Source organism: Malania oleifera, chromosome 10 (genome assembly GCF_029873635.1).
Source record: "Malania oleifera isolate guangnan ecotype guangnan chromosome 10, ASM2987363v1, whole genome shotgun sequence".
Lineage (NCBI taxonomy): Eukaryota > Viridiplantae > Streptophyta > Magnoliopsida > Santalales > Ximeniaceae > Malania > Malania oleifera.
In genome coordinates, this window is record NC_080426.1 from 94,484,983 (window position 1) to 94,629,161 (window position 144,179).

The following is a 144,179-nucleotide window of genomic DNA, read 5'->3' on the forward strand; positions in this document are numbered from 1 at the left end:
TAATGAAAATATCTATTTATAGTACCCTTGACTCAACTATTCTCGTCGACAAATTGCGTCCTCGTTGACGAGATCATATAGATAGCTCATCGACGAGATGATAGCCTCGTCAACGAGCCTGGGATTTCTGATTTTCCGAATCCCCTCGGCTTCTCCTCATCGACGAGCCTGTGAACTTCATCGACGAGAAATGTAAGGCCTTCGTCAACGAACTCTGGTTTCATCGACGAAGCCTGTTTAATTACCATCTTGCCCCTATCTTAATTAATTAAACCCACCTATCATGGTTCAGGTTCTTACAAAAGCAATAAAATAATGACACAAAAAATTACGTGGTTCGGTAATGCCTACATCCATGGGAGCAAATGACAATGAATTTTTCACTATCTTGTGTCCAAAGACATTGAGTTACATCATACAACATGTATATATAACTTTACCGGAGGTTTTCCCTCCATAACTCAACTTATCCAACTTTCCAAATCAAAATTTAAAAAACAAAGATGAGTAATCGAGCCAAACCGTCGACGGTTTAAAATTGAGACCAAACAGTCAATAAAACAATGCATAACAGTTGATTGTTTCCTTCTCATCTTGACAAAATCGTCTACGGTTTCCTTGAAATTATCGACGATTTGCTCCTGCAAACTAGCATGTGTTGTTTTCTACCTTATTTTTTCTTTGTACATGCATTTCACTCAACATATGAGCCACATATAACACATGCTAACTTTTGGCCTTCATTATTAATGTCTCGGTAACTATGGATAAATTAAATCCAATTGCTACCTCTTTGGTTTTTGTTAATTTAACTCATGATTTGATTATGGTCAACTTGATTATCTATGGAATTATGACCAAAATTCTGGTCCACACTTGTCCTTGTCAAACCCATAATTGAGATGACCCCACCATGATTTTGGATCCCCCTCACCTTAATCTGATCCCCATCTTACCCGAATGCCCTCCCTCTCTCCTTTATTTTAAATTTCTTTAACGTATATTCATTGCTCTATTGGCCATTGCTTTTTGTTCATGGCTCTCTACATCAAGTTCTTGACTCTCTCTCTCTCTCTCTCTCTCTCTCTCACATACACACACTTGTTTCTCTTCATGATATTATATTTTCTAATATGAAGACTGCTTTAATGGTTATTTTTTTAATTATGCTTTAGTTATATGTATGTACGTTGGCTATTATATCTATGTATATGTATCTAAAAATACATTATTAAACTATATTCTGTGTATAACACATTTGCTTTTATTATGTAATATGAAAGGTATAAGTCACAATTCTTAATATCCCCTTTTTAATATGAGAAAAAGCAATAAACCATTTAATCAACAATTTTCAAGTCACGTGGAGTATAGTATATTTTACGCATATTAATGGTAAAACTTAAAATTCAAAAATTATGATTTTTCATTTTTTTAGCATCCAATTTTTATTAGAGTTTAATATTTAGGATTCACCTTTGTGCATTTAATTATTTTACTTGAGATTTCAAACTAAGGATTAAATAAATGAATTTGTAGAATTGAAATGTAATTAAAATAACTCAAAAATTTTCTAAAAAAAATATTAAAAATTAAAACCCATTAAAAGAATGTCATATTAAATAGGACCATTCTTCAAAAAAAAAAAAAAAAAATGTCACATGTAATCGAGCTTTTCTCGAAGAGCTACGACGTAAGTTTAAAATATAGTAGTTAAGTAGAATAATCATAGTTAATTTTTATTTTGAGCATACCATTTAATAATTTGTATTCTTTATATTTCCATTATTTTAATTATATTCGAGGATTAAAACGAATGTATGTTAAATTAAGTTTTAACTTGCACTAGATTTAAAAATAAAAATGAAACTATTAAGTATCAATTTTAAGTTTAAAATTTTTTAATATTTGATTACAAATTTTGGATAATGATGCCAAATAGCCTTTAGCCCTCGTTTGGAACGACTTAATTTTAAGTACTTGTATCCGTAAATAAATACTTATTTTAAAAAATATTTTTTCAAACTACGTTTTTTTTAAATCGAAAATTATTTTTTTTAAAAAAGTAATTTTAGACTACTTTTAGATAAATACTTTTTTAGATAAATTACTTTTTCCAAAAATACTTTTATATAAATAGTTGCAAATAGTCTCTTAGCCTTTGGCTTAAAATATATTAATAAAATAAGTATTTTTTTCAAATAAATGTTTTTTTATGAATACTTACATGAATAAGTAGTGTTTGGTTTGTATTTAAATAGGCATCTATTTTAAAAATAATTTGAAAAAAAAAGTATTTTATGAAAATATTTATAGTAAGTAATTTTTTACGTAAATATATATTTTTTAAAATATATTTTTTCAAGTAATTGTAAATGATGCTCCCTGGTACAGTATTTTTTATTTTTTATTTAAATAAAAAAAATATTGAATGGAATGGCCCGTATGCTTTAAAGTACTATGAGGGGAAGGGCGCACTTTCTGAGCTCAGCGAGGACACCTAAAAAGGCTGGAGGGGGTTGCGCTTGCTCCCTTCTCAACGCCTTCTCTTTGTATTTGCGGTTGCAAATTGCATCAGCTGCGTCGTCTACACTCAGAATTGTCGCCGCCATCCCCAGGTACATCCTGCTGGCCGCTGCTCTCTCTCTCTCTCTCTCTCTCTCTGCGAATGCTGCTCCATGCTCTGTCTATCCCCATTTTTTCTTTGAAACTGGTTTATCATGTGATAAGAAATCAAGGATGGCGTATCATGCTACGTTAATGGCTATCTCATCTGGATGATGGGGCCAGCTTGGGTTCCGTGTTTGTTAAGCTATCTTACAATCCGCTTGGTTGGATAGTCAAGAGAGAGAGAGATACACAGTTGTAAGGAACCAACGTGGTTGTTAGAAATTTTCAAAACTTATGGTAATATTGCTTTGTTTTACTCATAAACATCAACGTTTTTAAGACACAGAATGAATGATTCTGAAGCCGGTTATATTAACTGCTATAGAAGTTTTAAATTCTTTGCACTTAAATTACTTTCATAAACCATTTCTCCTGCGAAGTGTTATAAGTTTGATTGAGTTGATTGAATTGTTGAAAAGTCACCCAATCCATTTTCGCAAATTGAATAATTAAAACTGAATTTTGTAAAGAGATGTTGTCAATAATTTCGAACAGGTTATATTAACTGAGAGGGATTACATTTATGAGGACTTGATAAACCAATTGACAAAATTATTAGAATGTTAACGGAGAGGGTTTACAGTCGAAGTTGTATATATTGTCAATATATTCAAATCCATTCCTTTCCTATCTGCCTGAATTCCTTTGGATTAGTAAACTTAGTAAATAGTGCTAACACGAACAAAATGAATAGCATAGCCAGCCCTGCCCTTCTCCCTGAAAAAGAAAATATTAGTAGTGCTGAAAAGTTGCATTTTCACAGATTCCCTCACAATTCATTCACTGAGGGTTTAATTTTTAACATTTCCATCTGACAGATTTCAGCATCATATCATAATCCTTCAGAGATTTTAGCTTAGGCCTTAGAGATGTCTCTATCTGATGATGAAATTACAAAGCTATTCAAAATTCGAAGAACAATGTTACAAATGCTTTTGCATCGGGGGTATTCTGTAGCTGAAGCTGAGATTAAAATGTCTAAGCAACAGTTCGTTGAAAAATTTGGTGAGAATATGAAAAGGGAGAATCTTGTTATACATTCAGTGCGTCCAAGTGATTCCTCCGATCAGGTATCATATCTTTTTTTATTTTCATTTATTTTATTTAATTTATACTTGTTTGAGTTTAAAAGAAACTTATTATCTTCTTTAGTTTTTTTCTTGGTGATGTTTATTATAGTAGTAGTAGGGGTCTAAATGCTTTGTTAAGATATCATTTGTCTTTAATGGTTCAGTTAGGCCACCAGGGGAGGGGGTGTTTAATTTTAGGCATTCTCAAATTTTCAAGCGATTTTAACTTTTAGAAACAAAGTGTGGAAGCAATCACACTAAATGAGCAAACAAAATAATACATACCATTAAACACACAAAGTTATGTACTGGTATGATCCCATGTGACCTTGACCCACTGCCTAAGAAACTCACTTGGGTATTTCACTAGTAAATCAAACAATACATGTGCGCCTGACACTGATCATTAATCCAGTGGAACCAATGAATATTCAGTCCAATGAACACTTGCTCTAATAGAGATACTAATCCAACTTTAAAACAATAATGCAAATATAAGGAAATTAAATCACACAATGTCATGATAAACAAATAGAATGAAGCATTTGAGACTCAGGAGGTGTTGATTGCACTTCTGATAATGATGACTCAGAAGCTTTGTGTAGTGTTAGATGCTTGATTGATGGGGGATTTCTTGTGGGTAATCTAGGTGATCATATCTTGTTTGAAGATTTAGAAACTAGGGATTTTGTTTTAAATTAGAAAATCTATATATTTTTGAAGTTAAGTTGATTTAGGTTATTTGTGTATTTTAAGTACTTTTTCTTTTAATTTTGTAATTATTTGTTTTTTAGTTGTAATGTTGAGGTATAAATACTTTGTTTATAATGTATTAATCTTTTATCAGATTTGAATTCAGATTTCCAGACTGGGTTTCCCTCTCTCTCCCTCTCCTCTCTTTCCTTCTTCCTCCTCCTTTCTCTTCCCCTGTTCTTTTTCTGATCTTTCTATTTCCTGCTCGCTGTCTCTAGTTTCTGTTCTGTTTCTCTGTCTCTCTAGTTTCGTTCCTTAACCTAAACCTTCACCAGTAAACCTTTCTCTTTTGCTTTTCTTCATCGCTATCTTGTTATTCTCAGTTTAAATCTTCAGTTTCTTCTTATCGAAACCCAAAGCCTTTTTCTGCGTTTCTTCATTGCCTCTCTGTTTAACCCACCACAGAGAGCCTTTCGTCTCTTCATTTTGAATTCCAGAGTCAGAGTGCTTTTTGTTTCTTTCTCTTGTAATCCAAGTTTTCTTCTATCATGGGAGAATCTTCTTTGGTCATTGGCAGCAAGACCTTTTCTATTGTTGTGGATGCAGATTCTCTCAAGATTACTGAGAAGAGCATCAGATGAGTCTTCCAGCAGCATCTATCTTTGGAGGAGAGAAATTGGATCATCAAAGAACTGAAATCCTTTCTCTTCTCAAAGGCTTTTAATCCTTGGGTTAAGACTTTTAGAGTGCCCAGTAATTTATCATGCTCAGATTGAGGGCTAATCATCTTGAGAATTTTTTATCTCTGGAGAAGATTCTGTACAATGGTGATATTGAAGCTATCTGCATTACAGAAGGGAAGGAGGTGGGTGGTTGGTATCATTTTTTGAGAAAAATCGAGGGTGCATCATCAAGGGGGAATTTGAAACCATCTCAGGCAGTTGCAGAGAGGGAGGGAGGAGAGTTGTGTTGCAGTGCATGGGTTGCAGCTCATGAATGTTAGGCAGTACATGAAACCAGCCATGGAGTTAGGTGAAGCTCAGGCTTGCTGAAGAAGGGGAAGCTTGAATGTAGATGACTAGAGAAGGTTTTCAGAATTTTCGGGGAGGATATTCAAGGAAATCTCAGTAGAGAAGGGAAGAATTTGAATTTCAGGATTCTCAGGGAGGATATTTAGGGAAATATGTGAAAAAAATTTCAATTTCAGAATTTTCAGGGAGGGAAATCTCAGTGCATTTATGGTGAGAGATTTTCAGGGGTCAGTTTTGGGAACTTTAGATGTGGGTGGAATAGGAAGATATGGGTGCCAAGTTTTAGACAAGGGATTGCAAGGTGGAAATCAGAAGCCCATTCTAGCGAAGGCTACTTACAGCCAAGCTCTTGAAAATGGGCTTAGTGATACAGGCCCAAAGGAAGCCCAAGTAGAATAAATTTTCAGCCCAGATGGAGATAGAGTTTCATGGCTTTCGGGCGTTGGGATTCTTAAATAACTAAGAGCTCTCTTCTTCATGAAATATATTTTCCTGGGCTCAAAGAAAAACAGCCAAGAAGCCTTCAAATGTGCAAATAGAGGAATCGATAATGCTAATGGAGAAGAAGGAAAGCGGAAGATGATGTCTAAAGAAGCTTCAAGGGGAGTGAGTTGAGGACCATGGCAAAGGGGTTCCAGCACAAGCTTTGAGAAGAGTGGAGGATGTCTATGATCTGGTGCAGAGGAAGGTGGAGGAAGAAGAAGTGAACACAAAGAGGAAAGGTAAGCAGGTAATGCTTTTGGACAGTCACATTGATAGTCTGATGGTGTCTGAAGAAGAAGAAGAGACTTTGTTCTCTTCGTATGATTCCGAGGAGGAGGAATTGTTTATTGAGAAACTTAGAAGAGCAGGTGATGGAGAAATTGCAAGGAGGTAGAGGTAGGGAGGTACCAAGATAGGGAAGGAGCTGGGGGGTGATATTATAGGGCCTCCACAATCTGAAAACTATTGGACATAATCTGTTTAGGGACCTCAAACCTTAAATATGGCTTCGATTCTAAAGGATAACTGCTCATCCACACTAAATAATATTTTTCGAGGTTAGATGAAATTCGTTCTAGCCATTTAGCTTTGGCCAATAACCTTGAAAGGGATCTTTTGAGAGCAGAATTGGAATACAATGATGTGTCAGAAGGTAAACCTTCCATTCTTAGGTCTATTTATACTAATTTTGAGTTATTTTTATGTCATAAGGAACCATTGTTTAGGGGGATGCTCAATATTGTTAGCTAGAGAGAAAACGAGGATGCGCAGGTTCTTCTGAATGATTTAGGTCTTAAGCTGGTGTGTCCAGCAGGGGAGGAGTTTAGTACTTGTTTGGAGGGGGCTGGGGAGAAGAAAAAAAAAAAAAAAATTGGTTGGGAAATTGGGTATATTAGTGTCCTTAGTTAACTATGGTAAAGGTGGGAAGGGTCTCAGGGGTCTTAGCTTGTGTTAAATGAATATCCTTTCTTGGAATGTTAGGGGTATGGGTAAGAGGAGGGACTGTTAAAGATTTGATTGGAAAAATTATCCGTGATATTTTTATTTCTCTTGGAAACCAAATTAGAGGACAGTAGTCCCTAGACCCTAGTTTTTTAGGAGTATTTGGGATTCATGGTCTAGGAAGTGGGCGGTTTTTCCTTCTTTTTGGGCCTCAGGGAGTCATTTAGTGCCTTGGGACACTAGAGTTGTTCATTAAAGGACTGTATACTTGGTTCTTTTTCCTTGTTTGTTTTGTTAGATATTGAGGGAGTTGAAGAGTGGTGGTTTACTTTTGTGCACAATCCTACTATTTATTCTTTGTGGAATTGTTTTTTTGAAGAGTTGGCTAGCTTGTTTGGTCTTTGCAATCCACAGCGGGTTGTGGGGGTGATTTTGTTGTTGTTCACAATATGATGGAGAGGTCAGGGGTCTTTAGGGTGAATATTGGATGAGAAGATTTGATAGTTTTATTTGGGATGTAGCCTTGGAAATGTTCCCTTAAATGATTGCAGTTTTACATGGGTGAACTTGAGGGATAGAGTTTGTTCTTGCATGGATAGATTCCTCTTTACGAATGTTTGGGAAGATTTGTTTTCAAATATTGTACAAGAGGTGCTGGTTAGACCTACCTTTGATCTTAGCCCTGTTCTTTTAGATTCTTATGCCATTTAATAGGGATCCCATTCCCTTTATATTTGAGAATATTTGGTTGGCTCATTCGTCTTTTCAGGAAAGAATTCGGGAATGGTGGAAGTAGTGTAAAGTTTAGTGGTGGGCAGGTTTTAGGGTGATGAAGAAGCTGAAGTTCGTTAAAGATAGACTTAAGGTGCGGAACAAAGAGGTGTTCGAGAATATTGGGGATTATGAGGATAACATTTTTGAATAGTTTGAAGGGTTTAGATAGATCAGAGGAGTGTGGTTTATTGGAGAGGAAGAGAGGGAGAGGAGGGCTCATCTGTGCAATGAGTTGGAAATGATTTTGTTTGGAGAAGAAAGAAGTTGGCTTTAGAAATCTAGCATTTGTTGGGCTAAGGATGGGGATGGCAAGACTAGATTGTTCCACAAAATTGATATTGGGAGGAGAAAGAAATGTTTGATTGAATATTTGGAATTGGAATTGGAATCGGATTCGGGCATGATGGTGAGGGATCAGTCGCAGATTGAGGAAGGGATTACTAATTTTTTTCAAATCCCTTTACTCAAAGGATTGTGGGAATAGGTTGATGGTGGAGGGGCTTGATTGGGAACCCGTTGGGGAAGAGTCTGCTAATTGGTTCGAGAGGCCGTTTGATACGGAAGAGATAAGAATGGTAGATGGAAATGGATAGCGATAAAGCTCCAAGACTGGATGGTTTTACTTTAGCTTTTTTTTATAGGATAGTTGGGATGTTTTGAAGGATGGTGTAATGAGTTTTTTCAAGGAATTTCATAAAATGGTGTAATGTGTAAGAGCATTAATTCCTTGTTTTTTTTTTGTGCTCATTCCTAGAAAAGAGAGGTTGAGGATGGTGAGAGATTTCATATTGATTAGTTTAGTCACTAACATCTATAATATTCTTACTAGAGTCTTGTTGAGGAGACTTAGGGAGGTTTTGGGGGAAACTCTAGCCTAGTATGCTTTTGTTAAAGAGAGACAAATTATAGAGCAGTTTGGTAGCTAATGAAGTGGTAGAGGCTGTTAAAAGGAGAGGTAAACAAGGCATTATTTCCAAATTAGATTTTGAGAAAGCTTACGATATGGTTAATAGGGGATTACTGGATAAGGTGGCGGTTAAGAAGGGTTTTGGGTTCTTATGGTGTAAATTGATGAAAGATTGCCTAAGTTCGGTTTGTTTGTGATTACTATGGAAAGTCGAGGGAGTGGTTTGAGATGTCTAGTGGGGTTAAGACAAGGGGATCTGTTATCTCCTTTCTTGTTCATGGTGGTTGTTGAGGGTTTGAGTAGGCTTGTATCATGTGCATAGGAATATAGTGTGATTAGGGTTTTGGAGATAGGTAGGGATAAGGTGGAGGTGCCTCACTCACACCGCTAAACGTTTTTGATAAGATTTCAAGACTGAATTAATTTGGTTAAAAGTGGTTTGGTTTGAACTTGAGCAGTAGGGAATTGGACAGATTTAGATCTCTTGCAGGTTGTGATTTGTTGTCTTGGCCCATTTTGTATCTTGGCCCTCCTCTTAGGGGTAACCCATTGTCCACTGCTTTTTGGGATCTAGTGCTTGAGAGGGTAGGGAAGAGATGAGAAGGGTGGAAGAATGCTTATATTTCCTTGGGTGGTAGTATTACTCTCATCAATGCTTGTCTCTCTAATATTCCTATTTACTACCTCTCTTTTTTAAAAATTCCTATGAAAGTAGCCGAGAGTTTAGAGAAGCTAATGAGAGATTTTTTGTGGTCTAGTATTGAGAAGGATAAGAGAGATTATCTTGTTAGTTGAGAGAAGGTAGTTTGGTTTCTAAAAACATTTCTTTAATAGGAAAATGGTTATGGAGATTCACCTTAGTGTCTGTTTCTTATGGCACAAAGTAATAAGAGTAAGTATGGTATTCATAGGAATGGGTGGGATACTAAGGGGAGTGGAATTGGTTCTCATGCGTGCCCTTGGAATTTGTCTCGTAGGTTTCTGGCTATTTCTTTCCTCTCACTTGTGTTTCTGTTGGTGTTGGGGATAGGGTTTTGCTTTTTGGGAATAGATATTTGGGTTGGTGAGACTTCATTGGAATACCCTGTGCTTCGATTGTAGAGACTTCCATCTGGGCATGATGCTCCTATTTTTGAATTTTATTCGTCTGACAGGGATCTTGTATCTTGAGACTTCCATTTTCCAGGAGTCTCAATGAGAGAAAGATAGAAGAGCTCACTTGCTTGTTGAGCGCTCTGAATTCATTTATTCCCAAAACCAGGAGGGATAGTAGGCTTTGGAGTGGGAACTCTTTGGGTTCTTTCTCTTCAAAGTCTTTTTTGGTTCATCTGATTAAACCTATTATTCCAGTCCTTTTCATTTGGTTAAAGTAGAGTGGAAGGCAGTTGTTCCTTTTAAGATTAATACAAATGACTTGCTTCAGATTAGGAGGCCCTATAAGGCTCTCAGTCCTGACTCTGATTGATGTGTGGCAAGGATAGTGAGACTAATTTTCATTTTTTTCTACATTGTGAGGTGGCAAGGGTGTTGTGGAATAATTTGTTTTCCAGTAGCGGTGAGGATTGGGTAGCTCCAAAGACTATTTACAATTTCTCTTGGGGCTTAGGAAGGAAGAGAAAAAAGGAAAAGGTTTTGGTTTTGTGTTGTTTTGCTATATCGTGGACTCTTTGGCTTAAAAGGAATGCCCAGTTATTCAGGGATTAGAAGACTCCAACGCATTTGATTTGGGAGAAAGCTTTGTCTTTGCCTGTATTTTGGTCTTATTGTTTTAGGGTTGTAAGGGTTGTAAGGGTATGCTGCTATTTGAGCATTGATGTAAATACTTTGTTTCTTTTTTCCTTTTGTTTTTTGCTGCAAAGGAGGATGGCATGTCCTCTTTTTCCAATAATTTTTTCTTCTTTCTTGCATTAATGGAGTTTTTGTTATCTAAAAAAAAAGTTTTAATAAAAGTATAAATTATTATTATTACTCAATTATTATATTTCAGAACTTCACTTTTAAGTGCTACACCTACAAGAACAATTTTATTGTACATGAAAATCGAAAAATTGTAAAAATATTTTAAAATGATTTATTATTATTATTTTTTCAAAATTTTGGAAAATTTATGGGTATTTTTATTTTGATTTTAGTTTAAATTCACAACCATTTTATTTTAATTTTTTTATTTAAGTTTATGTAAAAAATATGTATAAAATGAATGATTTAATTTACAAATGCTAATTTTGCATAGTAAAGTATGGCAATAAGTTATCAAACAACTGAAAATCATAAAATCTAGTTTTAAGTTTCTAAAAAAGCTGAAAACTGACAAAAATATAAAACTGGCAACATAAATAAATGCATTTTCATAATTTATTTCTTCAATATACAGAAATGAAAGCATAAAATAGAAAACAAAAAGTGATACCAAATGGGTCCTGAAGAAGCTCGTTTTCTCCTGGACTCATGTAATATTTTTGTTTTGCAAAGCACTATAATTCACTGTGTGTTTTCTGTCTCTTGAAGGCTGGGTGAAAAACACAATATATAGGCTATATATTGTAGCCATTTGAAAAAATGGGTCAACCATGCAAACTGAACACTACAGACTACTTGCACACACTTTATTTTGTGTGCAAGTTAATAAAGATATGTGTTGAACAATTTTCCAGTATATTCAAATCATTCCTATATAGTAATCCGTGAAATAAGGGATAATGTTTCCTTACGATTTAGAGTTCTAATATTCTCCAAGAATAAAGTAATACACAATTTAAAATTCATAAATCCAGGAAATAACAGCTTTACTCGAACTAACTAGTTACTTATATATATATATATTCAAAGTTGTCTAGGTCTGGTCGAATTCCTCAAGCAGAGATTTAACTTTACAAGTTATTTAAAGTATAAATAATAAGTTAATCCAAGTGAGACAAGGTATAATATAGGAATGATGCATAAAATAATATCTTCATGAAACATTCAATATATTGGCAAAAAGACAGAATTAAGAATAGCAGTACATGTGAGCAGGTATAGAATGCTGTCTCATGCTGCCATGAGTCATCTCATGAATCGAATGGGATGTGTTGGTTGTTTTATGCTGCTATAAGTTCATGAGTTCCATGAGATGTCCCAAGTTGCTACAGAGACAATCCAACTTGTAAAAAGCAAAATGATTATTAAACACGATGCACTAATCGTCTGTTAGTCCAATACATTGCAGCCAAGCTTGGGGGGGGGGGGGGGTGTTGAATTTGGTGATAAAGATTTAAAACAACTTTAACTATTTTTTTCAAGTGTAATAATAATAAATATGATTTGTGGAAGCAATTTAAGACACCCAAACAAACAATCAAACCACACAGAGAGGTAAAGCCTATTTATAGTGGTTTGGTCAACCATGAGCTACATCGACTCCTCATGAAAACATTGAGAATTCAATATTTGAAAATAGTACAAAGCTCATGCTAGAAAGCAAAAGGACAACCTGTGCTCACCCTGAGAGAAAACTCAATCAGGCTAGAAAGCCCACTAAACAAATCGTGCTATGATGCACTTGGACAACCTGACTAAACCACTATGGGGTAGAAACTCTATTGCGGTAGACCTTCTTAACAAATTGTGCTAAAGAGCACAAGGACAACCCATCTTTAATTGGGTAGAAACCCAAATCAGATCACAAGGTCCTTCTCAGAATCACAATATAGAGATACAAATAATAGAAAATAATATAGCACAAAATACTTTTTAACAGGATATAAAATCAGAGCACAAGAACAGTCTTAGACGAGCTCACAGGTTCTCAAAAAAAATTGAGCACATCTCATCTCCTTTCACACTATCAAGTGTGTTCTTAGTGAGGGATCTTGAGTGGTGAGTGTTGCTCTCTTTTTGATTTCTTTCTTGCATAATATTTCTTTATTCAGCTCTTTTCAAGACTCAAGTAGCACAACAGTCTCTTGTATACTACAAAGTATATGTCTCTTTGTTTTTTTGTTTTTTAAAATTTATTTTTGAAGAACCTGCATATTTATAGACAACACAAAGAAAGAGCTGTTGGGGCTTTGGACCATCAAAAGTCAATGCTCAACCGCCAACAACAAGAATTAATACAGAATGATAGCAAATTTTAATATTGATATAATAGTACCAAGACACACATGTTGTCGACAACTTGATTAAAGCAAGAGAATTTTAAATTCAATTTTTTTAAGCTATGGAAACTCAAGTGTAGGCGTGTTGTTCAAGTGAGCACAGGCAGAAAGTGACTAATTTGTTCCACGAGCCAACAACCATATTTGATGCACAAGACAATTTAAATTTAAATTTGGAGTCTAATGTACAAAGGGACAGCTCATGCTGTTGGGACAGCAAGGAGAATACAATACCAAGAAGGTCAGTTCCAAGATAGCACTACATACAAAGAAACACAAAGTTAGTTGAAAATCATCCAATTTTACATAAATATCAGCACATATATTCTTTTAATTATTAAATCGAATTAAAAAAAAAAAAAAACAGCTTAGTTTTTGAGTTTTCAAACAGCAACCACAAAACAGGTCTACTAGGTAATTGCGTCTATTGACATGTCCGAAGATGCGTCAAAATTTAAGACTAGGGAATGCTTTTCTTGCAATCTTGAATTATTAAACAATACAACTTTACTCCCCATTTGGTTTGCAGAATTATGCTCGGGATGAAATCAAATTTAGGAATGAATTTGTCTTCTTATGTTTGGTTTGTGGAATCAGGAGTGGAATCGGAATAGGATTCCTATTGATAGGTGGAATCGTGATTCTAGTTTAGATGAGCTAAAATCTATCTTCATTCCATGGAATCAAACTCATTTTCTAATAAAAAATATTATAAAAACAAAAATTTTTAATAATATTGATTATAATAAAAATATTAACAACTAATAATGATAACAATAACAAAAATAACAATAATAATAAAAAAAGGCAAAAATAATAAAAATAATAACACCTTAAAATAATTACAATGACAATAATACTTATTATAAAAAATAATTAACAACAATAACAATAATAATAATAATAACAAAGGCTAAAATGACAATAATTATTATTTTAAGGATAATAATTATTGCAAAATAATAAAAAATAGTAATAACGACAATAAAAATAATTATTACAGTAATAATCAACATTATAGAAATAATAACAATAATAATAATTACAAAATTAAATAATTATGTATTAGGGATATGTATAAAAATGGCTTATTTTTCATTCCATTATAGCAGCCATTGAAGAATACCAAACATTGGAAAGAAACTGAAATTGTAATTCCTACAGTCATTTCATGTGACCAACCAAATGCAATAATTGCATTCTAAAAGGGATTCCATTTCTCCTTCGATTCCTTTCCGATTTCAATTCCATTTTGCAAACCAAATGGGATGTTAGTGTTTTAGAAATCCTCAAAACAAGTCATGTGAATAACACAAACACAAGATATTTCAATATTAAAGCTACTGTTTTGGAAATTATCAAAACAAACTCATATGCACACAAGGTATTTCAACATCATCAAATCATTTTAATAGTCTCTTATAATTTTTTTGGTGTTTTTAAAAAGATGAGCTAGCTCTTGACTGAAACATTTATATGACTGCACACTCTTATGTTGTAGATGGATAATTTCTTTTCTTAAAGTTAATGAAGGGAAGCGCTTTCTCATGTGGGAAGCTATATAAATGTTTTATTTTTATTTTTATATCTTCCTTTCCCTTTTTCTTTTGCTGTGAAGGTGCAATGCCACCAAATTTGCACACTTGAATATTTTAATAATACTCACTGCTTGAACTTCTATAATGGTCACAGTCCTCAATATCATAATATCCTTTTCGGAGTCAACTTTATTCAGAATATCTTGTATTGGCAGAAGTAAACAAGTTCTTGGCTGTCATTGCATCTTCTAAGCGAGACTGCAGTGTAGTAGTTCATTTTCATTTTAGAATGTTCTATTTATATAACTAATCAGGATTGAAAGCAAAGTCTATTTATTTTCCTGTTCTTGATTGCCTGACTTGCTGAAATACTTTCCATTACTTTGAGCAATGGTTTATGCATATAAAGTAATTTTATTCACTGATACCTGTTTTGGAGCTGGAAGATATATTGCAATGAGTTAATGACACGCTTGTTGAATATACTTTCTAAATGCAACCTGAGGGTCATGGGAAATGCTGAGTCATAGGCTTGTGAAATCATGGACTCATGTGGCAGGAGGAGAGTGGGTGAAGCAGAGTGGGCCCTACCTGCTTGATCTACTCTACTTTCTACTGCAGGGGCCTGTGATGGTCATGGGCCTGTGGACAATAGCATTACTCTAAGGTCATTCATTATTATTTTTGGTATAAAATAGAAGATTTATTAATAGTGAAAAAAGGAAACGAGTATGAGCATCCTTGAGAAAACAAAAACAAAGCCACATTACCCTTTAAATCATGCTATAAATCAGTCAAAGAAATACTCCCCAAAACACCTGAAGAATAGAAGGTTTTACATTATTATTATTATAAAAGCAGGTGGAAGTTGCGACTGCAGGTGAGAGATTAATTTCTTAACTTTCTTTATAATGTGCTCTTTTGGTCATTTATATCTGACAGGTTGCTAAGTTAATGTGTATTGGTAAATGTGTGCTGATTCTTCTTTTTCATTTCCCTTTTTCATCTTCTCTTGAGCATGGGTTCGTTATTCTATTTAACATGATAATGAATGTCAACAAGAGGAAGGGGCTCAAATAGAAGATTGGAATGTGGATGGGAGTTCTTTTTGATGTGGATTTTTTGGCCGGGGGGGGGGGGGGGGGGGTTTGTTAAAAGAGGAGTTGCTCATAGGGTAGATATGTAATCTAGAGGAGGTGGCTGTTGGGGGCCTTTGCGGGTGGAGAATGACACAGTGGTCCTTGAGAAGAAATTTTTCTGCTACATAATGATGGAAGAAATTTCTTGGAGGCAAAAGTTGAGGAGTCAGTTATTTCAGTCTTGATAGCGGAGGCCTTCTTGTTCCACCTTTTCATCTTCTTCTTGAGTTCTTTCGCCTTGTTTGCAACCACATTTTCTGAGAGAAGGAATGTTAGGTGTCAACGAAGAGCCTAAATCACATATTCAAGCAATAGGTGATATACATGAGGTATGTGAACCTGTTGAACCTACATGAGTGGTGGATGTGATAAAAACTTGATCTGCCTATCAAGTATCAACTGTTGTCTGCAAGGTTTAATTGCAGACTAGATGACCTAGATGGTAGTAAGAGAGACTGTGTTATTGATCAGAAGAAGATGCTAGTGTTCTTGGAGGGAAGGAGATGCCTGAGGATGAAGATGATGGTGATTTGTGTAAGGAAGAGCCTGTTGGAATGAGAGGAAGTATGCTCTCTATGAGGCTAAACCTTTGACTATAGGTCGTTCGCGGTTATTCATAACTGTAAAACCTGCACTCATCAATACCGGCATGTGGTTTGGTCTTACCAGTAACTTGTGCCAAATGGGCAGATGGAGTGGGCAATAATAGAGGTTGTGTAATAGATGTGCCAACCAGATAGAGAGGGAGAAACTTTTTACTTTTTAATATATTCTTTAAGTATGAAGCTAAAACTTTTGATTATAGGTCTTCCACTGTTCTTAACTGCAGAAGCTGCATCATCAATACCCGCGTGTGGTTTGATCTTACCAGTAACTTGTGCTGAATGGGCAAATGGAGTGCATGATAATGGAGGTTGTATAATAGATGTTGCAAATGGATGGAAAACTTCTTTTTTCCCCCTGATTAAGAGAGGGAGAAACAATGTTTGCCACCTTGAAGTATGTTTCCTCAGCTATAAGTTCACAAACAGCTCCAACAACTGTGGTTAGTGGAGTATGATGAAGATATAGCATGAGGGAATGGTTCAAACTTGTCCCAGAGAGCGATAAAAAATTGGACTGGTCTCTGAATTTTCTTGTAATTTGCATGGTTACCCTATTAGAAACTAGTACTATAGGATTAACTGATCCCTGTTGAGTAGTAATCAGAATACACTGTATTGAATTCTTGAATAATCTTATATTTCTTTGCTTTGCTCCATGGTTGCATTGTTATCTAATCTTGTTTTAAGATACATCCTTTGTACGCAATTCCATACTTTTGCAATGCTAAACTTCAAAAAATTCATACCAATGCTTTCTTCCACACAATTAATTGACCGAGTAGAACCTGAGTGTTCTCTACTTCTCATTTAGCAAAGATTTTTTGAAATTTTGTTTCTTAGGATCAGTTTTAATACCACAGCCAGTGACATAATCCCATCTTCCTCCAAGTGAGATATTCTTCATTAAACGCTTACCAATAAGACGTGTTACTCCATTCTAATGAGCAGTTATTTTCTCTATTTTATGTCTGGAATTGAAAAATAGTGGCTGAATGATTAATTCCTGTCATTGGGAAGAGAACTAAGAAGTTGGAATCTTTGGCTGTCTGAAGTGCAAGAAGGAGAAGTTTCAACTGGGGAGAGAGAGAGTGCTTCATTGATCCGATATGACTTGCTGGTTGTGGTAGAGGCATAGAGCCATGGAAGAAGAACATGCTGGCTGCAACTTGGCAAACATTGTAACTTGTTGCTGAGTGTGAGGTGGTCTGTGTGACACTGCTAAATTAGGGATGAGAGTTCAGTGGTTGTCAGTCCTGTGATAGGCTGTGTAAAGGCTTAGGAAGAATCATAATTATGCTATTTGATGAAATGTTATGGTTGCGATGCGTGAGGAAAAGGGTCATGAGTAGCTTCAACTTGCAATTTGGACCGGGATAACTTCTGGCATCAGGTAATAATTTGATAACTGGGCTGCAGGTTCCATTTTGCAACTATGGAAGGCTGTAATATAGAAAAAAAAAAAGGAGAGTTTCTGGTTTGCAGTGATGAGAGTGTTCTGATTTGAAACAGCAATCTTGATGATTACCATTTTGGTAGAATAGCATACATGCAAATAACATCTGAAAAACCTAACACCACCCAACATATAATAACGCACTGTTAAAAATGATATTTGGATCCTTTGGGGATTTGCTCTTGCAAATCTTTTTGTGATTTTCCTAATAGATCTAATTTACCTTTTCCTGTTTATCGATCCATTTGGAAGGCCAAAGACCCTTTAAAATCAAGGCTTTTATTTGGTTGGTTGCACTTGATAGAATTATTACTAATAACTTGCTGCAGGTTAGGAGGACCACCTTTGAAGCCTATATCTCATGACATATGTGTGTTGTTTTAATTGTTCAGAATCTGCACTGCATTTGTTTATTCATTGTGATTATACTTGGAGGGTATGGAATAAGCTATTTGGTATTTTAGGCGAATGTTGCGTGAGTTCGGGGGCAGTGGAGGTCCTTCTATCTGTTTCTTTTGATGGTTTTGGGCCTTTTGGCAGGGAAAAATGAAGGGCAGCCCTCTGGAAATGTGTTTTTTTTTTTTCTTTTTTTGCAGTCTTTTGTGGCCTGTGGATGGAGCGAAATGCTCGTATTTTTCTAGGGAAGAAATCATCTCATTTGCTGGTTTGGAAAAAATACATTTTTTGGCTCCTCTTTGGTGTGTGGGGCTGGGGAATTTTAAGGGGGTGGGCTTTTCTGATATTCAACGCAATTGGCGTTATGTGTTGGAGCGTAAGTCTTGTTAGTTTTTCTCTTGTTTTTTTAGTTTTCAAGTTGTTTCTTTGTGTTTTTTATCTGGATTTTCCAGTCCACGTTAAGGAGATGTATTATTCTCTGGGCTCTATATTCTTATTCTATTAATGAAATTCTTCTTTTACTATATGAAAAAAAAAAAATGCATTATAAGTGCAAGTACTCTCATTTAAATTTTACTGCTTCCAATTTCAGAATGGGCTTCTTTAGTGCCAGGCTTTGTAATATTATTTGATCACTGGCCTTTGAAATAGAATTGGCTTTCCACTAGATTAAAGGATTTATTTTTGTTGCATTTTTGTTTTGTTTTTTTTTTTTAAACTTTTTTGCTTCTTTTGTTATTTCAGATTTGATCTTACCCCATGTTTGGCAGCTTGGGCTTGGGACCTTGGATTTGGTCCAAATCCACACAAATCCAAATCCAAAAAGCTTAAAATCCATACTCCCAAACACAAGTTTAATTTTATTGCCATTATCACATATTGGAGTAGTGAAATTAGTTCATAAAGCAAAAAACTATGTCTGCAATGACCACAAAAGCATACATTGTAGCCCGTCATGCACAGGTTTACTGCAATAATAAAACATGCTGCAGAGAAAATTGTTTTAAGTTGAATTGGGATGTTGTAACAACAATGCTATAGGATGTTTCACTGGTCATATTTGTGCATATGTATCGTGTTATGCTGCTTTTATTAAACACTAGGGCTATTTTATTACTAATAAAAATCTTAAAACACTAGGTCAATTTAATCTTGATGAGTTACCGTATATTTGTAGTGCACACAATGTGCATTTGTATGATTTTCATCGTTTCTTTTAGACATTGCCTTCTACTCTTGTAAATGCATGTCAATTATGTTGGGGCATAGTGTAGCAAATGCATTGAGGTAGTAAACCCTGACTATAATAACTTTGATCTGCATTCAGTAGTGAATCTATAAAACTAGAAGGACTTATCTTTCATATTCAACAATAAAATTTTATGCTGTATTGTTTGTTGTGGTAGGGGGTAACTGTTCCCGTTTGAGAATAAGAGAGAATGATCTCCTGGCTGTTTGCTTGAGCGATCCTCTTGCATTTTCCACAGAGCTTAGAGATCAATTCTCTTACCAATAATAACATAATTGATTTATTGATGGACGACAAAATTTTAGAGTGGATGTCCTCGAGTGTACTGTGTATATTCCTTATTACTTCTCTCTAGAAAAACCTGTTTGATCTTCATAAATTGGTGTTGTGTGTTGCACATAAATACTCTGTAAATTAGTAGACATTTATAATATAGCTTGACCGAAACCATTTGCTTTTTGACTGCTAGCAGTTTCTGTAGCTGATAATCTTTGGTTACTGGCTTACTGCACAGATTGGTAGTATATAAATCATACACATGGTTTTAAAAAACATCGGCTCTGTGTAACAGTAGTTGTTGTGGCATAATGATTGTAGTCATTTTGGATGTTAGTTACCGTGTTCTTGAATTTGCTCATTGCTTTTAGAGAACAACTTAAAAACTTGTAGATGTTTTGACTCCAAAATTTTACATACTAATATCTTAAATAATTTTTATCAAATTTTGAATCAACTTAGATATAACATGTACTAAAGATGTTAATTGTTATATTGGTTTTCACTAAAAAAGGCCTTGTAACTATTTGCTATTTTATGTAGTATAAATGCAATCTCAACTAAGAAATCATAAAAATAATGAAACATCAACAGTGTAACGCATTCAAATCACATAATTCATAGCATAATCACACTAATACGCAAATATTTAATTGAAGGATAAGTAGATTGGAGCAAAAACTAGAGACTACTTGCATTCAAAATTATATTTTAATTTTAATTTTTTTTTTTTTGGAATGATGGAAGGGTGCAGATATGTGTTACAAATAGAATTTCTAATCAAACGAAAAAAAGTTCGTCAAAATATTATAGTAATACGCAAATATTTAATCGAAGGATAAGCAGATTGGAGCAAATACTAGAGACTACATCCCTTCAAAGTCATGTTTTAATATGATTTTTTTAGCAATGGAAGGGTGCACATATATGTTACAAATAGAATTTCTAATCAAAAGAAAAGAAGTTGTCAAAATATGATTATTAATCTTCCATGTAATATAAGGTTTGTTTAATTTAATTGTAATTTTGAGTTCCATTCTCAACTATTTGATGGCAAATATGATGAGTATAAATTAGACTCAAGTATTAAAAGCATGAAATTTTTTTTAAAAAAGAACTGTTTTGAGCAATTAGCCAGTCTAAGAGCATGAAGGCATGTGGCTGACAATAAAGATTTGTAATGGATTGCTAGGATAATTAAAAATGTAATTGAAGCACTCTCAAGATATCATCCCTGAGCATTTTTGGGAGGCACTGATGAAGCTATCTTGAATTGCTCAGTGGGGCACTCCTTATCTTAGGAGTTATTTTATTTGTTAAAAATTTATTGGGAGCATTGCCACTTGAGCCTTATATTTGGAATTATATGGATTTGGATGAATGAAATGCAGAACGTGTTCAGTTTTGTCGAATTCCACACAACTCCAAATTCAAGGCTTGAAGATGCTCCTAAACATTGCAGTTGTTTGTTTTTTTGGTAGCAAAAGAAAGTTTATTATGGATGATAGGAAAGAAAGTACCAAGGAGGATAAGAAATCCTCGAAAATAAAAGAGATAACATGAAAACTAAAAAATGAAGACATAAAGCAACTAATTTAGAAAGTCCCTCCTCAAACCTTTCCCATCATAACTTACAGAACACTTTAGATTAGCTACTTCTACGCTGCAGAGGTGTATTCATTTGTACTTTGTTCAATTTTAATTTTAATACCTGCTTGCAGAACTTTATTACAATGCAATATTTTTTTTGAAGGATTTTATTTTGTTGCACTTTGTTATTGGTTCTAATTTTAACCAAGATGTGTCTAAAATGCATATCAGATGAGGAATGGGTCATGCGGCTCATACCCAGGTGCAAGAAAGCAAGAACTGTATCACTTTGTTTCATATTTGGCCACACTCTTCTGTTCTGAAAATTTATGCTTGCTAATTGTGTATGATTCCACCTGTCTTTTTATTTTTATTATTTTTTATCTGCATTCTTTTGTTTGTTACTTATTAAAAGGCTTCTCCTGAACCAGATTTATGTTTTCTTTCCTGAGGAGCTGAAGGTTAGCACCAGCCAAATTAGGACCTACATCACTCGTATGAAATCTGAGAATGTTTCCAGAGCAATTTTGGTTGTTCAACAGGTTGTGACTCCCTATGCCAAACGATGTATAGAAGAAGTATCCAGAAGATTCCGCATGGAGGTTTTCGAGGTGGAAATTCTTACATGATTTGTTATCAAGAACTTCTTGGGTGTGAGTGTGACATTATGCTTACAAAGACAAATGTCCTCTTACAAGTTACAAATATGATGTTTGTTATTAGTTGATTCTATCCCTAATGTTTCTTAGGGCAAAGACTTTTGATGAAATTAAGAGACTGTATGCATGCTAATAGACCTTTCTGCATTGGGTAGCAGTGCACTGCGCCATTGGCTGGCCCATCGAATAGGTTCAATTAGCATTTTAGGCCACATAGGTTCCAATTTGGTGGCGACCTAGCCAACCTAACTGGGTTTTATGTTTATGTTTTTAAGCCTGGCTAGGTCATAACAATTTACCAGGTTAAGCTTCTAAGAGCTTTTTTTCTTTTCAAAAATATCCATTTTTTATTTTTATGGCAAAAGAAGATTTCATTAATAGGGAAAGAATTTACAAGAGGTAGAATTAAGACATCTTCGAAGAAAATTCTGGGACAAACCAGAAGCAAAACAACAAAGAGAAAAGAAGCATCAATTCAGCTTGTTCCTACAATTTTTTTAAAAATCCGGATAGCTAGCACCCCTGAAAATTCCAAACCCACCAAACCACAAAGAAGCCATATAGTGAATCTTCTCCTACGCTAATACTAAATTTAACTTTTTCCCAGAAAAGATCCATGCATTACGCTTCAACTATAATCTCCACAAGACTGCAAATATGCCACATTTCCACAATGCTGCCCTATCCTGCCTCCTTTGAAAACCTTCGAAAGATGTAGCTAACAAGTCTTCCACCGAATTAGGACAGACCCAACTCTCACCCATAATACCAAATAGCTTATTCCAATTCCCCCAAGCAAATTTACAGTGCAAAAGAAGATAAGAAACTGTCTCGGAGTTCTTATAACAGGGCACACATACATCTGGAGAGCGATCCTTCAAAGGTCTCCTAATCTCCAACAAGTAGTTAGTATTGATTTTATTAAACACAATCAACCAAGTAAAAGCTTTAATTTTTGGGGGGACTTTGGCCTTCCAAATAATAGAATAAAGAGGACAGAAGAATTGGAACAAGTCAAGAATTCAAAGAATGATTTGCAAGAATACCCCCAAGAATGATTTGCAAGAATACCACCTTGAATGATTCAAAGACCAAAAACGAACATCCCTCAATGGAGAAGTTTACTATTATTCAATAAGGACAACAAGGATAATAGTTCAATCTAAATGGATTAATGAAAAAAATAATGAACTTGGCGGTAAAGCAAGTGAAAGAAGGAGAAAGAAGGGGAAGAGGAAGGAGAGGGGTTCTTAGTTGGAGGGCTGTATGTTTTATTTTCCCTATAGACTAGGCCCACTTTTTTTAATAAATACATACGACAAAAATAGTCCACTTGCACACACTAAAGACAAAATAACCTATGGCTGTCTAACACTCCCCCTCAAACGTGTGGTGCACTAATATCCCTAAATCCTAGCTTGTTACATCAATTAGACAAGGCAGGTTGATGTAGGACAGGAAACTGAACCATGAATAGACTCTTGTTAGGGACTAATTTAGAAGAATATGATCAAGGGTTGTGTTTAATTAATCAGTTTATTGTGTATGTTTGGTTTAATTAGTAGTAGGATTATGTTTAGGGTAAAATACATTAAACTCTCAAGCGGTTTGGCAAAAAGACATTGACCTCTCTTGAACTTTCAAAAATCCCAGGTACCTTCCTTGAGATTTCGAAAGTTCCACAGACCTACCCTGAGGTTTGTTAAAAAGACACAAACCTCCTTGATTTTGGCAAAAAGGCAAACTTTTTTTGGGATTTCTCCCAAAAATCAAATGTTAAGGGAGGTTTGTGGTGGTTTTTGAAATCTCAAGGGAGGTTTGTGAGATTTTTGAAACCTCAAGGGAGGTCAGTGTCTTTTGTCTTTATGTTTATTATTAGATTCTTGTAGGATTTTGGATTTTTTTCCATGATTTGTAGCACTTGACGTTGTTCCACACGTAGTTAGATCACACCGTAGGTCCTTTGTACAAGCGTTGAATCACAAGATGAACGCAGCAATGAAGTGTAGATGATGATCGCTGTGTGGGTGTATGAAGGTGCTGGTCGTGTGGTGTTGATGGGGGCTGTGAGAGTATTAGATGGAGGAGGGGTTGATGGAGTCGTTGGATAGTTTAGTGGTCTCTCACCACTTGATCACCAGAGAGAACGCCGTAGCCTCACACTACTCACTCACAAGGAGAGGGACAAGCTTTACAAGCTCAAGCAAAGAAATGTTTCTTCTATATTCAACTTCAACTTCATATTCTGTTCTTACAATAAGAAAGCTATTTATAGGCATAGTCTGTGAGACAAAGCATTAAACACTCAACAACTCTCAACAACTTTCAACAACAACTCTCAACAACTTTCAACAACTATTAACCTAACAAAATTAATACTTACTAAAAAAATAAGGAACTCCAACTCATAAGCACACAAGTCAAGCTTAGTTGTCTTGTATTATTATAATTCAAATTTGAAATTTAAACATGTTCCAAAAGGAATGCCAAAACCGTGTGGGGCCCACATGGGTCTTGAGTTGGACTTTGATTCAATACTTCACTTGGGTCTTCAAATATGGTCTTCAAGCACTTAGTAATCTTGAAATAACATATCCAAACAAAATATAAAGTCAATATGATAACAAAGTCTTCTATAAAAGAAAGTCTTCTAATCACAATAAGTAAACGATCTTCAATTGATCTCATGTGTTCTTACAAAACAGATATAAACATTAGTGGACATCTGAAGGTCGTCCATGTGTCACCATGTCAGCAAAGGATTGGGCATCAGGAGGTTGTCCACGTGTCACCAAATCAACAAAAGAAAGGGGTATGGCATATCGATCCCCATCATGCCAATTCTCAATTCAAGTCTATGGTGCTGCCAACAGGACATGGTTTCTTTAAAGAGTCCAAGTTTGTTTCTTACTTTTAATCCTCCAACATTTCAAAATTTGAGGCCGAATTTTTTCTAACTGGGGGAGATTTGGTGTAGGACAAGTAGCTAAACCATGGATAGACCCTTGTTGGAGACTAATTAGAAGAAAAGGATCAAGGGTTGTGCTCTATTAATTAATTTATTATATTTGTTTAATTTAGTTTGTAGTAGGATTGTGTGTATTTGGGGACTTGTTTGTAATACTTCTTTATTTTAGGGGTGTCTTTTGTAGTTCATATATTTTATCGGTATATGTGTAATTTTTTGTATTTTAAGCTTTCTTATGAATAGGGTGTGAAAGCCATGTAAGAGTTAGGTTTTTCGATGAATTTGAATTGATAGTTAACATGTGACGCACTGATCCCCCCCCCCACCCCCCGGTGTACATCTTTCCTTCTCTTCCTTCTTGTTCTTCCTCTCTCCTCTCATCTCTCCCAAAATATGTGTTGGCTGTAATTCCATAACGCTGTGCTGCATAATAGGTTTAAATAGAGCCTTTGTGAATACATCCCCTAGCTGGATGAGCAGACTTGACAAAGGGAGTGCTCACAACCTTCATCATAACATCTTTCACAAAAAGGTTGTCAACTTTTATGCGATTTGTCCTCTAATGAGTAGTAAAGATGGAAACTGTTTAGCATGAAACATATTCATAAGCTTTTTTATTAAGAAATCCTTCTTCAACACAGAGAAACTTCAACCACACTAATTCACCCATCGATGAGTCATAGCCTGGTACCTTGCTTTAGCACTAGAGCTTGCTACAATAGTCTATTTCTTGCTACACTAGGTAACAAGATTACTTCTCATAAATGTACAATATCTAGTTGTGGACCTTTGACATTTAATTGGGGCCAACCCAATCTGCATTAGAGTATGCCACAATATCATACTTTTTGTTGTAGTTATATACCAAACCTTTGTCGAGAGTGCTTTTGAGATACTGAAGAATCCTACAAGCAACAACTTAGTGTGCCTGCTTGGGACCATGACTGACTGACCACCTCCACAACCAAGGATGTTAGATCTAATGACAATCAAATAAATCCGCTTGCCTACGAATTTCCTATGCTAACACTTGTCATCAATATTAGGTCAAGCATCCCTATACAACTTAACATTGGGATATATTGGAGTATCAACTGCTTTATATCCCAATTTACGAATCGTATATAACAAGTCCAATGTATATTCGTTGAAACATGTTTAAATGTTACATGATACAATCTCAATACCAAGAAAATAATGAAGAATGCCTGGATACTTGATTTGAAATTCTTTGTAAAACCAACCTTAACATCATCGATCCCACTAAGGTCATTGCTTGTGGTGATGAAATCATCAACATAAACTACGAGAAGTAGCACACTTGTATCCTTGTTGCAAACAAATATAGTATGATGATAGTAGCACTCTATAAATCCAAAAGCAGCAATCACTATACTCGGGCTCTTGGAGACTGCCCAAGACCACTAATGAGTTTTACAACTTGCATACCTGTCACTCTGCACCTTGGTGGTTGCTCCATGCACACCTCTTGCTGCAAATCCACATTGCGGCTCCTCGTATAAGAAGACATTTTTGGCATGTAATTGGTGTAAGAGCCAGTCCAAACAGCCAAAATGAAATTAAAACATGAATAGAGAGCAATGGGAGAGGTGCTCTCATAATAATTGATATATACATTTGGGTATGCCCCTTCCCACCAACCAAACTTTTGTGTTTTTTTGATAAGGCCATAAAGAAGATATTGATGGTGTAAACCTAATGAAATCTAACCAATTCCTTATCAGGAGGAAGATCTGCCAAGTCCAAGGTCTTATGAGAAGTCGAGGCATCTTTTGCATGCTTCCATCTAGGATTAACAAGTGCCTCAACATGTGAAGAAGAAACACAAATAGAGGAAATAGACACAACGAGAATGAATAGATGAATGAAGATGAAGGGTTGAAACATAGTTCGTAATTGAATAAGTAACCAGGGACTTCTAAGTACAAGTTTTGGTATCTTTCCGATGAGCAATGGACTAATCCAAGCCAAGTGGGGATAGATCTCTAGAATCAAAAGGCAATAGTTTTTTTTTTTTTTGGGGGGGATTTTTGGCGGGGGGGGGGGGGGAGGGGGGGGGGGGGGAGGGGGGGGGGTGATGGTTGTGCAGTGGTATTGGTGTCTTTACTTATGCTTAAACCTTAAATAGTTTCGTAGATGTAGTAATCTCTGAATTGGAAAGAAGGGTGGGAGTGTATTCTAAAGTACTGAGTGTAGGAATAGGATGGTCAATGCTAGAGGGAATATTAGAAATAGTTCATAACTTAAAGATATACTTCTCCAGGGAAGACCTAGCACTAGAAAAGTAAGGTGTCTCCTTAAAAAATTCGCATTAGCACTAACATAGTTTCAATGGTTGTGAGGATCATAACCTCTATATTCTTTCTAGATTCGAGAGTACCAACAAAGATACATTTAATTGCATGAGGAGACCACTTGCCTCGACTAGTATGCAGTACATAAGCGAAGCAAGTACACGTAACACAAGTAATAATAGGCAACATAGAGCCTAGAGGTCTTTGAGTACACTATCAAGAAGGTAATTTGCATCCCAGTTCCCGAGACACTAGAAGGCCTTTTTTCAATAAAATAAGTAGGGTGTAAGGACAACATCAGCCCAAAATTTTGGGAGCAAGAATATTGAAAAAGTAAGGATTGCGCTATGCTGATTAAATATTATCCACGCCGCTGCTGCTTCTGCTCCTGTTCCTCTCTCTTTCTCTTTCTTTTCCCCACTTTCCTTCTTTCTCTTGGCTCTAAATTGGGGGTTAGTTTTGCATGCTGACGGGTCGAATTGACATTGTTGGATTAACTGGTTGATCTGACCTGATTTATTATTTTATTTCATTTTTATTTCTTTATTTAAAAAAATTATAAATCTGCAAATAGAAATAAAAGAAATATTTTTTTTATTCTGTAAGAATATTATTATTTTTGTTGTTGTTATTATTATTATTATTTATCTCTTTTGTATCATTATTACTGTTATTATAAAAATCTAAAAATTCCCTTTTGTATTATTGTTATTGTTATAAAAAATCCAAAAAATATTTTTTTATAATAGTAATAATTTATTTTTATTATTATTATTATTATTATTATTGTTGTTGTTGTTGTTGTTTATTATTGTGTTGTTGTAGTTATTTTAAAAGGAAGATCACAAACAGTCCTGTTACCTGTATGTTGTTATTGTTGTTTTTATTAGAAATTATGCAAAAGAGCTTTCTATTTTAGTTATATTTCCCTTTTTCTAATTAGTATTATCATTAGGATTTTTTATTCTTGATTTTTAAAATTTGTCAAACAAATTCAGAGAAATAATTTTTTTTTTAGAAAATTCCTATAAAATCCAGAAAATTTCAGAAAATACTATAAAATTCAATAAAAATAAAATATTCTCTTTAGGACTTTTATCCTACTTTTTGCGTAGAGTTACTTTGAGCTTTGAGGATGTGCTTTCCCTTTTCATGTGCAAGACTGAACTTTTTTTTCTCTTATAACTGCATCATTTCTCTTTTATAAAACATTTCAAATGAATTTGACAAAGGACTCCCAAGCAGGGTGCACTAGAGTTCTCCTAGGGTTTATGTGAAAGGATTTTTGCATACCCAATTTGGATTATTGTGAGGAATGCAAAGAGGCCCACTGTTAGAGGAAGGTATTCAACCTATAAAATATACGTAAATATTAAAGTATGAGTGGTTACAGGTCATTGGTGGCCAAGCTGAAGGGTTTTGAGGTTAATTAGGTACTATTCATGGAACAAATATGTAGGTGTAATGCTTTCTCGCATAATTGTACTCCGAAGTCAAATCAGTCATGGACCAAATCTGGCTACTTTTGTGACCTAGGTTTGACGTAGAGTTTCATAAATTGGTAGTTATTAGGTGACATAACACACCTAGGTTAAATAAAAGTTTGTAGTGACTCCATGGAACTAAAGGGATGGGAAATCGGATGCAAGTTTACAATCTTTATTAATTTTCTATTTATATCAAATGTTGTTATTTATGGATGCTATGGTTATTTTTGAATTTTGAGGTTCATTTTGGTCAAAGTAGCTTTTGGGGTTCGTTTTGTAATACTATCAGGCACTTTTGCAAATGGGAGTTTTTTTTGTTGGGGCTTTAGAATATAAGTGGTTTTTATAGGGGGTTTATGCGCAAAATGGGAGTTGTCTTCTCATGGAAGCCTTGGGATTGGTATAAGTAGGAATATTCAGCCACTTTTGCAAGAGGGTTTTTTGGCATTTGTCTTTGAGAAGATTATTTTGCAGAGCTTAGCTTCTGACTAGCTAGGGTTGGGAAGATGTGAAGGTTTGAGTTTTGAGGCTTTGACCCTGTGGCGCCTGCCAATGCCTCCATTGCTGCTAAAGGCGCAAGAGGCTAATAGGACACTTTTACTATACGTTACTGTTCAGAAACAGTGCCAGAACTGGTAGTTGTTCTGATTTAGTGTGGATTTGAGGTTTTTGCACCTTTAACTAAGAATAGACGTTGATTTAGCCTTGGGATTGATATTTCTTGATTGTTTTCTTAGTTCTCTGCAAAGTATCACTTTGTATTGGGTAATGATCTGAAGATTATGTTGCTGTTGTGTCTAGAAATTAGCCTGTTTGCTGGAGTGAAATCAGGAGTAATCTCCTTTCTATTATAGAAATTGCCCTATTCAGTAGTTATTTGTGTCAAAGAAGGCTTTTAAAATGCTATTATGAAATCAATCTTTATTTGTGAAATTTTCTTTTATTCCTACACTTATTTGCATCAAATTGGTATCAGAGCAGGTTCTTCCTTGGCTAGTTTGTGTTTGTTTCTGTTTTCTGCATCATTTGAAGTTGTTAAACTTCTATTGCCTTTCACATATCCCATTTTTGTTAATTCCTATTCAGTTTTTCTGCCAATTCTATAGGTTTTGTTTTTTGGATCTATGTACTGTTATTTATTTAAGTACCAATCATTTTTTGTGGCTGCCCACTTAAATTTCAAATATAAGTTATTCTGGATGTCAAGGAAACCCTTGATTATTGCCACTAGAAGGAAGTCCTTGGATGATAGAATGAGTAATATGGCAGTAGAAACCTCTAAAGAAGAGCACATGACAGATTGTGAAAAAAATTTAGATGAAGGATGATTGACTGCTGAATACTTGTTGTAGAGCAACATGCACAGCATCAAGAAAGCTTTGTTAGTTGGTAATTGACAATGACTACTGCAAAAATATGTTGGCTGAAGTTGTGGGGAACACCCATAGCTGTATTGCATTCTTTGGTCCGATAAAGGGAAGGAGGTATTTTGACAAGAAGATGCATGATTGATTTTTTATTGGAATCTCTTATCGAGAATTGATGCAAATAGGTGTAGAAATATAACAAGAATTTCAGAAATAAGGATTGAAACTTCAGGGTAGTGTTTGAGTAATCTTTCTCGACACATATAACTATTATATCCGTAAAATAATAAAGAGATGACTGCTGTGAATTTCAGTTCAGCAAACAAGACAACTCCTAGTCAGAACAACTTATTTCTCAAATCAGTACCTGTCTTGACACTGTTTCAGAATGGTAACTGCGGGTTTCTGCTAGCCTCTCGCACCTTTAGCTGTGATGGAGGGACTAGTAGGCACCACGGGGTCGACCCATCAAAATCCTAACCTCCAAATCTTCAAACCCTAGCTGGTCTTGAGCTGAGTTCTAGAGAGAAACCTTCTCAAAAGATAAAATGCCAAAAATCCTCGTCGGAAAAGTGGTTGAAGACTCCTATTTATGCTAGGCTTCCAAGAGAAGCCAACTCCTATTTTGCACATAACCCCCTCTAAAAGTCACCCATCTTCTAAAGCCCCAGCAAATATAACTACAATCACAAAAATACCCTTGAATACTACAAAATTACCCCCCAAAGCTAATTTGACCAAAATGAACCTCAAAGTTTGGAAATTGCAAAAGTACCCCTAGCACCGCGAAATAACAATTCTTTGATAGAAGCAGAAAAATAAATAAAAATTGCTGGTTGCACCAAGAATCCATTTGTTGTGACATAGTATAGGTGGAAACATGCCATATTCTACTTGGTCATCCTTGGAAAAAAATCAAAGTTTGTCCATGATGAGCATGCCAATACCTACTCTTCCTATGTCAAAAATGGTGACGAAGAAGAAGAAGCTATCTTTAAAACCCATTAAAGATGTTGATGTGAAAAACAAGGAGAAGGATGAAAAGCAGGCCATAGTTTTGATAAACTAACCAACATGTCATTCAAAATGTTGGCCTAATGGAATTTCCAAATGTTCCCTCCTGAAAATCAAGTTATAGCACATGAAGCTCTTGTACATTTACTCACCCTAAAGATATGAGTGGTCTTACAATAAAAGTGAGCTGTGTCACTAATGTTGGGCCTGTTTCCATAGAACGGTTGCCGCAATAATAAGGCTATTGACAATCAGCATATTATAGCATAAATCGATGACCAAAGCCAAATCAAGAGTGAAAGAGCAACAAAAACAAGTTTTGGAGTCCAAGAATGCTGAAGTTGTTTAGAATTTTCAATGAGCTTTAGGGAAATCTTCACATGCAAGCCGAAATCTTCACATGCAAGCCAAAAAGAATCTAGTGGTCACCATTGCAAGTTTCAAAAGGATAAAGTGTAGACTTGGGCTATGACCTGCAGTCAATGCCAGTCATAAATATAATTTTAAAATATGGAAATTTAAAAAATGGTTACCTACAAAGGAGAAAATGTGGTGAAGAAGGCAATCAGGGTACAGGAAATCAAAGGAAAAATGTCAATCTCTTGAGATTCTTAGTCATTTGGAAAGGAAAGCCTAGCCATTTGAAGTCCTAGATAAGAAAATAGTAGCTCATGCTGGGTGATGCCAAGATGTGTAAGCCAACTCTACAAAGGAAGCAGCTAATTTGCCACAAGTTAAAAAGTTGAAAGATTGGGCTATGTGAAGTTTTGCACAATTTGGTGAAAATGCCTAGGTTGAACTCCCTCGAGGCTTTGATATATCACCAACTTTTAATATGGCTGATTTGTATCTAGTCCATGGTGATTCAAATATTGAAATACAAAGTGTTAAGAGTGCAAGAAATGAACCAAAATCACTTTTAGTGAAGCAAAAAAATTTGAGGTAGTCATGCACGTGCTAGAGGTGAAATGGTAAAATGGGCATGCAAACCTGATATTAGCAAGGAGGAATTCATGAAGATTTACCTTGACATGTGTTGGGCGGCCAAGATGACAACTTGCATAGAGGCAAGTCCTTTTTAAGAATGGGGGAATGATGCAAGTGTGCAATTTTTATATAAATTTTTGTTTGTATCAAATTTTATTTAAGGGTACTAGGGTGTTTACGTAAATTTTAAAATTTTGTGGTTTATGGTCAAATTAGATTTTGGGGTCATTATTTAATATTTAGAAGTGCTTTTATGCTGATTTTTGGTAGGGCTTTAGAAGTAAGTAGTTTTTAGAGGGGTTATGTGCAAAATGGGAGTTGGCTTCTGTTGGAAGTCTTGCGGTTGGTACAAGTAGAAGCCTTCAACCACTTTTCAAGGAAGTTCTTTGGCATTTGTATTTGGGTAGATTTTTAGAGCTTACCTCCAAACTAAATAGGGTTTGAAAATTTGGAGGCTTGGGTTTTGAGGATTTGATCTTGGAGTGCCTACTAATCCCCCTCCATTGTTGCTAGAGGTGCAAGAGGCTAGCAAAAAGCCATTATTACCATTTATTAATGTTTTAAAATAGTGCCAAAACAAGTAGTTGTTTTAATTTAAAATTTGGACCGAATGGGTTGGTTCGATTGGGTTCAACCAGAACCAATCACTAGGCTAGCTCGGTTAGCCTCCCAAAAACGAATTTTTTTTGTGAACTGAAGTTGACCTGGATGTCCTAGTCTAAATCAGAGCGAATTGGTTCAAACTGGGATTGAAGGCAAGTCAACCTAACTCTTGTTTCTAAAAGAAAAAAGGTTGTTGAAATGCGTTGGCGCTTGGAGTTAAATTTAGGATCCAACATTTGTTCACTCTAACAACATACTACTAGGCCAACTGGACTTTTGTGTTAACTTGTGGACCAGCTATATATGTACAAATATATTCTCACAGGCCACAACAACTCGAATTTTTATTTTGTTTTTTTCAACTTCATTTTGTTGGTATATGTGATTTTAATCATGACTAACACTTTTGTAAAATATTTATATGGCATTGGTGTAATATATATATATATATATATATATATATATTTTGTAATGATATTATTACATATAGGTTTATACATACACAAATTATATACTAATATATATTATTTCATCATGTTGACATCACCAAGTTCGACCACCGGTCCAATTGGTTTGACCAACTAGTCTCTTCATTGGATTGGTTACCAGTCTAGGTTTTAAAACCATGGATTTGAGGTCTTTACACCTACAACATAAAGCAGGCGTCGATTTAGTGTTGGGCAATATTTCTTGATTTTTTTTCTTTATTCTTTGTGAAGTACCATCTTGGAGTGGGTACTAATATAAGGATTAAGTTGCTGTTGTGCCTAGAAATTGCTCTATTTGCTAGTTCACAATAATCATGTTTGTATTATTTTGAGGATTCAATGGTTAATTGAGTCAAATAAGGTTGTTAAAAATACTATTATGAAATACCAGTTTTATTTATGAGTTCATCTTCTATTCCTACACCTATTGTTCCACACACCATTTTGGTTGCTACCTATTTGAGTGTTGGATCTTCCAACCTGCAGGTGCTGGCAAGTAGAATACCATAAATGAGAAAAAGGTTGTTAAAGGTTTTAATACATTTTAATTGTTAAGGTAGTTCAATTTTCTATTATTGCTTTATGATACGGGAATTTCAATTTTTTGTCCCTATGTCTAAACAAGTCACTCATCATCAAGCTACCTAAATAGGTTTATAAGTGAAAGAATTTTGATCCATATCCACTATATTTATCAAACTTAATGGCACATCTAATGTGAGAAATGGAAAATTGCCTTTGGGTTTGAAAAATTGATCATATAGGATATAGGACGTATTATTATGGATGTTGGGAGCATGGTGACACATCTCCTGGCTCTCTTCTCATTCCCTTTTCTAACCAACCTCTTTACTGAAAATATATTTTTCCTTTCTCGAAGTCGTTCACTTACCTAACCGACAATCTTTGTCATGAAACTGAGCCCTACCTGACACCCCTTCTTCTTTGACTCTCCTTCACAATCTTTGGGAGAGACTTGTTACCAGAAAACAACTGTAGAGGCCTTTGCTGCACTCGGAACCCCATCCCTTCAGAAAGGTTGTGAGCACTTTTCAAGCTTCGCAACATCTCTGTTCCATTAGTATCCTAACTCAAACACTCATTCACAATGGCCAGAGAGTTCTTTGAAGAATTTATGATCAAGGATTTTTTTTTTGGTTTTACTAGGTCTAGAAATGCTTGAAGCCTGTCTAGTAAATGACCAAGCTTGAGCTAAGTGAAGCTTGACTGGTTTAAGTATGTCTATTAGGTTGTTTAGAGAGCTTGAAGGCTGACTTGTTTAGAAGTTTCTGAGTCCTGAGATAGTTTGATCATAAGCTTGTGAATAAGTTCATATTTTAGCTTACAAATTATTTGCAAATCATGACCTTGGGGCAAGGGTGTTATGCTGAAATGAAGTCACAAGTTCAAGTTATAGAAACAACCTTTCCTATATTGGGGGTAAGGCTGGTTACATGATGCCTTCCCCACACCCATGATATAGTGGGGAAGCTTTGTGCACCAGGTGTGGTATTTTTTATTTGTTCCTTGACCTGGATGATTTGATTCTATGTTTCCGTACCAATGCCTTGTATGTGTAGACCAAATTGTCAAGAGAAAGCACTTGAAGACAATTTTTGAAGATGGTTAATACTAAAATCATCTATCACACTCTTCTAATTTCAAATTCGGTGTTTGTCACACAACATACTAATTGGACCGGGATGGTTTTATGAATTGGAGTTCTATTATTTCAGCTCTTGGTTGATTGCAATTAAATAATATGCACAATGTTTTTAACATATTTTTCGAACATTTTTTTGGTTTTTTTTTTTTTTTTTGTTATTTTGTTTTATTTTGTGCCTCATTTTTTTGGATTTAGGAAACCCTGTACTCAGCTGATGGTCTAAGAAACCATTTGGTTGTTGTGGGATTTACAATGGTCATCTTCTATTAATTGTTTTTGTAGTATTATGTTGCAGTTTTGATTTCTTAGTGTGTAATAATCATCCCAAAATGGAAACTTTTAATGATTTTCTTTATATCTAGTCTTAACGTATTCTTCTTTTGCATTTACAATATTTGCACCTTGCAGTTGCAGCTACTGCTATTATGTAAACCTCATTTCTCAATTTTAGAAGGAGATAAATGGTGGTAATGTTATATTTAAATCCTGACTCAGGATGCAGAGGTGGTTGTCAACATTACTGAGCATGTTCTCGTTCCCAGGCATGAGGTGCTTACTGACGAACTAAAGAAGAAATTGCTGGCAGAATATTCAGTCGAAGAAACAAAGGTCAGATTGCACTGTTTACAACTAAATAATTCAGAAGTCATATGCACTACTTTTTGGATGTACAATAGAATTATTTATGCTCCATTTTATATGCCAAATTAGTTATATTCACTACTAAAATTTGCGTTTATTGTAAATATTGCTCTTTGATGAGCAATTATAATCATGCAATCTATTTCTTAAACTTTCTGTTGTTCACAGTTGCACCGCGGAAGCACTCACAAACTCATGAATTAATCAACAAACAAGTAGTGCAATCACTCAATGATGAACAATACAAAAGAAACAATCACTTAGCTATGAGAAAAATGAAACAACAATCAAAAGACACAAGATTTATGTGGTTCGGAAATTTGCCTACATCAATGGGAGCAGCAACTCTGATTTTCACTATCAATAATGTCAAACTTACAATTAGGGTTACAAAGTATGATTATATACGAACCCTTTGTGTACAGGAACCTTAGATCCTATCTAAACTATCCCTGTAGCAATCCTCGGGGGAAAATCCTCTTATTCCCCTAATCCACTTATCTCCAAATTCAAAAATCGTAACGTGCGTCGAACGAAACTGTCGACAGTTTAGGCCAAACCATTTACGGTTTGAAGCCGAGAAGAACTCCCTGCATTCTGCCTGAAACCATCGACGGTTACAGGCCAAACCGTCAATGGTTATCCCTCTTCCTGCAGCCTTCTCTCTTGTTCCTCGCTTCATGATGCTTTCCTGGTGCATGCGTTCCACTCAAAATATGAGTCACATTCCCATAATCTCCACCTTGGCGAATATTCACCACTTAGGAAATCCAAAAGCATAACTGATACTTCACCTAGGACAGTAGATTGGAGTCGTCTCTCGTCTAGCACTTGGAGACGTTGATTAAGTCCAAGCAATGCTTGAACTTGTCCGTTGTGACCGGATTCGTCAGCATATCAGCTGCATTGTTAGACGTATGAGCCTTATCAAGTAGAAGTTCTCCTGAAGCAATCAGTTCCCTGACCCTTTGATATCGCACATTAATGTGCTTTGTCCTTGCATGGTACACCTGATTTTTCGCCAAGTAGATGAGACTATGACTATCACACTGCAGCATAACTCCACCTTGCTGGAGACCCAGCCCTCTAACCAATCCCGTAAGGCACATCGCTTCCTTGGCAGCCTCAACCACTGCCATGTACTCTGATTCAATAGTAGATAAAGCTACGAGCGACTGCACCGTAGGCCTCCAACAAATATGTCCTCCTACAAGGTTAAATACATACCCTATGGTAGACCTCCTGTCATCCAAGTCTCCTGCGTAGTCAGCATCCACATACCCTACCACTGACGGATCACTCTGTTGTCCACCGAACATAATGTCGTATCCGGTTGTACCCCTCAAGTACCTGAGAATCCACTTGACCGCGTCCTAGTGCTGTTGACCAGGATTCGAGAAGAACATGCTCACCATGCTGACTAGGTCCGGTCTCATACACACCAAGGCAGACATCAGACACCCCATTGCAGTTGCATAGGGGACTTTCGACATATCATGAACCTCATCATCCGTCTTTGGGCATTGGGTGGTAGACAACTTGAAATGGCTTGCCAAAGGTGTGCTCACCGGCTTAACATTAGCCATGCTAAACCTCTCCAACACCTTCTCCACATAGCCGCCTTGAGATAACCATAGTCTACTTGCAGCTCTATCCCTGCGAATCTCCATGCAAAGTATCCACCTAGGTCTTTCATGTCGAACTCTTTTCCCAACAAAGTTTTCAACCGATTCACCTTGGTCATGCCTTTAGTAGCAATCAGCATGTCATAAACATACAACAATAGAAATATGAGAGATCCATCCTCAAGACTCCTCACATAGACACAACAATCATACTTAAACCTCTTGTAGCCAATACAGATCATATAGGAGTCAAACCTCTTGTACCACTGCCTCGGAGACTGCTTCAACTCGTATAGTGACTTTTTCAGTTTGCAGACTAAGTGCTCCTGTCAAGGTTGGCTAAACCCTTTTGGTTGTGTCATGTAAATCAGCTCCTCTAGATCACCATGGAAGAACACTGTTTTTACGTCCATCTGCTCCAGATGCATATCATGTTGCTCCACCAGTCCAAACACTACCATGCATAGTAGTTAAAAGCACGCCTCCTAGGCGCAAGGCGCAGTGAGGTGAAGAGGCTTACGCCTCAAACCATGCGTGGCGAGGCGACCTGCAAAAGGCGACGCGAGGCTAGATGAGGCGTAGTGAGTCGCGCCTTGTAAATTTTTAGTCTTTGAGACAATGCCGTAGCCCTCATTCGACTCAAACGAATAGGAGCCCTAGCCCCTTTCGGCCCTTCGAAGCCCCACGACCCTTTGTTTTGCACATTTGAACCAGCAGGAGCCTTCGCGATCCTTCGAACCAGCAGCATGAGTTCTTCTACGAGCCTTCGAACCAGCCAGAAGCCTTCGCGACCTCGTCTTCGAGTTTCGAACCAAGACCATGAGTTCGTCTTCGACATTTCGAAGAAGCACAACCCTTCGCGACTTCATTTCGAACCAGTAGGAGCCCTAACAAGTTTGTCTGCTAGCCTTCGGACCAGTCATGAGTTCATCACGTCATCTTCACGATTTCGTCAGGATCTTCATGAGTTCGTTGTTGACCCTTCGAACTAGCAGTCGCGAGTTCGTCTTCGATCCTTTGAACCAACAGGAGCTCGTCAGGAGCTTCGTGAGTTCATCGTGGACATTTTGAATCAGCAGGAGCTCTTCGCAAGCTCGTCTTCAAGCCTTTGAGCCTTCGTGAGTTCATTTGTTTCATCTACTTCGAAGTTCAAACTAGTATGTCTTCTTCTTCTTCTTCTCCTTCTTCTGCAGCTCTGCTTCTTCTTCTTCTACAACTCAACTTCTTCTTTTTCTTCTTCTGTAGCTTTTCTTCTTCTTCAGTTCATCTTCTTCAGTTTTTCTTACGCTTCTATTTTTCAGTTCTTTTCTGCTGCCTGCTGCTTCTTCTTCTAATATTACATGTAATTAATTATGTAGTTTCATTTAATGCAAGTTTATAACTAATATATAGCATTTTTTTTAATTATGCATGATCTTTCATTTAATGCAGTATACTAATAAAACTTTACATTTTTTCTGAAATATATTATACATTGTTTTTGGATTTACGATATCAGGTCTTAAATTTTAAATGGATTATGGATGTTGAACTATGTTTAATTATTTACGCTTTTGGCCTTTGTCCTAGCAATTTCATTAGATTCCCAATTTTGGTGTTGAATGTTTTGGCATTTTAAATTCTAATATTACTAGATATTCATATGTTCATATATCAATTACCCCAATAGGCATTGTACGCTATTTTAATAATTGTGCGCCTTCGCCTCACGCACCTTCACCTCATGCCTTGCGCCTCGACTTCAAAGGCCCTTTGCGCCTCGACTCGCCTTGCGCCTCTAACTACTATGATACCATGATGGAAGTGTGCTTGATCACAGAGGAGAAGATTTTGTCATAATCTACTCCCTTCCTCTACGAGTATCCCTTTGCTACCAAACGAGTCTTGTACTTCTCTCTTTCCCTTTTTGAATCTGCTTCTTCCTGTATACCCACTTGCATCCAATCGCCTGCTTCCCAGTTGGAAGCTCCACCAAGTCCCACGTCTGGTTCTTTTGTAACAACTCCACATCCTCTACCATAGCGCCTATCTAGCTGCCTTTCTCCTGACTGTGCACGTCCTCCTAAAAGGTAGTAGGATTCTCGCTACTAGTGATAAACGCATAAGACACCAGATCGTCAAATCCATACTTTGGGGGTGGCCTGGCGATGCTTATGGATCTATCTATAGCTTTGCTATGACGCGGATGCTGGTAGAACTCCCTGTGTTATGAACACCGTTATCTGCACCCTGAGTTTCTGACTCCACCTGTACCGCCGGCTGATCTCTCAAGCTTGGGGATTCCTTGCATTTCTGCCCTAAGTCTCCAACTCCACTTGAATTGCATGCTTGTTGCTGCTGCAATTTTCTGGCACCTGTTTCTCTATTTCCTTCTGAGTACGCCGCAACATGATTTTCTCATTGAAAACCATGTTCCTATTGATCACCCCCTTGTTTGCCATTAGATCCCACAACTTGAACCCTTTCACGCCTTTCTAATAACCCAGGATTGTGTGCATAAGCTGGACACCTAAATACTCTCAATCCGGAGTAGTCTACCTCATTACTTGTCCACACCTCTTCAGCAACTTTCCCATCCTGTGATGCCCTTGGTGATCTATTTACCAAGAAATAAGCCATACTAACCGCCTTGGTCCAGAAATTCATAGTGAGCCTAGCATGCAACCTGCCCTTTCAGTTAAGGCTCAGTCCATCCTTTTCGCCACACCATGTTTTTGTGGTGTCCGGCGTACTGTAAAATGCCTTCTTATGCCATGCTGCTTGCAGAACTCTCTGAAACTCTAGTTCGTGTACTCAGTTCCATTGTCTCTCCTAAGAAACTTGATCTTTCTCCCGGTCTAGTTTTTCACCTCAACTTTCCACAATTTAAACTTGGCAAACGTCTCCGACTTGTGCCGCATGAAGTAAACCCAGACCTTTCATGAGTAATCATCGATAAAACTCACGAAATACACATGTCCCCCTCATGATGCCACTCTCACTGGTCCCCAAATGTCCGAATGAATGTAGTTCAGCATTCCCTCCGTCTTGTGCGTGGCCGTTATGAACTGAACCCTATTCTGCTTCCCAAGTACACAGTACTTGCAGAACTCTAGCTTACATGATTTGACCCCCTTTAGAAGATTTCTTTTGTGAAGTTCCTTCATTCCACGCTCACTTATATGCCCTAAACACATATGCCACAGAACAATGTTGTCAGACTTGGACTCATAGTAGTTAGAGGCACGAGGTGAAGGCGCGTGCCTCACGAAGGTGAGGTGCACAATTATTAAAATGGTGTAAAATGTCTATTTGGGGTAATTGATATATGAACATATGAATATTTAGTAATATTTGTATTTAAAATGCCAAAACATTCAATAAAAAAATTGGAAATTTAATAAAATTGTCAGGATGAAGCCCAAAAGCATCAACAATTCAACATAGTTCAACATCAAAAGAAAAGAGTACAATAAAAGATTTCAAAGTATAAAATCTAAAAATCCTCCTCAATCGCTAGTCATCACTCATCATCAACTAAGTCTGCTAAGATATCATCATCTTCCTCTTCATCATCAGAATTGTTTTCTCCAATATCTTTATCCTCTTCCATCTCCTCTGCACTATCCACTTGGATTTCATCCTCATCTACAAGTTCCAACATTGTGGTCCAGCCCCTAGCACTGGTTGCACTGCTAGATGAAGCTCTTCCTCTTCCTCTTCCTCTTCCTCTGGATGATGATGGCATATTTGCACTTATTCTTGATCTAGTGTGAGGCAGGGGGTTCTTAATCCAGCAGCTCCACTATTGCGCCGTTATAAAATAAATTTTAAATGAATACCTACTAGGTAAATAGCAAAAATAATTTTAAAAATAAAGAGATAGTACAAATGCCACTTTACCTAGTGCTTTTGTCTTCCTTTGTCTCACTGCCAAACTAATTCCAAAGACGCCACTAGCAACATTGTATTTTTCCAACTCATTTGAAACTTTATCTTGCATTTCAAGGGTTGACAGTAACCTTGCAATACATTTGTACAAACCCATCATAATTTCCGGATTCAAGTAGTGTGCAACTGCATGCAACGGTTGATGGAGTTGGCATCCCTGCCTCGTATCAATAATTTCAAATGCCTTCTTGAATTTGTCCTCTCTCTCATCGAAAGCCTTAACTATGGCTTCCTTAGCCTTATCCATTGCTTCATAAATGTATCCCATTGTAGGTTTCTTTTCCCTATCAACCAAACGGAGTTCATGAACAAGTGGGCCTGCTAACTTAAGAGAATAGATGATGGTACTCCAAAAGGTAGGCATCAAAATAATACTAGCTGCTCAACTTGCTCTTTTGCCAGCCACCTCCTTTGCCCATTTAGTAGTATTCCAATCTTTAGAAGTAGGCATCTTCCTCAAGTTGTTCTTTTGAAGGTGGATTGAACGAAGGGTGATGAAGGCAGTTGCAAATCTTGTAACCGTAGGCCTTAGTAACTCCTTTCCTCCAGTGAATTGTCTCATCAAGTTCACCACACCAACACGGTTATAGATATAACCATTCAAAAAAATTGTCTTTTTCAAAGTTGCATGAATTGAAGGCATCTTCCCAATATTCTCCAAAATTAAATCGAGGCGATGAGCAGCGCACAGTGTCCAATATAAATATGGCCTCTTTGCTTCCAACAATCTCTCTATTCAAAAATCAAGGAATGAAGCCATTAAAATACTAAAATATATACACTATAGAAAGTAGTTCTAGAAATAAGTTCTTACCTGCTGCAACATAGTTTGAAGCATTGTTAGTTACTACTTGAATCACATTTGATTCTCCAATTTCCTCTACCATCTCATCAAGTAATTTGCACATTCTATCTACATTCTTGACAAGATTAGAAGCATCAATAGAATTGATGAACACTGATCCCCTTGGAGAGTTCACTAAGAAGTTTATTATGTCCTTATTAGCAACCGAATCTCTCCAACATCAGACATAATTGAGCAGCCATATTTTGCCCATTCCTCCTTATGGGCCTTCAACAACTCTTTCATTCGACTAACTTCCTGTTTTAGGTAAGGAACTCTTACTTCATGATAGCTAAGTGGCTTTATTCCAAGACCATATTGTCCAATCGATTCAAGTGCCACTGCAAAGCTGCTGAGACATACAACATTAAATGGTATTCCAGCATCATACATCCGCCTAGCAAATTCTCCCATTGTCTTTTTTCTTAGTTCTTTCTTGCACGCCTCATTTGTTGATGTTTGCTTCATCTTTCCTTATTTCCTAGCTTGAACCGCTTTCTATAGGCCCCTTTTGTTTTGGTTTCTTCAAGTTGGATTGGTATGATCTTTTACTTTCATTACCAGTGAGCACTCTCTTGCCACGGGTGTCGATTTCTTGAACTTCATCTTCTTCATCTTCACCATGATGATCTATATTATCAAAGTCGGGCAATAGCTCATTTTTCTCCTTTTCCATATCTTTCTTCACCATATACTCTTTAATCTCCTCACATACATGAGTAGGGCACTTAGAGCATTCTTTCACATTTCGAAATCCTCCGACAATGTGTTGTTTTGCCCGAAATATTCCTCCCCTTGTGACTTTATTACAAAAATTGCAAGTCAAATTATTTCTATTTTTCTAATCATCCAAATGTGCATACTTCCATGTAGGATCTTTCTTTGCCAAGGCCTCACATCCAGAACTAGAATCCATTTAAGATTTTAGACTTGGTATCCTAACTGAAAAAACAATGTATCATATATTTCAGGCAAATTAGGCAATAACTCATTTTGTATTAGTAGCTAATAGCCTAATCCAGGCAATAACCCATTTAAAATTTAAGACTTATATAATGCATTTCCAAACAAATTAAAAAACAGTAGCTAAATTTCAATAAAAAGAATAAATATTATGTATTAGTTATAATTTATTAACTTACATTAATTAAACTAAATATTTAATTAGTAATTACATATAAAAAAGAAGAAGAAGAAGAAAAAGAGTAGCTAAATTTCAATAAAAAGAATAAATATTATGTATTAGTTATAATTTATAAACTTACATTAATTAAACTAAATATTTCAAATTAAAAAACAGTAGCTAAATTTCAGTAAAAAGAATAAATATTATGTATTAGTTATAATTTATAAGCTTACATTAATTAAACTAAATATTTAATTTATAAGCTTACATATAAAGAAGAAGAAGAAAAAGAGAAGCAGCAGGCCGTAGGAAGAAGAAGAAGAAGAAGAAGAAGAAGACTTACGAAGGCTCGAAGGCTCAAAGACGAGCCCATTGCTGGTTCGAAATGCCGAAGATGACGTGACGAACTCACGTCGTGTTCGAAGGTAGGTAGACGAACTCGCAAAGGCTCCTGCTGGTTTGTAATGAAGTCGTGAAGGGTCGTGCTTCTTTAAAATGTCGAAGACAAACTCACGATCCTGGTTTGAAGCTCGAAGACGAAGTCGCGAACGCTTCCGGCTGGTTCGAAGGCTAGCAGATGAGCTCATGCTGTTGGTTCGAAGGATCGCAAAGGCTCGTGCTGGTTTGAATGTGCAAGACGAACTCACAAAGGGCTTCGAAGGGCCGAAAGGGGCTAGGGCTCTGTTCGTTCGATTCGAATGAGGGCTACGGGTCTGGCTGTGGCTATTTCTCTTCTTTAAATGATAAAAATTCGCAAGGCACGACTCACTGCGCCAGTTGCCCCACTGCGCCTCGTCTCTTGCAGGTTGCCTCGCCCCACCTTGTTTGAGGCGCAAGCCTCTTCACCTCATTGCGCCTTGTGCCTAGGCGTGCCTCAGGCGCACTTTTAACTACTATGCTCGAACTCTATGGCTGCAGCTCCACCTACAAGCACGGTACCCAGCAGTGTGTATATATTTCCCTGCACTCTCTTCCCTTTCATCACGGTTAGAACGCCCTTCCTCACCTTCATTACCACGCCTTTAGATTTGTAACTAAACCCTTTACAATCCAAGGTGCCTAACGAAACCAGATTCTTCCTTAGCTTCGGTATGTGCCTCACATCACACAACGTCCTCACCAAACCATCATACATCTTGATTCTGACATTCCCCATCCTAACCACTTTGCACGCAGCATTGTTCCCCATCAGAACGGATTCAAAACTCACAAATCTGTACGTAGTGAACCAGTCCTTGTTGGGCGTCATATGATAAGAACACGCCGAGTCTAAGATTCAAGAATCTGTGAACTCATCTGACCGAGATGAAACCGAGAGCATATCACCGTCTCTACTCCCAAAGTCTCCTTCTTCTACTACATTCATCGTGTTTGACGAACCTTATTTGGTTTCAGCAACCCCATTCTTCCTTTCCGTACACTTGGGTTAAGTACCCCTTTTTCCCGCACTTAAAACACCGCACGTCCTTCCTCTTCCTGGATTAGGATTGAGCCCTATGGTTGCTCGATCCACCATGGAAGTTGCTCCTCCCACAATCCTGGTTCCCCTACGCCACGAGCCCTTCACCATGTGAACCCTCATCGCTGGCCTTCTTCCTCTGATGGAATCCTAACAATGCACTCGTGATGTCCTCCAACTCCAGGGTTTCTTTCTCTTAAATCAGCATCATAATCAGGTTCTTGTATATAGGAGACGTCAATAGGGAATTCAACAACATCAATGCTTTATCCTCTTCCTCGAACTTCACATCAACTCGCTTCAAATCACTAATAATCTAATTGAATGTGTTGATGTGCTGAGTTAGGTCCGAATCCTCTGCCATCTTAAGCTAATAAAACTTTTTCTTAAGATACAACTTGTTTGTAAGCGACTTGGACATGTACCGGCTTTCAAGTTTTAGCCAAACTGCTACCAGCGATTCCCCATCCATGACATGATACCATGACATGATACATCACATCATCGGCCAGATAATGCCGAATAGTGGACACAACTTTTGCTTCCTGATCCTTCGCCATTCATATTGTCCGGCTTCTTTCCGTATAGAGCCTTCACCATACCTTGTTGCACTAGCAAGTCCTTCACCCTCCTTTGCCAAAGTCCAAAGTTCTCAGTTCTATCGAACTTGTTAACATCGAACTTCATCGAAGAGATCCTAGCCATTGTGAACCAATAGCTCTGATACCAATTGTTGTTCGTAGATGCGCAGCGGAAGCCCGCACAAACTCACGAATTAATCAATAAACAAGTAGTGCAATCGCTCAATGATGAACAATAAGAAAGAACAATCATTCAGCAATGAGAAAAATGAAAACAACAATCAAAAGACATAAGATTTACGTGGTTCGGAAATTTGCCTACTTCCATGGGAGCAGCAACTCTGATTTTCACTATCAATAATGTCAACATTACAATAAGGGTTACAAAGTATGATTATATATGAACCCTATGTGTACAGGAACCTAAGATCCTATCTAAACCATCCCTATAGCGATCCCCGGAGGAAGATCCTCTGATTCCCCCAATCTACTAATCACCAAATTCAAAAATCGTAACGTGCGTCAAACAAAACCGTTGACAGTTTGAAGCCGAGAAGAACTCCCTGCATTCTGCCTGAAACCGTCGACAGTTACAGCACAAACTGTCGATGGTTATCCCCCTTTTTGCAGCCTTCTCTCTTGTCCCTCGCTTCACGATGCTTTTTCGGTCCATGCATTCCACTCAAAATAGGAACCACATCCCCAACACCTTCAATTCAGACATGAAAACAAGAAACAAGCAGTTATGTTTGCCACTACTTTAGTCATGTTTGCCTCTGTTTTGACCAAGAGAATCAGGGTTTCTCTACCTTTCTAAGCTTGGCAGATTTTGCAGTCAATGGCTACAATGCAAACAAATATCCATAAATGAAAAGCAGTCCAAAGGTTTCATATTAAATATGCATGGGTAAATCCAGGAATTACATATACTGCAAGTGTATTGTGGAATGTTTAAAATCCCGCATTATTTTTCTGAGATCTTTACAGAAAAAGAAATGCTTGTGCCTTGCATATTAGCACAAAATTCAATAGATGAAATAAAATACTAAAAATTTAACCAACTCATAGAAACAAAATATTGAAAACTATGCTGTAAAAAGATAATACATGACTGCATAATATGTTCATCACACTCAAAAATCAATCAAAACACTTCTACATGATCTTATCTGCTAAGCAACCATTTTACCTAAAAGCTTAAGCTATTAGGTTATGAGCCAACAATGTATCTTGAGCCTTGACATTCTGCTGCATGTGCAGCTGGATTACACATGGTGAGACAAACAAACAACGAATACAACCCGTTACAAGCAATAAGATAATTCTTAACAACCATACAATAAAAGTAGGGCAACAAGACCAGAACCCACCCAAGACCTCTTGGCAACCATGGCTCTAATACCATGTTAAGCAATGACTTTACCTAAAAGGTTAAGCCATTATTAGGATGTGGGTCAACCATGATACATATCAAGACTTAAAACTATCTAAAATACTTGACCAATAAATTCCATCAAAACTTGAAAAATAAACCATATAAATATCATTGCATCCAAACTACTTAACAGAAAAAAAATGTTCGTTAATCATCCTTATAAGTTATTGCTTGGAAAATAGAAAGGCAATCCATTTAAACAGACATATCAAGGAGTTGCAACCCCGCATCCATAAGCGCTTGAACCACATAATCACATCAATAATCTTCAAGCAACATGCATAACTACTCAGACTTGTGGAACTAGCTTTAAGCAACTCTCCAGCATAAATTTGTTCTGGTCTAGTAAGATTTTCTGCCATGGGCTCCCTAAAAATCTCGGTCCTTTTTTTTCCCTTTTCTGAAAATGAAGGTGTTCGAGGTCCTTTGGAGACTCAACTAATCCATTAGGATAATGGGCCCGCCCCTCTTTCCTTCTCCACTTAAATACTGAAGTATTATCTCAAATAGAAAGACATAGCCCCTAAGGCTTGTACCTTGGTATTTTAACCAAGAGAGTCTTGAGTTCACCACCCGAGCCACCACCCTTGAGGAGGCAAGCTCCATCCTTCTATTGACATTATCTACCTCAAACTCGAAGCATTTCACAAATTTCGAGCTTGTCTCTTGAAATATTTTAGCAACATTCTGCATCGTCTCAACCAAGGATTCAACTACTGTATTGTTGGACCTCAACATTTTCTTGCCAATGAATATCTTTGATTTTTCAGGTTGGACATTGGTAGGGCTTTGTGTAAAAATACAGCCCCTCCATCACACTCTTGTGCACCTTCAATCCCCTCATTATTAGTTTGACACTTGCTGTGTTTTGTTCCATCCACTTCTTCTGCTTTACATGCATACTTTGCTCTGTTTCAATTTTCCTTATCCATACCAAATACAACAGGAAGTTCATCATACTGAAGAAATGATTTGTTCCACAACTCTTTGGCTTGTGTATGTTTTTGGATGAAAATCTTGCAAGCTTGAGACCACTGGAGATGATGAGGAAGACAAGGAGGAAAGAGTTGTCAGGCTGTCAGAGTGGGGAGAGGGAGAGGTGTAGATGGCGTGGGATCGAGGGCTTTAAATATGCTTTTATAATCCTTATTAGTAATCTTAAAAATTTTGAAATTAAATTAGGCATTTTTTTTTTTGAAAGTTCATGCTTCATTGGGATTCACCATGTTAGGAATCAGGATACCCACTTATTAAAGTAGGAATGAGGGCATGAAAAGCATTACGGGAATATGTAGGATTTCCATGAACAAAATTTCCAGTGCTAAACCATGAAACAAATGTGGGAATATCTAAGAATCAATGAGGATTCCCAGAAATTTTGATTGACTCTGCAAACCAAATGCTACGTGAGTGTCTTTTCTCATCTCTTCACTGCTTTCCAACCAAACAGACTGTCGAGGTACCACTAAAGTTGTCGATGTAGTCAGACACATAAGCCCTCAAAACCCTTTAAAAATGACCCAACTAGAATCGAAAAGCTCATAAACATGTCCAAGTTATACATCACACAACTATGAGCAGCTAGCTAAAATACCCCAACAAGCCAAAAACTCAAATATAATGAAATTACAGGCCAATGTTGAAATGCTTTTCTTTTAAAGCAGGTTCTAACTGAGAATCTTGCCTGTTAACCATAATGGCCTTTGGGTTAGGCTTGTCATAAAAATGCATTTCCCCAAAATTTTTAAAATTAGTTTGATCTCCAGGTACACATTATAAAATATTTTGGTGCAGCATGGTATTCTGGCATTGCAGATTTGGGAAAAAAAAAAAAGGTTACTTTTGTGGATTTTAATTGAGTCGAATTTGGCACGTGTTTGGCTGAATTTTTCTTGTTTGGTTTTCAGTTGTGTTTTATTCAAGACTTATTTGGTTATTGGAAAATATAACAGATATATCATATCAGTATAAAGTTGGGTGAGTAGGATTACAGTTGATCACTTCTTCAAAAAGAAAAAGAGGTAGATTACAGTTGATCAATGAGAAGTCCTTGAAATATAATTGTTCTGTCCTTCATAAATTCTTTGATCTTAAATAAGCGAGAAATATTTGCAGATTTGCACTCTTTTGAAAATAACCTCTTAAAAAATAAATCAGCGAGTTGCTTGTCTGAAATATAACATCAAGGGATGGTTTCAGGTAGGGTTGCTTGAACCTTGAACATAGTGGTATGGCATTTTATAATTTTATGGTCAGCATATTAGCTTCATCATGCTTTAGATGTTTGTTTTCTAAAGGCTCTCAAACTATTGGATGCCTGCATCGCTTACACATATATGTTTTCTTTTCATTGCTATTTCTTCGCTGTTCTGATTCTTCTGCTGTTATATTATTTTGGATTGTAGCTACCACGAATCCTTGTTAGTGATCCTGTTGCTAAATATTATGGGCTAAGACATGGCCAGATTGTCAAGATCTATCGGGAAAGTGAAACTGCTGGTGAATACATCACCTATAGATACGCTGTATGAGGATTCTTTTTTTTTTTTTTTGTATTTTCATTTTAAAATAACGTCCTGAATGTTTTAATTGTATTTCTGTGCTTATGTTCCTAATTTTTTCTTTCAGTTTATTTATTTTTTTGGTCTCAGAACCTTGTAATCTCCTTTATCTTTCTCTCTTTCTCTCTCTCTCTCTCTCTCTCTTCCCCCTTTTTTGGATCTCCACCTCAAAGATCTCTTTGGGTTTTCTGCCCTTGTATGGATTGGTCATATTTATGTGTGCGCACTAGTAGATTGGCAAAGTGACAATGTGGAGAATTTAAAAGTTGAACATCGAATTCCTCCCACAATCCATGAATGCCATAGTTTTCATATTCTAACTTAGCCATAGGATTCACTGTGCCTCTGTATTGAATCTGTAGGCATGATATCTGAGGGACTCTATGTGCTTTCTACCTTAATGCTATCAAGTCGAAGATGGTCTTTTGTGTGTTCTTGCTAATCAAGAAATGAAAAACAAATAGCTAAAAAATCTTATCGAAGTCGTGTACTGAGTTGGGTGGGGGGACTTACTAGTTCAATCTAGCTACTTTTTAGGGTTACCACCAAGGATCATTATGTGGTGGCATCTGATATTGTGTGAAATATTGTGATCATTCATTTTTTTTCCATGTGATATATAGGATTTTGCATTCCATTATGACTGTCAATGATTGATTGATAAGATGTCTCTGGAAGAGGTTCATATGTATATTTTGGATGAAAAGAACACCAACTATGTGTGATTTTAATATGAGTAAGGGTTTCTTCACAAGGAAAGACAAGTATTTAACTCTTAAAGAATACTCAAGAATATGACAAGAGTTTTGGTTGAGTTTTGACAAAATTTCTCAAGATGAGCAAGTTCAAGTACAAAGAGATTTAATGAGAGACGAGAGTGTTTGAGCTTTTGTTAATTCAATCTAGATAGCTTTAGTAATGTAATAGACTTTAGAGAGCGCATATTTATACTCTGTTAAATAAGTTGTTATGAATAGACCGTGGGAGCAGCAAACCTCCCCAGGTTATCAACCTGGAACAATCTTCAATTTTGTGTTTTTTAAACTTGATTTTGTTACTTTTGTGCCAAGGTCAAGTTATTCTTAGATATTTACGTATTTCAACTCACAAAATACCAAGATAAAAATAAATATAAAGAATAGAGCCTTGAAGGAAGTCTTCAAGACTCTATTAGGCCCAAACTCCAACTTGAATTCTTTTAAAGTCTTGATTATAAAAACTCCCAAGTCAAAGTAATTAGTTTACCAATAATTTGTTATCATTAAAATTAGGCCATGGAATTGGAATTAAAGGGCTAACAACTTCCATGGAAAATCAGAAGTCAAAGTGAGATTGCTGATAATAGTCAAAATGCATAAATACAATGAATTCATCATTTTTTAAATACATGTATATAAGTCTAGATACATATGCATCTTAAAAAATTTAGCTTGACATGGTGAAAATAGTATAACAAAAAAATTATAGTCAAAGATAAGTGGATGGAGATATTAAGAAGACATTGCTCCTTAAAAAATGCATCTTAAAAAATCTAACTTGACATGGTGACTGTAACAAACCAGAGTCAAAGAAAAAGTGGATGTAGAAGAAGACATTAGTCCTCGAGGTGTAGAAGATGAAGATGTATTCGCATTAACAATAATATAAAGAACTTCAATTCTCAAGTCTAAATGTGATTTTTATATGGATGGATTTTGAACCAAGAAGGACGACAAATAATCCCAAATTAAGCGTATGCTTTACAAGGCACATGGAGAATTTCAAATATAACGAACCAAATTAAGCGTCTTAACAACAAATCATATAAACATTGTTGATTTCATCTATTTTTGTACACTAGTTTTTATTGCTCCAGAATTTAAACTATTTTTGTACCACAATTTAATTTAACAAACAGGGGTCCTCAACATTTTAGACCGATGCACAGTGAGTGATGCCACAATGATGGGCAGAATTCCTTTATCAAACCCATCCTCCTCAGATGCTCAAGATGAGGTAGTGGCCGAGCAGATCACCACCGGCGGTAGTTGATGCATCTGCCATTCCTCCCTGTTCCACTTGACCCACCAGAAACATATTCACCAAAATTGGCTGATTTTACTTGACACAATTTATCTTCTTTCCCCCACTTAGGTTTTGCTGCATGCAGATGGTACACAGCTAGTTGCCGCATTACCTTCGAAAATATTCCATTGCTCGACCTACCACACTTTGATGCCTCATGTGGCACTGGGCCCTATCTTTTATTCGAGTCCTTTTGGCTTTTGGGAAGGAAGGAACTTGAGCCTACTCACAGCTTTAGAATACTTCTTGTTAACAAAAGGCTGGAAAATCCATTCCAAATCCTGGACCAACTTTTCAGCTCCCACCAATCTTCAAGGGAGTTTATTGAAGTAAATAAGGTAGACCATCATCAATTTTATCCCCTGCTAATGTCAATAATAGTAAATCAGATTAAAGTTCGTTTCCCTATTTTAAGAAATCAACAAGTCATCCCATTATTGCGCTAAAATTGCAAAAATATAATTAATGTTTGAGAGCATGAATCTTGAATTTTAAGTTGAACGTGTGTTTGAAAAGAAAAATATATGTAATTTTATATTACTCCTTTGTACAAATTTTTACAAAGAGAGATCCAAAGTCCAAATTTCATACTTGCAAATGCAAAACATAAAAATATCAAGAGTGTCAATGCTGGAATTTAAAACATTGAAAGGAGATGATAAGCGTAACAAACTAAGAATTCCATGAACAATTAGTCCAGAAGTAAAATTCATAAACGAAGTGTCTTCACTTATCCTAGGGGGAAGGGAGACACTTCACCCCTCACCTCGCATTCCCTGTTTTCTGCTTGGCCTTCTCAATAAGCGGCTTCAATTGCTTCTTTTCAGCAAGAATTTTGAGAAAATTAAACAGAAATGGTATGTAATTGTGCTTCCTGCGGATATTTTCAGTTCTCCATTTCTTGAATTTTTCCTCCTCCATCAAAATCTTCTCGGTAGCACCCTCAATTCCAGCATTTACTTCTGTAAGGGATTTATTCAGCGCTGCAAGGTCTCCATTGCTCCCAAGTCTGTCTGACTGTGCCGCAGCCAACTGCAGCAAAATGCGTTCCCTCTTCTTTTGGAGCTCCTTCAGTTCAGCAGTATACATCTCTTTCCTGTTCTTAATTATTGCCATGAGATTAAATCTTATCTCACTTCTGGAATACCTTTCAATCCGTTCCTGAATCACCGGCTGCACCATCCGCAACCAGTCCAAGTCGCCTTGCCCACCAGGGCACTGACCGAGGCTAATGGGTCCCTCCTTCAACCCATCAAGTTCATACAGGACCCCATCAACGGGCAAATAGCTTATGAAGTGGTACACATCATCGTCTTTGCCTGCAGCCTTCTGCTCCTCTGGAACAAAAGGCTCGGGTCTGGCAAAACTATTATGGGCTGTACGAATGGCTTCACTGTTGTTGATGGCCAAACCTTTAAGTTCAGGTGGAAAGTTCTTTGTGAATTCTTTCAATTTTGAGAGCTCAGGGCCGATGTCAACATCTGGACAGTTCATGAGAATAGACAATATAGCTTGGGTTGCACATGCATTATTAATAACCTGTTATGATACCAAAACAATGAACTGTCATGAGCAAACAATTTTGTTGAGCTCAAGCAGGGGCAAATTTCATGAAAACTAACCTGGCTGGCAAAAAATAAGTTAGGATTTGGATCCTTAATTACAAGATGGTCATCCTTTTCTCCTGGACGCCATTTAAACAGGAAAATTAACCCATATACAGGCCTGTAAATTACAAGGGGGAAAAACCTCTGACATGTTATTAATGTGAGATGTGCATACCTGTATAAGAAATTGTATAATATGAACACCCACACAAACAGAGATCGGTACAGAAAGAGTAACTGACCTGAGATTATTCAGAGACTCAACGTCCAAGGAATATAACTCCTCAACCTGCCAGAGCAAATAAAGGACAATGAAATGTGAGAGAACAGAAATGAAATAAAATAAAGAAGGGTTGTGCATGCAGCAGATAAGGCACATTCATTAGAAAAAGGAAAACTCTAGAATCCCCTCCTCGGCACTCCCTTACGCCATTAGCATTGTTACTGGATAGAGAGGACCAATATAATTAGGGGCCAAAAAGAGATCTTTCTCTCAATTCCAAACCCAGTTCCACTTCAGACTAGGCCAAGCTATTCTTTAGACAACATTATTAATAAAATGTATAAGACACGGAGTTGCATATATGAGAAGAACACTAGTAACAAATCATAAGTGAGCTGAGAACAAACCAGGAATTATAAAATCACATGGAACCCCCCACAAAATCCTTGTTTGTCAATATCCATGAAGCATGATGCTAACAATTAGAACTCTTTAAAAACCAAAAACTAAGATTACGTTCGTAGAATGTCTATTCCAAGGAATAGAAGGAAATAAGATGAGAATGTAATAGAAATTATATAATAAAAGAATAATTGATAAAAAAAAAAAAGTTAATCATGCGAAAGGTTGTGTTATTCTGTCCAACATGGAATATGATAGATGTAAACATTTTCATGATGAAATTTGAATTTAGTTATTAATTATCTATTCCATGTTATGGATTTAGAAAAAATTTTGCTTTGACATTTGTTTTATAATGACAATAAATCTTCTTTTATAAGGTATCAAATCCTTATATTATGATCAAATCCTTCTATTATGATCATTGTATTCCTAGGAATACACATTCCATGAACCAAATGTAGCCTCTTATGCGACTGACCATTTAAAATTATCCTTGGGGCCTTGAGGCCTGAAATTGCTAGAGCACAACAGAATGCATCCCCAAATTTTGGATTTGTTGAGACTGCCCCACAAAAAAATGTTGTACCATCTGCAAATAATAAATAGGCATTAAAATATCCCTCTTCAATCTCTGAACCTTGAAAAGGATCAAGCTTTTGTCAGCATCTTGCTAAAAGCGCCTACGACAAGGATGAACAAACAAAGGACATAATATTTCCTTTTATTAGAAAAATAATTTAATTAAGAGAGAAAGGAAGAGGGATATGAAGTAGAGGATAACAGTGCTCAAAACTAGGGGTGTACAAAAATTACCGAAAAACCAAAAACCGGACCGAAACCGAATCGAAACCATAAACGGTTCGGTTTTTCGGTTTCGGTTGCAATTTTCAAAAATAAAAAGGTTCGGTTTCGGTTTCAGTTTCGGTTTTATGTTGAAACCGAACCGAAAAAAACTGAAAAACCGATTTATATAAGATATATATATATAAATATAATATGACTAGTAAAAATATAGCATGCAATATAGCCATATAGCCACTATAGAAAAAAAAAAAATCCCCAATAAATTTTTAAGAACTTTATGAAAAATAAAGGTTATTTTTGTTAAAAATGTCCAACATTTTATTTTGTTAAAATTATGAGTCCCTATAAAAAATTAAAATGCTCAATAAATTTTCAACAATTTTATGAAAAATAAAGGCTGTTTTTTTTCGTAAAAAAAAATCGGTTTAAAACTGAAAAACCGCAACCGAACCGCCAAATTTTCAGTTTTCAATTAAAGCATAATTTCGGTTTGGTTTCGGTTTCGGTTTGGAAATCCCAAAACTGAAAATTTTGATTCGGTTTTTGGTTCTAGCCAAAACTGAACCGAACCGAACCGTGTACAACTCAAAACTACTATGGCAAACAAGAGGAGGGGGGAACAAAGATAAACGCGAACTGTTTTTAAAAATAAAAAAATCTTCATACCCCTTCCACCATAGATAATGGAATGTTTCAAGCTCTCTGACTCCCCTAAAGCCTTCTTTCTACGCTTGCCTCACCAAAAACCAAAAATATTTTCCTAAGCTCTCGAATTAGTCAGGCTCACTTTCATTTTGTAAATAAGATTTTGAATTTCCTTGTCTTCCTCAGTTGTCACTAAGCACCACCTCAAGGAAATGGAGGTTGGTAAAATACCAACCCCTTGAAAATTGAAATCACAATTCTGCTTCATTATCACCAAATCAGCACCAGCAAATAATTTAGTATCAACATTGTTAAAGATTGGATAAATGCATTGTTGGGATTTCCATAATATGTGAATTAATATCATTAGAAGTACACTCGTCTGAGCTTCAAGTTCATCCATTACTCAGCCTTTGTCACATAAAAATATGATATCATAAGCACCATCTTCAGTTAACTTATTCCCTCTTGTTTTTTATTCCTACAAAAAGTTTCAACCTTTCTAGCCATGTTCCCAAAGCCACTGGCTGTATCCAGCTAACCTTCCACCAAGATGACACTCCCATTGCCATTCCTTCTAAGCATTTCCTCCTTATAAATCTTTCGTATCTCAATTTTGGAATGTAATATACACAAGCAACATCCTTCTCAAACTGAACATCTGAAAACCTAGAATGACCCAAACCTGTCCTTCTAAGCATCTCTGCTTTCATAACTCCAATGAAGCCTTTTTATCCTCAAAAATCTTTTGTATCTCAATTTTGGATTGTACTACCTTCATACAAGCAACAACCAAACTGAACATCTGAAAGCCTAGAATAACCCAAACCTTTCTGTTTACCACCTTGAGGTGCACTTTGGAGAGCCAAAATCTTTTCCCTCTGCCAGATCTCTCAAATTTGAGCCATCTCCTGCATGCAATTTCATCCTTTTACAAATTTTTTGAGCTGCCTTTCCAGACTAAAACCTAGTCATAAACCCCACTTGCATTATGATTTAGTTGTGCAACCCTATTAGCAGAAATAGTGTGTAGAATTTGGGTCTCAGCCAAATCTTATGCTTTTAAAGACCATACCCTAACAACAGTGGGACCTAATTCAGACAAATTTTGAGCTTTCTCAAAATTAAAAACCTATTGGGCTTTAATTTCTGTTTATCCAGTTTTATGGACACTCCCACCTATCCTAGTTAAAAAAGAAATTTTGGGGGCCTTGTTCTCTATGCATTCCGACCAATGGGTACCACTAATCCAACATTCTCTCAACTCTAAAACCACCAAACAATCAATATTTGCAAACCCTCACGGGTGCCTTCATCATCTAAAAAAGAACAAGTAATTCATGTTGAATACTTTCAACCCCACTAAAAAACCCAATTGGTTGCCCATCCATTCCTGCATCTCAGTACAGTTTAGGACTTCCACAACAAACTGCCTTCATGGTTTCTTTTGACCACAATTTACAGTGGGATGGATCTATTCCGTCTGCATATTTACATTTAGTGCCTTCGAGATCTTGATCACTCAAGCTCGAGTCACGCCACTTCATCCTTGCCACAGAATTTTTAAAGGGTTTCATGATCATGGCTTTCCCGAATCCTGAAATTATTGGCTTCTCCTGCCACCTCTCCTCACAGATAAGCAACAAAAGCCTCTAACTTCCAATTCCTTTATCTCCAATACCCCTAACCTTGTGTGACCTCATACCATCTCAGCACCGCATAAATAATCATGCCCCTCTCATTATATTTTGCAAACAAAGAAAGAAGCTGAACTCCTGCCTAATCTGCCTTCTCTCGGAAGTTAGCTCAAAAGGATGTAAAAAAAAAACCAGCCATCTCTTCTCCTCACTGATTTGATACAATTCACGCAACTTGCTACACTATGTTCCACAATTCAGATCACATCCCTTCCTCAGCCCAGATGCCAAACATATTATTATCAAGTTGCAGAAATTTCCGAGAGAGAGAGAGAGAGATTTGTTTTGAATATTTATTTTGCCAAGTGATTGCCACCTCAGTTTTTCTTTAGGTCCCATTTTTATGCATCAGTAACATTTCAACACTCTAATTTCTATGTATTCATTTCCAGTCCAACTAATTAAAGACTTGTTTTTTTTTTTACCAATAACAACAGTGATAATAACCTTCAATATTCCAAAGTCCAAATAACTGCATATCTATGATCGCTCGATTAATTAACACCTGGCAATAACACCAGCTTCAAAGATCAAAGAGAATTGATCCACCCTGCTGCTTTGCCAACCATTAGTCAGGCTTTCTTGGAAGAAAAAGAAAGTTCAGAACCTCAGAAAATCTTTACGACTGTCTTGAATGCAATTGGGATTGAGAAAAAAAAAAGACTTAGCAGCCATATAAAACTGTCTTACCTAGGTGCCTTAAATTGAAGTTCATCTATAGCTCCCCTAGTAGAAGAAAGTCAGTCCAATCAAGGACATATAGGTAGGTACTTTAGTAGACTGAATGGAGATCTTGTAAATAAGACTAGAGTGCCAGTTATGAAAATCATCTGTTCACTGACTGAGATGCTGACTGTCTTTCTAAGAGAGGTGCCATGACTTTGAGTTTTTCAATGCCTTTTTGATAGATGCTATTGGCACCTTAGTTTTTTTTTTTTTTTTTTTTTGAAGCCCAAGGGTGGGGGGCACAAAACTCCTGAGTTTGACTAAAAGACGCCACCCAACCCTGAGGTTTCAAAAATCCTACAGAGCTCCCTTGAGGTTTGGCAAAAAGAGGCAAATGTCCCTGTTTCAAAAATGCCACAGACCTCCCCTTGCATTTGATTTTGGGGACACTACGCCTCTCTGGCCTTGTCATTTTTATATAAGGGAAGATCTCCATTTTTTCGCAAATCCCAAGAGAGATCTGGAATTTTTTAAGCCTCGGGAGAGGTCTGTCTTTTTTCCATACCTCAGTGGAGGTACCTCCCTAGGGTTTTTTGAAACATCAGGGAAGTCCACATCTTTTCATTAAATCTTAGGGCAGCTTAGTGTCTTTTACCCTTTTTTCTTTCAGATTTTTATTAGCAAAAAGAAGTCTTTTGTTAAAACACCCCCAAAGGGAGTCTCCCAGATAACCTGGTGCATAAAAAGATCAAAATTTGCCACAGAATACCATATTAACAAAATGTACAAATTATTCATTGCTTAAGCAAGTAGAGAAAGTGAAACTGCTTCTCTTTTATTTTCTCCGGAGGGACTTCAACTCCTTTGAAAGCCCTCAAAAATTTCTCTTTCTCTAAAAGATCCCAAGAAAAAAAAAAGGAATGGCTTAATGCATACATTCTTCGGACAAAATTGTTCTCAATAGATTCCATCCACTAGATAGCACCAATCCAACATCATCTCAGTTCCCTTAAACCCAGAATATTTGAGTGAAACCCTCTCTGCCTCCTCTGTCATCTGTAAGCAACAGAAAATTGCGAGCCATTACCAAAAAAAATTCACTCCTACCAAAGAACCCCGCTCATTGTCCACTAATACCTGCATTTGGCCACAGTTCAGACTTCTCCAAAACCCACAGAGCACCCTCCAAGTGAATAATGTATGTAACCAAATCGGAACAAATCAATTCCACCTGCACTGTTACAGAACAGCCCCATCAAGCTCTAAACCACTCCAGCTCCACTATCAGGTGCAATCATCCCTGCCACAGCATTTTGCAAGCACATCAACAGCAGTCATCTTTCCTCCTCCTTCCTCTATTTGATACGATTCATGCTACTATCTCCACTTTGTTCACATTCCCTCACTACTAATCCCAAGCATCTTATAAACAAGTTCCAGAAATCTTCTCAATGAGGAATTTGTTCGTGTGTGCGCGCGCACGCACGTGTGTGTGTGAGAGAGAGAGAGAGAGAGAGATTTTTTGAACAATTTGTTCATAAAAAAGAGCATTTATTAAAGAGAATATTAAACAAAATTATAAGCTTTATTGAAGAGAGGCAAGAGACAAAATCATACAACAAAGGAGGATATGGCATCCTCAGCATCAAAAGATCTCAAATGAAAACAACAGAAAATCAGGAAAATAAACCCTAGTGCACCCTTTTAATAGCTCCAGATGCAAAAGCCCCACAAGGACACAAGAATCTTATCCCAAAGCACAGACAAAACCAAGCACTTATCCTTAACTAGGGCATTTGGTTCACAGAATCAAAAATATTCCCATGGAATGACATTCCCAAGATTCTCATTGCTGACGACAATGTGTTGCTGGCCACATGATAATATTTTTGTTTGGTTCAAATAATAAGATTCCAAGAATGTGCACAGGATTTGGTTCAACATGGGAATCTTACAGGCATTTCAAAAAAAATTTATTACACCCTTAAACAGGGTACAAACAATATATGAATAATAATCATATTTCCAGCATAAAAACCTATTCAAAGTATCTAGCAAATAAAATACATGTCCTAGAAATCAACAACAAACCAAGCCTTCAAGTCCCACTAGGTGGGGTCAACTACATGAATCCTTCTCTACCAATTTATGTGATCATGGACAATTTCCTTCGACATATTCAGGGCTATTAAATCCTCACTCACCAACTCATTCCAAGTTATTTTAAGTCTATCTCTACCCCTTCGACTGCCCCTCATAGTAATTAACTCACTCTTTCTCAATGACACACTATGTGGCCTAAACTACAAGTGCCCAAACCATCTAAGTTGTCCCTCTCTTATCTTCTACAAGAGCTGCGCCTAACTTACCAGAAAAATATTTATTCCTTAATTTATCTTTTAATGTTACACTACTCATTTATCTTAGCATTATCATCTCAGCAGCTTTTACATTTTGGATATGTTGTTTCTTAGTCGTCCAATATTTTGATCCATATAACATGGATGGTCTTACAGCCATCCTATAAATATTCCACTTTAATTTTGAGGGCATTCTACAATCACACAGCACACTCGAAGCACTTCTCCATTTTACCCAACCTGCTTTAACTCTATGCATAACATCTTCTTCAATTTCTCCTTCAGCTTACATAATAGATCCAAGGTATTAAAATCTACTATTGCTATTGATTTTTCATCATCAAGTTTATCTTTGTCTCGAATATTCCACCTACCATGACTGAAATTACATTTCATACTAATTTTGTCTTATTTCTACCTATCATTACTTCATCATACATATCCTTAATGACATTAATATAACTACTACATGCACCCCTTCTTCCTAAAACCCATTATAGAACTTCCCTGGGTACCCTATCATATGCTTTCTCTAAGTTAATAAATAGCATATGCAAGTCCCTCTTCTTTTCCCTGAACTTTTACATTAATCTTCTTAAAAGATATATAGCTTCTATAGTAGATCTCCTAGGCATAATAAAACCAAGTTGATTTTCTAAGACCCTCGTTTCTAACCTTAATCTTGGTTCAACCATCCTTTCCCACAATTTCTTTGTATGACTCAAAAGTTTAATTCCACAATAGTTATTATAATTTTTAATATCTCCATTATTTTTGTATATAGATATTAAAGTGCTTTTCCTCCGTGCATCTAGCATTTTCTTAGTTTTTATAATTGTGTTAAATAATTAATTAACCATATAATTCCATTATCACCTAGGCATTTCCAAACTTCAATTAGGATGTTATCCCGTCCTATAGCTTTTCCATTTTTCATCTTTTTCAGTGCAAACTTAACTTCAAATTCACTTTAATTTTACGAATAAATATCATATTTTCAGTCTTTTCCTCATTTGTCAATTCTATGTTTAAGTCTTCTACTTGGTTTTCATTTAATGTCTCACTAAAGTAGCTTTGCTATCTTTCTTTTATGTCTTCTTCCTTGACCAACACAATATCATCCTAACTTTTTATATATTTTACATTACCTAAGTCTTTACTCTTTTTTTCTCTAACTTTAACGAGTTTAAATATGTCTCTTTCCCCTTCTTTTAAATCTAATCTAACATACAAATTATTAAAAGATCTATGTTTAGCTTCACTAATGGCCTTTTTGCATCTTTACTCGCTTCTTTATACTTTTCAAAGTTTTCCATATTTCTACATTTTTGTCATGTTTTATACCACATTCTTTTTGTCTTTACAGCTTTTTGGACATCTTGATCCCACCATTAACTTTCTTTGCTATTCGAGAATCTTCCTCTTGATTCACTTAAAATCTCTTTTGCTATCTTTTTAATAGAACTAGCTATCCTACTCCAAAGAGTGTTTGTGTTTACACTATCCTCCATAGTCCAATCACCATCTTTGGTCATTTTATCTTTAAATTTTATTACATTTTCTCCCTTTAGGTTCCACCACCTAGTTTTCTTGCACTGATTTATTTTATCATTTCTTTTCCATTTTTAATACATATATCTAACAATAAAACTTTATGTCGTGTGTTAAGCTTTCACCTAGGATAACTTTACAATACTTATGATAAATGATCTACTCTCCTAGTTAAGAAAAAATCCATTTGACTTCTATTTTATCTACACATTAGAAAAATTCAAAAACATGATAACCCAACTAACCAAACTAATGGAGGGCAATGGGATTTCAAATTTTCAACTATTATGTCATTTTATTAAAACATAAAACTAACATTATTTTTATCTTTTCTTAATTTCTATTTTTCTATTATAATGATTTATCACTACAAATATAATTAAAACATTATTACTATATTATGGGGTCATTAATTTAGGCCAATATAGTGGGGGTAATTTAGTCCACAACAAGATTCTTGTGGGAATAAACTTATCCATTGAGGAGCATGGGAATAGGCGCGAATCCTTCATTCCCAAGGAATGTGAGATGCCCACCATGTTAGATTCCAACCACAACACAAACATGGGAATGGGACACCATGGACATGACATTACCAAGAATGTAGAAAGATTCCACTAACCAAACGTCCCCTGAGGATCCAGGCATTCCTCTTCACCCAAATACATGAAATCACAGTAAACAACAGAAAAAGTCCACAATCTTCTCGTCCTTATTCTGTTCGAAATCACTAAAATAAGCAAAAATCTATCCAAAAAACCCAGGCAAACCCACGACTCTCTACCAGCTAAGAAGGCTATTCCACACAGCAGAAAAATGCAAGAGAACATGAGAAATGTGATTCACTGTTACTAAGGACTAAGGCACATCAATAATAGTAATGATAATAACACCACCACTATGAAACAACAACAATTCAAAATTCCAAAGCCCATCAAGTGCAAAAATTCTCATAAATGAAATTCGTGCTTGGCTAACCATTCCTAAATCAAGCAATCGTATCAAGACTCACGCCCTTTAGATAAGCATAAGTTGAAGGGATAATGGCTAAAAGGAAGACTAGTAAGAGAGCGAAGAGAGAGTGACAAAGACTTCAGGAAGCTCAAGAGAAAGGAAGTTTAAAAACATAGTGTAAATTTGATGTGGGCCTACATTGGACATTTCATTGTCTAGGACTGGTCTAGTTATAACTGCATCCTGGTTTAGGATTTCTTTGTGCCAGTGAGGCAGTGAGCTGTTGATTCTATTTTAATTAAGTTTCCTTAAATTAAATGGAGCAGGGGTATTTTTGAATATTTTATATTTACTGGGATGGGCTCTAATTTATGCCCAAGGGTCTTTCTTAGCAACTTGGGTTTAATGATAAATGTAAAAAAACTATACATTGTGCAGTTTCCAATTCAGAGTCCCAGTTCTTTTAGAGGAAAAATCTTCAAAGAGTTAGAGAACAATGTCTAGAAACAATTTCCGGCAATTGTACTCCTTAAGCATCCTGAAGCAACCTCAGGTAACACTTCGGCTTTCTCGTCCTCTCTCTCTAATACTCAACACTTCCTATACACATAAAAATCACAATCTGCGCCTCTATTTTATTCAAAATGTACACATTAAACCCTATTTTTTATTAACATTACTAAACCCTATTTTCAAAACCCCAATCATTTCCTTTGTTGAACCCAAATCCTATCACCTTCAAAAGGTCAAAGATTATCTACTGCCATTGTTCATTGTACTATAAGTTCACCTTCTTGCCCTCTTTTATGCCTCAAGACTATTCCTTTTCCTTGGACTCTATTGCTTGTCCATTAACCTAAGTATTCTCTTGTCCTTTAAAAGCATTGAATCACCTATAAAAAATTGAAACAAGCAGTGCACAAGGCTCCCACACCATGGAAAGGGCATTATGTAAGTAACTTATATCCATACTTGCAGAGATTGTTTCCATGATTTGAGCGTATGATTGTCAAGTTTGGATGTAACACCCTTGTCATTGAGTCGAGGCTCACCCTTCAGATCATAGAATCACCACAATTGTAGAAAATGTAGCAACCAGTACACAAGGCTTCCATTGGGGGTCTGAGGAGGGTAGTCTGTACACAGTATTACCCCCATGCTTGGAGAGAGTGTTTCAGTGATTTGAACCTGTGATTGAAGATAATTGAATCACCTATTAAACCAAAACTAACAAGTCTCAAATGGTGGTTTCATGTCCTATTGTTAAGTCTGTTCTGCATCGGCATTTGCTTGCCATATTATGAAAGCACCTGCTCCTTAAGATGGGAAATTCCATTCCATACCTTCCTCTCGACGGAACTCAACTGCCTTATATTTAATAATTGCAGCAACAGAGAGAGCCAAAAGGTAGAGGGTACCGTAACACAGTTTTGAATTCCAATTTCAGACCAACTTTAGAATTTTGAATACCTCCCTAATTCCTAAAGTCTCACACTAAACCACATTGATAAACAAGCTCAATACTATTTCAATTCTCAAGAGGCCAAAAGTGCACATCATAAGTTAGCAATCAACAGTTATAAAAACGTACTATGCTGTTTCTGATAATAGCCAAAAAAGAAAAGCCAACTCCATTTCAGCCCTTGCAAGGCTTTCAATCATTCACGAATTCCTAAAATCTTAGCAGAAGCCCACCTAGCTAACTCCTCCTCATCTGTGAGAAGGGGGTATTCTCTGAATTCTTCTGAAATTTTCAGCCGATAGGTTAAGGCAAGTGAAAGAAATTGATCTAGTATATAACCATGAAACTAATCCCTCCATGTACAATGGAAAGCAGAAGTGGCACACGTTACATAGTGGAGGGTGGATGAAGCAGCTGTGAATTATTTTGAAGCATGCATAACCTCGCCTATATTTGCCAATTTGCATGTTTATAAGCTGTTAACCCTTCCAAATAATATTTTAAATGTATTCTGGATCATTTAGTTTTAACTTATTAACACCGTTTAGCAAGAGTAAAACTTTATGATGGTTTTAATATGTTGTATAGAAAATTTATATTTTTTCCATTTTCATTACTTTGCTGCCATAAATATAAACAGATCATTGATTATTCATATGGGAGATAAATAAATTGATGAAAAAAAATACATTAGCTTGTAATACACACACACACACCATATGGGCGCATAAAACATTCAATAGATGAAACAAATTTAATTATTTTATAGTTCGTCTTAAAAATCTAATAAATTTTAGACCAACAAGTTATATTATATGACCTCATATATTAAATTACAGCATTATAACCATAAAACTTGTCATTAAATAATAATAAACTAGTAACAGCTTGAACAAGACAACAACTAGAAAAGAAAATAGGACTAAAGTTGAAAAATACAGAAAATAAGTACCGAATTACGAACATTAGCAAAATAAAATAGAACTTGTTTAAAAAAAATAATGTTAAAATTGTTAGTTAATGCATCTCTTGTGAATATTATATAAGAGAAAATAATTATTTATTATTTTCATTGGCATTACAACCATTTCTCTTCGCGTAACTAATCAAGATCTATTTACAATGGAAAAATGATAGAAGATAAAAACATTGAGAAGAAAAAGTAATAGAAAAATCTGCAACAGTCTTATTATAGCAGTCTGCAGCAATCAGTACAGCTACGACTTTTCCCATTGCTATAGTAGTGTGTTACGGCATTGGAACCTCAAAAATCCCTTATGTAAGTCATAGCTTCTATTTAAATCATTAATACAGCGAGGCTTACGAATAAAGGATGTATGAATGGGCACTATTTTCTGGGAGCATTCAATCCTTATGTGTCAATGATATCAGCTAAAAGCCTGAAAGAATTGTACTATACCACAGAAAGTTGAATACATGCAACAACACATTAAGAATAAGAAACAACATAACATTCACAAAATCCCAAAAAAAGAGCTACCTGCACACCCTTTACTTGCATTTGTTGTATGAGTTCTGTAAAAACACCTGTCAGGCAAGTAAAACATTATCATAAACAAGAGCTAGGAAACACAAAATCATAAATCAATTTGCATAGCGACTGCAGCATACTTCACTCATGTACACACCATACTATAAAATGTGCAGCACCAAACAGTTTCAAAAGAAACTACACGCTATGGAGGTTTTAAAACAAGATTAAAGAGGAATCTTAATAATATGGGATCAACAACTGCAAGTGGATTGCTATAGGAGCTGCTGGTAATGCAGGAGGAATACTCATAAGAATGAAAATGTGGTGGAACTAATTGACCATTCTCTCAATGCCTTCTCAGCTTCCTACCTGTTCAGGAACTTGGAAAACAACTTCATTTGGACTTTTACTGAGGTTTATGGTCCAGGTGAAGGCTCAGGACATCTTTTGTGGAATGAGCTCCTGGAAGTTAGAGGCAATCGGGATTCCCCTTGGGTCACCCAGGGAGATTTGAACTTGGTTCTATATTCACTTGGTCTTCACAACAAGGCTTAAAAGAGCAATTCAGAACAGAATTTTGCATGGATGAGAAAACGGGAAGGAACTTCTAATTTTTTATAGGTAATTAGGTGGAAATCTTTGATAATACAAACCCTCATAGTTGTCAAATCGAGTTTCGAATCGTGAATCTAAATTCCAATTTAGTGAATCGAGAATTGAATTAAATCATAAGATTCGGTAAAAATTTTGAAAAATTGATTCCAAATGACATGCACTTGCAACAAAATAAAATAAAAACATTGAAATTTCAACAAATATAGATCAATCATGTTGTTAAATGAAATGACGCTTGCCGTTGAAGCAAGTTTTGTAGGTCTGAATCCTACCATGATCTATTTAACTCTATATATATTTATATCAAGGAAAAACAGGCCATATACCAAATTTACACCATGATTTATTCATCCCATCCTGCATTTATAAACTAATTACTTTGAACCACCAGCACCCTATTTTTCACCAATGCATTCATGGTTTGTCGCTTAAAACTCTTTTCCCTTAGCTCTTTTGCCTTTACTTACAAAAGCATCTATGGTGCCTTGTCTTTGTCCTCCTAGAATTTGAACTTCTTGCTCTTTTTCTCCAAACTCTTCTTGAAAATTTTCTTTTTCATTGTCACAATCTTTTGTTTTACTCCTTCCAAAAGATTCACAATTTTTCCCTCACCTCTTTTGGACACTTCTTACAAGGAGCAACATTATCATGATACCCCGCAAAATGATGCCTCATTCTAATTATGCCACCCCATCAAACCCACAACAATTGCACTTCAAGTGCATCCTATTTTCATTAATTCAGGAGCAATGATCCCATATAGGATCTTCACTCTTTGTGTTGGAATCCTTTTTTCTAGGCTTAGCACTTGGAAACTTTCCAAGTCAAATTTCAAATTTCAACCTACAAATAAACAAGGAATAATCTATTCAAAAAGAGTAAGAAACAATTAAAGAAGTATAATATAAATTATAAACATACAATACTATTATACTATAAGTTTATAATTAATATTTACTAATTTATTATTACTCTATATTCTATAATAATAATAGTATGATACTATAGTGAATAAAAATATTCACAAAATATCACAAAGGTCAACAGGCAGGCCATTATAACATTGAATGTTCTATTAAATGTTGAATGCTTGAATAATTCATGCTTCATGGCTTCATGCAATATATTTAACATTTATGATTTAACAATAAAAAATTATGTGTATGCATGTTTTTTAAAAAATAAGAGACTGAATCAAGAAAATATTAATAAAAAACTGAACTTTGTCATTTTTAACTTTTTAAGACTATATTTTAGTTTTTAAGAGAATGTGTCATCAAAAGGCAAAAGCAATAAAGATTTGAATAAATATTTAACATTTATGATTTAACAATAAAATATCATGTGTATGCATTTTTTTTTTTTTTTTAAAAAAGAGAATTAATCAAGAAAATATTAATAAAAACTGAACTTTGAGGTTTTTAAGACTATATTTTAAGAGAATGTATCATTAAAAGCAATAACGATCTGAACTTTATTGTGTTTTTACTGTTTTATAAGAAAAATATCATTTTTAATGCATAGGATTACAGCTTAAGCTTACTATAAAACTTTAACAATTAAAATAAGAAGAAAAAGGAAATTAAAAAATACAAATAAAACTGATTAAGAAATTTAAAAAAATGAATAATAAATTAAAGGAAGGCTTAGGCAACCAAGATACGAACCTACAGGCTCTCTGGTTCTTGAGTCTTGACTTCTACAGTCAGAGCTGAGTCTTGAGTCTTGAGTCTTGACTTCTTCAATGACAGAGAGAGCAAACTCAGCAGAGAATAAGAAAGCCCACAAGAAATTGTCTTTCTTCTACAGCAGAACAGAATAATATATGGAATAATGGAAACTACTGGCACCCTGGCAGTCCTTCAAACTTCAAAGTTCAGTCGTCAATGGCAGAACTCAGAACCAGAGTATAGGGGAATGGCTGAAAGGAAGGCCAAACGTCTTGGCACTTCACTTCTTTGGGACAGAACCTACAGAAGGGGCAAAACTAACTAAATCGTTCAAAAAAGGGGGTAAAAACGGGTTTTCACTGGGCTTTAAAGCAGTCAAAGGTGCTCGTGCGCAGCCAGAGACAAATTGATCGAATCGCACAATTCGATTCATTGAGTCACTGTGAATCAAATGATTCACCTTCGTTCGACTCCAACCTTGATTCTCTTGTTGATTCATATCATTTTCCTACACATTCGATTCGCTTGAAAATTTTCCTCTTTGTCGAAGAGCCTTTCAAGCCACCATGCTGTGGAAAGGCAAAGGGTGCTAAAAATAATGCTATCAACTGTTGGTCTCCATGTCTCTGGCTTGGTATGGAGGCTCTAGTCTAAATTGCAACTGCCCCTTTTGATATTCCCTTCATCAACTAGTCTCCCCTTCCACTTCAATTCTTGTCAACATGTTGATCCTTCAGTGAGCATTAGCAATTTGGTGGAAGAAACTATCCTGTCCTTTCAACCAAAGAGCCCTGGATTTGTCTCCAAGCAGTTCTTCTATGTTGATGACTTCAGCAAGTTCTAGAAGACCTGCTCCCAACGATTTGGCATTAAGGCCCTCTTTAAGCTCTTCATCATCCAGCTCCTTCATGCTGTTAAGGGCCACATTCTTTTTCAAGTTTATGTTGCCCAAAAGTATTCATGTTCTACCATTTCAGTTTTTTTCTTTCAGCTCCCTTTCCTCCAAAATGCAGACCAAGCCACCATTGCTTGACCTGTACAAGGCTTATGAACAATGTAGCATGGATGGTGCAGACATGTTGAAAAAAATGTCTTGCTTTCCCTCTCACCCCCTCTCTCTCTTCTCCCCTCACGTGAAACAATTCTCTCTCCCTCTTGAGTGTATGGCGATATGGAGTTTTCTGCAGTAGGTCATGTTGAATTGGTTGATGCAGATTGAAGGAAAATCCTTCGATCAGCTCTTGGAAAAGATCAGGTAGTTCTCTTCTCTACTCGTGTTCGAGAACCACATGGTGCGTGACAGATGGGTTAGGTTTTCTAAAGAGGCAGTTTCTTGGTTCGATGATGGGTTCTCAGTGTTCGGCCAGATGGAAAGGGGTATCAGAGTTTCTGGAAATGGCATCAGCAGCACTGGGTATCAATTAGGCAGACAAAGGTGAGAAAGTTTATGGAGTTGGGGTTGGGGTGGAAAGGAAGGAAATTTTAGTGTTCATTCCCAGTGGCACAAAGGGCAAGGATTGGCGAAACTTTGCAAGCAATTTCTGCAAGATTGAAAACGAATTTAGGAAGGAATCTGAAGCTATAGTTGCAGATGACTCGTCACATCCCCGATCATGGAGTCAGGTGGTGCTCAAAGGTGAAAAGAGCGAAGGCATGGGTCGTGGTACTCAATCTTACTCTGGAAATCAGGGTAAGGTGGGTAAGAGAGAAGATCGATGTTGTAGGTGTGGAGGTGTGACGCAGTTGAAGGAACCTGGGTCTTCGAAGTCAGGAACCATGACAGAACGACCAGAATCATTTGATCAGAATGGCATGGAAGCTAGGGTTTCAGCAAGAGAAGCGATCTTCTCAGACTCAGTCAGGGCTGCATTCAGGGAGGAGACTGCAAAGAGAAATAGGTTGGGCATTAATTTTTCCTGGTTTTGGACCTGGCCCAAATAATAGAAAAAGAAGGTAAATCTTTTTTTAATGAACTGGACCAATTATTTGATCAGGCCCACTTTCTAGGAAAGTCTGGAGTGGGCTCAAAGGGAGGTTCTGATCCTTGGGCTTCATGCAGATGGACCAAGGTGGTTATCAAGCTTATGTTTTGGATAATATTGATTCAGGTACTTCCTTGCTGGAAATCAAAAATGGGCCAAATTCTGTTCTTAGAACCCCAGAAGCTGAGAATTGGGAAGAAGGACAATGTAACTTTTGATTAGTACTATACATTTCCGGTCTGCAGATTCCCAAGATATGAATCGAATTGATCGAGTTTTAAGACAAACTCAGATTAGCAGCAGAGAAGATTTGAAACAAGATTGTGGTGATAAAAATGCAACAAGTTTTGAGGGAGAAAGATGTGGAAAAGACTAAAAAGTTAGAAGTTGCTTTTTTTTTGGGGGGGGGGGGGATGAGTAAGAGGAAGTTTGATGGTTTTTGTCTTATGTAACAAATTTGAGGGAAACAAGGCTTATGCTCATTGGAGGGAGGCTTGTATGGGTGCTGAAATTAGGAAGGTGTTTGAAGATAAGAGAAAAATTTGGTGAGTTAGTGGCAAAGTTATTAAAGAGAGATTCTACGGAGAGCTTAGTATAGTGGAAGATTCACATGCTAAGAAGGAGGCTGGACGTAGTTATGGGTAACTAAAAAAAAAGAGGGAAAGAAATGGGTGGACTTCTCAGGTTCAGAAAGTGGTGATTTTAGTGAGTTGATTGTGGTGGAGGGCTATTTTTGGATGAGATTTGAGAATAACATGGGTGTGTTTTGGATTCTTGTGAAGAGATTGGGGTTTATCTTATGTCCATCCACCCCCGTTAGAAGAACTTGAAGGAGTTTCTATCCTTGATAAAGATTATCTGTTAACAACTTACAGCAAAGGGATGGAATTTTGCCATCACCTGTGAAGGAGGCTCCTAAGAAGGACTTAGAAGCACAAGATCTTCTGGATCAAATGAGCTTAAAGTTGACTGATTTTGGAAGAAATGAAGTGCACATGGACGGTGGCAAAAGTCGAAAGTTGAAGGGACAAAGGGAATCAGCAAAATTAAAGAGCTCAGTAAATTATGATGGAAAGGGATTGAAAAGGGGTTTCCCTGGTTAACATTGTGTAGTTATTTGTTAAGGAGTTGACTAGTGTTCTTTGTTTTTATTTTTTCCCTTTTTTCCTTTTTTTCTTATTATTAGAGGGTTTTCTCGCTTTTATTTGGTGGACTCCTTGTCCCGCACAATGTGTCTTCCCTCCTTTATATCCAATATAGCTTCTTTTTTATCAAAACAAAATTGCAATTTCAGAAATTATCAAGAAGCACCAGCATACCCTTGTGGCAGGCAATCGTGGCTGTAGCCCTAATCACAAATGAAGTCGTGGATGCCTATATTAAGGAAAGGAAAGGAGGAGTCTGCAAGCTGCACATGGAAGTTGACCACGTGGATTGGAATTTTCTGCAGCATATATTCATAAGAATGGGTTTTGGGGAACTCTGATGGAGCTAGATCTATCAATGTATATCTACCCCCTCATTTTCAGTGCTCATTAATGGCTGCCACACAGATTTTTATTGTTCATCTTGAGGAATGAGGTTGAAGGGGAGCTTAGGCGCAACGATAAGGTTGTCGCTGTGTGACCTGGAGGTCACGGGTTTGAGGCGTGGAAACAGCGTCTTGCAAAAATGCAAGGTAAGGCTGCGTACTATAGACCCATTGTGGTCCACCCTTTCCTTGGATCCCGCATATGCAAGAGCTTTGTGCACCGGGTTGCCCTTTGTTTTGAGAATTGAGGCTAGGGGATCCCTCTCGCCCTTATTGTTTATCATGGTTATGGAAGTGTTGAGCCTTATGATAAATAGAGCCAAAGAAGGAGGCCTACTTACACCATCATTTTCTATCAGGATGAAATTGGGCAAATCCTCAATATCAAGTGCATTCTTCCCGTCTTTGAAGCTGTTTTCATGCTTGAAATGAACTTGAGAAAAAGAAACATTATTCCAGTGGAAACTTGCGAGTGTGGGCCACTAAATGTAGGCCCGTTAAGTTGTAAGTAAGCTAGGGGTCCTATTACCTATCTTGGTCTAGTTCTAGGAGCACATTTAAAGATAAAAGAGTTCAGGAGCCCATTATCGAAAGACTTGAAATAAAACTCAATGGTTGGAAAAGGAACAACCTATCAAAAGGCGGAAGGCTCACACTCATTAAAAGCACTTTGGTCTATCTCTTTTCCCTATCCCTAGTTTAGTAGCTAGTAGATTGGAAGGAAGTCAAAGAAGATTTCCATAGGGGATCACACTTGAGGATTTTAAATATCTAATTATCAAATGGGGGTGGTTACACAACTTATGTAAAAAAGAGGGTTAGGTCTAAATCTCTTCCTACTTTCAATAAGGCCCTCCTGGGGAAACGGCCCTGGTGATTCATGAAGGAGAAGAGCCATTTCTGGAGGAAATCCATTGCCACTAAATATGGTCTGAAGCACAATGCTTAAGTGGCTGAGCCTCTAAAGAGGTGGGTGGAGCTCACTGTGTTGGTGTTTGAAAATTCATCAAGTGAGGATGGGTAGTTTCTTATTTATTTTTGAGTGGGAACAGGGAGAATGTTTTCTTTTGGAACAATATTTGGTGTCGCAAGTCCGAGATCAGCCAAAAAAAACCTTCCATGTTCACGCTAGCCTGTGACAAAGATGCCATTATTAGCCAGCACCTTGAGCTCGCTGTTTAAGAAATTTTCTGGAATATTTCCCTAGTTAGGAATGCCTTTGATTGGGAAACTGATAATCTGATACCAGCCTTTATAAAATCCAGCACCAGAACACAACCAATCAGCAGGCAGAAGAATTTTACAGTCATAGCCTACAATAAACATCCCTTCCCTCCGACAGAAACAGCAGCAGATTCCCCTGGAAACTCATCAGGGAAACTGCAGCCCCCCACCAAAGTTGCTTTCTTCATGTGGGGGCAGCTCTCAGAAAAAAATACTAACCATTGACAACCTCCGGAAGAAGGGCCTGCCTCTCATTAATAGGTGCTACTTATGACTAGATCATGCTGATTCAGAGCACATACTCTTGCTTTGCTCCTAGACTAGAAGCTTCCAGAAACTGGGCCATTCCCCTGATCAGACAAAAGTGGGTCACAGTCAGAAGACTCAGAACTATGGAAGGTGAGCTATGAGCTTAGAAAGGTGTCCACACCAGTAAGGAAAGAAGACAGGCCCTTTCCCTCATCCCCCTTGCCTTGGTTGGGGTGCAGGGAAAGAAACAGGAGAGCTTTTCAAGGATTGGCTTCACCGCTTCATGTTGTCGAGGATCATCGAATAACTACAGTATCTAATTGACATAGTGGCTGTTTGTGAAGGAAACTTAACGTAATCGTTCATTTATTGACACCCTAGAGTGAGGGTATGTTCATTGTACATACTTTGTTGTACTTTCTTGTAATTGGGTGGCATCCCCTTGACACCCTTTAATAAACTTTCTTTGTTGATCAAAAAAAGATTAAAGATCAAAATGAATTGGTTTTCAATGTGGTAACCTATATGGCCCAATTAGATTATGAAATTTGACTCTCCTGTTTCTTACCCTTTACTTTAATAAAACTCCTTGTGTTACATTTAAATTATTGAGATCCCTGGCAATAGGTAAGGCGATACTTTCTCACCTTATCTCTTTATTCTTTGCAGTGAGAGATTATCTACACATCAGGGATATCTATCATAAGCATTAGTACTCCTCAAAGTGGTTTAAAAATTACCTATTTACTATTTTCCCAAGATACTTGAGTTTTTATAAAGCCTGTAGCAAGCTAGTGGGAACATACTTACTAACTTTTCTCAAATAATGTGCTAGCAATAGAGATATATTTCTGATTGAATTGATATTTTTACTTCTTATTCCAGCAATTAAAGATGTTTGTGACTCCAAGACATAACAGAAACCACGACTATGGCTCCCTTCTAGCAAACAAATCAGGGCTTTTCAATCAACATATGCAACCCACAGAAATATCAACGAGAATACTAACAGGAAAACTAAAGCAATATGAAATACCATCACCATTTAAGCATACTTAATTCCCACAAACTATTTCAACAAATAGATCAATTAAAAAAAACAAAAAAACATTAGAAGAGTTCATTGGAATTCTGAAGGCTAAATAAAAAAAAGAACACAAGGAAAAGCATAAAGTCTTTGTAAAAATCAGGTGACTAATCAAAAACATACCTGGATCCGACTCAATAGTGCACCAAGACATGATGGAAAGTCTATAAGCTGCAAAATAAAGAAAAAGAATAAGGCGGGCCGTTTGAGAACATTCAGAATCGCAATCTTATACCATCGGACAGTACAAACGTTTAATTTTTACACATAAACTTGACGTGTTCTTCTGAATGCAAGAATAATATCATTAGTAGTGGTAGGTAGCAGACAATCAAAACGATACCCCAACACCATGACACACGAAAAAGAGGAGATATTTGAGGCTATCAAATCGGACAAATAAGGAGAAGGAGGAGGAGGATTAATGGAAGATGACGCAGACGACAGCGGGAAAAAATAAATAAATTAATTAATAAAAGAGGAGACGACGAAAAGAAGAGGAAAGAAAGATGGATCAGTTCATCAAATGGGTTAGAAACCTGATCGTGATCCGAGTGAGTCCTCACAGCAGGCAGCCTATCCCTTGCGGCTTGCAGCACGAACGCTGGCCCTCGAGGAACGCTATTATATATTTTATATCTATATAAATATGCTCTTTTTTATTATTTTTATTTATTTTTTTAAAAAAAATTGATGCGTTTGAATTGACTATACTGGCTGCTGTGTCGTAAACACAATTGACTTTAATCAAAATACCTGCGGTTTATAATGTTTTATTTGATTATAAATATACACAGCAGAAATTCAATAATATCTAGTTCTTCACGAAGATTAAACAATTGGCAAGCAAAAGGACATAAGCATCATAAATTGCATAAATTGAAAGTAAATTATTTTTTCAAGATTTAAGAGATGACTAAGAGTCCGCTGGGGGAACTGGCTATTACGTCTGTTTAACTGATCAGGTCAGGCTTAACAGACAACCCTTGAGCAATCTTTGAGAATTTTGAATAATTAAAACAGTTTTTTTGATGCACAAGATCGAACAGAGTCGCAAGTGCAGAGCATACTTATTGGATAAATTGATAATTCTGAATTTCAAAGGCTTGTATTAAATATTGTTGAAATTTACAAAACATAATGGACTTACAGAAGTTGAGAGAGATGGGAGAAGAGAAAAGTTGAGTGGAGCTCGAAGACTCAGGCTTTCTCTATGAGAAATTAAACCCTCAACTTGGTGCGAAGAACAACTGAAGCTAAGCTTCTTATTTATAGGCAGACTGGCTCGGACTTGAAACAATTTGAAATTCGGAAAAATAAGTGCGGGTGCTCTTTGGGCCCCATCGTCCACTTAGAAGACACGGAATCCTTACAGGACAAACGAGCCGACGCAGCAAAACAAAATACTTTAAATAAAGGTGACAGCACATGGACGGGTACATTTGTGTGGGAACTGACTACCTTTAAATAAAATACTGACTCTAACTAGAAAATTACAACCCTGGCCCCAAATGGTGGACAGGTGTAAAACACTCAAACCTTTCACACTCATAATTTACAATAATAAAACAAAGCTGGAATGAGTGGAATGCCAGCTAGGGAATCATGATAAATAACAGGATGGCCTATCGCAGCTTTGGGAGATGGCAAAGAGGTCTTTGTCTTGATAAACAATCTACTTCGAGGAAGTTTCCTCAGGGTCATTCATAAACTTGTACCAGGATTCAATGTCGGATCCTAGTAGATTGAAGTTTGGAGCAGGTGGTGAGTCGAGTTCGGATCCGGACTCATCAAAAGCAAGTTGAGCAATCATCTTGAGTAATTTTGACTTTGTAGAAGATTTTGACTTTCTCGAAGAAAGTGAGACTGTGGACATCGCATCGTCTTCATCTTCAAGAATAACCTTCTTCTTCTGATTAATGGGAATTTCTGGGCAAGATGACTTTGAAAGCCAAGCACGAACCTTTCCTTCTGGCATAATAAATTTATCCCACCAACGAATTTTGAAGATTCTTCGTAAAGTTTTTGAGTGACCAAAAGAACTGTCTGCTGGAGAAACCAAAACATAATCCCAGCAGAATATCCAGGTGATCATAAAAAATGAACAAAAGAAGAGGAGGCTTGCAGTCTCTTCAAGACGTCCTTTGGAATAATCAAGAGGAAGTTTAAAATTCTTTTTAAATAATTCAAAATCATTTTGAATTTCTTTTGGGAAGATACCAGCTTCTGCTCCGAAGTAAGAAAACCAGGTGAGAAACCATTTTGGAAAATTTTTTATAATTTTTTTACCAAAATGAACGAACAGGAGTAAGTAAAATTTCTTACATAAAAACCATAATACCAGGCTTTCTGGTAATCTTGATAATCATAAGTTTGAGGAATAAAAACTCCTTTAAATTCTTTTGAAGTTCGAGGATGTTGTTCCCAAATGGAAGGAGAAATAACTTTAATAATTTTTAATTTTGAAAAATTTATTTTCTAGAAGCTCTTGAAGATCATATGTATGATCAATGATAACTGAATTTGTTTCAATAAGGATTAATTCGTAAAAGCTTCTGTCTTTGATAATGTCAGGAGTGTCAAAATGACATCCTCTAAAAAAGCATTTTTTGACAACTTCGAATGGTTGAGAGGCATCCCATTCGACTTCAACGGGAAATAGGTCTTCATAAACATTTTTAGTAAAGTAACCCTTTGGAGAATCTTTTGATGGAGAAGGTCGAGGGGAAGACACTCTTCCTTCCATAATATCTTTGAAACTGGGGGCTTGAGGTTTTGAAAGTCTCTCAAGTGGAGAAAATCTATTTGTTAATGGGATTCTTTCTGGGGCTTTTGAAGAAAAGGCTTTGGAGTAAAGATCACTTGCAGTTTGTCTTCTGGCCATGATTTTCCTATAGGAATTCTCTTGTTAAGAAATCAGGAATTGAGTTTGAAGTCCCTTGGATAAATTCAATTTGAAAATCAAAAACCGAAAGAATTGCTTGTCATCTTGCAAAAATCTGTTTTGAAACAAGGTTTTTAACATCTTTTTTAATAATATTTTTTGCATTAGCGCAATCAATTCGAAGTAAAAATTATTTGTTAATTAAATCATCTTGGAATTTTTGAATACACAAAACGATTGAAAGCATTTCCTTTTTAATGGTGGAGTAATTAACTTGAGGACCTGACCAGGCTCCTGAGTGAAATCTGACCAAGGTTTCTTTCGAATCAATTTTTTGTTTAAGAATACCTCCGAATCCATCATTAGAGGCATCGGTTTCAACAATCATAAATGCTCCAGGGTCAGGAAGACTAAGGCATGGTAATGATTTAACAAGGGTTTTAACTTTAATGATAATTTGAGTACATTCTTCATTCCAAATTGGAGGATTTTTCTTAAGTCTTTTAAATAGTGGTTTGATTAAGATTCTTAAATTTGGAATAAAATCTGCAACGTAATTTAGACATCCTAAGAATCTTTGCAATTGATTTTTATTGGTAATTTCATTCGGAAATTTGTCAGCAAATTCTAAAGATCTTTGGATTGGGGTGATTTTATTTTGATAAAATTGATGTCCAAGAAATCTAATATTAGTTTGGAATAACTTGATTTTTGGTTTAGAAACGACCAAATCGTTTTTCTTAACAATATTGTAAAATATGTTAAGATGCTTAAAATGTTGACTTATTGACTCAGAGTATACAAGGATATCGTCAATGTATACAATTGTGAAATTTGTGTACTTGTTAAAAATCTCATTCATAATATTTTGAAACTCTGATGGAGCATTCTTAAGACCAAAGGGCATAACATTCCATTCGTAATGTCCGAATGGTACCGTAAATGCTGTTTTGTACTTATCAGCTTCATCAATTTGAATTTGCCAAAATCCAGACTTCATGTCAAATTTTGAATATATTGATGCAATATTAAGTCTATTGAGCAAATCTTTTTTATTAGGTATTGGATACCTAATCCATTGTAAAGTTTTGTTTAAAGGTTTATAATTAATAACAAGTCTTGGAGCACCTCTTTCTATTTCAGCTTGATTTTGAACATAGAAGGCTGCACAACTCCAAGAGGATTGCTTTTTCTAATGAGCTTCTTATTGAGTAATTCTTGAATTTCTTTTTTACAATACTCAAGTAATTCTCTATTCATTTGTATTGGTCTTGCTTTTGTAGGTATTTTTTCTTCATCAAAGTTTTTAACATAAGGTAATTTGATAGAATGTTTCTTTCTATCCCAAAAAGCATTTGGGAGATCCGAACAAACTTCTTTTTCAAGTTTTTCTTTGAATAAACTAATTTGTTCTTTGATCTATGGGTTTTGAATTTGTTCTTCTGTTTTTTATGATAAATTTCTCTTGATAAAGATTTAATATGCTTTTGTTTATTTTGAATAAGATTTATTTTACTTATTCCTAAATCCTTGAGTGTATTAATTTCTTTTTCATGCATTTTGTCAATAAATTCAAACGTAATTTCTTGATTACTGATTGAAGTAAAAATTCCTTTTTCATTTACTGTGAAAGGGTATATTATCGTAAAGAAGGGTGTTCCAAGAATAATTTCTTGTTGCATATTTTTGACAAGTACAAAAATAGTCTTGAGACAAATGTTATCTTTACAAATATGAGCATTAGAAATTTTGTATTGTATTTTAAGTGTAGAGTTTGTTGCACTGAATAATTGTACCTTTGTTTTTTCGTAATAACAGGTAGGAATAAGTCCTTCTTGGATACAATTTAAATCTGCTCATGTATCTAACAGGGCACAACCTTTAAGAATAAAGTCTTTGTTAATAACAATCTTAATTTCTGAGTACCATTTATGAATGTTAACCTTTGATAAATAATGAAGAAATCCTTGATTAATTTGAAAATCATCTTCATCTTCTGAATTGATTTTCTCTTTTCCTTTATTATTAATTTTTTCAACTTTTGAATTCAAATGAAGCATTTCTTTTTTAAATTCTTCACTTTGTTCTTTTAACTTTTTTATTTCTTATTTAGTTTGATTAACTTCTCTTTGTAAATCTTGAATAGATATATTTTCTTTTGGTAAAATTTCTTTATCTCTACATTTGTTAAATATTTCTTCAAGATTATAACCTTCATCAATTTTGGGAAGTTTATCTTTTTCTAAATTTCTTTTTAATTTTTGTAAATACTTATTTTTGATTTCTGGTTCTTGAATGTGTTCAATCATTTCAAGAATAATTTCATTTGTTTTTGAAATAACATTAACAGATTTTGAGCATTTGTTACATGAACAAAATCCTAGATCTTCTTGACAAGATTCTTCTAAAGATATACCTTGACTTGACGAATTAGAACTTGTATTAATTTCATTAATAAATTCTTTATCAGATGAGCTTGAGTAAGAAGTTTCAGAGTCTTCTGATTCACTATTAATGATTAAGTTAAACATTTGTCTTTTTAATTTTTTCCCAATGTTAAGTACCTTTATTTCTTGTTTAACTCTACAGTCTCTTGCATAATGTCCTCTTTTACCACATTTGAAACAAGTTTTTTGATTCTTAAACTTTTGAGGTTTTTCTCCTCTCCGAGGCTTTGAGGTTTCTTCAGATCTTTTCTTCTTTTTCTTATAATATTTTTTATCGTAATTTTTATAATATTTTTTGGATGGTTTATATTTTTTATGAACTTTCTTAAGATATTTTCTTGAAGGTGCTTGAATCTTCTCATACCCATATTGAGCACAAAAATCTCCAAGTTCACCTTTGTTTCTTTTGAACTCAGTTTTCATCTGGGATTGAATTTTGAGTTCATTGCATAATTTAAGACCTTCATGATTAATTGTACACACAATTGGACCATGAGTAATTGATTCATAATTTGTGCCTAAAGTTTATTTAACACGATCTCTCACTCTTTGAGCAAAGAGTTTTGGTAATCCCCTAATGAATTTTTCCTTCTAGAATCCAGACCTTCCATCTGGTCTGCCCATAACTTTGGCAATAAAAATATCTTTGTATCATTGAAAGTTTAATAATTTTGGACAAGTAAGGTTGAGAAGAATAACACTATTCTTTTCATATTGACTACTTTGTTCACCAATAAATTGTTTAAAGATTGACCAAATAAGTGCTGCAACAGCATCACTTTCTTGCGTAGGAACTCCATTTTCTTCCTTAACTTTCTTTGATTCGTAAATTTGTCTTTTTTCAAAGGCAGTGAGATAATGATCCCACCATTCTCTAAGGGTTCCAGTAAAATCATGAGTAAGGAGAGAAACTATTTGTTCCTCACTGGCTCTATTTGAATGAAGTCTATAGGCAGTTGCTGCCATAGCCATTTGATGTAAAAAGGAATGAAGTTGATGTTCTGTTAAGCCATCAATTCTCCATTCATGGATTTCATTTCCTTGAAAGTTTCTTTGAGGAAGAAGGTCATTCGATTCTTCTGATAAAAGGCTTGGCGGTGTAGGTTTCTTGTAATAAGTTTTTTGACTTTGACTTTTCCAGTCTTTAATTTTATTTATGTCAAAGCTTTCTTCCATAAAGTTTGACTCAAGAGCATTAATTGCTTCTTCTTTGGTTATTGTATTGATTTTAAGGTTTGAAGTTTGACTAACCAATTCATCAATTCTTTTGATAAGTAATTCATTTTGTTTGTCAAAGTTAAAATTCTTAAGATTATGATCAACTATGTTAAATTTAATTGGTTTTTCAAGTCTTTCTTTTGATTTACTTGATTCACCTTTTTCATAAGTACTATTAATTTTTATCTCAACAAGACTTTCAAGTTGTTCTTCAATCCTTGTTGATTGGGTAGCTATTGATCTTAACATTTGATTTGTATAATTATTTTGACTAATTAACTGATCAACTTCACCTTTACCTTTTGATTCTTTAAAAGGTGAGGCTAAGATTTCGTTTCCTTTGTAGCTAAACCTGATTGAGTTCTCTGGAGGATGAATTGATTTAACAAAATAATTATCAGTAGTTTTCCAATTTTTAACAGGATTTTGAATTACATTAATCGTTTGTCTATCTTTGACAAATTTAAAGAAAGGAATATTTTCTTTTATCCGTTCCATCTTTTTAAACCATTCTGCCTTAATTTGTTCTCTTTCTGTATGATTATATTTTTTGAGAAATAACTTTCTGTTTTTCTCATTAAGTTTATGATAATAGTCTCTTTTAATCATTTCCATATTTGGTTTGAATTCTTTATTGATAACCATAACATTCTTCCTTTGACTTTCTTCATAAAGATTTTCTCTTTGTTCTTCTGTTAAAATTTGTGATTCAGTTGGAGAACTTGATTCAGGAATTTCTTGATAATATCCTTAAGGTATTTCAGGACCAAAATCAACTCCTTTTAACTTAAGATTTGTTTGATTTGGTTCAACATAAGTGTAGAGGCTTGAAATACTCTTTCTTCCTAAATCGATTGGTTGTCTAGAAGTCTGTCCTAAGCTGTGACTTTTTGTGAGTAAGGGTTGAAAGTTGATTTTAACATTTCCTTCTTGATCTTGAATAATTTTTGTGACAACTGTCTTTTGTGTTTCAGGAATAATTTGATGATCTGTTTCATTTAAGTTTGTGAATTTCCACTCTCCCCCGGCCTGAATCTCATTCCATAGAAGTTTCTTGGGATGAGAGGCAAAGGATTTTCTATTATAATTAGCTTGTAACATAAGAGTTTCTTCTTTTTCACTTGTTTGAATTGAATTTGGTAATTTTGTTGAAGTTGTTGCTTTATAATAAATTTGATAAATAAGTTCAAGATTTGAACTTCTTGAATCCATATCATAACCTTTAGTTTGAATGTCTAGTGTTAATAGTTTGTATAATGATTCATCATTAAGATTTGCCCTAATATTTGGATAACATTCAAAATAAATCGGACCTTCAGCAATATTGGATTCTAACATTCCTAAAAGGGAGTCATTAAATTCATGATGCCTGGCATCACGAAGAATAACACAAACTGGTTTGTTAAGTCCTGCTATTGTTAAAGGGAATAATCCGACTTGAACCATTCCAATATGAAGTCTATCATATTTTGATCTAAGGGATTCTAGATCTTTAAGACTAAAAAGTCTTTTCTGTTGTCTTGCTTCACTGGTTGTTAATGAAATTGATTTGTTAATAATTTTAATAAAATATTCTTCATCTTTCTCAATTGAAAGATATTATATTTTATATCTATATAAATATGCTCTTTTTTATTATTTTTATTTATTTAAAAAAAAATTTGATGCAGAGCTGCATTTGAATTCACTATACTGACTGCTGCGTCGTAAACACAATCGATTTTAATCAAAATACCTGCGGTTTATAATATTTTATTTGATTATAAATATACACCGCAGAAATTCAATAATATCTAGTTCTTCACGAACTAGATGTCGTTAATTATATTATTATCCTATTTTGTTGTATAGTATGTCCTTATATAGACAAATACATTGGTATCCCAAAGGTTAAATGTAGACATATCAAAGGTTATAACCTATTATCTAAATAGTCATCCACATAAATATACATATTTTATAACACTTTCTTTTGGATGACTATACACTATGAATATGTCTCGTTAAAACCTTCATTAAGGAAAACCATGTGGGACAAAACTTTAACGAAGGAAAAACAGTACAATATTCATACTTCCCCTAAAAAATACAATCAATTAAGAAATGTTTTTAAGTTGTTGCATTCCAATGTTATGCACATGCTTCTTGAAAATTAAAGGTGACACTACTTTTGTGAATAGATATGTTGAATTGTCACTTGAAAGAATTTTGCAAATGTCAATATTTTCTTTCTTCAAAAGTTCATAAATGTAAAAGAAGTTTGTTGAAATATGTTTAGTTCTCTCACATTTTATGTACCCACCTTTGATTTGTGCAATACATGTTGCATTATTCTCGTACAATATTGTTGGCGTGTCATTCTCCAGTGATAATCCGCTTGTCCCTTTAATGTGTTGGATTATAATTCTATACCATACACATTCACGACTTGTTTCGTAAACTGTCAATATTTCTAAATGGTTTAAAGAGGTAGTAGTGATCGTTTGCTTTGCTAATTATCATGAGACAGCAGTATCGCCACATGTAAAAATATAGTCTGTTTGTGATTGAACTTTCTTTATTCTTTGCCCATTTCCTTTAAGTCTTTTGAGCACTTTTACTTTCAAACTTTAAAGGATGATCATTACGGGTCCAATAATTTTTCCTACCACGACCCCTTTTACCACCACGACCTCGTCCACGACCTTGAGAAAAAGTCACATTCACTTCATGGAATGGTGTTGAGTCAGTTGGACGAGATTGATGATTTTTCAACAAAAGCTCATTATTTTGTTTAGTCACAAGTAAACAAGAAATTAGTTTAGAATACTTTGTAAATCTACACTCTCGATATTGCTACTGCAAGAGTATATTCAAGGCATGAAAAATCGAATATATTTTTCCTAACATATCATCATCGGTAAATTTTTCTCCACATAACTTCAATTGAGAGCTAATTTTGAACAATGCTAAATTATATTCACTAATAGTTTTAAAATCTTGCAGTCATAAGTGTATCCAATCATATCGAGCTTTTGGAAGAATTATCATTTTTTGGTGTTCATATCTCTCATTTAAGTTATTCCAAATGACTAATGGATCCTTAATAGTAAGGTACTCGATTTTCAATTCTTCGTGTAAATGGTGTCGAAGGAAAATCATTGTCTTTGTGCGATCCTGCAGGGATGCTTGATTTCCTTTTTCAATTGTACTTCCAAGATTCATAGCATTAAGGTGAATCTCAACATCAAGTACTTATGATAGATTATTTCTTCCATAAATATCAAGGGCAACGAATTCAAGGTTTGTGAGATTTGACATTATAAAGTTACTTTGAAAACAAATAAAAATTCAAAGTTAGGTAAATATTAAATGGAAATGTTATTCTCACATATATCCCAACATAAAAATATTTAAGGACACGTACTCAAAATAAGAGATATAGTTAACATATAAATATAATTTGACGAAAAACTAAAGTTATATAGATAACAAATGTTAAAGGAAAAAAGAATCTTACCTTAAAATAATATCAACGAAACTTGTTATACTGTTAGAGACTTGATAATGCTGATAATGTGTTGTAAATGAAATAAAAGAGGAATACAAAAAAGTTTAGAGTTATAGAAATTCAACACTCTAGTTTTTCATGAACTAGATGTTGTTAATCATCTTATTATCTCATTTTGTCGTATAACATGTCCTTATATAGGCAAATACATTGGCATCCCAAAAATCAACCACATAATGAACCATTATATAGGCATACCAAAGGTTGTAATTTATTATCTAGGTAGTCATCCACATAAATATACATGTTTTACAATATCATATTTTTTGTTGAAATATTTGAGGATAAATAAATCACAATGACTGAATAAAAAAAACATAATAACTAGAAGGGCATAAACGCAAAAATATTAAGCCCCATTTGGGAGCACTTAAAAAAAATGTTTATAATACTTATCACTTAAAATAAATACATTTATAAAATAAAAAAAATAACGTTTGGCTTATACTACAACAAACACTAATTAAAAAAACATTTTTCCAAAATAAATTTTTAAGTGAATTTTGAAAAACAATCTAACATAACTTTTTAGTCACTTATAAGTGACATTGTTCATAAGCGAGATCAATTTTGTAAATATATAAAAAAATAATAATTATTTTATAATTCTAAAAATACATCAAAAGATAATCATATACTATTTATTATGTATTATAATATATTAATTATTAACAAGACATAATTCAATTATGGAATGAAGAAGAAAAATTATTTATTAATTTGAAATAATATTTAAAATTAAAATACTAATTTAATTAATAATATTATTTTAATATAAATAAATATGATAATCATATGTTATAAATATAAATTAAGAACAAGATTTTTATTAATAAAAAAAAATTATATTATTTTTGTTGCAGCCAAAAATCGAATGACTTTCATGATCCCTGATCACGACTACCTAAAAAGAAATAAATAAGTAAGACTTGGAGGACCCGGAGTGTACTCCGGGGGATCACTCCAATGCCTAAGTAAGGAATGAACTTGAGAGGTTTTATGCAACGGTAAAATTAGGAAGAGATACCTTAGCTTTTTCTCTAAATCTCTATTTATAGTGATGGAGTTTGACCCAAGGGTGATATGTCATTTATTGGTGAATTATGGTGCGGGTGTGAATCGCTCCGATTATTACAGTGTTGGCGTAGATTGCTCTGATCATCATGGCATCGGCGTCAATTGTTCTGGCTGAGCAATTGTGTCACGCCCCAAACACGGAAATGGGACCCAGGGATAAATTTAAGTAACCTAGCTTGTCTCTATATCAATTAAAACCATACATGATACCTCATACAAAGAGGGTCCGACCCCGTGGGGTGAACGGAAGCCCTACATACATACATACAATCCTCCATACTTATCAAAATATGCAGCGGAATACGTTCTTTCTATATGTAACACTGTATCATACCAGAGTCTATACCATACAAGATTATACATCCCTACAAATACCATACATACTACGAGCGTCTACAAAATCCATCACGACAACCCGGTTACAAAACTCGTATCTATTAGGCACTAGTAGTAGCTAAACCACACCCCCGCTTCTGGATGCTAGGATGCTAGTTTCGGCTGCCCGAAGGACCTGAAAAATATTTGAATATATTCGGGGTGAGACACCTCTTAGTAAGGGAGAAAACAGGTTATATCAGTGTGTGGCATACCAGTGTCATTTTACATACTTCGTAACACCATACATACAATATAGTTTGAAACAATTCGTACAGTTTCAAATATAGTTCCATTCAGTTTCATACAGTTCTAGTATTTTCACAAAAACCCATTCCAGTTCATCCATCGAAATACATATATACATACATATATACGGTCAGTGTCGTCACACTATTCGCAACTACACCAGGTCACCACAGACTCACAGCGATTACATTGCTACACACGCAACTACACTGTGACGACTGAGGCCCAATGGTGAATCCATTGCTACAAACGCAACTACACAAGGTCACCTAGTCTCACAGATGTTACGTTCCAACACATGAAACTACAAAGATCTCCGACTTAGGCCAAATAGTGAATCCATTGCTACATACGCAACTACACAAGGTCACCTGGTCTAACCCCGATTACATTACCACGTGCAAACTATGCTACGACAACCTAGGCCCACCGTGAATCCATTGCTACATACAGTGTAGATCACACCTTCGGTGACCAGCCGAATCATACTGGTGATATTTCACACCCCGGATATAAAGCCGACCACTCTCGGCGTACGGTAATTAGCCGCCCTTAGCCGATTTCACAAAACTTGAAATCATTTTGGAACTCACGTCCCTATACATTTTAGCGTACGGTAATTAGCCGCCACATAGTTGTTTCACAAATATCTGGAACACATACATACATCCATATGTACCACACTTATTTGGTTTACAGCAAATCATATCGTTTACAATTTCAAGTATACAGTTTATGCAAATATGGATAATATTCATCTCAATAATACAGTTTTAAACAACACAAACAGTTTTCTAACCAAAGTAGAGATGATACCCGAAATCCCCATTTTTTTCAAAAACTGTAACCCGAAAATCCCGTGTTTTTACCTGATAAATTTCCCCAAATAAGTAACCAAAACATACATACGATCGTAGCCTACAGGCTTACCGATCCTGATTTCAAAAATGGACTGATATAAACAAAATCTCCTTACCTTAACCTGAATTCCAACTACAAACTCTACGATCCTCAAAACTACGAACCGAGACTCTAAAATCTACAAACCACAATACTAAACATGCTTATAATCCGTACTACTATACATATATCGAATCAAAAATGAAAATCGAGCCTTACCTCGATTTTGGCCCGAAACCCGAAATCCTCCGAAACGAGATTCCAATCCAGCAGAAACGTAGAGAATCTTTCACTAATCCTCGTTGTAACTTTGGATTTGTGAATTTGGCAACAAACGGCGAAGGAATCGAGGAGAGAGAGAGAGAGAGCTTCGAAACTTAGAGAGAGAGAGAGAGAGAGAGAGAGAGAGAGAGAGAGAGAGAGCTTTTCCATAACTTAGGAGTGAAGAAACCCAAAAGATCCCTTTTATAGACCTTTGACTTGAGGGATTTCATCGACGAAAAGGTGTCTTCGTTGACGAAAAATCCAACATTTCGTTGAGCTGTCGGTGACGTCGTCGACGAAGTCTAATATTTCCAATTTTTCCGCCGCTCGACTTTCCTTCATCGACGAACCTTTGAATTTCGTCGATGAAAATCCTACTTCCTTCGTCAACGAATTTTGGCTTCGTTAACGAAGCCTGCAGAATTTCCATTTTACCCCTCTTTTACAAAATCAACTCCACATACGACGGTTTGAGTTCTTACAAATTGACTTGGGTGGTAATTGTCCTTATCAATGTTGGACTCTAGTCTCCTCTTGACTTATGGTAGGTGATATATTTGGGGTATATCAGTTGCCCCCCCTAGTTTCGAATTTTTGAAGTTGGCTTCCAAAGTTCGAAGGTTGTATTGTTTTTTTTACAACCTGTTCGACTACTTCTTTATGTACGGCTTGTCGAGCCGGCTTTGGGGTGTTATCGGCTTATTCAAGCCGTTTGTTGTGCGCCTGGCTTTGCTAAGTTGAGGTTGATGCGTGCACGGCTTTGTCGAGCTGGTATCGCCGATGTGTCGGTTGATCTGATCCAGTTACGTTGTAATTTTGGCACAATCGAGTTGATTTCTTGTTTGTTACGCGGCTTGTCGAGCCAAAAACTGATGAATGCATGGCTTACCAGTTGGTTATGCCAGGGGTGCAGCTTCCAAGCCGGGATCATTGCAATTTCGGCTTTATGCGAGCTGATTATTGATCGGTATATGACTTCCCAAGCCAAGATTTGAAGAAGAGTCAGCTTTTCCAAGCCTACTATGGCTTGGTATGTTGTGCCAAGCAGTTATTGCGAGGCTTCTTGTGTTGAGCGGCTCTTTGCAAGGTTTTTGTGTCGAGCAGCTCTTCGCAAGGCTTTTGTGCTAAGCATCTCTTTGCGAGGCTTTTGTGTCAATGAGCTCTTCAACGGCATTTTGTGTCGAGCAGCTGTTTGCGAGGTTTTTTGCGTCGAGCAGCTCTTTGCGAGGCTTTTGTGCCGAGCAGCTCTTCGAGGGCATTTTTCTGGACTAGTGAGTTGTGCTCATCTTTTGGGCTGTCTTTTCTTCGCCTAATAAGTCGTGCTCATCTTTTGGGCTGTTTTCTGGCCTAATGAGTTGTACTCATATTTTGGGCCGATTTTACTTTGCTAATGTGTTGTGCTCATCTTTTGGGCTGTCTTTTGCCCTAATGAGCTATGATTATATTTTGGGTCGTCTTTTCTTCACCTAATGAGTCATGCTCATCTTTTGGGTTGTTCTCTGGCTTAATGAGCTATGCTCATCTTTTGGGTCATCTTCTGGCCTAATGAGTTGTGCTAATCTTTTAGGCCGTCTTTTCTTCGCCTAATAAGACATGCTCATCTTTTGGGCTGTTTTCTTGCCTAATGAGTTGTGCTAATTTTTTAGGCCACCTTTTGGTCTAATGAACTATGCTTATCTTTTGGGTCAGCTTTACTTTGAGAATCAAGTAAGGATGACTGCCTCAACACTTCAGTACATCCATGCATCTCTCCTCCTACAGGGCCTTGAAATGTGTGACAACATTGTCTTCTCCAACAGAAATACTAGCCTCATGTTTTGAAGATGTTAAAGTGTGATAATCATGTAGGATTTGAAACAGACTTACTACAAACCAGGGACAACTTGCCTTGTTAAATCAGATTGGTGTCTTGTCAAATAAGATTGGATTTGGGAGGAGGCTTGACAAGCATTCTTGCATTAGAAGAATGGTTTTGTTCTCACCAACTAACTTAATCAAAGGAACCTCTTTAGGAGGGACACTCCCCATGGGCTGATACCACGCTCACTGAATTTTGGTTTCGTAGACTATGGGACGCAAATCTTGCAAGCTTGTGAACCTCACAAAGAATTCATTCCAGAAAAAGGATATTGAAATTGCCCTGGATTTCATCGAGGGTAAGAGAAAAAATTGATCCACTTGAGGAGAAAATCTCGCAAATTTGTGGCTAATCAATCATACAAAGAATTCATTCCCTAGGAAGGATCTCGATTCGTCTTTAAATTTTATTGAGATTAATGGAGGAAACAAGCCTCCTGAGTGATAACCTCCAGTATTTCTAGGCAGAGTTTAAGAGTCTGATCAAAAAGGTGGTTTATGATTCGAAGGATCCCATCAATACGAGCACATAGCTACAGGATTGAAGGGAAATCAAATCTAAGGATGTAGATGGCTTCAGGTCTAGTCATAGAGTTTGTCCAGGTTCAAATTGAAGAAGGCGATTGACGATTTGGAGTCATTTTTGGATGATTCTGATGAGTTGACAAAGATTTCTCAGGAGATCCAAAGGACAATGAGTTCTAAATCGGATTTGATATGGTTTAGAGTGATGTGGGGTTGGGAGGTTATACGTAATCAACGGAATCGACTCCTAGTTGTAGATGTAAGGAGAAGGAGGTTGCTATTGGTGATGAAGATTCCAGTCCCCAAATCGGTAATAACATTCACTCGATTCATTGTTTTTAAAATTGAAGATTCAAAGTTCGATGGTGTTGAAAGCTCTCCACGTCATCCGATGAGACCAGTTCGGATTGAACGAGTAGCAAATTTTAATATGATGTTTCATATTTCAATGGGGGTGGATGATTTTATGATGAGTTCCAATTTATGATGAAATGACGATGTGTGAGTTGTCCTTTGATGGTGAGGGTGACGATGAGTTCTTAGTCTTTGATTTCTTGGGTACTGTGGAATTGTTGAATCTAATTTTGATTTTGATGAGATTTTTATACCAGGATGGTTGTTCAATCCGAGAGGTATTTACAATTTTTGATTTTGTTGGGATTAAAGTTGTACGTGTGAGTTTATGCAAATTCAGTTGGGATTGGAATTTGGTTCAGGCTAGATTTGTCTTAAATGGTTTGGATGTGTGTATACCAAGTGTTCGATCATTTGCGGCAAAGGAATTTGTAGATTTTTAGTTCCCCTTTTCCGGTTGGAATTATTCAATTCCAATTGGTTGATGCACCATTTTATGGTTTCTGAGATTTTGGCTTCGATCGGAGGATATTTACCAGTAAGAATTCCTCTAATTCTGGTTGGTGTTGTTGTTGGTTCCATCACAGTTCGGAGAGTTGGCAATGGTCAAATCTAGCGGTCAAATGCAGTGTCGTTTTTCGTAAAAGTGTTTTGGAGCATAATGATGGTCTGTTTGGCAGTGTTCATTCGTGTTAACAGTTCTTCCAACCATTTTGATTTCAAATTTGAATTTCAAATTTTTCTTAAGGCTTCCCACTTTTGGAATTTGAGCGTAAGAAACGGGCGCAATTGCTTTACTGGAGTGTATGGGTCTTTGTACCTCCTATCAATAGTTTTTTCTGATTGAAGTTGTTGTCCATGATTGGTCTTAAGAACCAAACTTAGATTGGATTTGCATAGATGCACACCTTTTTGGATTTGTGTAGTTGTTGGGTTGGATGCAACCTTGATTGGGTGTGGTTGTTTTCTTTTTTGCTACCTAAACTTGACCCTTGTTCAATCAATTAAATGACTTGTAGAACATCCTATTAATTATTATTAGCCATCAAGGTGGAGCTCTTCAAGCGTTGAAATTGTGGCATCTATTTGTTTTTTTTTTCTTTTGGAATTATTATTGTATGATGGAGAAAAAACCATACCTAAGAATCAGGCACGTTGGCTATATAAATCTTGCACATAGAAACATCAATTGCAGTTGAATTCGCATTAGACCTGGAATTTCTTATTACGGAAAACTAGGTCTTGATTATTCGTCCGTCAATTTTCTTATTTGACTTCTTCAACGTGAGCAAGGCGCCATTGACGTGCTTGAACGTGGCAAACCCGTACCTTTTACTTTTCCCGGTGACCTTGCCAAGGATCACGTTGGCTTCTTCGAGGTTGTCGTAGGTGGAGAAGAGATTGTTGAGGTTCTTGATGGTGGTGTCCGGCTATGAGTGGAAAGCTTGAGCTGGGTAGGGTTTTGATCAGCGATGGATCGAATGGCGTCGAGTACTTCTAGGTGTCGGACGGCAACGTTTCGGAGATCTCGATCGAGCCAATGCATTGACTTTGAATTATTTGATGTAGTCATGATCAAGGATTGAAAGAGAAAACCTCTCAAGAGCGTTCCCACAGACGGTGCCAACTGTTGCAGCCAAAAATTAAATGACCTTCACGATCTCTGATCATGACCACTTGAAAAGAGATAAATAAGTAAGGCTTGGAGGACCCAAGGTGTACTCCAGGGGATCACTCTGATGCCTAGTAAGGGATGAGCTTGAGAGGTTTTATGCAACAATAAAATAAGTTAGGATGAGATACTTTAGTCTCTTCTCTGAATCCCCATTTATAGTGATGGAGTTTTACCCAAGGGTGATATGCTATTTATTAAAGAATTGTGGTATGAGCGTGAATCGCCCCGGTTGTTATAGCGTTGGCATGGATTGCTCTGGTCATCATAGCATCGGCGTCAATTGCTCTGGCCGAGCAATTGACTTGGGTGGCAATTGCCCTCATCAATGTTGGGCTCTAGTCTCCTCTGGACTTATGATAGGTGATATATTTGGGGTATATCAAGTTTCACTCAATAAAATTATTTAAATATTAATTAAAAATGACAAATAACATAATTATTAATTAATAATAAACCATATATTATTTTACTATGCATTATTGCCTATTAATTATTAATAAAATATAATTAAATTTTGGATTGAATTAAAAAACCATCTATACATTTAAATTAACATTAAATAAATGAAAATTTTTAATTTAGTACATAATAAATACCACATAATCCCTCCACGACTTTAATCAATTGTATTCTATTACAGAAGAATAACTCCATGTAGATTTAAATTAGTAAGGGGAAATGGTTTTATTCCTTGAGTAGTAAAAAAGGAAGGAAGCTTCATATTGCTTCCAATGTATACATGAAGTGATAAACAAGAGCATGAATTGGAGATTCATTCCCCCAATTGATAGAATAAGAAGCACATAACGCCTGCCTCACTGACTTTACTGCATTCCACTTCTAAAGAATTCTCATATCTGAATTCATTAGTAATACTCTTGAAATTTAAAAATATGAACATAGAACGCTAGCACTACAACAATGAAAAAATGAGAGGAATACAATTAGCAAAAGAAGAGGTCCTACCCTCGCCCTATTTTATTGTGGTTGCCCATCAAATAACACATTTAGAGAAGGGAAGAGGGTAGTAAGCTCTTCTTTGACACTACAAAACTTTTTGGATCTTAACAATGAAATCCATGAAGGAACACATCTTAAAATTAATTTACGTTTCATGTTCATATGCCTGTGATTGATTTGGGAAATTGGTTATTATTGTTAATTCAAAAATTATTATTCTATTTCGAAATATATTCATCACTCCCCTTGTCTTGTTTGCATTTTGTTTGTAATTAGGATGAATAGGATTTCGTTGGTTGTTTTTCCTCAAAGGGCTTTAATCTTTTACATGAGGAGATTTACCATTCTTGAGTCCAACTTAGGGTTAATATGCTTTCTTCCTATGTAGGGTCTAGTGTTCCTTTCCAAATAAAAAAAATTGGTGCTTTGTCCTCTTATATATAAGGAGACTCAATTGTACGTGTTGGCAACTCTGTCAATTGATTTACAAAACTAGCGGTGAAGGTGTTTGCTCATTGTTATGGGAGTGGTCACTCTTTGGGGGAGTGCCTTTAGTGCAATCACCCTAGTGCATCAAATTAATATAGTTTTTGTTCAAGTTTTGCATAGATAGGCCAATTGTTGATGTAAAGTTCTCTAAATTAAGTAGCCCAAATAGCTTGATGAGATCAATTTGGACTTCAAGAGATTAACTCGCAAAATAAAATTCACTAGGGAATGTGCTTGTAACAATGATGCCTAAGTCAATATAGGGGTACGGAGCAACAAGTAACAAGGGGTGTGAAGGAGCAAGTAACAATGTGAAAACAAAGGTGTAGTCCCAAGAGTCGCCGGGGGGGGGGTGAATTGAGTTATTAAAATTTCTTTCAAATCTTTTAAAGAATTCTTAACCTATTTTAATTCTTTGTTAATAAAATTTAATGTTCTTTTATTCAATCTACAACCACACAATATAAGTAATCAAAACAAAGCTCAATCAAACAATCATTTGATTTGCCAAGTACAAGTTAACTGCAGCACTATTAAGATTGATGAATGCTTGCAAGATTCAGCACTTCTAAGCAAAGATTTAGAATGTAAGCTTAACCACAGCTTTGGAATATAAACACACTTCAATCAATATCAAACTTTAAACCATTCAACCACAATATATTTAATTAATATATTAGATACAACTTTCAACTTTTGTTGTCAACCCTGTGGATATGAATTTGATTCAAGCCCTGTGGTTAATACAATTCATTTGATAATGAATTAGCTTTCTCAAAAATGATTTTCAACAAAACATTCACACTCTTCTCAAAATTCAGAATTTAAATAAATTCTTAGTTAATTTCTCTTTGGGTGTTAACCAATTAACGTACTCCCTTATGATTTTCGCAAAGTATGGTTTAACCAATGTACTCCCTTTCGATTTCTGCAACACAAATCAAAATTAGACTTTAAGTTTACTTAATTTCTAAATTTACGTAATATATATGATTAAAATAAGATAAGGGAAGGACGACTCAGATGGTATGGACACTTGCAACGTAGGCCTTATAGTGCACCTGTGAGGAAGAGTGACTTAGTTACTGTGGGGGGCAGTAGAAGGGGTAGGGGTAGACCTAAAATAACTTGGGAGGAGATAGTGAGTAAGGATATAATATCTTTGAATCTATCAAAAGAAATGGTTCATGATCGCATAAATTGGAGGAAAAGGATTCATATAGCCGACCCCACTTAGTGGGACTAAGGCTTGGTTTTGTTGTTGTTGTTGTATATATGATTAAGAAATTAAATCATTCACGTAATTTATATGTGCTGAAAATAAAGAGCAAGGGAAAGAGAGAGTGAGACCACGACTTTTACGAGGCTTATACCTAGCCCACGTCCTCGCCTTTGGCAAACCATCAAAGGATTCACTAAAATTAGTTCCTTTGCCAGGCCGAACAACACCATTTACACACTCCTTTAGTAGGCTAGAGCTCGCCTCTCCAAGCGATATCCCCTCACTCGGTCATTCCTTCACTAGGCTAGAGTCCGCCTCTCTAAGCGATATCCCCTCGCTTAGCCAACGCTACAAACACCTTGGAATGTCAAAGAACTACAAGAAACACAAGATACAATTTGCGTACAAGTATACTCTCACAAAGAGTAAGTTAGTACAATTTCTTCACTATGTACTTCAAGAAATTAAATACCAATATGAAATAGAATTGAAGCTCAAGTGTAGAGACCAAGGGTTTGATTGATAAAACTTAGTATGAGAATCGTAGGTTGATGTTTCAGCAGCAATTCAGATGATTTCCCTTAACAAGAGTATGAGCAATAGAGAACTTTGAGAGATATTAAGAGATTTAATGCAAGTATGTTGTGTATTTGCTTGTCTATTAATTTCTTGGGATTAAGGTAGTATTTATAGGTTTTTTAGGATTAGTTTCCTTGTTCCCCAAGTTACTTGGAGTGTCCTCCAAGTTTTTATAACGTTCACATTTAAAAAACTAATTTTTAAAATTTTCTTGTTAAGTTCAAAAATTTGAAATCCCATGGAGTCAGTCGGCTGGACAGGTGACTCGATAAACAATTTTCACAGGGTCAATCGGCTGGACAGGCGGTTGACACCTTTCTGTTTGTTTAGAATTTAACTTAAATAAATGTCAGTCGGCTGGCTCGACATAGTTAAAAAATGGTCAGTCGATTGGGCATGTCAGTCGACTGACTGATTTCAGTGCAAACTGTCAATCGACTCGGCAGTTATGTGACGACCTGCTTAATTTCCATATTTTTTTAAAAATAAAATCAATATCATAATTCCCAACTCAGTAGATCATATTACACCTGGACCTGTGGGTACCAGAGATAAATCAGAATACAACACGGAAGCCTAGGCAACAGGAAACATACAATCATGGTATTATAAACACAAAGCATCCATCTCATTACACAAATACCAGAGCCACTACTTTCACTGTAATCCAGTATATACATCCCAAAAATCATATCTAGGGACATCTCCCACAAAATCTAGCTGTCCCTACAAAAGCTTACCCTTCACAGAGGGCAGACAAACAATTCTAGATCAGTGGGGATTTTCCTGCTCTCCTATTAGGGGCTCCTGAAAAGTTTATGAAATTTATGGGTGAGACACCTCTCAGTAAGGGAAATAAGCTAATACTAGTGTGTTACAACATGAGTATTTCGTGTTATACATATACCATATAGAACATACTCAGTAGTGTTTCGTCAATCTGGGAAAACATATATATATCAAATCATGGCAGAACATATAGCATTTTCATAAACATATCTCATCTCATATAATAATAATAAAATAAAAACAATCTTGGTAGGTTAGCTGGCTGTTGTCATGTATTACCCCCACACGACTGGGTTGTGTGGCCCAAAGGTGGGACCTGACAATGGTTGGCCGCCCACTGCCAAGTCAAACATACAGTCTGTAAGTCCGATGGGTCTGCCTGACTTGGTCCGTACACCAGGGGCGATCACACACACTTCCTTAAAAACCACATCGACCATCCAATCTCACACCACTCCGTACAGCGGCGTTAATACAAATATCATGATCACGAGGACCATGGACACATAGCAATGGTACCGTGCAAGTGTTAGCCTAAACCAAACCAACTAGGTTCTGATATCATATAATATATACTAAAACTGTGATACATAGATGTCTCATATAATTTATTTTCACATCAATCATATCATTTTGCATATATACGTGCATTATGAAAATCATCGGCCCGTACGCCGGAATTACACATTTTATCATAGCTCGGCCCATACGCTGCCAAATCATAGCACAACCCATACGCTGGCAAATTACATCCATAGCACGGCCCGTATGTTGGCAAACATAGCACAGCCCGTATGCTGACAAATCACATCATAGCACGGCCCATACGTCGGCAAACATATCATAGCACAACTCGTACGCTGGTGAATCATATCATAGTATGACCCGTATGTCGGCAAACATATCATATATAAAAATCTCGGCCCGTACGCCGGTTTTCCCCATTATAAAAATCCATATCATAAACACAATTCTAGAAACAGTATTTCATAGCATTCTATACTCATGTCACACTAAACAGATTTTCCATATTCAATATATCATCATTTTAACAATAATTTCCCAAATAAAAATCATATATACATATACACTTATTTACTTTTTCTGAAACCAGATGTTATAGTAGTATACATAATTTCAACAAATACTAGCTTAGTTTATCCCCTTACTTAATTCTTGAAAAGCCCTATAAGAAAATCTACCCCGCACTCGCAGGGTTCTCCACTCAACGCCTTGAAAATGAAAACTCCCAGTATTAAAGTTCAGTATTTCTACGCGTATAACAATTCCTTCAACTGTCAAAAGTCCAAATATTGAGTAGAAAGCCTTACCCTGGATTTGGGATGGTTTCCAACTTGCTTCCACCAACGATCCGCTCCAGCAGATTTGGAGAGAACTTCCCCAGGAGAATCATGGTGACTTCTGATTGTCGAACCAGCGTAAATCTAGCCGAAATCGACGAAAGAAAGAGAGAGAACCGATGGGGAGAGAGAGAGAGAAGAGAGATGGCTTCTTTTGTAAGTTAAAAATCGGATTTTTACATATATATAGAACTGGATTCGTCAATGAGCCACGTCCTTTGTCGATGAATCCTTCATTAATTTCGTCGACGAAATTCAGGCGGCTCAGAAACCTCTCTCGATATTTCTTCGTCGACGAATCCCCTGTATTCGTAGACGAATTCTCTTAAACCTTCGTCAACAATTCCCCTGTATTCGTCGACGAAGCCTTGATAACCTCCCCTCAGTTATGCCTTTCAAAGTTCAATGTCGTCAACGAACGCGTCGTCGACTACTTCCTTCTATTTCCGGTTTCCATTTCCCCTTCTTTTTATTATAATTTAAATACCATTATTCTCTAAGTCGTTACATTCTCCCCTCCTTATAAAAATTTCGTCCTTGAAATTTACTATTCACGTAGCTTATCATCCCTTAACAAGAAAAGGGTCTACTTATTTTATTACTTACCCTTACTTATGGAGGAGGAATATCGTGGTTACATTTCAAGTCCTGGGAGATTACATATATAAAAGAAAACTTCTCCCAAAACTAAAATGCTACTCTAATTAACCATTACATGTACTTGCAAAAGAAAACTACCTAACTACTTATATTTTATCCAATCAAACTTCTTGAAATAGATGCGGATACCTCTGCTTCATTTGCTCCTCGGACTCCCAAGAAACTTCTTCTATCGCATGATTCCTCCACAAAATTTTTACCTGAGTAATCTTCTTATTACGTAGCTCCTATACTTTCCTATCCAAAATTTGTATGGGTACCTCCTCATACACCAATGAATCACTAAGCTCTAATTCATCATAACTGATGACATGAGAAGGGTCTGGAACGTATTTCCTCAACATAGCTACATGGAATACGTCATGGATCCTGGACAACACAGGTTGGCAAAGTTAGCCTATAGGCTACTGGTCCCACTTTATCTAGAATCTCAAATGGACCGATAAACCTAAGACTAAGTTTACTCTTCTTCCTGAATCGCATAACCCCTTTCATCGGAGCTATTTTCAAAAATACGTGATCACCCTCGTTAAACTCTAAATTCCTACGGCAATGATCGGCATAACTCTTCTGTTGGCTTTGACCTGCACTGATCCTGTCTTTGATAAGCCAAACCTTATCATGCGCTTGATGTACCAGTTCTGGCCCCACAACTCGCCGCTCACCCACTTCATCCCAAAACAAAGGAGAACGACATCTTCTACCGTATAAAACCTCAAATGGTGCCATGCCAATGCTGGATTGGCAACTATTATTATACGCGAATTCTACCAATGGCATGAACTGAGTCCAACTACCCCCAAAATCCAATACACACGCACGTAGCATATCCTCTAGTATCTGTATCATCCTCTCAATCTGTCCATCTGACTGCAGATGGAATGCCGTGCTAAACGATAACTGAGATCCCAGAGCCTCCTGCAAGCTCCTCCAAAATCATGACGTGAATCGCGGGTCTTGATCTGACACAATAGATACAAGCACCCCATGAGAACGAACTATCTTCTGAATGTAGATCTCCGCTAAATGGCTCAGGGAGTAGCTGATCTTGATAGGAATAAAATGGGCGGTCTTAGTCAAACGATCAACAATCACCCAGATGGCATTCTGACCATGTAATGCCATCGGCAGTCCTGACATGAAGTCCATAGATATATGATCCCACTTCCAGTCTAGGATAAATAAAGGCTGTAACTGCCCTGCCGGCCTCTGATGCTCAGTCTTTTGCCTGCTGGCATGTCAAACACTGGGCTACATACTTGGCGATCTCTCTCTTCATCCCACTCCACCAATACGACTCTCACAGATCTTTGTACATCTTCGTACTACCGAGATGAACTGTATACAAAGATCTGTGAGCCTCCTCTAGAATGGTCTTCCTGATCTCAGTATCAGCAGGAACACATAATTTGGAACAAAACCGTAAGGCTCCATCATTTGCAATACTGAATTACTCCCCCTGACCACTCTATACTCTGTTCATCACCTCTACCAATTCTGTATCTTCTTTTTGGGCAACTTTAATTCTTTCCTGCAGAGTAGGCTGTACTACCAAGCTGGCAATACACATTGGAAGATCACTCTCTACCAACTCTATGCCAAGTCTCTCCAGATCCATCATGATCGGATACTAGATCTCCATAGCCGCCAACACTGGTTCCCTGGATTTCCAGCTCAACGCATCAGCTACCACGTTTGCTTTCCCTGGGTGATAACTGATGGTACAATCAAAATCCTTAATCAACTCCAACCACCTTCTCTGCCTCATATTCAGTTCCTTCTGTGTGAAGAAATACTTTAAGCTTTTGTGGTCGGAGAAAATCTCACACTGCTCGCTGTACAGGTAATGCCTCCAAATTTTCAATGTGTGTACCACTGCAGCCAATTCAAGATCATGTGTAGGGTAGTTCTTTTCATATTCTTTCAACTGCCTAGACGCATACGCCACTACCCTGCCATGTTACATCAATACACAGCCAAGTCCCTTCAAGGATGCATCACTATAAATAGTATAACCCTTACCCACAGACGGGATGATCAACACTGGCGCTGTGACTAACCTTTGCTTCAACTTCTGAAAACTCTGCTCACAGCTGTCGTCCCACTCAAACCTGACATTCTTCCTTGTCAGTTGTGTCAAAGGTCCTGACAAAGCTAAGAATCCCTTAACGAAATGGCGATAATAGCCAGTTAGCCCCAAGAAACTCCTGATCTCCTGGACATTTCTCGGTCTAGCCTAATTCACTACCGCCTCAATCTTGCTAAGATCCACAAAAATACCATCTCTAAATATAACATGCCCCAAGAACACGACCTTCTCAAGCCAGAATTCATATTTACTGAACTTGGTGTACAACTTCTTTTCTCAAAGTGTCTGCAAAATCTGCCTTAAGTGCGTCTTATACTCCTTATAGCTTTTCGAATAGACCAATACATCATCAATAAAAACAATAACAAACTGGTCCAGGTATTGGTGGAAGACTCTGTTCATCAAGTCCATAAATACCGCAGGAGCATTCGTCAAACCAAATGGCATAACAAGAAATTCGTAATGCCCGTACCTGGTCCTAAAATCTGTCTTCGAGACATCCTCTGCTCTCACCTTTACTTGATGGTAACCTGATCTAAGATCGATCTTTGAATACACCCGTGTACCGTGGAGCTGATTAAACAGGTCATCTATATGGGGTAGAGGATACTTGTTCTTGATGGTCACTTTATTAATCTCCCTATAGTCTATACACATCTCATAGTCCCATCCTTGTTCTTCACAAATAAAATGGAACTCCCCATGGAGATACACTAGGTCGTATGAGGCCTTTATCAAGTAGATCTTGCAACTGATTCTTCAATTCCGCCAACTCTGCGGGTGCCATCCGATATGGTACTTTAGAAATCGGTGCTGTACCTGGAAGTAGATCAATAGGGAAATCTACCTCACGATCGGGTGGCAAGCCTGGTAGCTCATCTGGGAAAACATCTGTAAACTCCTTTACTACAGGCGTGCTAGTAAGTTTCGATTCATTTTCTAACATCTCTTTCAAAACTGCCACAAACCCCTGACACCCACTCAGTAATAGTCTCCTAGCCTAAATAACTAAAACTAGTTGAGGCCGGGATTGCACTTGCGACCCTACAAACTTGAATTATGCTTCCCCCAGAGATCTGAATATCACTTCTCATGCTCGACAATCTATGCTGGCAAAATTAGCTGCTAGCCAATCCATACCAAATATAACATCAAACCCGTGTATGTCTAGCACTATCAGATCAACAGACAAAGTTTTTTCTTGAATATCAACTGGACAATCTTGGAGCACCCTACTACACCTCACTACCGACCCAGTCGGTGTAGATACCAACAGTTCAACATCTAATGATCGTGTTTCAACCCCACATAATTTAACACACCCTGATGACACAAACGAGTGTGTAGCTCTAGAATCAAACAATGCAATAATTTTAAAAGAAAACATATCAACAGTACATGTCACCATGTCGCCGGCCGCCTCAGCATCACTCGATGTTAGAGTAAACACCCTAGCTGGAGCCGTATTCCTTTGTTGGCCCCCACGTGGCGCCTAATAACCTCCCTGGTATGGTCTAGGAGCTAGAACTACATCTAGTGGGGTAGGGAAATCTTGTACCATGTGCCCCGATCTACCACAGCGATAGCACACCGGAACTGCATCTAGTGGGTTGGGACAGTCTCGCACCATATGCCCCGATCTACCATAACGATAGCATATCACACCACCAACTCGACACTCTCCCCAGTGCCTCCTACCACAAGTCTGACAAACTGGAGGACCCTGCCCTACCTGCACCTCGCGTCCTCCCATCTCTTGTCTTCGTCCTCTACCATGATTACCTCTCCTCCACGGGCCCGGTCTATGACCCTACTAGTAGCTTATAGATGCAGATCTCTTCCTTTGTCCGTGCTCCTCTACATCAAGACGTTCACCAATCTCTGCCAAGGCTGCCTTGTCGACTAACTCAGCAAAGTCCTGGATTCGCAGCACCATTATCTGCTTAAATATGCTCCGCCTCAAGCCTCTCTCAAACTGCCTCGCCTTCTTCACCTCATCAGGAACAATGTATGGAGCGAAACGAGAGATCTCGATGAAACGTGCTGTGTATTGCTGGACGGATAGCTGTTCCTGCTTCAGACTTAGGAACTCTTCTACTTTAGCCACCCTAACAATAGTTGGAAAATATCTATCGAAGAACAGCTCTTTAAACCGGTCCCATGTCATGGCTATCGAAGTCACCCTCTGCTGTTCCAACAGTCTCACCGCAGTCCACCACCTCTCAGCCTCTCCTATCAGTCTACAGGTGGCAAAGAGGACTTTATGTTCCTTTGTACACTATAACACGGCCAAGACCTTCTTGGTCTCCTGCATCCAGTTCTCGGCGGCTGCAGGATCAACTCCACCAGAGAATGTCGGAGGATTCATCTTCGTAAACTTCTCTATAGTGCACCTATGGCCTACAGATGGACCACTCTGCTCCCTCGAGCTTCTAGCGATCTTAGCCATGACCTGCTGAGCCACGCTACGCAATACCGCGTCAGAGTCGGTCCCAGTTGCGTCTGATGGTCCTGCTCCATCACTGCCACTCGCATGGGCATTATTTCCTCCTGGATCCATCTTGAAACAACAAACGCAACTCAGTAATCCTATCCTCACAACTTATCTTAACATTTCTAACTCATTTCTAATCCCCCCGTCCTACATCCTAGGAACACAACCCGACAATAGCTTACTATGGTTTTCTTGAAATCGTCACTCTAGGAAAAACACAGAAACTACCACAGAAGTCCTGCTTCCATACTGTAGAATAAAACCTCAAATCCTTCCCTAAACTCTGGTATCGTTTCTGCTGCATTCTAAAGTCTATAGAACCTAGCAACCTAGGCTCTGATACCAAACTGTGACAACCTGCTTAATTTTTACATTTTTTTTAAAAATAAAATCAATATCATAATTCCTAACTTAACAGATCATATTACACCTGGACCCATGGGTACTAGGGATAAATCAGAATACAACACGGAAGCCTAAGCAACAGGAAACATATAATCATGGTATTATAAACACGAAGCATCCATATCATTACACAAATACCAGAGCCACTACTTTCACTGTGATCCAGTATATACATCCCAAAAATCATATCTAGGGACATCTCCCACAAAATCTAACTGTCCCTACAAAAGCTTACCCTTCACAGAGGGTAGATAAACAACTCTAGATCAGCGGGGCTTTTCTCACTCTCCAATTAGGAGCTCCTAAAAAGTTTATGAAATTTAGGGGTGAGACAGCTCTCAGTAAGGGAAATAAGCTAATACTAGTGTGTGGCAACATGAGTATTTCGTGTTATATATATACCATACAGATATACTCAGTACTGTTTCGTCAATCTGGGAAAACATATATATATATATATCAAATCATGGTAGAACATATAGCATTTTCAAAAACATATCTCATCTCATATTGTAATAATAACATAAAAACAATCTTGGTAGGTTAGCTGGCTGTTGTCATGTATTACCCCAACATGACTGGGTTATGTGGCCCGAAGGCGGGACCTGATAATGGTTGGCCGACCACTACCAAGTCAAACATAGCATCTGTAAGTCTGATGGGTCTGCCTGACCTGGTCCGTACACCAGGGGCGATCACACACACTTCTTTAAAGACCACATCGACCATCCAATCTCACACCACTCCGTACAGCGGCTAACACAAATATCATGATCATGAGGACCATGGACACATAACAATGGTACCGTGCAAGTGTTAGCCTAGACCAAGCCAACCAGGTTCTGATATCATACAACATATACTAAAACTGTGATACATAGATGTCTCATATAATTTATTTGCACATCAATCATATCATTTTGCATATATACGTGCATTATGAAAATCATAGGCCCGTACGTCGGAATTACACATTTTACCATAGCTCAGCCCGTACGCCGGCAAATCATAGCATAGCCCATACGCTAGCAAATTACATCCATAGCACGGCCCGTACGCCGACAAACATAGCACAGCCTGTACGCTGGCAAATCACATCATATCATGGCCCGTACACCGGCAAACATATCATAGTACAAGTACGCTGGTAAATCATATTATAGCACGGCCCGTACGCCGGCAAACATATCATATATAAAAATCTCGGCCCGTACGCCAATTTTTCCCATTATAAAAATCTGTATCATAAACACAATTCCATAAATAGTATTTCATAGCATTCTATACTCATGCCACACTAAACAGATTTTCCATATTCAATATATCATCATTTTAACAATAATTTCCCAAATAAAAATCATATATACATATACACATTTACTTTTTCTGAAACCAGATGTTATAGCAGTATACATAATTTCAACAAATACTAACTTAGTTTATTCCCTTACTTGATTCTTGAAAAGCTTCCTAAGAAATCTACCCCGCACTCGTAGGGTTCTCCACTCAACGTCTTGAAAATGAAAATTTCCAGTATTAAAGTTCAGTATTTCTACGCGTATAACAATTCCTTCAACTGTCAAAAGTCCAAATATTGAGTAGAAAGTCTTACCCTGGATTTGGGATGATTTCCAACTTGCTTCCACCAACGATCCGCTCCGGCAGATTTGGAGAGAACTTCTCTAGGAGCATCGTGGTGACTTCTGATTGTCGATCCAGCGTAAATCTGGCCCGAAATCAACGAAAGAAAGAAAGAGAACCGAAGGGCAGAGAGAGAGAGAAGAGAGATGACTTCTTTTGTAAGTTAAAAATTGGATTTTTACATATATATATATATATATATATATATATATATATATAGAACTGAATTCGTTGACGAGCCACGTCCTTCGTTGATGAATCCTTCATTAATTTAGTCGACAAAATTCATTCCTCGTCGATGAAATTCAGGCTCAGAAACCTCTCTCAGTATTTCTTCGTCGACGACGAAATTCATTCCTCGTCGACGAAATTCAAGCGGCTCAGAAACCTCTCTCAGTAATTCTTCGTTGACGAATCCCCTGTATTCGTCAACGATGCCCTAATAACCTCCCCTCAGTTATCCCTTCCAAAGTTCAATGTCGTTGACGAACGCGCCGTCAACGAACGCTGCTTCTTTCTGTTTCCGATTTCCATTTCTCATTCTCTTTATTATAATTTAAATACCATTATTCTCTAGGTCGTTACAAGTTATTCATTATGGTGTTTTCCTGTCAGTCGGCTGAGTAAACCCAGTGTAATTTGGTCAGTTGGCTGACCAGTCATTTTTTTAATTTTCCATTTTTAGTTTTTCAAAATTAGTTTTGCTCTCTTGCTTTGATTTTTCATAAAACATATTCCGAAATTTTAAAATAGGTCTCTAAGTTCACAAATATCCCTTAAAGAGTTTCAACAATATTTCAAAAAGATATATAAAATATGAAACACTTACATAAAGACTTCTAGGACATTTGACATTTTGAACACTCAAGTCTTCATGTTTGTTTTGCTTTGAGCACTTTACTTTTCTTTGGCTCTCTTGCTTTGCTTATTTGGTTCCATCTTGACTTCAAGTTTTAACAAATCATCTTTAAAATCATGCTTTTGATTCTTTAAACTTCATTTGATTCTTGTGAGCATTTTGACCTTTCTTTCACATATGTGAGCCCTGAAATCATCACTTAACAAAATATGTTAAGTTCCACTTATTTGTTAGCATTAAAATAAGATTTTAAGTCTTGTAAGGCCAACCCAATGGTTTCTTGGAAATGAGGTAGCTAGTTAGTTTGTATTTATCTTATGCAAGTAATAATGCCCATAATGGGTGCTAATTAAGCACATAGCAAAGTTGTTGTTTGAGTGACTATAGTCCAACATGAACAAGGGTAATTATTATTTAAGTAGTAATGGTTATGTGGTTGTTGTAATGATTGAGTATATGTCTCAATTGTAAAGATATATGAATTGTGTCATCCACGGTTCTATCAAAAAGCAAATCCCCTCCCCCTTTCCTCACCCATGTCAACGTCTTCACATAGCTATTAATGTGGTTACTATATATGATATTAGTCTTGCAATCTATGAAAAATTCTACAGGGGACCTCCCCCTCCACGTGTCTATGTGCCTATTTCTTTAATTATATACTTACTGAAATTGGGTCCTTCTTTGATATTAATGAATGTAGGATCAATTTGTCACATTTCAAACATTAAAAAAATAGGACACAGACACGTGGAGAGAGAGGTCTCCTGTATAATTTCTCAACTTCTACCTCTTTGTTGTCAGACATGCTTAATTTGTGGAATAATCCTCCACTTTGTCCTCACTAATTAGAACCATAAGAGTACAAAGTAAATTTAATTTATGGCAAACTTCAGAGACTCTTGATGTACATGTATAAGTCCCTTTAGAAGTGGGAGTATACAATTAGATGGGAATACGCCCACGTATTTGCTCCAAATTAAAGAACACCCGTCTCTTTTTCCCGGCCGGTTTTAGGGTAGCTTATGTAATGCCACTGGAAACATTTGAACACATGCGCGTCCAAAATGCACTGCGCTTAAAATACGGCGTGGAGAGGGAACTAACAGTGTCATGTGAACTTCGTTTCAGCCGGAAATACAGTCTCATACAACAATATTTGTTGGAAGTTGGAACTGAATCAAACACTCGGCCTACTCTTTCTTTCTTCTTCTTTTATTTATTTATTTGTTTTACACGTAAACTAGCTAGCTAGTTAGCTATATATATCCACCGCCCATCACTTCCGGCCGGCTCTCCGAAAATGGCTGCTGCAGTGAGAGTGAACTGTTGTTATACTGTCGAACCAGAGGAAGCAACATGGAATGGCTGCATTGCCCTATCAGAATGGGATCAAACCGGCCTCATAACTCATGTGCCCACCATCTACTTCTACCGACCCCCCCAACAATGGCTCACACCCCCTGAAAAAATCATCAAAACCCTAAGAGACACCTTGAGCAGAGCCTTAGTCCATTTCTATCCACTGGCAGGTCGCTTGAGATGGATAGGCGACAGCGGCAGTCGCCTCGAGCTACACTGTAACGCCTTGGGCGCTCAGCTCATCGCCGCCGAGTCCGCCGCCGAGCTCGACGACTTCGGCAACTTCTCTGCCCGTGCAGAGTTCGAACCCCTATTTCCTTCCGTCGACTACAGAACTCCGATTCACGAGCTTCCATTGCTACTTGTGCAACTCACCAGGTTCCGCTGTGGCGGTGTCAGCTTGAGCCTGACAATATCCCACGCCGTCGTGGACGGCCAAAGCGCACTTCACTTCATCACGGAGTGGGCCAGGATCGCCCGCGGCGAGCCAATAGCCACCCCGCCGGTCCTCGACCGGACGGCGCTGAGGGCCGGGGAACCCCCCACCGCACCCCCTCGGTTCCACCATACGCAGTTCGACCAACCGCCGCTTCTCATCGGCCAGACGAACACCGAAAATGAGCGAAAGAAGAAAACCACCATAGCTATGCTAAAACTGACCAAAACCCAAGTAGAGAAATTAAAGAGCATAGCTAACGCTTCAAGTGATGACGCCAATTACAGTAGGTACGAAGCGGTGGCAGGGCATATATGGAGGTGCGTGTGCAAGGCGCGGAGGCACGAAGGCGAGCAGCCGACAGCGTTGGGGATCTGCGTTGATTTCCGGAAGCGCATGGAGCCGGCGCTGCCGCGGGGATACTTTGGCAACGCGGTTATGGATGTGATCGCGACGGGGAAGTCGGGAGAGCTGATGGGGAAGCCGTTGGGGTACGCTTCGAGCAGAATAAGGGCGGCGATCGAGACGGTGGGGAATGAGTACGTGTGGTCGGCGACGAATTTCTTGAAGAGTCAAGGAGATCTGTGCAGGTTTCAGGATCTGCATGGGATGATGGGGAATTATAGTGATGGTAAAAATGGGGGCCCGTTTTATGGGAATCCGAATCTGGGGGTGACCAGCTGGTTGACGCTGCCCATATATGGGTTGGATTTCGGATGGGGGAAGGAGATTCACATGGGTCCGAGAACGCATGATTTTGACGGCGACACGCTGATTCTGCCTGATCATCTTGGAGATGGATCATTGGTTGTGGCGTCGTGTCTGCAGGCGGAGTATATGGATGATTTCGAGAAGTATTTCTTCTACGAAGAAGACCTTACTTCTGATGCGTCTGATCATCGTCAAGTCATTGATCAGCTGAGAATTAATCGAGACCTTTAAGACTGCATTAAGCAAAATTATGTAGGATCGAGGCTGTGGCCAATACGGTAGCTGCCTCAATATATAATTCACTCGTTTGCGGATCTCCACTGATCAAACAAATTTCTTTTTCGAACAGCTGCTATATATATATTATAAAATTGTTACACCTACCTTCTAAATATTACTTTTTTAATTATCAATTATATTGTGGGGATTGTATTATGTATATAATATAATTATTTAAAATAATGAGTAAAAAAACTTTAATACTTGATAAGTATAGCACCACACACACACACACACACATATATATATATATACTTGTATTTTGAATTATAGACTCTCCATCTATCATGATTCTACATTATACAAATTCAGCGAACATGATTAATTAGATAACAAATTGAACATATGTTATTGTTGAAGTTAAAAATTGGATCCCAATATGTATATATGTCAAGAGGGGAAAAAAAGGAAAAAAGACAAAGAAAAGAGAATTTGGGAGATGAGACTCTCACTTACCTTCACGAGCCTCTTTTGACACTCAAATTAGTATTGGACATGCGTAATTGAAGTATTGAGAGAGTATTATAGCATATTTTATCTCAATCAAGGTTGTCCCCTTTTATATATTAGCCTTCCCTAGATTACATGTCCTACAAATTTAACTCTGGGGGTTACATTCATTCTTTTTCCTCCATTATAGCCTTTTAAGGAATATGACCCAACCAAGTACTTATTTGCCTGTTATTTTATCCCCATTGCGCCCTTTCAAGAGTAGGACTGCTTTTTCTTCTATGCCAAGTTGGGTCCAAGTTTTGTTCTCAATGTGAGCCAGAATTCGATTATTTGATCCAAGCAGCGTTGAGATGTTTGATCCAAGAAGAGCTCGACCATCAAATCCAAGCAGAGCTTGATGTTAATCTAAGTTGGTCTTTAGGTCATTTTCTTGTACAAAGGCAGCCTCCTGCTCAAGGCTACTTACTAAGATTAATTTTGCCTTTGGTGCTTGGTCTGCCAAGTGAGCTTATTTTGCTTTTATACTTAAGCTAATAAGTTTCTTCAAGTGGGCCTATTTAATCTTTTAAGGAAAATCAATGCAATTACCAATTTACTCTCTTATAGGCCGGAGCCAATCTTGTAGCCTTTTTGCACTCTCCTTCCACCTCTTGAGGTATTCTTTCAAATATATTTTCCTGTATATTGATCACTAAAAAGAGAATGCCTTCATTTTGCACTTATCATTAATAACTTTTCATTAAATGTTTTTATGGATGTGCTGTAAACATAATTATCAAATAACATGCCTTTTCAGACTTTCCATGATTTAATTATTGTTTAATAGAGCATAATACAAAGACCCTTAGCTAACCACTTATTATGAGATTGTGCACTTATATTCAATGTTGATTAGCATATAGGACACTGATAGAGGCACCGACCATTTTACTTTCTCATTTTGATTTTTTTTTTGAATATTTATGATATATTTTTTTTTTTAACTTATGAGGTTTTATGAAAATTTTGGGATCCTTTGAGTCCAAGAAAATTTTGGAGTTTTATGAATTTTTTTTATGATGGGTGGAGGTGACTCACTCAATCACCGGTTGTGATTGAAATTCAGTGAGGATTACACTCAATTTGTACAATAAACACTCAATTGATTTCAATCTGAAAAATTATAGAAAAATTCAAAATACACAAACACTTCTTCTCACTGGTTAATGTCTCTCTCTACACCACACACTATGAACCTTTTTTCTACTTCTTTCACCCTTTTGGCCTAGAAGAAAAACTTTTCTCAGTCACAAGAGCAAAAGTTGGCTTCCTGATGAGGCCCTCAGCTACTTGAAGCTCTTTAAGTAATTCTATCAATGAGTAAGAAAGCTTATTCATGTTGTAATTTAGGCAAAACTGCTTAAACGAGTCAAGCAGCGACTGGAGAACGATATCAACTTGGGTTTCCCCATCAATTTCAGCTCTAAGGATCTCTAACTCATTGAGAAGACCAATCATCTTCAGACCATGATCCCTTACTGGTGTCCCTTCTGCCATAATAGTATCCATGAGTACCTTCATAGCAGTCTACCTACCAGCACGATTTTGATCCTCAAACATTCCTTTGAGGTTCTGTATTATATCATAGGCAGAAGGCATAGATTGATGTTGATGTTGCAGATCACTCGACATAGATGCCAAAATGTAACACCGCGCCATCTCATCAGCCTTAATCCACTTCCGATAAGCCTAGGTTTCCTCTTCTATTTCCCCTTCACCGAGATTTTGTGGACATACCTCTGTGAGTACATACTTATACTCCTCTGCAGTCAGTACAATATCCAAGTTCCTTTTCCAGTCAATATAATTAGGTCCAACCATTTTGTTTTCTTTGAGAATAACAACCAGAGGATTGAAAGTCATTTTAATCTTAAGAATCACATATTATAACAAAATATGATGAGCAATAATAAAATTTTAATTCAATTAAAAGAATATGGTTCCCTCTACCAATATTTTTCTTTTAAAGAATCTGTCAGCAACCTTACACGCCGTGAGTAATATGCCTCAATCTCAACATTTGTGCAGATAGGTGAGGACCTATTAATTTTACTATCTAAGCAAGTGACTATGCCAAGAAAAATTAAATTGCTGACTTTGCTTTGGTCCAATAAACAGTAGCAGTGACTCAGATGATGAAAATACTATTATTCATAGTTAAGTGTATATCATCACATAACACTAGACCTATTGTCTTGTAGTCAATCCCCTTGATGGAGAGGTGACACAATACTAACAATTACTAGAGTTTATACTTTGTGAGTTTGTAATTAATTTCATCCGATGGGGAGGAAGATGCTAATATCAACTCATAAAATCAATTACATCACCTATAAACTAGTGATGAAGACCATGGGATTTATACGTAATAAATTCCCTCACCCACTTAGTTAATTAATTCATGAATGATGCAAATTTGCACGTGTTTAATATTTCAATAAATTTAATATTCCAATATTGGTAACTAAAATACAGGCAACAAATAAAATTCCAAATTCCTTTAAATTATTATTTTTTTTAAATTATAACTTGGGAATTAATTTTATTCTCTAGTTGCACATGCATAAACCAATATTAAAAAATTAAATCTTGCATGCTAATGACATAACATAAGAACAAAAAACACGGGAAGCAAGCATATATAAATAAGAAATATGATATAATAAAAATTCCGGCTATTATGGTCTAGCTGCTCGCATCATAAAACCGTGATTCCTTGCTTGCCATTACGAAGTGCCAGTGGTCGGCGGGGTCCGGCCTATAGACTGTTGCTACAAGTATATTTATCAATCCTTCATTTAAATTCAATTTCAATTTCAATTTAAAATTCAAATTAAAATTCAAATTTAAATTCAAATTCAATTTCAAATTCAAATTCAAATTCAAATTCAAAATTCAAATTCAAACTGCAACATTGTTTTAGGGTTTTTCTTCTTTTCCACCACTACTATGTGCCGCATCTGTGCCTACATCTCGGATGAACCTACGACAAATTACAGAATCCTATGCCTCTATGACCAGAGTTCACATGGTACAAATCTTGTAACAAACAATCGCAATCAGATTACAGAGCCCTATGCCTCCATAATTCGGAGTTCACATGCAATGAATTTTTAAACAATCGCAATCATAAACCATACATTCATGTGACCATGATAACTGGGAAGAACGTTGCAAAATAGAAGTTAGCGCATCCACACGTACTACCTTGCGCATGCACTAGTTCGAAAACTGAAGAATGATATTATTATCCGTATACAGTATTAGCTGAGGCTCTAATACCAATTGAAGGGGCCTGATGTGGAATAGCCCTAAGATCTGGCTAGTGCATACATATAACAAAAAAAATGATCTTGCATACCCGGGTTAAACAAAAATTTGATCTTTTAAACCTAGACCACAATAAAAATTCGATCTTGCAAATCCTAATTACATGATTAGGATCATACTTCCAAGATCTCTCTAGTTTGATCTCGAATTTGTAAGTACGAAGAAGAACTCCCGAATCTTCAAGCACGAAGAGAAACTCCCGGATTTGCGAGATCGAAGAAGAACTCTTAATGACGACCAGTGATCTTTTACTATATTCCTCGAACATGCCTTGCTCCTCAAAGAGTGGGCTCATTAGCGGCGGCTTGGGTTTGCTTCTCATGAAGACGTCTACATCTGTGTGTGTGTTTTCATCTAACCCTCGCCGTTGAATGGAGTGCGTGTATATAGGCTATAGTAGGGACCTCTGGGCAAATATGACTAGGGCTTCCAAAGTAATTAAGAATTCCTAATCCGACTCGGATTAATCAATCCTTAATTATGTTCATTACAATTCACACCACTAAAGAATTATAACTGCACTCCCTATCATATTTAAAATTAAATTTCGAGCTCCTATTATTAAATGTTTATTTATCTCCTCACGTAAAGATTACAGATATTCGTCAATTAAATTAAATTACTAATAATTTAATTAATTGACATATTAATTCCCTAAGACCTTCTACTTAACTTATTTGATGTGTCGGATTCAAAATCCACCTGTAGGATTTGACACAATCAAAACTTATAAGCTTCCTCAAGGGAGTATCATCAATCCTGATACCGGGACGTGGATTCCATCAATAATTAATGTTCACCATACACATAATGTCATTACCCAACTCACTGAGTTTATTGATCCATAAAGAATCTCACTCTTATATGAATCAAAGTAATAAACACTACATGCATGTGTCCAATAATCATATCAGGATTAAGAGCATAAGCACTCATAATAATCATGAGGTACTAATTGTTTTATATAGTCAGTATAAAAACAATTACCCTAAGACGGTCCTGTTTAATACACACAAAGTGTACTAGCACAAGGAGTTGGAACTATACCATTCCCCAGAGTCAAGAGAGACCTATTAAAACCTTGTGTTACAGTCCTATCAATGGTGTGTCAAATTCCATTTAAGACTGTGAACAATAAACTTATATTCTATAAGAACTGATGATTTAATCTTTTGTGTGCAAGATGTACTCTACACACTAGATCACCTACTATATAGAATAAAAGACACACATGCATAATCATTAAATAGATAATGTCAGGCAAACATTGCTCACAAAAATTCTCATTAAAATGGAATAACTAAAGTTATTAATAAACAATAAAGCTGATTACATAAAGCATGTCTTTGAGTATAAATCTCTAACACACAGAAGAGTGGAAGCCATCAGGGATCTGAGGGATAGCAAATATAAGGAAGAGAGCTAGAGGAAGAAGGAAGGGGGAAGAGGTAGAAGCCTTAGGAGGAAGAAGGAACAGAGAGAAGAAGGGGGGAGAAAGGGGGGGAAGAGAGAGAGAGAGTTCGGGAGAGGAGAGAGAGAGTAAAAATGAAAAAAAAAATGAAAAAGAACAAAAAATTTTAATTATTATATTTGGGGATTATGGGATACGTGTCACTGTCGCGTGGTCACACGTGGCGCATCTTGTACCAAGAATTCAATGGGCGACGCTATAAGAACCCGAACCGTGAAATATGGGTTTAATTAATGAAGAGAGGGGTAAAAAGGTAATTAAACAGGCTTCATCGACGAAGCCAGAATTCGTTGACGAAGACCTCATATTTCTCGTCGACAAGGAGCAAGTGTTCGTCGATGAGGAGAAGCCGAGAGGTATTATGAAGTGCGACAAATTCAGGGCTAGTCAACGAGGAGAAGCTAAGGGGTTTCGAAAATCTGAAAATCCCAGACTCATCGATGAGGTCATGGTCTTGTCAACGAGAAGACTATAAGGCCTCGTCGATGAGGATGCAATTTTTCGACAAGAACTGTTGAGTCAAGGGTACTATAAATATCTATTTTCATTACTTCTTACCTAAGAAATCTCATTCTCTCTCTCTATCTCTTTAGAAACTCAACCTACTCTCCATTTCTCTAGATTTCTTCACTATTTATTTAAGAATCGTTAATCTGAAGTTACCACAAGGATTGTGGGAGGATTCTCTACAAGTTCTACGGATCGAATTTTCAGTTCGGCCGTTTTCGGGTTTTGACATAAAATCGAGGTAAGACTCTATTTTCACTTCTGTTCCAGTAGATTTGTAGAGAATGGAGTCAAGAGTATATTCTGTATTGTACGTTGTAGGTTTTGGAACTTGGTTCGCTGTTTAGGGACCTTGGAGTTCAGGTTTGGCCATTCGAGGAAAAGGTAAGGGGACTTAGTTTATGTCAGTTCTTTTTGAAATCAGATTCGGTGAAACTGTGGTCCACAGTCCTGTGTGTGTTTTAACTACTCATTTGGGGGGATCTAATGGGTAAAACTATGGGTTTTTTATTATTACAGTTTTGGGGAAAATGGGTGTTGACCTTATAGGTCACGCCTAGTTTTGATTATGACAAATACTCAATGTGTCTAATGGGTATTTGAAGTTTTGTGCAGGAACTAAGATTGTTAAGATCAAGATGAGCACAAAGCAAGCAAAGCTTGAAGACCAATTTATATTCAATGTTGTAATATATTTCATTTAATTGGTCTTCAATAGTAATTAGGGCTCTGGTTTGTAATAAGCTCACACACATCACATGCATGATAATACGTAAGTTCAAACAAACCATAAATGAAAAATGACCTTAGGGTTTTCCCTTCGGTTGACCAACACCAGACTTTTTTGGTGTATTCAAAATTGGACCCCAATTGACCTTAGGACACTCACCTTTACACTTGCATGTATTAGGCACTTGAATATGGTTTATATGTTTCGAAACGGGACCGAAATGCACACTTAGTGCACTTTTGGTCGACCGGCCAACACAGTTCATTTTGGGCTAGTCGACCGAACCAGACCTGGGTCAGTTGTTGACCAAGGTCCTAGTTGACCGAACCTATGCAGTTGAAAATCCCCCAGTCGATCGAAACCCCCTGGGTCAACAATTTGACCATCTGGTCAACCGAGCAAAAAATGTACACCAACTACCTGGTCGACCGAGGGTCCTAAAAAAAAATCCTAGCTATCTGGTTGACCGAACCAGCCAGTTCAAAATGGCCTGGTCGACTGAACCTCGGAGAAATTGGAAATCGCCCACTTTCAGTCGACCGACCACTCAGTTCAAAAATGCCCTGGTCGACCGAACCATTTGAGTCCTGGTCGATCGAAACTGTTCTGGTCGACCGGACCTCTCGGGTTGCCCTGATTTTTACCGTAGTTAAACAATTTTTAAATAGGGTTAAAATATTTGAAATGTCATTAAACTTTCCTAATAATACCCAATAGGTCCCTAACAGTCATATTTCTTCCCTTGTCTATATATATATGTGATCATTTTTGAAAATTAGATCAAGATGAGTTACCTTGATTAGGAAGAATTCTTTGATAATCCAAAAACACATACTACTCATTTTTTAGCCTCATTCACTCATGCTTACCTTCTATTAGTGCCTACATCATTTGTAAGTGGATTGAGTGTTTGTTTCCATAGGTTTGCTCTCCTTGCCTTGATTGATTGACTTGATTTTCTTGAGAGCTAAACCCAAGTATTCTTAGGGGACTTTGTTAATAAGTCTCTCCTAAGAAGACTTGTATAAAACTTCTGAGTATTGCATATTCATTGCAATATCTTGAGAAGTTTGTATTTGCTTTTGGATTGCAAAATCTTTTTAAAATCATTTTCAAATATCTAGTGTGCTTAATATTGAAAAATATATTTGAAGAGATATTTGTCTATGAGATAGTGATCTTTGTTGCAATATTCTTTCACTCATATATTATTTGCTGAATACAAAGATTACACATCTTTTGCAAACCAAGCATATACATTACTTGATATTTACATGTTTGAGACATCCTGCTGATTGAAATATTTGAGACTTGATATCTTTGTGTGAGCTATTAGATTGAATACATATTGTAATACAAAGATCATACTGGTTAACACTCTCACGTACTCATTACACTAATAGCAAATATTTTGAGAGTTGATATATTGGATCACATTGAGCTTACATATTAAATCATATTGTGGTGTTTGTGATTGCGCGTATCTGGTTACATATCTGCTTTACTTGAAAGCACATTCATTGTACCATTTGATTGTAATACACATTTGTTGTATTTTCAAGCACGAGCCTGAAGAGGGAGACTAGCCCTGGAATAGTCCCGGATTGTCTTAGACCAGTTAGGAAAGCTAGGTGCACCATCTTGTTAAGGTGTGTAGGTTGAGGTCAGCCCCGCTAATTGACCTAGTTAAGGTTGAGGTCAGCCTTGTGCTAATTGACCTAGTTGTAATCGGTGCCGCTCCACCCTTAAGTGAGCCTTTAATGGAATTCTCGGGCTTGCGAGCTAGAAGTGGGGACGTAGGCACAGTTGGCCGAACCCTGATAACATATCGTGTGTTCGTTTATATTTTTGCATTTTATATTTACCGCACATGCATGTTTTGGATGAATGATGTGTATGACTTAATTTCCAAATTATATTTATCTACGCATTTGGAAATTGCATAGACAGACCCTAAGTTGTGTATATACTGTTGTTAGATAGATTAACCTAGGAGAAAAAGTTTTAAATTCCAATTCACCCCCTCTTTTGGGAATGCACCAATTCTAACAATGGGGTATTGGGTTGCATCCCTGATTTTGTTGGAAAAACTGTGTGTATATGATGATTTATATCGTGTAATAGGGATGACTGTGCCTTAACTTTATTTAAACTGTAGATGTTTGGAAAACCATGATTTTAGATTACCAAATGGGTGTGGTATGCTTAGTTATATGAGCATGCATGGTTGTGTTTTTGTGGAATGCAACTGGAACTGGGTTTTAAGTTGTTCCAGGAACTGAGAGTGTCCGACTCTATATCTGTGGGCGTATGAAATCGCTAGGCCATGTTTGGCAAGAGTTTTCGACTCTATATTTGGGGGCGTGAGCCTTACCGACTGATCACCAAAGGGTGTGGATCCACCAATTTGTACCGGTCGATGCCATAGAGTCTGGGACTGCCATGTACTGGGGACATCGTGTATTATGGGTCAGTTACGGGTTGACGCCTGGTATCGCGGGTCGGCTATGGGCCGAAGGTTGTGAGGACACCGGGTTGCTTGATCATGTGTGTGTGTGCTTGTATGTACTGTTATGAAATTAGTACTGGAACTGCATTTAACTACGTATGTGTTGTGTATCATGATAACACTCGAATGTCACACACTAATATAACCTATATTCTTCCTTACTGAGAGGTGTCTCACCCTTATTGTACGTACATATTTTCAGGTCCTTCAGGTAACCCGAGCTAGCTTCTTGGTGTAGGAGCGTAGTGGTCGAGTTCTGCAGATAACGCTTGGGTAAGTGCTAGGAATTTTGTTCTTGGGTTGTCATTTTGGGGTATGGTTGGCAACTGAGTTTATGTTTTGTGTTATGGAGCTTGGACTCCTATTGTATAGACTCTAGTATGGTACCATGTATGTATAGAAAGACTTTTCCGCTGCATATATTCTGTTTGCATATGAATGTGTATAGGGTGCCTGGGAACCCCACAGGGTTGGACCCTTATTCATTATACTATATCTCTGGATGATTTGTTAGATACAGGGATAGGTTAGATTACATTTTCACCCCTGGGTCCCATTTTTGGGTTCGGGGCGTGACAATTTGGTATCAGAGCTAACATGGTTGTTAGGTTTTATAGACTTGGTTAGACTTAGTTGTGTGTACATACCAGAGTATAGGATGTTGGATGTGGGTAGAGTTGGTTGAGGATTGTTTTGTTGCTAGACTGGGACTTGTCGGTGGTATTCCATGTTTATCCTGGAATGACGATTTTAGTAAAAGTAGGGCAGACCATTGATGACTTTCATGTCGGTGTGATAGGACAGACTTGGACCTGGCAGAGAGTAGTTAACATGATTAGTGCTAGATAATTGTGTTAACTATACGTTGTATATGTTATAAGAGTCTTGATAGAACTCTACTGTGTTTTAGAATGGAGCCCAAGGATAATGACCTAGGAAGTGGCTCCGAAGAGACCGCGAGTGATGAGTCTCCTACTGTGCTTTGAGGACTGATGAGACAGGTTTTGCGGGAGATCGGGCGAAGTGTGAGGAGACGCGAACGCCCTCCTACTGCTGCGGGGTGCACCATTGAAAGGTTCACACGCATGTATCCTTTGAAGTTCTCTAGGGGACATGACCCAACGATAGCAGAGGACTGGATGGAGAAGACCGAGAGGATCTTGGAGGTCCTGCACTGCACGGATAGGCAGCGAGTCCTCTATGCTACCTTCCAGCTATTTAGGAAGGCGGGTAGATGGTGGACTACGGTGAGTCTGCTAGAGAAGCAGAGAGCCGATTCAGTGGAAATGACACGGAGCCGTTTTAAGGAGGTGTTCTTCAACAAATACTTCCTAGCTTCTGTATGTGATGTTAAGGCAGATGAGTTTTCTACTTTAACTTAGGGGAGTATGACAATGCAGGGGTATGCGGATCGGTATATAGAGCTTTCCCGGTTCGTGCCATGTCTGATCTCGAACGAGTACGAGAAGACTCAGAGGTTCGAGAAGGGCCTGAGGAAAGACATCCGCAAATTAGTGGGTACGCTTCAGATTTGCGAGTTCTCAATTTTGGTGGATAAAGCCATTGTGATTGAGACCGGTATCCGAGAGAACGAGGTGGATCAGGAGCTAAAGAAGAGGCCAGCACCTTCTGGTTCTCAGTTTGGATCTCGTCAGGGATCATGGAGAAGGAGGAACAGAGGTTCGGGTTACCGTCAGAATACCGAGCATCAGAGCTCTTTGGCAAGCCAGTCTAGTGATCGTTGTACCAAGTTCCGTAGATGGCATAATGGTGAATGCTAGTCGTTTGGGGGTAACTGCTACAATTGTGGTCTGTCAAACCACATGACTCGCGACTGTCATGCACCGAAGAGAGATATGTCTGCATTTAGTGTGAACCGGGGTAGCAATCAGATACCTCGGGGAATCATTCAGACGAATATAGCTCTGGCTAGAGTATACTCTCTTACTCCAGCGGATGCTGAACATGCAGGGAACGTAGTGACAGGTACCTTAATATTGCTTTCAAATAAAACTTCTGTTTTGTTTGATTCGGGTGTGACCAATTCATTTGTGTCTGTGAGTTTTGTTAAACTGTGTAAGGTTAAGACCCAAGTCATGAACAAGGTATTATTTTTTGCTACACCATCTGGGAGTATATCATTCTGTAGGAGGATGGTAGCAAATTGGCTAGTGTTAATTCAGGGAAGGTTGCTACCTGTAAATTTTATAGTGTACAATATGTCGGGGTTTAATGTCATTCTGGGGATGGAATGGTTGTTCTCCAGTTATGCTGTAATCGACTGTCGTAGGAAGGTAGTGGTTTTCATACCTCCTAGGGAGCAGGAGTATGAATTCGTGGGTGTGTGTGTAGGCGAGGAGCTTACTCTTGGTCAGTTGTCAGGGGTACCTAGCTTGTGTGAAGAAACCCCCACGGGATGAGTTGAGACTCGAGGATATTCAGGTAGTCAGCGAGTTCTCGAATGCGTTTCCAAAAGATTTACCCGATTTGCCTTCGGAAGTGAGGTGGACTTCGCGATAGAGTTGCTACCTGACAAGGCACCGATCTCTAAGCTCCATATCGGATGACTCCAGCAAAATTTTAGGAGTTGAAGGAGCAGTTGCAGGAATTACTGGACAAGGGTTTCATTCGACCTAGTGTTTCACCCTGTGGTGCTCCAGTACTGTCTGTGAAGAAGAAAGATGGGTCAATGCGCATGTGCATTGATTACCGTGAGATTAATAAGGTAACTGTGAAGAATCGTTTCTCTTTGCCTTGTATAGATGATCATTTTTACCATATGCAGGGTACGTAGGTCTTTTCGAAGATTGACCTACGGCCAGGGTACCATCAGGTGAGGGTTCGATCTGAAGATGTTGCGAAGACGACTTTCCAAACCAGATACAGCCACTACGAGTTCTTAGTCATGCTGTTTGGGTTGACGAATGCTCCGGCAGTATTTATGGATCTTACGAATAGGGTTTTCCATGAGTACCTGGACCAGTTGTAGTGGTGTTTATTGATGATATTCTGGTATACTCGAGGAGTTCGGAAGAGCATGAGAACCATCTGAGGTTAGTATTACAGGTTCTACCAGAGAAGAAGTTGTTTGTTAAACTAAAGAAGTGTGAGTTCTGGTTAGATCAGGTTGCATTCTTAGGTCATGTGGTGACTGGGGACAGTATCTCAGTTGACCCTAACAAGATTGAAGTTGTGGTCAATTGGGTGAGGTCGAAGAATGTGTAGGAGATTTGGAGTTTTCTGGGACTGGCGGGTTATTATCGTCGGTTCGTGGAAGGTTTCTCCAAACTGTCTAGGCCTCTGACTCGATTGACCAGGAAGAGAGTGAAATTTGAGTGGACCAATTATTGCGAGCAGTGCTGTCAGGAATTGAAGCACCGGTTGGTTACTGCTCCAGTTTTGACCATTCCTTCGGGGGATGGCAGGTTTGTGATTTGTAGCGACACATCTTTGAAAGGTCTGGGATGTGTGCTTATGCAGCAGGGTAAGGTAATAGTGTATGCTTCTTGGCAATTGAAAGAATATAAGAAGAATTACCCTACGCACGATTTGGAGTTGGCTGCTGTGGTATATGCATTGAAGTTCTGGTGACACTATCAATATGGTGTGCAATGCGATATTTTCACTGACCATAAAAGCCTCAGGTATTTCTTCACACAAAAGGAGTTGAATATGAGGCAAAGGCAGTGGCTCGAGTTGATTAAAGACTACAATTGCACCATCAGTTATCACCCAAAGAAAGCTAATGTGGTGGTTGATAAGTTGAGTCAGTAGTCGGAACATGCTGTGGTATCTACAATTGTAGCTCAGCATCACATTAGACAGGATCTGGAGAGATCGGGTATAGAGTTGGTATCTGAGGATCTTCAGGCTTTTGTTGCTAGCTTAAAAATCCAGCCGACGTTGTTTGAGCATATTAAAGCCGCGCAGGCTAGTGATGCAGAGTTAACTAAGATTGTAAAAAAGGTACAACAGGGATTAGCTATAGAGTTCAACATCTCCGAGGGAGGTGTGTTGAGGTTTGGGACCAAGTTATGTGTTCTGGATGATGATGAGATCAGAAGGACGATTTTGGAGGAAGCATATTGTTCGTTGTATATGGTACATCTTGGTAGTACAAAGATGTATTAGGATTTGTGCAAGACCTTCAGGTGGAGTGGTATGAAGAAGCAGATAGCTCAGTTCGTGGAGTAGTGTCTGATGTGTTAGCAGGTGAAAGCTGAATATCAGGGGTCGGTAGGATTGTTGCAGCCCTTAGCCATTCCAGAGTGGAAATGGGAGCATATTTTTATGGATTTTGTGACCAGATTGCCGACAACACTTCATGGGCAGAATGCTATCTGGGTGATTGTGGATAGGTTGATGAAATCTGCTCACTTTTTACCGATGAAGGTTAGCTATCCTTTGAGTAGGCTAGCAAATATGTATATGCATGAGATTGTGAGAATGCACGGAGTACCGGTGTTCATTGTATCATATCAAGACCTAAGGTTTACTTCTCGATTATGGACAAGCTTGCAGGAGGTACTGGGGATGAAACTTACTTTCAATACAGCGTTCTACCCCCAGACTGATGGACAGTTGGAGAGGACGATACTGATCTCGGAGGATATGTTGCGAGCTTGTGTGTTAGATTTCGGTGGTAGTTGGATACAGTTTATGCCACTAGTAGAGTTCACTTATAATAACAACTTCTAGGCTAGTATCGGGATGGCACCGTTCGAGGCTTTGTATGGTCTCGATCTCCTCTATATTGGAATGAGGTTGGTGAACGTCAAGTGTTAGGACCTGAACTTGTGCAACATGCATCTGAGAAGGTGGGTTTGATCCGAGAGAGGATTAAATCGGCTCAGAGTTGATAGAAGAGTTACGTAGATGTTCTCTGCGTGAGTTAGAGTTCGTGGTGGGGGGTAAGGTATTTCTGAGAATCGCTCCGATGAAAGGGGTGATGAGATTTGGAAAGAAGGGCAAGTTGAGCCCGAGGTATGTCAAACCATTTGAGGTTCTTGAGCGAGTGGGTCCGATAGCCTATAGGATTGCACTACCCCCAGCACTCTCGAGGATCCATGATATGTTTCACGTATCCATGTTAAGAAGGTACGTGTTGGATCCTTTACATATTATTAGCTACAAGGATGTGGAGATTGGGGATACTTTAGCGTATGAGGAAGTACCTATTCAGATTCTAGACCATAAAGTTCAGAAGCTTCGCACCAAGGATATACCATTAGTGAAGGTATTTTGGTGGAATCACGAGGTTAAGGAAGCTTCTCGGGAACTGGAAACGGAAATACGCTGGAAGTATCCACAGTTGTTCTGAGTATGTGTATCATATCCTACTTTGGGTTAGAATAGGTGGTTAGTCGTTGGGAGTATGTGTATTGTGAGCTCCTGAGACGGTTGTGTATGTAACCATGATATTCCTTCGCTAGAATTGAGGGTATGTATCTTTTGTGATGGGGCTGCGTTGTCGTAGTCGCCAGTTTCTTTCTACAATTGCATATATGTATTTGCTTGTATGTTGAGTTTATGAATGAGAGATAGCAAATTTCGAGGACGAAATTTTTGTAAGGAAGGGAGGTTATAAGAACCCGAACCATGAAATATGGGTTTAATTAATGAAGAGAGGGGTAAAAAGGTAATTAAATAGGCTTCGTCAACGAAGCCAGAGTTTATTGACGAAGACCTCATATTTCTTGTCGATGAGGAGAAGCCAAAAGGTATTGTGAAGTGCGACGAAATTCAGGGCTCGTCGACGAGGAGAACCTGAGGGGTTTCAAAAATTCGGAAATCCCAAGCTCCTAGACGAGGTCATGGTCTTGTCGACGAGAAGACTATAAGGCCTCGTCGACGAGAACTATTGAGTCAAGGGTACTATAAATATCCATTTTTATTACTTCTCAGCTAAGAAATCTCATTCTCTCTCTATCTCTCTAGAAACTTAACCTGCTCTCCATCTTTCTAGATTTCTTCGCTATTCGTCACGAGAATTGTTAATCCAAAGTTACCACGAGGATCGTGGGAGGATTCTTTACAAGTTCTATGGATCAGATTTTCGGTTCGGTCGTTTTCAAGTTTTGGCATAAAATTGAGGTAAGGCTCGATATTCACTTCTGTTCTAATAGTTTTGTAGAGAATGGAGTAGTGAGTATATTATGTACTGTACGTTGTAGGTTTTGAAACTCGGTTCGCTATTTAGGGACCTTGGAGTTCGGGTTTTGCCATTCGGGGAAAAGGTAAAGGGATTCAGTTTATGTTAGTTATTTTTGAAATCGGTCTCAGTGGAATTGTGGTCCACGATCTTGTGTGTGTTTTGACTACTCATTTAGGCAGATCTAACGGGTGAAACTATGGGTTTTTCATTATTATAGTTTTAGGGAAAAGGGGGTATTGGGTTGCATCCCTGGTTTTGTTGGAAAAACCGTGTGTATATGATGATTTATATTGTGTAATAGGGATGACCATGTCTTGACTTTATTTAAACTGTATATGTTTGGAAAACTATGATTTTAGATTACCAAATGGGTGAGGTATGTTTGGTTATATGAGCATGCATGGTTATGTTTTTGTGGAATGCAATTGGAACTGGGTTCTGAGTTGTTCCAGGTACTGAGAGTGTCTGGCTCTATATCCATGGGCGTATGAAATCGCTAGGCCATGTTTGGCAAGAGTGTCCGGCTCTATATCCGAGGGCATAAGCCTCATCGACTGATCATCGAAAGGTGTGGATCCACTAGTTTGTACAGGTCGATGCCATGGAAATCTAGGACTAGCCATGTATCAGGGACGCTGTGTACTGTGGGTCAGCTACGGGCTGATGTCGGGTATCGCTGGCCGGCTGCGGGCCGAAGGGTGTGACGACACCGGGTTGCTTGATCATGTGTGTGTGTGCTTGTATGCACTGTTGTGAAATTAGTATTGAAACTGCATTTAACTATGTATGTGTTGTATCATGATAACACTCGAATGCCACACACCGATATAACTTGTATTCTTCCTTACTGAGAAGTGTCTCACCCCTACTATACGTCTGTACCTACTTATTTTTAGGTCCTTCGGGTAACCGGAGCTAGCTTCTTTGTGTAGGAGCATAGTGGTCGGGGTACCGCTGATAGCGCTTGGGTAAGTGCTAGGAATTTTGTTCTCGGGTTGTCATTTTGGGGTATGGTTAGCAACCGAGTTTATGTTTTGTGTTATGGAGCTTGGACTCCTGTTGTATAAACTCTGGTATGATACCATGTATGTATAGAAAGACTTCTCCGCTGCGTATATTCTGTTTGTGTATAAATGTGTATAGGGTGCATGGGAACCCCACCGAGTCGGACTCTCATTCATTGTATTGTATCTCTGGATGATTTGTTTGATACAGGGACAAGTTAGATTATATTTTCACCCTTGGGTCCTATTTCTGGGTTCGGGGTGTGACAGACGCGGCCCAACCAGGATCGTCCGATCTATGTTTTCTCTAGATGGTCCAGATTATGCCACGTCAGTGATCCATAGGTCATTAATTAAGGCCAACCGATGGGTGACACGTGGCGTCACCCCACTTTCCATAATATATATGGCCATGTGTCCTCATTACGAGCTGACACAGGGCGCTGGAACCGGTTTAGGCTGTTCAAATAGGTCAAACAGGTTCACTATTTTCTTATTTATTATTTTTTATATTATTTATTTAGTTTTAAAAATTAATGAAAATAAGAAAAATTATGAAAAAAATCCAAAAAATTGGGAGGTCAGAATATATATATATATATATATATATATATATGTTGATCGTATAGGTTGCACCCGGTTTTGATAATGACAAATACTCAAGTATTTGATAAATGTTAAGTGTTTGTGGAGGTCTAAATGAATATTCCAAGGAAGGATACTTGAAGCAACTAGAAGATCCTAAAGACTTTTTAAATTTGTAATTGAAAATTCAATATGTGTAATATGGGTCTGTAATAGTAACTTAGGATGTGGTCTGTATTTACCTTACTTGCACATCATGCATATAAGATATATGGTAAGCTCAATATGACTATAGCACGACTCTAGGTACCAACACTCACACATATCATATAACATATAGGAGTGTTAAATTTTGTGCCTTAAATTTGAACAAATATCAAGATTTTAAGAGCTCGGGCGACCGAACCCCTGGAGTTCAAAACTTCTTGTGCGCCTGAAATGTGGTCGAGTCAACAGTTGACCAGGGCTCTCAAGCGACCGACCTATAATGTGCTTATCTTCCATAGGCACTCGAACCCCTTGAAAGGGACAGTCCACCAACTCGGGTGATCGACTGTTTTAGTTCAAAAGGACCCCGGGCGACCGAACACATGGATTTGGGCCACTGAATATATGATCGGGCACCCGAAGTCACGAAGTAATGCTACTGACTTTGATTCGGGTCTCTGAACGATAAATCGGGCGACCGAACTTAGTTAAATGAACTTTATTACTGAGTCTTGTTAGGCAACCGAACCTTAGTTCAGCCACCTGAACCCTAGCTAGTTAAAATTAATTTAACCACAGTAAAATCAAGTTAATTCAGGCTGATTGTATTTTAATCATTTGGGACTTTTTTAATTATTCCCAACATGTCCCAACCGGTTATATTTTTACCCCTAGCTATAAATATGAGTTCATTTGCAAGATTAGCATAAGATTAGCAAATAGATTAGCCAAAATATCCTCTCTTTTGAAAATATATCTTTTGGCCAAATACTCTCAAATCTCCATTCATTTAATATCATCTGAGATTGTGTGAACATTTCTAAAGTGCTTAAAATTGCCATAGTTTGCTAGAAACTCCCATTTGAGTGATTGATTGCATATTTCTTTTGGAGAGTTTTAGCTTAGGTTTATCCCACAGATTTGCTCATTATAAATCTTGTGTAGGGATAAACCAAGTAAGCTTAGGAAAGATTACAAGTGTTCGGAAAGAAAGAGAAAGGGTAATGTGTTGCAAGTGTCCAATAGCTTGATTTTTGTTGTGCAAAGATTTCTCAAACAAGCAAGTATTTTCAAACTAGTGTTGTGCATTTTTCATTGAGGAAAAATCTTTTTGAACTAGTTTGATTATTTGATTCGTATACTTGGAATATTGATGTGTTATTGAAATACTTTGTTTTTATTCCAAGATATTGCTTGTGTTGAACACTCTTGAGCATCATACTGATTATATTGATTTGAGTGTTGATTGCACAAAACTTTCATCACTGAGCTTACACTATATCCATATCATTGATGTGTATGTGAATGTGCGTATTTGGGTACATATCTGCTTTACGTGAAAGCACTTTTTCCGTACCTTTTGTTTGAGAGAATATTGTTGTATTTCCAGGCGTGGCTTGAAGGGGCCGTAATCCAGCCTGATAAGGATTGTTTGTAAATGTTGAGGTCAGCCTTATGGTAATTGACCTAGTTTGTTATAGGTGTCGCTCCACCTACTTAAGTGAGTAATTATAGTGGTAATCCTTGTGCTTGTTAGCAAAGGCGGGAATGTAGGCAATTGGCCGAACCTCGATAACATTTCTGCATGTCACTCTTACTTTACTACTTTATGGTGCTTGTGTTATTAATTATATTGCTTTATTTAATTACTGGTACATATTACAACTGATTTACATTACTTGCACTAGATTGACCATAGGGTTGTGAAAATACTGTTGTTAGGAGATTGACCTAGGGTTTAAATTTTAAAAGTACCAATTCACACCCCCTTGCGCGCGGGCTTGGGATCACAGTAAATCTATCAATTGGTATCAGAGCCACGTTGCATAGACTAGCTGTGATTTTACAAAAGATCACATATGGCTCATAGCTCTGCGACCCCTTTCCCTAAAAGACCATCTTCCACACGACCTCCTGTTTTCAATGGTGTAAATTACACCTTTTGGAAACAGAGGATGCGCATCTACCTTCAGAATATTGATTGGAAGGTGTGGAGGATTGTCTCTAAGGGAAATTATGTCCCTATGAAAACTGAGGGCACGACTAGAGTTCCTAAGACTGAAGAAGAATATAATGATGATGATATGAAAGTTGTTAGTTTAAATGCCACTGTCATGAATATTTTGTACTGTAATCTTGATGTAAATGAATTTAACAGAACTATGACATATTCTACTGCAAAATAAATATGAGATAAGTTAGAGGTCACATTTGAGGGTACTAGAGATGTGAAAGACAGTAGGATAGATATGTTGACCAGTGAGTATGAGGTCTTTAGGATGAATGTAGGTGAGTCCATTCAGAGCATGTACACTAGATTCACACACATCATAAACTCACTGCATGCATTAGGAAAGACCTATCCCACATATGAGATGATTAAGAAGATCCTTAGAGGCTTAACTCCTGTTTGGGAAGGCAAGGCTACGACCATTGTTGAGGGTAAAGACCTTAAGGCCATGACTCTAGATAAATTGATAGGTTTCCTGATCACTTATAAATTAGCCATAAATGAGAGACTTAATGAGCATAATAGGGCTAAGAAAGTGACTGCATTAAAAATCTCCATAAACACATCTAGTGAATGCAATGAATCTGATATTGATGAGGATATGGCCATGCTAACCAGAAAATTTAGCAGATTCTTCAAGAACAAAAAGTCATATAAAAGATATAGGGAGTCTACAACTGAAAAAGGAGAGTCAAGTAAAAGAAAAGAGAAATCAAATGCTCCCACGTGTTACAATTGCAATAAGGTTAGACACATCAAACCAGATTGCCCACTATTGAAAAAGGAGGCTAAGAAAAAGAAGAAAGCCATGAAGGTTGGAACATCATGAGATAAACTTAGTAGCAGTAACACAGAATCAGACCACAACGACTCAGAGGTCGCTAATCTATGCTTGATGGCACACGATGATGAGGTATCATCTTCAAGTTCATTATCTTCATATTATTCATCTGATGATTGTGATTCTGATTGCATGCCTACATTTAGAGAGTTGCAACTTGAATATATTCGTGTATCTAAATTGTTAGGCAAAATGAGCAAAAAAAATAATGATTTGAAAAAAAAATGTGAAAATGGGTCAAAATTATTTAATATTGCAAAAACCTCTCATGCTTCCATTTTAAAAGAAAAAGATGCTACTATTGTTGAGCTTGAGAGGAAATTAGAGGATAGCTCCAAAATCATTTTTAAATTCACCGAGGGCAAACACAATTTTGAAAAACTACTTGGAACCCAAAGAAATTCCTTAAGTAAAGAGGGTCTTGGTTTTAATAGTATTGAAAATATTAGACGACCTGATCTTTACTTAGGACATTTTACACATGAGTCAAAGTCTTATGTCCCTCCTAAAGATCCTAAGTGTAGATTAAGATGTTTTAAATATAAACAAATTGGTCATATTCAATTTTATTGTCCACTTAGGAATAAGTATGCTAGAATTAGGAAAGTAAGGGTAGTTAAAGGAGATCTGACCACTAACCCCCGTGGACCCAACAAAATTTGGGGACCAGCTTCAGTTACTTAGTGTATTTTGCAGGTATGCCTAAGATCGTCATCCTCTAATACCGGTGATACTTGGATAGCGGTTGCTCACGACACATGACCGGCGACAAGGGAAAATTCACTTCAATCGTTCCTAAGGATGGAGGTTATGTGACATTTGGCGACAATGCAAAAGGATGCATCATCGGGGTAGGTAAGGTTGGTAAGAATTCCTCTCTTACTATTGATAATGTTTTATTGGTTGATGAGCTGAAACATAATTTACTTAGCATAAGTCAGTTGTGTGACATAGGATATAAAGTATCTTTTGAAAATGACAAATGCAAGTAGAAAATAAATCAGATCACAAAGTGCTTTTTACTGCCGATCACCATGAAAATGTGTATACTACTTCTCTTGATAACTTAGCTTCACAACAAGTCACTTGTTTTTCTGTTGTAAATGAAGTTAGTTGGTTATGACATAGGCGCTTAGGATATCCTAGCATGGACTTGTTGTCTAAACTTGTTAGAAAAGAATTAGTTAAAGGCTTACCTAAGATGTCTTTTGTAAAAGATAAAATTTGTGATGCATGTCAAATGGGTAAGCAAACAAAATCTAGTTTCAAGAAAAAAAAAAATTCATATCTACCACTAGACCACATGAAATGCTTCATTTAGATTTGTTTGGTCCTAATTCTGTGCAAAGTCTAGGTGGTAAATCATATGCTTTTGTAATTATAGATGACTTTTCTAGATTCACATGAGTGTTATTTCTTGCACATAAAAATGAATCATGTAAACGGTTTATCAAACTTTGTAGGAGAATTTAGAATGAAAAGGGGTATAAGATAACTCACATAAGAAGTGATACAGGCACAGAGTTTAAAAATGAGGGCATAGAAAATTATTGTGACTTAGAGGGTATTTCACATAACTTCTCTGCACCTAGGACACCTCAACATAATGGAGTGGTAGAAAGAAAGAATAGATCACTACAAGAAATGGGTAGAACTATACTGAATGAATATAACTTACCTAAATATTTTTGGGCCGAGGCCATTAATATTGCATGTTATGTTATGAATAGGGTGTTGATCAGACCATCAATTAATAAAACCCCTTATGAATTGTGGAACAACCATAAGCCTAATATTTCCTATTTTCATGTGTTTGGTTGTAAATGTTTTGTGCTTAGAGATAATGAACACTTAGGAAAATTTGACTCTAAATCTGATGAGGGTATTTTCCTAGGTTATGCACTGAATAGTAAATCATATAGGATTTTCAACAAAAGAACATTTATTGTCATTGAATCTATTCATGTTGTGTTTGATTAATCTAATCCATTTTCTAAGAAAGATGATGAAGATGGTATTGACATTAGAAAAAGCTTAGATAAATTATCTATTGAAAACAATGCAAGTGAAAACCCTGGAGTAAATGAAAAATCATCTGAAGACAATGAAAATCAAGAGTTGCCTAAAGATTGGAAATTCATTAGGAGTCATCCTATAGATCAAATTATAGGTGAACCATCCCGTGGTGTAGCCAAAAGATCCTTCTTGAGAAATCTAGTGAATCATTCTGCTTTCTTATCCCAAGAAGAACCTAAAAATATTAAAGAAGTCATAGAGGATGAGTCTCGAGTGATGTCCATGCAAGAAGAACTTAATCAATTTGAAAGAAGCAAAGTGTGGACTCTAGTTCCTAGGCTTGATGGTCACACAATTATTGGAACTAAATGGGTGTATAGAAATAAAAAAAGATGAGAATGGGGTAATAACTAGGAATAAGTTAGACTAGTTGTCCAAGGGTATAACTAGCAGGAAGGGATTGACTTTGATGAAACATATGCTCCTATTGCTAGGTTAGAAACCATTCGTATTCTACTTGATTTTGCCGCTTTTAAATTGTTTCAAATGGATGTTAAAAGCGCTTTTGTAAATGACTTTATTAATGAAGAAGTATATGTAGAACAACCACCCGATTTTGAAAATCATAAATATCCGAATCGTGTTTATCAGTTGTCAGGCCTTGTATGGATTGAAACAAGCTCCTAGAGCTTGGTATGAGAGGCTTAGCAGTTTTCTAATAGAAAATGGGTTTACCCGTGGCAAAATTGACACTACACTCTTCATCAAATCCAAAAATGATGATTTGCTCCTTGTTCAAATTTATGTGGATGATATCATTTTTTAGGCAACTAATGATGAGTTGTGTAATGAGTTTGCCAAATGCATGCAAAGTGAATTTGAAATGAGCATGATGGGTGAACTTAGTTTCTTCTTAGGGCTACAAATTAAGCAAGCTAAACATGGAACTTTCATATGCCAATCTAAATATATTAGGGACTTGCTAAAGAAATTTAATATGGAAGATAGTAAAATTCTTGGCACACCTATGAAATCTTCCATTAAGCTTGATAAAGATAGAGTCAACAATCCCTATTGATGTAAAATTGTATCGTGGCATGATTGGGAGTCTCCTATATCTCACTACTAGTAGGCCTGACATTATGTTTAGTGTGTGTATGTGTGCTAGGTTTCAGGCTGCCCCTAAGCAATCCCATCTAAAAACTGTTAAACGAATTCTTAGGCATCTAGTTGGAACTATAAAGTTAGGCTTGTCGTACCCTAAGTGTAACGACCTACTTATCTTATAATAAAACATAATAAATAAAATAGTCAACTCGAAACTCGTGGGTAACGGGGACACTTGTCATACATAACGGAACCTAGGCAGCAGTAAATGTAAATCACATTCTGATAACCACAAAATACATAATACCAGAGTTAACTAAAATCCAAAACATTGTGTTTATGTACAATCTCCAAAAAATATAGAATATAAACATATCTAGGAACTCACAACACCGATCTACTGTTCCTAGATCAAAACCTACCCTCCTAGCGGGGTAGTACCGTACTAACTCAACGGCGGCCTCGATCCGTCGGTCCTTCTGGGTTTCTTGAAAATCATTTTTAAGTTCGAGGGTGAGACACTTCTCAATAAGGAAAAATAAACTAAATACAGCCGTGTGACAACATGAATATTTGATGCAATTATACATATACAGTACATTTCATATACCTAAAAACATTCATCATAACATACTGAATAATCATATACTTTCGTATTTTCTAATAAATCATACAGTTCATAAAATGTCTGATATAGTTGATAGTTTTGAAAATTCACCCAGGATGTATAGCTAGCTGATGTTATGTATTAGCCCCCATGACGGGTTGTGCAGCCCGAAGGTGGGACCCGACAATGGCTAGTCATCCACTGTCGAGTCAAAAATGTCTATAAGTACGATGGGCCCGCCACACCCTGATCCGAACTGCCAGGTGGACGTCTACAACTCTACACTGAAAGCCACATCGACTATCCTTCTCCCACCCCCTTGTGGGGCGGTTAGCACAAATCTGAACATAGATATTGATCTATATAGCTACGGTACCATGCTCATGTAACTGAACTAAACTAACATCCGGGTTCTGATAACATACAATACATGATAATATAGCGTTTAACATAAATGGATTGATAGTATTTTCTATAATTTCATAAATATGACCTAGCGCCGAACATTTCATAAATAAGGCCTTGCATCGAAATAATACGTAAAACACAGCCTTGTGCGGGCTATCAATCACGACCATGTGCCGAATATCTCATTTATATCATTCTGAATAAATAAATCAATTATCATGCATTTCAAAATCATAATGTATTGTATTATTTCTTAATTCCTGAAAATATGCTTTACTCGTAAAATTTGACATAACATAATACTTATCATGTAAAACCATATTCATGTCACACAATGCTAAGTAAAATCATATATTTTATTCTAAAATCATATTTCCTGTATAATAGCAATATTTTCCCAAATATGGATTTTCTCAACAATATTCAAATATAATATATGCTTTCCTGAAAATTAATGTGCAGATAAATAATAATAATTTGCATGAAAAATAACTTTTTTAGTTTATTCCCTTACCTGATACTGAAAAGAAACCCCCTAAAATGCGCTCGTCCTGCACTCGCAGGGTTTCCCATTCAATACCCTAAAAACGACAACTTCCAGAATTAAACTTCAGTATTTTTCTGTGAATAACATTTCCTATAACTACGGTAAGACCAAATTTGGCATAAAAAACCTTACCTTAAATTAGGGATGAATTTCAACTCTGTTCCGTCTACGATCCGCTCTGACAGACTTGGAGAGAACTTCCCCAAGAGCATCATGATGGCCTCAGATCGTCGATCTGACGAACGATGAGGCTGAAATCGAAGAGAGAGGGGAGAGAAACTATAGGGAAGAGAGAGAGAGAGAGAGAGAGAGAGAGAGAGAGAGAGAGAGAAAGAGAGTGTGTTTCTGCTGATTTTTCTATGTAAAAACTGAGTTTTAGGCTATTTGTACTAGGGACTTTGTCGATGAGCCACATCACCTCATCGACGAGGTTAAGAGGAAATTCATCGACGAACTCTCCCCTTCATCGACGAAATTTATAGTCGCCCAAAACATCCTCTCAGTATCTTCTCGTCGACGAAGCACACCTTCGTCGACGAGCCCAATATACAACGTTGTTGATGAACGCGAAGCCTGCTGCCTCCTTCTGTTACTGTTTCCTATTTTCCCTTTTCTTTATTATTTAGATATCATTATTCTTCGAGTCATTACATTCTCCCCTCCTTATAAAATTTCGTCCTTGAAATTTACTATTCATATAATTCATCATCCCTTAAAGGCAAAATGATCTACTTATTTTATTACTTACCCTCACTTATGGCGGAGGAATACCATGGTAACATTCCGAGTCCTAGGAGATTACATATACTAAAAGAAAATTTCAACCAAAACTAAAATAGCACTTATTAACTAAAGTATTAAATGTACCTGCAAAAGAAATACTACACATTTACTTACATTTCCTAATTACATCTAAACTTCTTTGACAATTGTTGGTATTTTTGTTTGATTTGTTCTTCGAGCTCCCAATAAACCTCTTCTATTGCATGATTCCTCCATAAAACCTTTACGAGAGGAATTTTCTTATTACGTAGTTCCTGTTCTCTTCTATCCAAAATTTGCACTGGCATCTCCTCATGAACTAGTGAATCACTAAGTTCTAATTCACTAAAACTGATTATATGAGAAGGATCTGGGAAGTATTTCCTCGACATGGAAATGTAGAATACGTCGTGCATCCTGGATAATGCAGGTGGTAAAGTTAACCTATAGGTAACCGGTCCCACCTTATCTAAAATCTTAAACGGACCGATAAACCTAGGGCTAAGTTTACCCTTCCTTCCAAACCTCATAACCCCTTTTAACAAAGCTATCTTCAGAAATACATGATCACCAATATCAAATTCTAATTTCTTGCGGCGATTATCGGCATAACTCTTCTGTCAGCTCTGAGTTGCACTGATTCTATCCTTGATGAGCCGAATCTTATCATATGCCCGCTACACAAGCTCTGGTCTCACAACTCGCCGCTCACCCATATCATCCCAATACAAAGGAGATCGACATCTCCTACCGTATAAAGCCTCAAATGGTGTCATGCCAATGCTGGCCTGATAATTGTTATTATACGCAAACTCCACTAGCAGCATGTACTGAGTCTAACTACCCCCAAAATCTAATACACATGCTCGGAGCATATCTTATAGTATCTGTATCGTCCTCTCAGTCTGCCCATATGAATGAGGATGGAATGTCATGCAAAACGATAGCTGAGACCCTAAAGCTTCCTAGAAACTTCTCTAGAACCGTGACATGAAACGCAGGTCTTGATTTGACACTATGGACACAGGCATACTGTGAGAACGAACTATCTCCTAAATTTAAATCTTTGCCAAATGGTTGAGGGAGTAGCTGATCTTGATAGGGAGGAAATGGGCGATCTTAGTCAACCGATCTACTATCACCCAAATCGCATTCTGGCCATGCGATGCTGAAGGCGGCCCTGAGACAAAGTCTATAGATATATAATCCCACTTCCACTCTAGTATAAATAGCGGTTGCAACTAACCCGCTAGCCTCTGGTGCTCAGCTTTTACCTGCTCGCATATCAGACACTGCGCTACATACTCAGGAATTTCCTTCTTCATACCACTCCGCTAATAGAACTCTCGCAGATCCTTGTACATTTTCGTACTGCCGAGATGAACTGTATACAAAGATCTGTGAGCCTCCTCCAAAATAGTATTCTTGATGTCAGCATCAACAGGAACACATAATCTGGAATGGAATTGTAAAGCTCCGTCATCTAAAATGCAGAATTCCTCACCCTGACCAGTCTACGCTCTATCTATCACCTCTGCTAATTCTGGATCTTTCTTCTGAGCAACTTTAATTCTTTCATGCAGAGTAGGTTGTACCACTAAATTGGCAATTTATACTGGAGGATCACTCTCTACCAACTCTATGCCGAGTCTCTCCAGATCTATCATAATCGGATACTGGATCTCCATAGCTGCTAACACTAGTCTCACAGACTTCCTGCTCAATGCATCAGCTACCACATTTATTTTTCTCCTCTATCTCATATTCAATTCCTTTTAAGTGAAGAAATACTTTAAACTCTTATGGTCATAGAAATATCACACCGCTCGCCGTACAGGTAATGCCTCCAAATCTTCAATGCATGTACCACTGTAGCCAATTCAAGATCATGGGTAGGGTAGTTCTTCTCTTATTCTTTCAACTACCTGGAAGCATACACCACCACCCTACCATGCTGCATCAATACACAGTCAAGTACCTTCAATGACGCATCACTGTGTATAGTATAACCCTCACCCCCTAGCGGGATGATCAATACCGGTGCTGGGACTAGCCTCTGCTTTAATTCCTGAAAACTCTACTCATAGTTGTCATCCCATTCAAATCTAGCATTCATCCTAGTTAGTCGTGTTAGAGGCCTTGATAAAACTGAGAACCCCTCGAGAAAACGACGATAATATCCAGCTAACCCCAAGAACTTCTGATCTATTGGACGTTCCTCAGTCTAGCCCAATTCACTACCACATCAATTTTACTTGGATCCACAGAAATTCCATCTCCTGAGATAACGTGCCCCAAAAACACAAATTTCTCAAGCCAGAAGTCGCATTTACTGAAACTAGCATACAAATTCTTCTCCCTGAGCATCTGCAAAACCTGCCTCAAATGTATCTCGTGCTCCTCATAGCTCCTTGAATAAACCAGTACATCATCAGTAAAAACAACAACAAACTGATCTAAATATGGATGAAAAATCATATTCATCAAATTCATAAATATCGCAGGAGCATTTTTTAGACCAAACGACATAACAAGGAACTTGTAATGCCCATATTTGGTCCTGCAGGCTGTCTTTAATACATATTCTACTCTTACCTTTACTTGATGGTAGCCTAACCTGAGGTCGATCTTAAAATACACCCGTGTACCCTGGAGTTGGTCAAACAAATCATTTATACGGGGTAGAGGATACTTGTTCTTAATTGTCACTGTTATACCAAGTGGTTAAGGGTCTTTCATTCCAACTATGTTTTGATGACAACAACCCATTAGCAGTTTTTTAAGGATACAAACCTTTTTCTCTAGTCCAGCTCAGATGAACATAACGACTCTAAAGCAAGCAAGTTTCAAATCAGCCAAAAGCAACATGTGACATGACTAGAGCTCAGCCACTTAAACCAAAGCACTTATGGAATCTACATTGCATGCAAGTGTTATAAAGATTGAGTGTGAGAGTTAAAGAAATTGTTTTTGTAAATCCCTTGTATATGGAGTAACTTAATAGAACAAGCAAGAAATGGGCATATCACATACACATCACTTGAATAACAGGCACAGTCCCACACACACACAACAAGTGGTATCAAAGCTCCAGTCGCTAGATATTCGGAGTAACTCCTAGGCGGAAAGATCAATATGGTGGATATGTTTGCCCAAGGTCAATCCGTGGATCGTCCCCCCAAATTTTGCATAGCTAACTACCCGACATGGAAAGATCGAATGTCAATATTTATCCAAGCCTATGACTACCGAATGTGGAACATCATCACTAAAGGAGACTACATCTTCAAGAATGAGGAAGGCGATGACATACCTATTGGAAAACTTCCCGAGGCGGATGCAAAGCTAGCACAATTGAACTTCAATACCAAGAACTTCCTCTATTGTGCTGTGAATGATGAAGAATACAACCGAATCTGTGGATGCAACACGACTACGGAAATGTGGTAAAAGCTTCAGGTAACATATGAGGGTATAACCCAGGTAAAAAAGTCAAAAATTTATATGTTGGTCAAAGAATATGAAATGTTTAAAATGGAAGAAGGTGAGACAATTACTGCCATGTTTACCATTTTACAAACATAAAAAATGGACTAAAAGCTCTTGGTAAAGAATACGCTATAGAAGACAATGTGCAGAAAGTCCTTCGTTCGCTACCAGCATCTTGGCACGCCAAATCCACAGCAATTGAGGAAGTAAAGAACCTATCAAAGGTCAGTCTTGACAAGCTGATCGAGTCTCTCAGGACCTATGAGATCAAGAAGAAAAATGCTACTGTAGAAGCCGAAGCACCCAAGAAGGCCACCGGAATTGCTCTAAAAGCTGGAAAGCAAAAAGAGCTCGTAGAAGAGGAAGAAAATGATGATGATGATGAAGTTGCTCTCCTTACAAGAAGATTCAGGAATTTTCTAATGAACAACCAAGGTGGCAAACAAAAGGAGAAAGAAGAATCGAGCATAGGATGCTACAATTGCAAAAAGATCGGGCACCGCATGGCCGACTGTCCTCTTTTCAAAAACAAAGGCAATAGTCAACAAGAAGACAAAAAGAAGTTCAAAGTAATGAACGCAACCGAATGGGATGAATTAGATGGAACCTCAACTGACAAAAAAATCAAGGAAGAAGTTGCCAACTTTTGCCTTATGGCAGACAAACAAAGTGAGGTAAACTCTGATGACGAATATCTCCCTTCTTATGAAGAACTAGAAGAAAACTGTAGGAAACTCTATATTGAATTAATAGCATCTAGAAAGAAACACAAACTTTTAGAAGAAAATCATGCAAGATGCAAACAAAAACAAATCTGCTCATGTGACACTTCGAAAGAAGAAAATGCATCTCTTCGTCTAGAAAACAAAAAGCTCACTAAGGAATGTAAAAATTGCAAGGAGTCTTTTCAAAAAGAAGTTGGAAGCTTAAAAAGGCAAATAATCGAAATCCTTCAAGAAAACTCTAAATTGAAAAAGAAGGTGGAAGATAAAAATAACACAATTTATAAATTTACAAATGGTAAAGAAAATTTTGATAGGCTACTTGGAGTTCAAAGATTTGGAATTTTCAAAGAAGGATTAGGATACGGCCTATCGTCATCCGAATCAATAGGCTTCGCAAATCTTTGTGCTAAAAGAAGCTTCGCATCAAAGAAAAACCCTGCACCTAAACCAAACCCCTTGCATGCTAATAAAGTTTGCCTATATTGCGAAAGAAGAGGTCATGTACGCTTTACTTGCCCCTTCAGGGGAAATAGAGGAAAAAATATGAAATACAAATAGGTGATTAAGAACACTAACCCCACAGGACCCAAGACAATGTGGGTACCAAAACAAATCACTTAATGCTGTGTGCAGGAATGCTTAAAGACCAACTCCATAAGAAGTAAATGGTTTCTTGATAGTGCATGCTCTAGACACATGATGGGAGATGCAAGCAAATTCCTCTCTCTCGCCTACAAGAAGGAAGCATTAGTCACTTTTGGAGACAATGCCAAAGGAAGAATCATCGGTAAAGTTAAAATAGGTAATTCATCCTTGGCTATTGAAAATGTAGCTTTTGTAGATACACTCAAGCATAACCTATTAAGTGTTAGCCAGTTGTGTGATAAAGGGTCAAACATTACATTTCAATTTACCCAATGCCTAATAAATGATTTACATGGAAAACCCATACTTGTAGGAAAACATGAGTCCAACATTTACACAATGGAATTTGAAGACATTAAAGCTTGTGACATTAGATGTTTAGCAGCTACTAATGAAAATTATTGGTTATGACATAAAAGACTAGGTTATGCTAGCATGGACTTACTACATAAGCTATCATCTAAGGAACTAGTAAATGGCCTACCAAAGCATAATTATGTAAAAGACAAAGTTTGTGATGCATGTCAATATGGAAAACAAGTTAAATCTGTTCGGTCCAAATGACATTGCTAGTATTAGTGGAAAACTATATGCCTTCGTTATAGTTGATAACTTCTCTAGATTCCTATGGGCAATTTTTCTTGCAAACAAAAGTGACACTTGTAATGCCTTCATCCATTTTTGTGGAAAAATTCAAAATGAAAAGGGAATGTCAATTGTACACATTAGGAGTGATAAAGGAAGGGAATTTAGAAACAAAGAACTACAAGACTTTCGCAACAAAAATGGCTATTCACACAACTTCTCCACACTGAAAACTCCACAACAAAACGAAGTAGTTGAAAGGAAAAATCGAACTCTACAAGAAATGGCTAGGACAATGCTCAACGAACACAACTTGCCAAAATATTTTTGGGCAGAAGTTGTTAGCACAACTTGCTATGTTAGTAATCGTGTCATTATTAGATCCAAGTTAGGAAAAACCCCATACGAGATATGGAAGGATAGGAAACCTAATATTTTACACTTTAAGGTTTTTGGATGCAAATGTTTCATATTAAATGATAGGGGTCATTTGGCAAAATTTGAATTAAAATCCGATGAGGGAATCTTTATAGGATATGCCATGAATAGCAAAGCATATAGGGTATTCAACAAAAGAACTCAAACTGTTCAAGAATCAACCCACATTGTGTTTGATGAAACAGACCCTCACACATCCAAAACAACTATTGAGGTGGAGGAAGATAATCAAGTCACTACCTTTAGAATTGAAAAAGAACTTGAGCAACTTAAGATAAATAATGATCAAGATAGAAATTGTCAAGACACAAACATTAATCATCAAGAATTATCTCCTCAAAAGTCTAAAGAACCAAAAGAAGAAAATTATGAACTACCTAGGGCTTGGAAATTTGTAAAGAATCACCCAACTGATCTTATCATAGGTAGTCCATCCCAAGGAGTTAGCACTAGATCTCACCTAAGAAGTGGATGTAATCATATTGCTTTCGTATCCCATCTAGAACCAAAAAACTTTAAGGAAGCTCATTTAGTTATTGAAATCATTTATTGTGCATTCACTCTAGGGTTTCATTGTGCAAATCACTTGCCCTCTTGCTCTTGCTATTGATTTACTCCATTGAAAAAAAGGAAATAGTGTGAGGGTTTTGTTGTGATACTCAGCTCAAGAGGAGCATTTAATATTGTATCTACCTCTCATCAACTATTTGTATAGAAAGGCTCTTTGTGAGTCATTATAAGGTATCTCTAAGTGAGTACCATTGTAAAAGCTCTTTGTGAGCAGCTGTGTGTATAGGCTTCTCTGCCGGAAGGAGGACAATATAGTGGATTTTGGGAATCCTTGAGTTGCTCTCAAGGCGTGGACATAGGCGGGGTGCCAAACCACGTTAATATCATCGTGTTAAGCTTCTCTTCTCTCTTCTCTCTTTGGTATTGCTCATTCATTGCCATTTGCTTTACTTTTATATTTTGATATAATACACTTGTTCTTGGCAAGATTTTTGTGTTTGTAGGAAATTTGCATATCTGCAAAGAACGTCTATTCATCCCTCTCTAGACACTCAAGCGGGCCAACAGTCACTTTATTAATATCTCTGTAATCTATACACATCCTCATAGACACGTCTTTCTTCTTCAAAAATAGTACTGGAGCTCCCCACGGGGATACATTAGGTCGTATGAAACCCTTATCAAGTAAATCCTGCAACTGATCTTTCAGTTCTGCCAATTCTGCTAGCGCCATTTGATACGGTGCTTTAGAGATCGGCGCTGTACCTGGAAGCAGATCAATGGGAAAATCTACCTCACGATCAGGTGGAAAACCCAGTAATTCATTTGGAAACACATCTGTGAATTCTTTCACCAGTAGCGTGTTAATAAGCTTCAATTCACTCTCCGAAATTTCTTTCATAAAGGCTACAAATCCCTGACAACCACTTAGGAGTAGTTTCCTTGCCTATACAACTGACCATCTGGGGTAGAGATTGCACTTGTGACCCTATAAATTTGAATTCTGGTCTTCCTGATGGTTTGAATATCATTCTCTTGCATGACAATCTATACTAGCAAAATTAGCTGCTAGCCAATCCATGCCAAAAATGATATCAAACCCATGCATGTCTAGCACTACTAAATCATTAAATAAAATTCTCCCTTGAATATCAACTAAACAACCTCGTAGCATCCTACTACACCTCATTGTTAACCCAATCGGTGTAGCTACTAATAATTCAACATCTAATGTTTGTGTTTTGGCCCAGCACAATTTAACACATTCCACAGATGCAAACGAGTGTGTGGCCTATGAGTCAAATAATGCAATAACTTTAAATGAAAAGATATTAATCGTACCGGTCACGACGTCGCCGGCCACCTCAACATCACCCGGCGTCAGAGCAAAAATCCTGGTTGGAGCCATATTCCTCTACTGGCCTCCACGTGGCACCTGATAACCTCCTCGAGCAGGTCTAGGAGCAGAAGTAGCACCAATCTAAGCCTGAAAATCCCTCATCATATGCTCTGGCTCCCCACACTGGTAGCAAACACCTCACCCGGCACGACACTCCCCTGGGTGTCTCTTCCTACAAGTCGGGCAAGCTGGAAGTGGTTACGTACCCTAAAAACCTCGAGTCCTTGTCTCCTGCCTCCGATCTCTGTAGTAGCCACCTCTCTTCCACAAACCACGGTCGACTCCCTGCTGGGAACCAGAAGGTGTGGATCTCTTCTTCTGCCTCTACTCCTTAATCTCCAACCGCTCTCCAATATCTACTATAGTGGCCCTATCTACCAGCTCAGTAAAATTCTGTAACTTCAGTATCAACACTTGCTTATATATTTCTCTCCTTAGGCCTCTTTCAAACTATCGTACCTTCTTCTTCTCATCTGAAATAATGTACGGGGTCAAGCGAGATAGTTCGATGAACCTCGTCGTGTACTGCTGCACGGTCTGCTGTCCCTACTTTAGATTTAGGAACTCCTCTATCTTAGCTTCCCTAGACGAGGCTGGAAAATACCTGTCGAAGAATGTCTCCTTAAACCACTCCTATGACATCTCCACAGGTACTATCCTCTGTTGCTCCAAGAGTTTCACTGTCGTCCACCATCTCTCAGCATCTCCAGTCAGTCTATAGGTAGCAAACAGTACCCTTTGTTCCTCTGTATACTGTAGCACTGCAAATATTTTCTCTATCTCTGCACCCTATTTTCAGCGACTGTAGGATCAGTTCCTCCTGAGAAAGCCGGAGGATTCATCTTAATGAATTTCTTTATTGAGCTGCTATGGCCTGTAGGCGAACCACCCAACTCCCTGGAATTCCTGGCAATTTCAGCCATGACTTGTTGTGCTATGCTGCGCAAAATTGCATTTGAATCTCCACTCGCAGCACCTGAGGGTCCAACACCCTCATTCTCACTAGCATGAGCACTATTACCACTAGGGTCCATCCTAAAAAACAAATAACTTAACTTAGAAACCTATCACCGTAACATATCATCCAACTAGTACTATATTTCCTTAATTAATTCATCACTCCTGATCTTAATTCAAGGTTCAATCCTACAACCTAGATACCCAACCTGAAGATAGTTTAACATGACTTTCCTGAAATCGTCACCCTAGGAAAATCACACAAACCACCACGGAAGTCCTACATCTAAACTACAAAATCAGGCCTCATATTCCCTTATCCTATACTCTAGTATTATTACTATTGCATTCTAGAGTCTACAGAACCTAGTATCCTAGACTCTGATACCAAACTGTAATGACCTGCTTATCTTATAATAAAACATAATAAATAAAATAGTCAACCTGAAATCCGTGGGTAACAGGGACACCTGTCATACATAGCGGAACTTAGTTTGCAGTAAATGTAAATCACATTCTCATAACCACAAAATACATAATACCAAAGTTAACTAAAATCCAAAACACTGTGTTTATGTACAATCTCCAAAAATTACAAAATATAAACATATCTAGGAGTTCACAACACCGATCTACTGTTCTTAGATCAAAACCTATCCTCCTAGCGGGGTAGTACCGTACTAACTCAATGGTGGTCTTGATCCGTCGGTCCTTCTGGGTTTCCTGAAAATCATTTAAGTTCGGCGGTGAAACATTTCTCAATAAGGGAAAATAAACTAAATACAGTCGTGTGACAACATGAATACTTGATACAATTATACATATACAGTACATTTCATATACTTGAAAACATTCATCATAACATACTGAATAATCATATACTTTCATATTTTATAATAAATCATACAATTCATAAAATGTCTGATATAACTGATAATACTGAAAATTCACTCAGGATGTATAGCTAGTTGATGTCATGTATTAACCCCCATGACAGGTTGTGCAGCCCGAAGGCAAGACCCGATAATGGTTGGCCGACCACTGCCAAGTCAAAAATGTATGTAAGTACAATGGGCTTGCCACACCTTGGTTCGAACTGTCAGGTGGACGTCTACAACTCTACACTGAAAGTCACATCGACTATCCATCTCTCACCCCCTTGTGGGGCGGTTAGCACAAATCTAAACATAAATATCTGATCTATATAGTTACGGTACCGTGCTCCTGTAACTAAACTAAACTAACATCCGAGTTCTTATAACGTATAATACATGATAATATAGCGTTTAACATAAATGGATTGATAGCATTTTCTATAATTTCGTAAATACGGCTTTGCGCCGAATATTTCATAAATACGACCTTGCGCCGAACATTTCATAAATACGGTCTTGCACCAAAATTATACGTAAAACATGGCCTTGCGCCTGCTATCAATCATGGCCTTGCCTCCAATATCTCATACATATCATTAAGAATAAATAAATCAATTATCATATATTTCAAAAACATGTTTTACTTGTAAAATTTATCATAACATAATACTTATCATGTAAAACCATATTCATGCCACACAATGCTAAGTAAAATCATATATTTTATTCTAAAATCATATTTCCTGTATAATAGCAGTATTTTCCCAAATATGCATTTTCTCAATAATATTCAAATATAATACATGTTTTCCTGAAAATTAATTTGCTGATAAATAATAATAATTTGCATGGAAAATAATTGCTTTAGTTTATTTCCTTACCTGATACTGAAAAGAAACCCCCTAAAACGCGCTCGTCCTATACCCACAAGGTTCCCCGTTCAACACCCTAAAAACAACAACTCTCAGAACTAAACTTTAGTATTTTTTCATGAATAACATTTCCTATAACTACAGTAAGATCAAATTTGACATAAAAAAATTTACCTTAAATTTGGGATGAATTTCAACTCGTTCCACCGACGATCTGCTCCTGCAAACTTGGAGAGAACTTCCCTAAGAGCATCGTGGTGGCCTCAGATCGTTGATCCGGCAAACGACGGGGCCGAAATCGAAGAGAGAGGAGAGATAAACCATAAGAAGGGGAGAAGAGAGAGAGAGAGAGAGCAGCTCTGCCGATTTTTCTACGTAAAAACTGAGTTTTAGGCTATTTATATTAGTGGCTTCATCGACGAGCCACGTCATCTTATCGATGAGGTCAAGAGGAAATTCGTCGATGAACTCTCCCCTTCGTCGACGAAGTTCATCGACGAAATTCAGAGTCGCCCAAAACATCCTCTCAGTATCTCCTCGTCAACAAAGCACACCTTCGTTGACGAGCCCAATATACAACATCGTCGATGAACGCGAAGCTTGCTACCTCCTTCTGTTACTGTTTCCTATTTTCCCTTTTCTTTATTATTTAGATACCATTATTCTTCGGGTCATTACACTAAGCATACTACCTTTGAGATTGTTAGTTGTACTAATACTAACTTTACTGGTAGTAAGGTTAATAGAAAAAGTACTAGCGGTACTTGTCACTATTTAGGACAATCTCTTATTTCTTGGTTCTCCAAGAAACAAAACTCAGTTGTCTTATCCACAGCCAAAGCTGAATATATTGCGGCTGGAAGTTGTTGTGCCCAAACTCTTAATATAAAACAACAACTTATGGATTTTGGATTGCACTATGATACAATACCGATTAAATGTGATAATACTAGTGCAATCAACATCTCTAAAAATCCTAACTCACATTCATGAACTAAACACATTGAGATTAGACATCACGTGATCATGTGCAAAAAGGAGATGTGGCTCTTGAGTTTGTATGCACTAATGAACAGTGGACGGACATTTTCACTAAACCACTTCCCAAAGATAGGTTCATACAGATAAGACATGAGTTAGGTCTAATGCACAGTAGAGAGGCTTTTTAGATATATCATAGTTCGCATAAATTTAGGGGGAGCTCTCTAATAAAATTTACAAGTCTTAGCAACTAATGTTATTGTTGATATGCCTTAGATTTAGTGAATATTGATTGTTGCTTCTGTGCATAATTCTTATGACTTCTACATGATGCCATTGGACTTTATATTTTATTGCATGATCATATTGAGCTTTATGTTTTATTGTTTGATCATATTAGAACTGTTTGAATAGTTGCGGATAAACTGCTAAGAATTATAAACTCAAATAGGATAGTATTTATACAGGATCTGTTTTGGAAAGTCCAATTTTCAAACGGCACTCTGCCAAAATTTTTTCAAAAACTTTCTAAACTCATAATGTATAAATATTACACTCACCCATTGCCTAGAATTCTTAACTCTTATGACCCTTTTTGTTATTGCCAAAAGGGGGAGATGTAGGGGCAAAAAAATGGGTTGTTAATCTATTAAATTGAATTGTGGATTGAATTGAATTGAAAATATTATTTAGAACTTTAC

The 144,179-nt window shown here is 37.1% G+C and overlaps 4 protein-coding genes across 9 annotated transcripts; 2 read left to right on the forward strand and 2 right to left on the reverse strand.

Annotated features, from left to right (window-relative positions):
- Nucleotides 1–2,426: 2,426 nt before the first annotated feature.
- Nucleotides 2,427–49,026, forward strand: LOC131166836 (DNA-directed RNA polymerases II and IV subunit 5A-like). Of its 2 annotated transcripts, XM_058125429.1 has the most exons (6): nucleotides 2,481–2,618; nucleotides 3,489–3,740; nucleotides 21,187–21,297; nucleotides 21,387–21,566; nucleotides 35,005–35,118; nucleotides 48,557–49,026. In XM_058125429.1, the coding sequence occupies exons 2-6, from the start codon at nucleotides 3,540–3,542 to the stop codon at nucleotides 48,680–48,682; spliced, it is 732 nt and encodes a 243-aa protein (XP_057981412.1). In that variant the 5' UTR covers nucleotides 2,481–2,618; nucleotides 3,489–3,539; the 3' UTR covers nucleotides 48,683–49,026. The 2 variants fall into 2 exon arrangements, with proteins under 2 accessions (XP_057981414.1, XP_057981412.1); XM_058125431.1 differs by lacking the exon at nucleotides 21,187–21,297 and having other exon boundaries at nucleotides 2,427–2,618.
- Nucleotides 49,027–51,283: 2,257 nt separating this feature from the next.
- Nucleotides 51,284–73,624, reverse strand: LOC131165242 (ubiquitin carboxyl-terminal hydrolase 2). Of its 5 annotated transcripts, XM_058122852.1 has the most exons (7): nucleotides 73,269–73,330; nucleotides 73,127–73,174; nucleotides 64,652–64,698; nucleotides 53,490–53,600; nucleotides 52,626–52,672; nucleotides 52,399–52,501; nucleotides 51,284–52,315 (listed from the first exon to the last, which is right to left on the reverse strand). In XM_058122852.1, exons 4-7 carry the CDS (start codon nucleotides 53,490–53,492, stop codon nucleotides 51,539–51,541), a joined length of 930 nt encoding a protein of 309 aa, XP_057978835.1. In that variant the 5' UTR covers nucleotides 53,493–53,600; nucleotides 64,652–64,698; nucleotides 73,127–73,174; nucleotides 73,269–73,330; the 3' UTR covers nucleotides 51,284–51,538. The 5 variants fall into 5 exon arrangements, with proteins under 5 accessions (XP_057978835.1, XP_057978833.1, XP_057978832.1 ...); XM_058122850.1 differs by lacking the exons at nucleotides 53,490–53,600; nucleotides 73,269–73,330 and adding an exon at nucleotides 73,543–73,624; XM_058122849.1 differs by lacking the exon at nucleotides 53,490–53,600 and having other exon boundaries at nucleotides 73,269–73,565.
- Nucleotides 73,625–105,229: 31,605 nt separating this feature from the next.
- On the forward strand, nucleotides 105,230–106,666 carry LOC131166785 (spermidine hydroxycinnamoyl transferase). Its single transcript, XM_058125356.1, has one exon. It carries the CDS (start codon nucleotides 105,230–105,232, stop codon nucleotides 106,664–106,666), a length of 1,437 nt encoding a protein of 478 aa, XP_057981339.1.
- A 1,752-nt stretch (nucleotides 106,667–108,418) lies between these two features.
- On the reverse strand, nucleotides 108,419–108,865 carry LOC131166786 (uncharacterized). Its single transcript, XM_058125357.1, has 2 exons — nucleotides 108,742–108,865; nucleotides 108,419–108,696 (listed from the first exon to the last, which is right to left on the reverse strand). Exons 1-2 carry the CDS (start codon nucleotides 108,863–108,865, stop codon nucleotides 108,419–108,421), a joined length of 402 nt encoding a protein of 133 aa, XP_057981340.1.
- Nucleotides 108,866–144,179: the final 35,314 nt, after the last annotated feature.

Coding starts and splice junctions, on each gene's coding strand:
- LOC131165242 (XM_058122849.1), bottom strand. CDS start 73,311: ATGATATTATTCTTGCATTCAGAAGAACACGTCAAGTTTATGT. Junction 73,175..73,268: donor AGAACACGTCAAGTTTATGT/GTAAAAATTAAA, acceptor TTTATTTTGCAG/CTTATAGACTTTCCATCATG. Junction 64,699..73,126: donor CACTATTGAGTCGGATCCAG/GTATGTTTTTGA, acceptor CTTGCCTGACAG/GTGTTTTTACAGAACTCATA.
- LOC131166785 (XM_058125356.1), top strand. CDS start 105,230: ATGGCTGCTGCAGTGAGAGTGAACTGTTGTTATACTGTCGAACCAGAG.
- LOC131166786 (XM_058125357.1), bottom strand. CDS start 108,865: ATGGCGCGGTGTTACATTTTGGCATCTATGTCGAGTGATCTGCAACAT. Junction 108,697..108,741: donor TGAGGATCAAAATCGTGCTG/GTAGGTAGACTG, acceptor CTATTATGGCAG/AAGGGACACCAGTAAGGGAT.
- LOC131166836 (XM_058125429.1), top strand. CDS start 3,540: ATGTCTCTATCTGATGATGAAATTACAAAGCTATTCAAAATTCGAAGA. Junction 21,567..35,004: donor TCCGCATGGAGGTTTTCGAG/GTGGAAATTCTT, acceptor ATCCTGACTCAG/GATGCAGAGGTGGTTGTCAA. Junction 35,119..48,556: donor ATTCAGTCGAAGAAACAAAG/GTCAGATTGCAC, acceptor TTTGGATTGTAG/CTACCACGAATCCTTGTTAG.